Consider the following 144,179-nt stretch of genomic DNA (forward strand, 5'->3'; position numbering starts at 1 on the left):
TCAAAGGAAAATGACCGCAGCACCAATTTCCCAGCAATTTTCATACTGTGCATGCACAAAATGCAAATTTTTGCAGAGTTCCCACTGCTGGTGTGGACTCTGGATTAAACAATATGGCTGCAGGGTGTGCAGTGTGGGCCCCTTAAGCCCATAAGCCCTTGTGCACCACACACATTGCACCCATACAAGAGTCCTTATTCCGCAGCCAATGCTGGGATCAGTAAATCATGATTTTTACACATGTTTAATATCCCTGATCCCCCCATGGGAATTGGGGGATTGTCCCAATACACCACTGGTGTATGGGTGCCATAACCCCTAAACCCCTGAACACAATAATATAATCTACAATAATAAATGGGTCCCATTTGCTCCTGTCTCTCCTCTTTCAAGGACCCATTTACCAATTATATGCATTTTCTATGCAATCCTGGACGCTAATAACATGCCCAGATCACATTCAGTAATGCGATCATATCAGGTGAATTCATCACTTGTCACCCTGCAATGTGCTTAACCCTTGGAGCAACTGGACACTGGTGTATTTTTTGGCACTACTCCAGTGCTTCTACAGCCCAGAACTCCATATAGGGCACAGTAACCCTTTCTGCACAGCGCACTAGTGTTTTTTTTTTTTTAGTGCAGCCTGAGGAGAACATAAAGTTTAATACAAGGGGAGCAATGACCCTTCTTTGGTGCACAGTGAATGCTGGTTGCTGTGCTACTGCATTAATAAATAAAAGCATTGAGTGTAAATGGATCGCAATCAGTCAATAGAAGAGCAGGAGCAGCAACTAAGTACTAGTGTCATGTCAGCTGCCAGTCATGATAGTATGACATCATCTAGTAAACGTGGTCCATGGGGCAGGAGAGGGCAAAAGAGTAAAACATTTCATGGTGTTAAAAAAGGGGTAAAAATGTCACATTAAAAAACAACAAATCAGTACCTTAAAAAAAAATAAAGAACATTAAGGCTTAAGAAGGCTTGCTATATAGTCTTGTAGCAGAACCAGAAAATGTCATGGCACTGTCCATAAAGAGAACTGGTGGGGAACAGCAGCGTGGTGCAGCCTGTAGTGATTTGTGGGGACATCTGTGAAATCTGTGACAGATTTCCGCAATGGCAATGCTGATTGCCAGCTGGGACAGCGAATGACAGACAGCACTTAAGATATAGCCGCAGGTATGACAAGGTGCGGCTGGGAAATGGTGTGAACCTCCATTTTGTGACAGCAGTCACACACTGCATAGGTAAGCTATCAAGCAATCGCCGCCCAGTCACAGTGAAATGCCTCCTTGTGCAAGCCTGCAAATTGGCGTGCAAGGTTTGCAAATGGCTTGCGAAAATTATGCCGATTGGTGATTCGCTTCAAATCAATTTGCAATTATTTTTCCAGTGTGTACAGTCTGTGCGTAACCCAAGACCTACTCTGTCGATGAAATAGAACAGGTTGATCTGGAGCATCATATGTCTTACCTAAAATGCTTGGGCACGCCTACGATTTCCCTGACACTCCCAAAAAATGGCCGGTTAGCACCCCCAAAACTCTGGCTTCCTGTCAGTCAACTTTCAAATGCCCAGCAATTTAAAAAGACTGGATTTATTAGCAGGATGGCCTTGCGCATATGAGCTACGATCCGGACATGTCCAAAGTTGATTGATAATCAGACGGGCTGTGAATTCAGTCAATCAAATATGTTTACATCAAACATACAGTATTGAACTACAGTACCCTGTCTAAATGACAGCTTTGTTTGTTTCCCGATTTTGGGAGAAAATTACTGAAATACAAATTACATTTTCTCCCATCCAGTACCAGATTTTTATTCCATCCAACCAACTAGTTGGATGGTCAGAGGAAAGTTGATCAAATGTATGGCCAGCAAAAGTCTAACATCTTATGGCAGGTCATAATGCAATGCTGAATATTTCATCATTACAAGTTATTAAGTATACACATTTTGTGAAACGTAAGCACATTTCAGCCATTATTCTGGTTCATTCGCAAAGGCAAATTTCTTCTCAAATGGACAAAACCATGGGCCTTATTCTAGTTCACTCTTTCTGACAAAATCCTTCTTAGATGGACAAAACCATGTGCACTGCAGGGGGGGCAGATGTAAAATGTGCAGAGAGAATTAGATTTGGGTGAGTTATTTTGTTTCTGTGCAGGGAAAATACTGGCTGCTTTATTTTTACACTGCAATATAGATCTCACTTTGAAGTAAAACCCCACACAAATCTAATTCTCTCTGCACAAGTAACATCTGCCCCACCTGCAGTGCACATGGTTTTGTCCATCTAAGAAGGATTTTGTCAGAAAGGGTGCACTAGAATAAGGCCCCATATGCACTGCAGGTGGGACAGATGTAACATGTACAGATAGAGTTACATTTGGGTGAGTTATTTTGTTTCTGTGCAGAGAAAATACTGACTTTTTATTTTTACACTGCAATATAGATCTCACTTTAAAGTAATACTCCACCCAAATCTAATTCTCTCTGCACAAGTTACATCTGCCCCACGTGCAGTGCACATGGTTTTGACCATTTGAGAAGGAATTTGCCTTTGCGAGTGAACCAGAAAAAGGGCTGACATCTTATAATATTGTAATATGCAACCATGACAAATAATTCTTTGTCTAATGCATATCTGGAATTTGAAAAATTCTTTGCAATAGCGAGTTCTCTTTGTGATGTTTAAAGTTCACTAAATAATAATCCATGTGTCGGAATTGACACTTTTAGTTGCTTTGCATAGCAGGTTTTCTCATGCCACAAAACACGGATAGGAGATTTCATCTCCAATCAGATATTTTATAAAACCTTTCTTTTCATTAAGCTCTACAAAAACAAAATGACTGAGTTCCTTAGCAATGCAGAACAGCCTTTTCATCACTGGTTCTGATTCATGGTTTGCAAGAATTACGGTACAAATAGTAGACAATGTCTAGGTTTATAGTCACTAGGTTGACCACTAATGGTTGACAGTGACTAGGTCGATACCTTGAAATAGTCGACTTACCCAAGGTCAACATTGACAAAAGGTTGACAGAGGAAGGGGAACAAGAGAAAGAAGAAAAAAACATTGGGGGAAAAGGGTGTCACACAGGGTCACACAATAATAGTGGTTGAAGAGACAGTATCATTCTCGTTGAGACTAAATTGTAGAGGGCTTACTCCAGTGGGATCGGGAAAATACTGAGCTCCGTCGCCCTCGGTAACATAATTGGGCCAGTAAGACCATTGGACTGTTGGTGAAGATGCTGAACAGGTGTAGGGCATAAATTCAATTTACATAACAGAAAATTAGATTTGTGGAACACTTTCAGGATGACAGGGGGGGGGGGGGAGCAGCCTGTTATTAAAGTTGGGCTAAGGCTGCACGTCTGCTTGGTGTTTGGCAAAAAAGGACAATGCTAGCCTATGCTTATTTGTGGAGTTCACCCCCTTGATATTCAATGAAAGAAACTTAGGCATGACAAAGGTAATCTGAACTTACATATCAACTTGTACCTAAACATAATATCAAATGCTGGAGTAGTTTGGAGCCAGATCGACCCAGTGGACCATAGGTAAACATCGAAAAAGGGTAAGAAGGGAAAGAAAAGAAAAACATATAGGAAGGGAAAAAACAAAAATGACCCAGTGTATCGGGTCTGCATAACTAATGCATGGAAAAATAAAACTTGAAGTATAAAACTAAGGGGTATTGGGGGGTTGGTGGACTAGGGTCTCCACCCATGAATAATGCCAAGTTATAAGCAGATAAAAGGAGTATTGAACTAGTCACAAATTGCATACATGCAACTCGTTGCAAAAAATACGTAACTAGATAACAAAAAACAGAGAATGTAGTGGACATTATAAATCAGAACGGGACTAAAATCAGTCAACACATGTCAGTAGGTAAAGGTCAGGGGGGACCGCAAAAAAAAGGCACGTAATAAAAAAACATTATTTGGCAATAAAGATAACCATTAACAGATAACAAGGTTAGTCTTTGATCCAGTCAGAGACAAGGGACCGTACATGGAAATGTCCAGTATTTTTTCATGTGGCTTCCAACTCCTTGTGGGATTAGCCGTTTAGCTTCCAGGGCGGCTTTAACTGAGATGTCCCAGTCCAGCAACAATTTGACCCCAACCTCCAGGGATGATATAGTGTAGTTGCTATCTTCATAGGTGACAATAAGTTTCACCGGGAATCCCCAGCGGTACGGTATATCTTGGGAGCATAGAGCAGACGTGATTGGCGCAAATGATCTCCTCTTGGCGATGGTCAGGACAGAGAAATCAGGGAAAATCTGATCTGAATCTCCCACGGTTCTCGCTGCTCTGAGAAATCTTTCTTTGGTTGTGAAGAAATATATCCTCAGGAGAGTATCTCTGGCAGTGCTGACTGTATTGAACGAGGTTTTTGAAGATGGTGAATGCGGTCAATCAGCAGGTCTTTATTGTATGTATCCGTTAAGAGCTTACGAAAGAGTGCTAGGGCATAGTCTTCCAGTTCTGAATTGGCTACGGAATCTGGAATGCCCCTGATTTTAATATGTTCCTTCTGGAACGATCCTCCAGGTCCGCTAATTTATTTTTAAAAGTGTCAAGTTCGGATTGTTGGAGATGATGAGGAGATGAGGTCATTATAAGATGCCACCAGTTCCTCCATTTTTCTCTCCAATTGGTCGGTGCAGTCTCCCATCGCCACCAGCTCAGTTTTAACTTCTCGGATTGACTACATGAGATCTTAGTCAAATCCAATTTAAAGGCCTCTAGGACTTTGCAAAGAGTTTTAACTGTAAGAGGAGCATCTGATGCACTATCGACTCCCATCTTAGAGAAAGGACTTCGATCTTATATTAATATTGATTGTATTGGAGGATGAAGCTGAGTCACTAGATGGTGATGCAGCGATGGCGGGTGATTTTTTGGTGGGAATGTTACCTTAGAAGGGAGAACTCCCTTGGGACATTTGGGAGGCATGATTTTGGTGAGCTCCTGGAATAAGGGGGCGACGTAAGCCAGAGCACTCTCAATATCGGATATATTCCGACCTGTGCAATCTGAAGCAGTCCCAATTGAGAAGTTTTTTGTGGAGAATCGTGACCAGAAAAGTCTTGTCTTTGGGAGGTATAATAGTAGTAGAAGCAGCAACAGTGGAGAGAAGACTAATAATAGGATAATTCTTCTGTATAGTAGAACACAACTCTTCCATGGAGTGAGACTGGATAAGAAAATTGACCAGTGCATCTGGCAGAAGGTTACGCAATGTGCAGATTTTATATACAAAGGGCCAAACGTAATAGGGTGTGAGAACCAAAAAGTGAGAGATTTTGGGAGAGTTTACCTTTTTTTTTTTTTTTTTTTAAATTAAATGATTTTATCATGTGAGAGGCAGGGACTGTTGTAAATGTGAATATTGTCTGTAAAGTGCTGCAGAATAGGTGTTCATTATATAAATAACTGGTAATAAATAATAATAACATGTTAATAAAAAAAATACAGATTTTGATTAATGGGTAAATATTGAATCAATGTAATATCTTTCATTAGATCAAAAAGTTATTTAAAATGGACCTTGATATCTACAAAGTTATCAGTTATAAGATGACCACCTTCAAGAATTCTTGGGGAAAAATGGCCACATGCCAAGTAAAGTGAAATACAAATGTTTCTCATACATCTAGCCTACCATGCAGCATGAGATGCCTGGCAGGGTGAGTCCCTGGGAAATCTGCTCTGCATTTTTTTTCTGAAACTACATCTCTGCTAGAAGTTGAACACAATGCAACCCGAGGTAGAACTACCATTGGTGCAACAGGTGCATTGCACCAGGGCCCCTGAGAACTAAGGGACCACTTCTACCCAGACCAGCAATGAGTTATCCTCTGGACCCCCGCAGACCTTTTTTTGCAATGTCAGATGAATGTTCCAGTGCAGAGAGCAGGGTAGACCCCTCTGCATTAGGGACCCGTCCATTATCTTAGAGCTGCAGGGTTGACCTTTGCTCTGTGAGTAGAAGAGTCCTCCCAACTATTAATCACAGCCATACACGGCCTCTAGTAAATAGACTGCTGTACATTTTTTCCCATTTACTGCTGTTTGTGAATTAAAGGTAGCTTACATCCGAAAAGCACAAATGGCAGAGAGCTGGCACTTCTAGTTCAGCTGTATAAAGCAATGTTAGGAATGACTGTTATAACACTATCAGGCCGGCGTCCACAGCACACGGAAGCTGGTGACAGCCCTGGGCTTCAGCCCTGGACGGCTGAAGCCTGGGGGGGGAACCCCTTTATTGGGGGGTCCCCCTCCTCCAGGTACCCCGTCCAAGGCTGACCAGCCACGGTGCTCATGTTTCAGCCGGGGGACCTTATGTAAAAAGTGTCCCCTGGCTGTGGCATGACACCGCGGGCTGTCGGAGCCTGGTGCTGGTTTCAAAATATGGGGACCCCCAGATTTTTTGTCCCCAGTATTTTTGGAACCAGGACTGGTCCAGGAGTCCGGGGCTGGTTTCAGAAATATGAGGGACCCCTATGCTTTTTGTCCCCCGTATTTTTGGAACCAGGTCCGGCTCAATGAGCCCAAGGTCTGGTTATGCTCAGGAGGGGGAACTTCAAGCCATTTATTTTATAAATAAAAATTCACACATTTTCATGACTAAAATTTGCACATTTACAAGACTAAAATTCACCCATTATCGCACCATATCGCGCTTTTTTGCCACCAAATGTATTAGGTCAAGACCACTTCCACTGGATCTACAGATGAGTCTTGACGACATCCTATAATAAGATAAATGTAATTATCAAAGCTAATGTGGCTCATAGAAAGACTTTACCAGGGCCGGCGCTACCCGCTCAGCACAGGATGCAAAGCAGGTAGGCGCCAGGCAGGAAAGGCGCTGTCCTGCTCTGCATCCTCTGCTGTCTGTCTCTGTGACTGCCGGCTGCTGCTGCGCCTGTCACACTTGATGACAAGAAGCAGCGAGGAGTCACAGAGCTCCCTCCAGGCTCCTACCTAAACATCAGATCAGGCCAGGTCAGCATGCAGCAGTAGTATGTGTGAAAAGGGGCGGGGCTACACAGCCGGAGGGGGACGGGCTACACGAACAGAAGGGGCGGAGCTATGAGGGAGCAAGACTGAAGACACAGAAGAGGATGAGCAGCTGCCAGGAGAGTAAAGTGTGAGTGTTGTGCTACTAATGTCAGCAACTGGTGTGGGCACGTGTATAGGCAGCACTACTAATGTCGGCAACTGCTGTGAGCATGTGTGTAAACAGCGCTACTAATGTCGGCAACTATTGTGGGCACATGTATAGGCAGTGATACTACTGTCGGCAACTGGTGTGGGCATATGGTTAGACAGTGCTACTGCAGTCGGCAACTGGTGTGGGCATGTGTATAGGCAGTGTTACTAATGTCGGCAACTGGTGTGGGCATGTGTATAGGCAGTGCTGCTACTGTTGTCAACTGGTGTGGGCATATTTGTATAGGCAGTGCTACTAATGTCAGCAACTAGTGTTGGCACTTGTATACTACTGTCAGCAACTGGTGTGGGCACGTGTATAGGCAGCGCTACTGCTGTCGGCAACTGGTGTGGGCATATTTGAATAGGCAGTGCTACTAATGTCGGCAACTGGTGTTGGCTTCTGGTTACGCAGCACTACTAATGTCGGCAACTTGTGTGGGCATATTTGAATAGGCAGTGCTTCTAATGTCGGCAACTGGTGTTGGCATCTAATTACGCAGCACTACTAATGTCGGCAACTGGTCTGGGCATGTGTATAGGCAGCACTACTGCTGTCGGCAACTGGTGTGGGCACGTGTATAGGCAGCGCTACTAATGTCGGCAACTGGTGTGGGCATATTTGTATAGGCAGTGCTACTAATGTTGGAAACTGGTTACGCAGCACTACTAATGTCGGCAAATGGTGTGGGCACGTGTATAGGCAGCGCTACTGCTGTCGGCAACTGGTGTGGTCATATGGTTACACAGTGCTACTAATGTCGGCAACTGGTGTGAGCACTATGTATAAGCAGAGCAACTACTTTTGGCAACTGGTGTGGGCATTATGAATAAGCAGCCCTTCACATATGGGCATATGCAGGAGTTCTCGGGGCATTATGTGTAGCATAATGTGTGTCAATGTCATATGGGCATTATGGTGCATGGCATATTTTGTAAGGGGAATTAGGGTGTGTGGCATAATGTGTAATGGGCATTATGGTGTGCTGCATATTATGTAATTTGCAGCACACCATATTTGCATTACTGTGTGTAGTATAATGTGTAATGGGCATTAAGGTGTGAAGCATAATGTGTTATGGGGATTACGATGTAATTGGTACTTTTATGTGACCAAGCCCCTTCCTCATGAAGCCATGCTCCCTCTTTTTTAACTCATGGCACCAAAATTGTACTACTACGTGGTGTAATTTGGAGTGAGAGTACTATTGTGTGCCCATTCCCCTTCCTTGTGAGATCACACGTTTTTCTTTCGGTGTGCGCTGTCCCTTTGTAAAGCTTGGGTGGGCGCAAATTTATAGTTTGCAGGAGGACGCCGAACCCCCTAGTACCGGCCCTGGACTTTACACTGCTTAGACATAACTATAAATTTTTAAATTTTCTTGTGTTTGCATTCTAATATCTAATTATTGACAGGACATTGAACAACTGATTTAAAAGACAGTTAAAACCTACAGTGGCGTAGCTACCAAAGGTGCAGAGGGGGGTAGCTGCTATGGGGCCCAAGCTGTTTCCAGGGCCCGCAGCTCTCCCTGCACCCAGTGGCTTGGCGCTCTGCTCGACAGGTGGCGCCATGACTGATAGGAGTATAGGAGCAGCCTGATGGGGAACACCGATGCTCCTTGTCCTCACTGCAGCGGCAGCTAACACTCTGATCTACACGGGAAGTCACATGCTGCAGTGGAGGAGCCAAACCCCTTGGACCATAGATGAGGTGTAGCAGCTTGCACACTGGCAGCCAGCCACCCCTTAGCAGAGGCTCAGGGAAGTCCTGCTGTAGATAAAAACGAGGGAGGGGAGGTAGTAATGTGTGCTGGGAGGAGGGTTAGTAATGTTTGCTGGGAGGTGGATGGGGGAGTCAGTACTTCATGCTGAGAGGGGGAGGGGGGATGAGAAATGTGTGCTGGGAGGTTGAGGGGGGTCAGCAATGTGTGCTGGGAGGGGGGCTGTAATGTGTGTTGCCAGGGGGAGGGGGTATCAGCAATGTGTGCTGAGAGGGGGTGTCATTAAGGTGTGCTGGGAGGGGGTGTCAGTAAGTTGTGCTTGAAGGAGGAGAGGTTGTCAGTAACATGTGCTAGCAGGGGGGATGATGTGTTAATGTTTGCTGGGGAGGTGCGGGGAATGGCATGTTAATGTGTACAGGAGAGAGGCAATCAACATCTAGCCTGGGGGAGACACTAGACCCAGAGGCGTGGAGCCGGCGGAGCACCTGCTCCGGGCGCAGACATGACACCTGGCGCCGGAGCTCTGCCGCCGGCTCCCTCGCCCTGCTCGCCCGCTCCCCGCTGTCCCCGGCATCAGTCAGTGAGAGAGGCTTCCTGTTTGCGTCTCTCTGCTGACCTCCGTAGCCTAGGAGACCAAAGAGCAGGCAGCTTGTACGGAAGGCTGCACAGACTGGGGAGAGTGAGACCAACATGATTTACTGTATGACAACTACCACAGAGCATAAGTATTATCTTTGTCTAAATCTCTATATATTAACACAGCCCTGTTTTAAAATGTCACGTATGGATGGTCAGTTACATCCAGCGTTTACTACTTGGAGAGAGCGCGGTGTGGGTCAGTGCCGTCTTTCCCATTGGGCACGATGGGCAGTTGCCCGGGGGCCCTAGGACCTAGGGGCCCCCGGCCCAGCCCAATGGGAAAGATGGTGGCCGCGGTCCGGGAATCCGCTCACCCTCGCTGGGGGATCCGGGTAGGGGGATCAGGGCGGTGGCGGTAGCTAGAAGCCTGATTCGGCGAAGCTCTATTTGCCGGTGGGGCGGGAAGCACTGTTGCATTTGAATAGACTGGCTGGACGCTGATTGGCTGAATTCAGAAAATCAGCATCCGGCCAGTCTTTGAAAAGGCAACAGCGCTTCCCACCCCGCCGGCAAATAGCGCTTCACCTCCTAGCTAGCAGTGAATTTAATTTCGGGGGTCCGTGTGCCGGGGTTCTGATCACCCTCACTGGGTGATCCGGCAGGGGGATCAGGGCATCGGTGGCGGTAGCTAGGAGCCCGAAGCGGCGAAGCGCTATTTGCCGGCAGGGGGGGCGAGAAGCGCTGCTGCATTTAAAATGACTGGCTGAATGCTGATTGGCTGAATTCAGCCAATCAGCATCCGGCCAGTCTTTTCAAATTCAACAGCGCTTCCCACCCCCGCCCCCGCCGACAAATAGTGCTTCGCCGCTTCGGGCTCCTAGCTACCGCCACCGCCGCCCTGATCCCCTTCCCCAGCGAGGATGGTCGGATCCCCGCCACCCGGCCACCATCTTTCCCATTAGCGCTATTTGCCGGTGGGGCGGGAAGCGCTGCTGCATTTGAAAAGACTGGCCGAACGCTGATTGGCTGAATTTAGCCAATCAGCGTCTGGCCAGTCTTTTCAAATGCAACAGCGCTTCCCGCCCCGCCAGTTAATAGCGTTTTGCCACTTCAGGGTAGGCTCCTAGCTACCGCCGCTGTCCTGATCCCGCTGCCCGGATCCCCCAGCGAAGATGATCGGATCCCCGGCCGCCGGAAGCTGACTGGCTGCCGCACGGAGCCAGAGAGGTGAGGGTTGGGGAGGTGACTGTGGGCTCCTGGGCAAACTAATTTGGGGGGGGGGGGGGGGTCCAGTGAACTAGGTTGCCCAGGGGCCCTTCCTAATGTTAAGACGGCCCTGGTGTGGGTGTTTGTAAGATTTTATGGCTGCAGGATAAAATTTCAGCGACTATCTTCAAAGCTGACTTAGGAACACACTGCTGCCTAATAATTAACCGATTCTCCACCTGCATAATTGTATTAAAACTTTAACCAAAAGTGCTTCTATTGCTGGAAAAAGCACAAAGTTGCTGGTAAACTGTATGGATGTATTAACCCACTGCTGACTGAATCAAATTTACAAACCAATATACTGTATGCGATCAGAATGGATTTCTAATTCAGCATACTGTATTTCTTTTCTTAGTTTGCTTTCATAACCATGCTAGAGCCTGAAAAAAAAAGTGGGACTGGCGCTCTGATTTATGTGTACTAGTGCAGCTGCTGGTAACCCAAATGGAGGGAGGCCCCCTCCTAGTGATAGGCAAGGTAAAAAAGTTAGGAAACCTGCGCTAACATCAAATGGATGGATACAAATGTGGGTGTAAAAAAAGAAATTTATTGATAAAAATATACACAGTGAGTCTGGCAGGATGGGGGGTGATCACAGTTAACGTCACTGTGACCGGAGTAATGTCCAGAGCTCAGGGTACTACCGCTTCACCCAGTGGTGTCTGCGGTCTATTCCCCAGAATGTATAAATGTCCAAACATGCACTTCAGTTGTCCGTTGCACAGTGGAGGTGGCGTAAGGGGGGCGGAGATGGAATTCAGCACAAAAGTCTTATAGGTCTAGGCAAGTGCTGCCGTGGCACCAGGGGCTGGCGTCCCTAGCACCCCCGGTGGTGCACTGACACACTTACCTGATACCTTCAGGCTTTTAGCCCTGTAGACGTCCCTCGGTGTGGTTCAAACGTACGTCCCGTGTGGATGTGTGCAACATGCAGCGTTGCTGGAGATAGTTGTAGTTCCTTCCGTGTCTCTGCAACGCCGGTGGTACACACTCCCCGGGGCCGCTGGAAAGCGGGCAGCGGGAGTGTTGTGTCGGCGGAAAGACACGCGCTCAACTCTCAGATGAGAGGAGACTTTTGTGAGAAGTGCTGGTGCAGCTCCGACGCGTATCGACCCTCTGGGTCTTCTTCAGGAAGCAATGATGATTGCAGTTCATGGATTGGGGAGGGTATTTCACCTCTATTGGAAGTCAGGTGACGGGTGCTTGGCGGCCATGATGGTTGAGGGCGAAGTGCCCATACAGTATTTTGCGCAGTTGTTTTGGATGAAGTGGGGATATCTGCGGGTGGGAGCATATGCGGTGATGACTGTTTCACCTCATAAGGATACCAACCTGCTATCCTTATGAGGTGAAACAGTCATCACCGCATATGCTCCCACCCGCAGATATCCCCCCTTCATCCAAAACAACTGCGCAAAATACTGTATGGGCACTTCGCCCTCAACCATCATGGCCGCCAAGCACCCGTCACCTGACTTCCAATAGAGGTGAAATACCCTCCCCAATCCATGAACTGCAATCATCATTGCTTCCTGAAGAAGACCCAGAGGGTCGATACGCGTCGGAGCTGCACCAGCACTTCTCACAAAAGTCTCCTCTCATCTGAGAGTTGAGCGCGTGTCTTTCCGCCGACACAACACTCCCGCTGCCCGCTTTCCAGCGGCCCCGGGGAGTGTGTACCACCGGCGTTGCAGAGACACGGAAGGAACTACAACTATCTCCAGCAACGCTGCATGTTGCACACATCCACACGGGACGTACGTTTGAACCACACCGAGGGACGTCTACAGGGCTAAAAGCCTGAAGGTATCAGGTAAGTGTGTCAGTGCACCACCGGGGGTGCTAGGGACGCCAGCCCCTGGTGCCACGGCAGCACTTGCCTAGACCTATAAGACTTTTGTGCTGAATTCCATCTCCGCCCCCCTTACGCCACCTCCACTGTGCAACGGACAACTGAAGTGCATGTTTGGACATTTATACATTCTGGGGAATAGACCGCAGACACCACTGGGTGAAGCGGTAGTACCCTGAGCTCTGGACATTACTCCGGTCACAGTGACGTTAACTGTGATCACCCCCCATCCTGCCAGACTCACTGTGTATATTTTTATCAATAAATTTCTTTTTTTACACCCACATTTGTATCCATCCATTTGATGTTAGCGCAGGTTTCCTAACTTTTTTACCATGCTAGAGCCTGAGACTAATAGAGTTTGCAGTCCAGCAACCAATCAGAAGCAGCATTGGCTGCTGGACTGCGAGCGCCTATTGGTTAGCAGTCCAGCGGGAGACTTGAGCTCTGGCTCAGGCGGGCACAGCGGGGAGCTGGGCAGGTTTGGCAACGAGCAAGGTCAGTCCCCCTTGGCAACGAGCATGAAGCCCCTGGCATAAAGCATGAAGTTCCTAGCAATGAGCATTTAGGGAAGTGGCACTTATGAGACAAATGTGTAATGGGCATTACGGTTTGTTATATAGTATGTAATGGGCATCATGTGTGGCCTTCTGTGTAATTGGCATTACGGCATGTGGCTTTATGTGTAATGGGTATTACAAAGTTTGCTAAAAAGTCCAATGGGCATTACGGTGTGTGGTATAATGTCAGGCCGCGCCCCCTTTTCGCCGCGCAAGGGTCCCACCTACTACAAATGGGGGGGGGGGGCATGCCCTTGCTCCGGGCACCGTGGAACCTAGCGACACCACTGACTAGACCAGCTGCCTGTTACCTGACAGCACATGTGTGAGTGGCTATTACAGGGGAAGAAGCTAAAGGATCCAGGGGCGTAACTATAGCACCGCAGCCCCCGCGACCGCGGGGGGGCGCTGTGCATGTGCGGGCGCCGGGGGCTGCAGTGCTATAGTATATATATATATATACACCCCACCGCCCTGCCGCCATCCCCCACAGTCTTTACCTGTCAGTCTTCAGTACGCGCTGGTCCCTGCTCCCTTCTTCTGCTATGAGGACCACAACAAAATGTCCGCCCCCATGTAGCAGAAAGTTCTCTGAAACTGTCTGCTGCATGGGGGCAGACATTTTGTGTTGGTCCTCATAGCAGAAGAAGGGAGCCGGGACCAGCGCGTACTGAGCGTAGGTAAGACTGCGGGCGATGGGGGGGATTGCATGGGCGGCGAGGCGGGGGTTGGTGCGGCGGGGCGGGGGTTTGGGGCGGGCGGGGGTTGGTGCGGCGGGTTGCATGGAGCGTCGAAACAGGTTGGAGGAGTGTTTTTAGAAGGTCACCCACGATACCAAGGACCAGGTTGAGATTGCAGCAGGAGCTACCCGGGTTCCATTCATCTTCCTGTTGTTATATCCCTGATCTCTACGGTACGAGGCTTGGCCTGTCATTTTTTATCTTTGTTTTGTAAATAAAGCCTCATGTTTTTATCATATCTGCACCATGAGGAGATGTTTTCTTTGTTGCATATGGTACCACATCTGCTATGAGCAAAGGTAGAGAAAAGATACCTTTGTATGATTGGCTCCGCTTTCTACCACATAAGACAGTGTGAGCATTGTTTGTTTTGGAGACAGCAAAGATACCTTTTTATGTGTTTCCTAAGTGTTCTGCATGTAAGCACATGTAAGCTAACATCGATTTGAGCACAAGCTGGTGGTCCCCATAAAAGATACCCAGATAGGATTGTCACACACAGTATACCTTGTAAGCACGTGTAAGCCATCCACCTATTGGGATTTTGGGATCCCTTCCCTGGAATTAATATTCCATTCATTTCTTACATGAAGAACTGTGTCTGATAGCCTTTTTTTGCTGTTTCTCTTTCTTGTTCCCTATGTGGAGACTAAGTTCTACATCCAAGAAGTGACATCTTTTGGTGAACACAGAGAATCATTTGATTGAGACAGCATTTTTTGACCTTCACAATATGAGAGGATAAGCAGCGCAGTGATCTCTAAACCACCCTGTTTTCATATGTATTTGTTGTTTTAGCATTTGTAGTTGCTAATTCTAGAGATTCGTGCAGCAGTTTTGAGGTGAACACCGGTTGTTTTATTCTTTCTTGTATGATAATCATTTGGGCTTCTCTCACAGGGATGCTGCTAGCTGGAGAAGCCAGCGATCGTTCCGGGAGCCGCCTGGTGAGTATAATTTCCCTCAACAGGTACTCGTTGGGATTCTACATGAAGAGGGCAGGCCTATGAGGGAATCCATAGGTAATTTATGTGTGAATGCATTTAGTATGTAATAAAGCTATACTGTTCATGTGTTTGTGTGTGTACGTTTTATTTCACTATTTGTAATGTTGTTGAACTACAAGACCCAGTGGTCCCTTTAATGGCCCATATGCTGGGACTTGTGGTTCTCCAAGGCCCAGCATGCGGGGCAGGCTTGCTGGGACTTGTAGTTCCAGAACATTATATATTAGTTTCATCAATTTTTTACCATTTATCAGCCCGATGCTCACTGCCCAAGGGGCAACGGGGACAGCCCCGGGCTTCAGCCTGGGCAGGGGGTCACTTTTTTTTTTAAACTAAAATGCACATTAACATGTCTACAAAATTGCACATGTCCACTAATGCACACATTTTCATGATTAAAAATCGCACAATATTGCACTTTTTCACCCGCAAATTTGCATCCCATTAAATAGTAAAATTTTCCCAAATTAGATGTCACGCAAAGGGTCTAATGGTAAATTTCACAATATACCATGGGAGTTGCTATTGCAATCAGAAACAAGGTATACTTACATATTTCTTTTTTTATTACTTTGTATTTCAGAAATATTCCCTAAAGGCAGGGTTGGATAGCCTCCACTACTCATAACCCTCTTCCCCAGTTATACTCTAACCCTCCTGCTAGTGTCGAACCCTAATCTTCAATCCTCATAATCCGGCCCTGCCTAAAGGAATAAGAGAACACAAACAAGATTAGGTGATGATGGGGTTAATCGTTGGCAGTTCCATCGCAGGGCAACTTTCAGCCCTGACGTCTGTGACATGTGATGTCATGATGTCACGCTGAGAATGGGGTCTACCCATAGGGCAACTGTGCTGAGCAATGCTAGAATGCTCAGCAAGATCGCTCAGCACTGAATGATCTGTCAGGGCCAGGGTCTCACTCAACCCTCCTGCTGGTGTCAAACCCTAATCTTCAATCCTCATAATCCGGCCCTGCCTAAAGGAATAAAAGAACACAAAAGATTAGGTGATGATGGGGTTAATGGTTGGCAGTTCCATCGCACGGCAACTTTCAGCCCCATTTCAGCCCTGGTTCCTGTGACATGTGATGTCATGATGTCACGCTGAGACTGGGGTCTACACATAGGGCAACTGTGCTGAGCGATGCTAGAACGCTCAGCAGGATCGCTCAGCACACTGTATGATCTGTCAGGGCCAGTGTTCTCCAGTGAGTGGTGATCTGACTAGATTTATCCTGCATGCAGGATGCTAATTGCCCGGTGATAGCGATGAGTGGGGCTGCACATCACTATTGCTATGGCCTATACACACGGAGCGATGCAGGGTAATTTTCTGAACGATCTAGTCAGATTATTTAGAACATGGTCTGAAATTGCTCTGTGCATAGGCCCCATTAGGACGAGATGTAATAAACCTTGGATTGAGATAAATTGGTCCGAGATAAAATACCAGCCAACCAGCGCCAAACTATTCTTAGAACCCACCCTGTAACATGATTGACTGGTATTTTATTTACATCCACTTTATCTCCTTCCAAGGCATAGTAAATCTTACTCTAAAGGCGGGCCTGATTTCTCCTGCAGCTCCCCTGGGAGGGGGACACACGATTAGGCACTTGATGTGCCAAATTTTGCATATGATAAATTGCATGCAATTTATCATATGCAACTCCCTGGAAAGTGCAGGGTGAGAGGCGAGCAAGGTCAGCGGACAAAGAGGCAGTGGGTGGGGGACGCCGGTGAGCCAGGCAGGGGGAGAGACTGGCAGGGGCAGCGGACACAGAGGCAGCGGACGGGGGACGCCGGTGACCCGGCGAGGGGAATGGTGAGCTGGGCATGAGGATCAGGGAGCTGCAAGGAAAAAAAAAACAATACAAATGAATGGGCAGCCAGTGATTGGCTGAGAGCTCTAAGCCAATCACTGGCTGACCATTCATTTGTGTTGTTTTTTTTTCCTTGCAGCCCCCTGGTCCTCCTGCCCAGCTCTCCGTTTCCCTCACTGATTCACTGGAGTCCCCCAACAGCTACCTCTGTGTTTACTGCCCCTGCCTGCCTCTCCCCCTGCCTGGCTCTCCAGCATCCCAAGCCTGCTGCCCCACTGCTACTGCCTGCCTCTCCTCCTGCCCATCTCTCACCCTGCCCGTCACTCCCCTCACTGTGTCCTCCACCCGGAGGCTGCATATAAAATTGAGCAAATTGTATGTGCAGCCGGTCCGACTGCCCAACTCTGACCCGATTCACACAGGACTGCCCTCCCAGTGTCTCCCACCCGGAGACTGGCCATTCACTTGTATTGTGTTTTTTTTTCCCTTGCAGCCGCCTGATCCTCCTGCCCAGCTCTCCGTTCCCCTCGCTGGTTCATCTGTGTACCTCAGTATTCGCTGACCCTGCCCATCTCTCCCCCTGCCCGGCACTCCGGCGTCCCCTGCCCGCTGCCTATTTGTATGCTGACCCTGCCCGGTTCTTCCCCTGCCCAGTTCTCCCGTGTCCCCCGCCCGCTGCTACTGCCTGCCTCTCCCCCTGCCCATCTCTCGCCCTGCCCATCACTCCCCTCACTGTGTCCCCCACCTGGAGGCTGGCTGCATATAAAATTGAGCAAATTTTATGTGCAGCCGTTCCGACTGCCCGACTCTGATCCGATGCACTCGGGACCGCGCATCGGATAGGACGGAATGTCTTAACATGCGATTTAGGCTGATTTTACTGCCCGATGCATCCGAATTGGGTGAAATCAGGCCCAAATCGCATAGTGTATGGGGGCCTTAAGAGTAGTACACAGTGGTAGCTCAAAATCAGCTCTACAAGCTGCAGGGTGCCATTATAGCAAGTCAGAAGATAATGTAATGGTAAGGTCAGAGTACCTGTACCACGTTAGAGGTCCTGTACGCAAGAGTACATTGAATGTCTTTATTAATCTTTTAAACTATTTCTACGAAGCGTATCATTTCCATTGAGAAATACTGCAAATGTTTATTTTTCTTTCTAGTGCTATGACAACATCTTTCTTACACACTGAGAGTCCTCATTTAACCTTTCTTTAAACACTCTTCACTATAAAAGCTTGTTTGACTAGGAAAACTAGCCAAACACTGGCAACACATGAATTAAATATTTTTTTTCTACCAAATAAATAACACAGAACATATTTTATTTATTTATTTACAGTTTCTTATATAGCGCAGCAGATTCCGTTCCGCTTTACAATAGTCGCCATGTAGTATGTTTTGATTTTGTTTGCAATAATCATATATTTTTAGATTAAAAGAAGTATTTATTAATTTGGACATATAGCAACCTATCTTCAGATGCCACAAAGAGTAGTGCAGGCGGAGAACCCAAGCTTGACATCACAGCGGAAGTCGACAGCGCATTTCGTAACCGTAAACTGGAAACTTTTTCAAGTGTCTTGAAAAAGTTTTTTGTTTTACGGTTACGAAACGCGTTGACGACTTCCACTGTGACGTCACGCTTGGAATCTCCACCAGCACTACTCTTTGTGGCATCCCCTAACAAGCCGTCTTTGTTACAAGCAACTGCAACCAGTAGCTTTGCAGACTGGCTATCTACAAAGCGGTCTGCCTCCTAACACATCGCTCTTGCGGCAGTGCACTTGCCGCTACAAACCAGCAGCCCATTGAAAAAACTGATTGACGCCAACCAGACCTCCTGGACTTCCATACTAGAAGTGTGCCTCACTGTATTGTTCCACCAACGGTAACCCGCTACCACGCTGTTGAGAAAGCGGTACCAGCCAGCAAAACCTCTGTCTACATACATCAATCGGCATAAAACAAAAACGTGCCACATGTCAGGTCGACTTTTCGGCAACAGAACGTGGCCTTACTAATGACCACATCAAAGATAGACAAAAAAAAAATAATATATATTATATATATATATATATAGCAGGATGTGGGGGCGGCGGCACTCGAAATGAATACACAGCAGACAGATGTCCCTTTCGAGTGCCGCCGCCCCCACATCATGCTATTACACTGCCTGTTTTACAGTCAGCAACGGAGGGCACCGACTTGCCAGCTATCCCTCGGAGGGTACAACTATACTACCACTGTGGAGTGCCTGCCTAAGGACTACATATATATATATATATATATATATATATATATATATATATATATATATTGAAGTAGTTCAAAACGGCACTCAGGTACATGTAGGAAAGAGTGGTGCAAGGTCCACAATGGATAATGATAAACAGCACTTACCTATCCTGGGAACCAGGGTAGGAAACAGACCAGCACTCACGAAGTTTGAAGTGAAGAAAAAGGTGTATTGAATAATTCAAAGCATTATACAAAGTACAGTGCAGCAGGGCTGACCCAACAGCCGTTTCAACTGGATGCCTTCCCTGACGAAAACTGGAAGGCATCCAGTTGAAACGGCTGTTGGGTCAGCCCTGCTGCACTGTACTTTGTATAATGCTTTGAATTATTCAATACACCTTTTTCTTCACTTCAAACTTCGTGAGTGCTGGTCTGTTTCCTACCCTGGTTCCCAGGATAGGTAAGTGCTGTTTTTATATATATATATATATATATATATATATATATATATATATATATATATATATATATATATATATATATATATATATGGAAAGTTCTTTTCGGCACTCAGAAGCTGTCGCCCGCCATTTTAAGGCCCACCAACATACATTGGTTAGCTTACGCTACCAAATCATTGAACATATTCCACTGCACCCTCGTGGAGGAGACAGACTAAAAAGACTCCTACAACGGGAGACTTATTGGATTCACGTTCTTGATACAGTTGCCCCTCGTGGCTTAAATGAAAAAACTTCTCTTAACATTTTTCTGTAATAACTCTCTATACTTGATACGCACATCCATCTTTATGTAGAAAACCAAAGATTGGCCCTAATAATTGATTTATTATCTAGTTCAAGGTCCCCATGCAAAAAAGACTCCTCTATAGATATATGTGATTGAATGTACTCTAACTATCACCCAAAAACGACATAGAGTGGAACACCATACGAGTAATCTTTATATACAAATATTCTCTAAATGTATTTACCTACGGAACCTAAGTATTATGTGTATATGAGCAAGCCTTATTTACACATATACAGCAGATGTTTTCCAGGTTGCAAACAAGCACACTTACGGTGATCATTGTTGAATAATTTTTAATTCATTATGTTCCAATATACTATGTACACGTTTAATGAGCTCCATGTTTTTTAAGATTTTTAAACAATCCCCCTTTTTTATCTCTTCACTCAGCACTGTCCTACGTGCGCCCGTATGCTGTACAGCAACACGCACTCCTTACTGACCCTAATCACTTGCCGTCTGGAAGCCTGGGGAGGACGCCAGCGGGTTGCCCTGACAACTCACACACGTCAGAGGTCACGTGGTGACGCTGCCGGAAGCCCATCTCCGACTCCAGAGCGGCACATTGATCACGTAAGTTTGATTGTTTATATAAATGTGTCTGGTATGTCTATTTGTTTGCTTTCTGTATTACACGTTTTGCCTCACTGTTATGTGACCAGCCTGTCCTGAGGAAGGAGCTTTGGCTCCGAAACTGTCGACACACTGGCTGTCGCCTGCACTTTGTTGTTTTTTGCTTTGATGATTTAATGATGAGGAGTGCGCCTCCTGTTCTCCTTCATTTGGATAACTCGCAGCTATATATATATATTTATATATATATATATATATATATATATATATATATATATATATATATATATACATGGAAAGTTCTTTTCGGCACTCAGAAGCTGTCTCCAATATGTAAACTGGCCTAGGTGCCTTCTAATGTGCTTCCGCACACATATACACAAAAGCAGGGAGTTCACCAGCACTCATAGGACTTAGCAACAAATAGATGTTGAACACGCTGGTCTCAAAGAGATGATTCAGTTTATTCAACCTTTGAGCTTGAAAAAGGTTGAATAAACCGAAACATCGCTTTGAGACCAACGTGTCTGACATCTATTTGTTGTTATTTTGAGTGTCGGTGATCTCCCTGCTATTGTGTATGTACCAGCGGCGGATTGGCATGCCGGGACACCAGGTCAGATTCCGGTGGGCCAGCCCTAATACCCTGCAGAAACGGCCACTCACCCTACTTGCAGGGCCGCAGAGTTGGGACCGCAGCTACGTGTCTGCCTCTGAGATCCCGGCAGACAGCGCTGGGGATTTCCATTAAAATGCGGCTTACGGTGGCCAGGGCCGTTGCTACCCGCACAGCAAGGTATGCGGTGCTGGTGCAGGGACGCGCAGGCCTGGAGAGGTGCTCCCTGCACCCTCTGGCAGCACTGCTGCTGCCCAGGGCCGGATTAACAATGGGGCTGATGGAGCTACAGCTCCAGGCCCATTCTCCAAATAGGCCCATTCTGTAGCTGAGGGCCAGAGCTTTCCAACGAGCCCAGCCCCGTGTCGGTAGCCCCCCGGGAACCAGAGATACCGACAGGCAAACCTGGAACGTTTTCCCCATAGGATAACATGGGACCCGCTAATTCCGACCTCCACCCGGTTCCAACGGCTGCCAGTTCCCCCTCCGGCATCACAGAAGCTTGAGGTTGATCTCAGTCGAACCCAAATCGCTGGGCCTTCAATCTGATACCTGGTCCATATGGGTTCATTGGTTTTAGAGATATTGCGGGTAAACCAATTTTTTTTTCATTTCTGAAATGTAATTTCATGGCTGTTCATGTTGTTTGACAGATTTCTCTGGAACCAAATGGCCCAGTTTCACGGGACCAAAATCATTTGAAGCCTACATGTAAATCGGTCAGTTGGTTCCGAAGATGTAGCTGGTTGTTTAAAGGGGGACGGGGGTTGTTTTCTCTCCCCCTCAGACAAAAAAATGCAGGGACTAGGCTGGTGTAAAACGGTCCAGTCCAGGAATGTCCCTGCATGATCTTGGGGCCATATTCCCGGGTAAATCCCTGCATTTTCTGGTGTGAAAGGGGTATTATTACAAATAGTCGGGACATGCAGTGCTCTGAATACAGCCAGGCAGCCCCCTGCTTTCTGCCCAGCTGTCAATGGCTGTCATTTCTGCCCGGCGGCGGCTATCCCCCAGTTACCGCAAGCATGTATTCCCCCTTGGCAATGAGCATGTAATCCCACATGGCAATGAGCATGGAATCCCTGGCAATAAGCATGGAACCCCTGGCAATGAACATGTTGGTAAGCAACACTTAAGGAGCATCATTTTTCATAGGCATTATGGTGTTTGGCATAATACGTAATGGAGAATATGGTGTTTGGCTTAACATGTAACGGGCATTATGGTGTAAATTTTTAATGCACGCCTTCAGCGCGCAATGCCCCTATTTGTGAAGCATATTGTGCATTATTGCTCAATCTGTTTGGTATAATAATGTGTATTTTGGCTCAATCCATGTGGCAAAATGTGTATTTTGCCTTAATCTGTGTGGCATAACGTGAATTTTGACTCAATCTGTGTGCCATAGTGTGAATTTTGGCTCAGTCAGTGTGAATTTTGGCTCATTCCATGTGGCACAATGTGTAAGAGGCAAGTACAGTATAAGGGGGTTACTATTGTGTTGCATGATTTGTATAAGTGGTATATGGTGTGGTAAATTTAGGTAGCCACATAAAAGGTGCTGAAATGTTGTCTACCAAGTTTCGGCTTTCAGTATTTTTTTTATGACTGGAATGCTGCCTCGCCCTGCAAATATCTTAGAACATCGGTATCCTGCATGTGCACCTTTGGAGGGCACCCGCCAATATATCTCCCTGCATTTTTCTTATGCCAGCCCCCTGCCTTTTCCAGGCATATATAATTAGTTGAAAGTATTTACACAAATACAGACACACCCATGAGCAGACCACCCAAACAGAACACTGGTCACGCCCCCCACATTATTAGGTGCTGGCCGCAACCCCTATTATTGTGCATAATAGGCCATTGATAATTTTCAGCTCCAGGCCCATTTAGACCTTAATCTGGCTCTGCTGCTGCCTGTGTGACAGACGGCACGGCAGCGCAGACTGGCAGCCAGTAGCGCACGGGGTATGAGAATACCCTGCTGTGCGCTACTGGCTGCCAGTCTGTGCTGCCGCGGCGCCTGTCACACAGGCAGCAGCAGTGCTGTCAGAGGTCTCTACTGATCCCCCCGCCTCAACTGTGAGGTACTACTACTGACATACATGCAAGACTATCGCCCGGCCCTCCCCTCTCCCACGTCTCCCTTTCCGTCATTTCCTCCCCTCTCTTGACTCACATGGTGCACAGTCACTGGAGACTGGACTGGAGGAGCACAGTTGATGAGACGAGCGGAGCAGCTGAATAGCAGGCGCAAAAGAGACTCTGGTAGAAACTACTTTTTTGGGGGGGGGGGTGATTTCTGCGGAGAGTGCCACAGATTAGTGCAGTGGGGGCGGGACTAACAGAGTGTGCTAAGGGAGTGTCAGCTTATTGTGCTGGGGGGCTGTCACAGTAATGTGCGCTGGAAGGGTGGGTGGTGTATTATTATGTGCATTGGCAGTGGGTGTTTATAATTATTTGCGCTGAGAAGGGAGGGAATGGTGTGTAATTATTTGCGCCTGGGGGATGGCGTATAATTATGTGTGCTGTAAGGAATGGCCTATAATTATGTGCGATGAGAGGGGGGATAGTGTATAATTATGTGTGCTGGCAAGGGGGGTATATTGTGTGCTGTGAGTGGGGTTAATGGCGTATCATTTTGTGTGTTGGGAGTGGGTGGATGGTGTATTATGTGCGTGGTGGGATGATGTATGATTGTGTTTGCTGGGGGGAGGTATATAATTATGATTTCTGGGAGGGGGGAATGTCTATAATTATGTGCTCTGGTAGGGGGGTGTATAATTATGTGCGCTGGAGGGATGGTGTATGTGTAGTACACTGGGCCGGGGTTAATGCAGGTTCTTGGGCTCCGGGGGGAGAGACACTTCGGATGAAGACAGACTACAGCTGCAGTAGAACACGCTCTTTATTTTGTTCACCAAGTGAATCAAGTGCAAAACAGAAAACGTCTTATAATACTAATCAATAGCTGTAAACAACAGTGTGATTATCATAATATCATAATGGGGGACATTTACCAAAATGGATTCGTAGAAAAAAGGTGTATTCGTAGGGAGAAATACACCTTTTTTTTACGAATTTGTATTTTCGGGATTTACAATCCCAAAAATACAACAATTCGTAGTCCTAAAGATGGAACATTCGTATTTGTAGTTACAAATACGAATGCCCTACACCATCGATAGGATACGACAGAAATCACCATTCAAAAGAATGGTGGTTTCTGATTTACTAAGCAGCCGTACTGACAATACGGCTGCTTAGTGGTGTGAAACACCCACGCAAATACGACAGGAAAATAGAACACCATTTTCCTGTTCTATTTGCGTTTTTGCCTGCACGGATCAGTCAGATCCGTGCAGGCTACAGTGTAAAAAAATAGAAAAATAAATAAATAAAAAAAAAAACGGCGTGGGGTCCCCCCCACAGCCATAACCAGCACCAGGCTGAAGGAGCCGGGGCCGGTAATTAAAAATCAGGGAGCCCGACAAATAGGGGTTCCCCGATTTTTAACAACCAGCCCCAGGCTCCAGGTCCGGGGCTGGTTCCCAAAATACGGGGGACAAAATGAGTAGGGGTCCCCCGTATTTAAAGAACCAGCCCCAGGCACAACCAGCCGGCAGGGTAATGTCACAGCCGGGGGACACTTATAATATAAGGTCCCGCGGCCAAAACATTCTCCCTACCGACCAGTCAGCCTGGCCAGGGGCCCTGGGGGAGTGGGGACCCCCCCAATGAAGGGGTCCCCCCCCTCCAGGACTTACCTGACCAGGCTGAAGCCTGGTGCTGTCCTCGATGCCCCTGGGCGGTGGGCATCGAGCTGATGGTTTTGTGTAAAAAATAGAATAAAAACCATTGTTTTTTACTGTGGCACTACAAGTGCCAGCAAGCCTCCCCAGCAAGCTGGGACTTGGATAACCACAAGTCCCAGCCTGCTGGGCATTAAAGGGCCCGCTGGGTCTTGTAGTGCCACCGTAAAAAAAATAGTTAAATAAAACACACTGACACCCGTTTTAAATAAAAGTTTAATACACACATTACATACATACTGATACTTACCTTTCTTGATCCCGTAGGTAGCCCTGGTCCTGATGTCCTGTGTCGTCCTCCAGGTCCATGTCGGCTGTCTGCGTCGTCCTCCAGGTCCATGTCGACGGTCCGTGTCGTCCTCCAGGTCCATGGCGGTGTCCGGGTCCGAAGAAATCCATGTTGGAGCTGTGGAAGGAAATCCTACTCACCTGTTCCTGCGCTGAAGAAGTCTTCTCTTGATCCGACGTAGTCCAGGTAATCTTCCTGCTGTCGCCGGTCCCCGCTGTCTCCGCTGTCCGTGCATCGCGCTGAGGAGAGATGCTGAAGTTTCATATTCGCCGCCTCTCCTCAGACTGAATTCTATTGGCCGCCTAGCAGGCCAATCAGGAGCCGAGAAAGTCGGGTGTCAGTGTGTTTTATTTAACTATTTTTTTTACGGTGGCACTACAAGACCCAGCGGGCCCTTTAATGCCCAGCAGGCTGGGACTTGTGGTTATCCAAGTCCCAGCTTGCTGGGGAGGCTTGCTGGCACTTGTAGTGCCACAGTAAAAAACAATGGTTTTTATTCTATTTTTTACACCATACCATCAGCTCGATGCCCACCGCCCAGGGGCATCGAGGACAGCACCAGGCTTCAGCCTGGTCAGGTAAGTCCTGGAGGGGGGGGACCCCTTCATTGGGGGGGTCCCCACTCCCCCAGGGCCCCTGGCCAGGCTGACTGGTCGGTAGGGTTAATGCTTTGGCCGGGGGGACTTGCATAAAAAGTCTCCCCCCGGCTGTGGCATTACCCGCTGGCTGGTTTTGCCTGGGGCTGGTTCTTGAAATACGGGGGACCCCTAGTCATTTTGTCCCCCGTATTTTGGGAACCAGCCCCGGAGCAGGAGCCTGGGGCTGGTTGTTAAAAATCAGGGAACCCCTATTTGTCGGGTTCCCTGATTTTTAATTACCGGCTCCAGGCTCTGTCAGCCTGGTGCTGGTTTCGGCTTTGGGGGGGGACCCCACGCCGTTTTTTTTTTTTTAATTTATTTTTTTTTCTATTTTTTTTACACCATGCAGCCTGCACGGATCTGACTGATCCGTGCAGACTGCTAGAAATAATTCGTATTAGCGGCCGTATATACGGCCGCTAATACGAATCATTACACCATCGGAGGGTTACAAAGCAGTCGTATATGACTGCTTTGTAACTGATCCTCCGGAACACGACTTTGCATACGACTTAAACAGTCGTATGCAGTCGTAGGGAAAATACCAATACGAAAAACTAGGTTTTTCATATTGGTAAATTTCCCCCAATATGTCAAACATTCAAGTAGTTAACTATACCTGAGCCCGACAGTTCGTGCCGGCGCTGTTCAATCCCAGCCCTGAGGTCACAATGAAGTATCAATAAGGTAAGTTAGGGATGTCACAGCGAAGTCACCAAATTCGGATACCTGAGTTCCACTAAAGGTGCCCATACACGTTACAATTATTGTATACAATATTATATACAACATCACATCTCATGTGCTGAAAAACACAAGAAGTGGATTTTCCAAACTTTCTATGGCGCAACCAGTCCAGAAGTTCTCCGGCCGTCAAAACTTTTTGTTCAATCTTTCTGTTGATTTATCCGATGGTTCTCAGAAAATAAATCAAAGAAAGCCACTGATTAGATGCAAACTTAATAAAAAATGATTCAGTTTCTACTGTTTGGAGTGAAGCAGAAGGGCATAAATGAGCGTACCCTACTCACAGTGTGACTGGCAACGTATGTACACGTAGCGGGTACTTGTCCTGCTTGTAGGTCCTCAATGGCCTCCCTCTTGACTCCCAGTATAGTGAATACCGTGAAAAATAAAGATAAACAGCAATGTGTGACTCTTTACTGGTGATCAAATCTTAAGGTGTACTTGGAGGTGAAGCGGGAGGGCATAGATGAGCGTACCCTACTCACAGTGTGGCTGGCAACGTATGTGCACGTAGCGGGTACTTGTCCTGCCGACAGGTTCTCAATGGCCTCCCTCTTGACTCCCAGGTATTGTATATACCGTGAAAATAAAGATAAAGATAAACAACAGTGTGTGACTTCTTTACTGATGATCAAATCTCAAAGTGTGTTTGGAGTGAAGCAGGAGGGCATAGATGAGCGTACCCTACTCACAGTGTAACTGGCAACGTATAGCGGGTACTTGTTCTGCTGGTGGATCCTCTATGGTCTCCCACTTGACTCCCGGTGAGATGTATACCGTAAAAAATACAAAGTGAACAACAATGTGTGACTCTATTTACTGATAGTCAAATTGCAAAGTGAGTTATATGGAAATATAATCCCGTGAGCGCACCTCACTCACTTATAACAAGGGTGAGGCACATATATAAAGGTTTCTTTCCCTCAGTGCTGTAGTGGTGAAGAGAAAAAGTAGGCGTACCCCACTCACGGTTGGTATGAAGAACTCTAGGCCCATAGTGGTTTCTTTGCCTTTAGGTGTTATATTCAAATATTTGTGATTTTCAGAATTTCTCCATCCAGAGTATGTATATACAAAATAAATAAAAACAACAATGTGTAGTCTTATAACAAGCAGGACCCCATGTGTCTGCTATAGACTCATAAGGGAATAATTTCTCTATCAGAGAAATAACGGTGGTCTTAGTGTACTTTCGTACCGAGACTCACACTAGGTGATGTTGTTATAGGTGCGTAAAGGTATCTTTTTAAGTGCTCCCAGTTTTTGTGAATCCTTTATCCTTCACCTAGTGAGAAGTTTGTACCCCGTAGTGATGAAATAATCTTGAGTGATAATGATGGCGTACCCGGACTTACGGTTAGGCAAGTCTTTATACTCCTATAATGGTTTCTTTGGCTCTGTATTGCTGGTTATCTGTTTAAGAATTTTTCTCCCAGATGTATAGCCGGCATGTAAATAGTAAAAAGAAAATGTATCTCAAAAACTGTCCCGTAGCCTGAGATTTTTCTCAACAATTTCAATATAGACTTTTTCTTCTCCATAAAAAAATTTTTTTATTGACACTTTAAAAATCTTCCATCCCCATGATGGTCGAATGCCACAATAAAAACAGTTCACAAGACCCACAATGGTCAGACACAGAATATAAACAGATCCAGAAAAACGACAAAAAATTTCTTAAAAAGGTTAAAAATGAGGAATCTAATACGTACATCCAATGTTGGGTATAAAGATGTGATGGCTGCTCACTCTCCACACTGGCTGTCGACGCGTTTCGGTTTAGACACCTTTATCAAGAACTTTATTAACCCCTTCCTGACACAGCCAGTTTTTGCCTTCCTGACAGAGCCCTTTTTTTCAAATCTGACATGTATCACTTAAGTGGGGATAACTTTTTTTTGCTTTTACTTATCCCAGTGATTTTGAGATTGTTTTCTCGTGACACATTGTACTTCAAATTAGTGGTAAATTTGGGTCGATACAGTCTGTGTTTTTTTGTGAAAAATACCAAAATGTCGTAAAAAAATGGAAAATTTAGCAATTTGCAAAATGTTAAATTTTCTGCTTGTGAGACAAATAATCATACCACTCAAAATAGTTAATAACTAACATAGACCATATGTCTACTTTATGTTTCCATCATTATTTCAACTTTCTTTTAATTTTTTTGGACACTAGGAGGCTTACAATATGAATAGCAAATTCTCAAATTTTCAAGAAAATTTCAAACACTGATTTTTTTAGGGACCAGTTCAGTTCTGATGTGACTTTGAGGGACTTGTATGTGAGACACCCCCATAAATGATGCCATTTCAAAAACTGCACCCCTCACAGTATTCAAAACAGCATTTTGGAAGTTTGTTAACCCTTTAGGTGTTTCACAGGAATTAAAACAAAGTGTAGGTGAAATTTCAAAATTTCATTTTTTTTGCAGATTTGCAATTTTAATACATTTTTCTAAGGAACACAGTAGATTTTACTAGAGAAATGTGACTAAAAATTGATTCCCCCAATTCTTTTGTTTTCATAAATATCCTATATGTGGCCCTAGTGTGCACGTTGACCAAACCACAGGCTTCATAATAGAAGGAGCACCTACTTGATTTTGGAGCCTCCTTTTTATGAGATTATTTTTTAGGCACCATGTAGGTTTCTAGGCACCATAAGATGCTAAAATTTAGAAACCCCCCCACAAGTGACCCCATTTTGCAAACTACACCCCTCAGGGAATTCATCTAGGGGTATAGTGTACATTTCAAACCCCCAGGGGTTTCACCAATTGTGGTACAACTGGGCAGTGAAAATGAAAAATTAAATTTTTTACACAAAAATGCAGTTCTGGCTCAAAATTTTTCATTTTCACAAGGAATGAAGGAGACAAAGCACCCCAAAATCTGTGCCCCAATTTCTCCCGAGTACGGCAATGCCTCACATGTGACCAAAAAATACCATTTGGGTGCATGGCAGGACTCAGAAGGGAAGGAGTGATTTTTGGATTTTGCAGCTCAGATTCTGGTGGAATGTTGGTGGGTGCTATGTCGCATTAGCAAGACCCCCCAAGCACCAATACAGTGGAACCCCCCACAAGTGACCCCATTTTGCAAACTACACCCCTCAGGGAATTCATCTAGGGGTATAGTGTACATTTCAAACCCCCAGGGGTTTCACCAATTTTGATACAACTGGGCAGTGAAAATGAAAAATTACATTTTTTTACACAAAAATGCAGTTCTGGCTCAAAATTTTTCATTTTCAGAAGGTATGAAGGAGAAAAAGCACCCCAAAATCTGTGCCCCAATTTCTCCCGAGTACGGCAATGCCTCACATGTGACCAAAAAATACCATTTGGGTGCATGGCAGGACTCAGAAGGGAAGGAGTGATTTTTGGATTTTGCAGCTCAGATTCTGGTGGAATGTTGGTGGGTGCTATGTCGCATTAGCAAGACCCCCCAAGCACCAATACAGTGGAACCCCCCCACAAGTGACCCCATTTTGCAAACTACACCCCTCAGGGAATTCATCTAGGGGTATAGTGTACATTTCAAACCCCCAGGGGTTTCACCAATTGTGGTACAACTGGGCAGTGAAAATGAAAAATTAAATTTTTTACACAAAAATGCAGTTCTGGCTCAAAATTTTTCATTTTCACAAGGAATGAAGGAGACAAAGCACCCCAAAATCTGTGCCCCAATTTCTCCCGAGTACCGTAATGCCTCACATGTGACCAAAAAATACCATTTGGGTGCATGGCAGGACTCAGAAGGGAAGGAGTGATTTTTGGATTTTGCAGCTCAGATTCTGGTGGAATGTTGGTGGGTGCTATGTCGCATTAGCAAGACCCCCCAAGCACCAATACAGTGGAACCCCCCCACAAGTGACCCCATTTTGCAAACTACACCCCTCAGGGAATTCATCTAGGGGTATAGTGTACATTTCAAACCCCCAGGGGTTTCACCAATTTTGATAGAACTGGGCAGTGAAAATGAAAAATTACATTTTTTTACACAAAAATGCAGTTCTGGCTCAAAATTTTTCATTTTCAGAAGGTATGAAGGAGAAAAAGTACCCCAAAATCTGTGCCCCAATTTCTCCCGAGTACGGCAATGCCTCACATGTGACCAAAAAATACCAGTTGGGTGCATGGCAGGACTCAGAAGGGAAGGAGTGATTTTTGGATTTTGCGGCTCAGATTCTGGTGGAATGAATGGTGGGTGCTATGTGGCATTAGCAAGACCCCCGAAGCACGGTGAAATTATGAACCTAATAATCCATAGATGTGTGGTATATTTTAAAACACTCCTTTATACATAGGCCGGGTTTGTCGGGGCAAGTGTCACACTGGAAAATAGTTTGCTTTCTTATTCCCTTTTTATAGCAAACTTTGCACCTTTTTTGTGTCCTGCCCTTTTTTCCAGTGGAGGGGATTTCATCAGGAAAATGCTGCCCTGGTACAATACGGGGGCCAGTACTAGAAGTACTGGGGCCCTCTGCCTGCTGGTTCCCAAATATTAGGCCCTTTATGACTTCCTCTTGAAAGTACATAAATGTCCCCCTCTGGCCGGTAGAACGGAATAGCACGTAAGCGTTATACAGTGCCATCTGGATGATATACACGGCCAGCTTCTTGTACCAGATTTTTGTTTTCCGCAGGGCACTGTACGGCTTCAGTACCTGATCTGAAAGATCCACTCCGCCCATGTACCTATTGTAATCCAGGATACAATTAGGTTTTGAGGTGTGGGTACTGGTACCTCGTACAGGGACGGAGGTGGTACTGTCTCCGTGAATTGTTGTCAGTATAAGGACATCCCTCTTGTCCTTATATTTGACCAACAACATATTTTCGGTGCATATTCCCCTGCTTTCACCCCTTCTCATTACTTGGGCAATGTGCATTTTTGGGAGGCCTCTTTGGTTCTTGCGCACAGTACCGCAAGCTGCTGTACCTCTTGAACCAAGGGCCTTAAACAGGGGGATGCTGGTGTAAAAGTTATCCACATAGAGGTGATAACCTTTATCCAGGAAGGGGTGCACTAAATCCCAGACAATTTTTCCACTAACACCTACAAGGGAGGGGGGGCATTCTGGTGGTTCAATTCTTGAATCCTTCCCTTCATATACCCTAAACATGTGGGTGTACCCTGAGGTGCTTTCACACAGCTTATACATTTTTATGCCATACCTTGCCCTCTTACTGGGAAGGTACTGGCGGAATTTAACCCTTCCTTTAAAATGTATAAGGGACTCGTCTATGCAAATAAATTTTTCAGGGATGTACATCTCTGCAAATTTGGCACTGAAATGATCAATGACCGGCCTGACTTTGAATAGCCGGTCAAAGGTGGGATCATCTCTGGGTGGGCACTGTGCATTATCGTTGTAATGCAAAAATTTAAGGATCATCTCAAAACGAGCCAGAGTCATGGCCATACGGTAAAATGGGGTGCTGTACAGAACATCTGTACTCCAATATTGCCTAATTTCTGGCTTTTTTACTATGCCCATATGAAACACCAGACCCCAAAACGTCATCATCTCTACTGCATCTACAGGGGTCCACCTAGCAAATGATGACGTGGGGTTTTGAGCAATAAACTGCTGGGCATATAAATTAGTTTGGTCCACCATTAAATTTATAAAATCATCAGAGAAAAATAATTTGAAAAAGTCAATTTCTCTGAGACCTGTGGAATCAAATTGGATTCCTGGCATGGCCAAAAACTCAGGAACCTGGGGCTCAAAATTGTCTGGTGGTGGGGTCCATACGAGATCAATTATTGGGGGGGTCTCAGCTGCTCTACGGGGGCGTCTTTGAGGGGGTCCCTCATCACTAGAGGAGGAAGAGGAGCTTAAGATGAATCCTTCAAATTCCCCGCTTGCCTCACTGGCTGTGTCAGAGTCAGAGGCAAGCATGGCATATGCCTCCTCCGCTGAATACATTCTTCTGGATGACTGGGATGACATTTGGGATGACATTTGGGATGCCATTTTTATTTTTGTGTTTCTGGTAGTGAAATGTTTCAACACGTGTATAGTGTAGGGGGGGTACAAACTTTATTTCAACCAGGGGGGTATGTAGTGTGTAGTGTGTATGTAGTGCAGAAAAAAAAAATACTTTATACAGGAATTTGATCCCAATAAAAAAAAAAAAAAATTGATGGGGTTAAAAAAAAAAAAAAATTGAAGGGGTTAAAAAAAAAAAAAAAAAGGTCCTGCGCCAAAAATTGAGCACAGATGTTGGTCAGTAACGTCCGTCACTGAACAGCGCTCAAAGGCAACAGGAATTTGATCTAAAAAAAAAAAAATAGATCAACCCTGTGCCGAAAAAGCTGATCAGTGATGTACGTCACTGATCAGCGCACAGTGGCCACAGGACACCCACAAAATCACAGTGTGTGTAAAAAAATAAATAAAAAAAGACCCCACAGCACCCTCAAAAAAAAAAAAGGTGATCACTGATGCGACACTGATTACCAGTGAGGGGCAGCAGGTGCACAACCTTTGGTGCAACTGACAGTGCAACTGGCAGCAACTGACAGGTATATATATATAAAAAAAAAAACCTCTGCACCCCCAAAAAGTTGATGATCACCTCAGATATAGTGATCAGCACAAAAGGCGGGGGCAGCAGACACAAAATATAGCACTCTCTATCACTGTCTGTCACTATCTCTCTCTATCTCTCTCTATCTCTCACTATCTATCACTCTATGACACTGCAGCAGCAGCACTGACAGTTATATATATAAAAAATAACCCCTGCACCCCCAAAAAGTTGCTGGGGGTGCACAAAAGGGGGGCAGCAGACACAAAATATAGCACTCTCTATCACTCTCTGTCACTATCTCTCTATCTCTCACTATCTATCACTCTATGACACTGCAGCAGCAGCACTGACAGGTATATATATTAAAAAAAAAACCTGCGCCCCCAAAAAGTTGCTGATCAGTTAATTTATACTGATCAGCACAAAAGGGGGGGCAGCAGTCAGTTATATAAAAAATATATAGCACAATCTGTCACTATCTCTCTATCTCTCTCTATCTCTCTCTATCTCTCTATCTATAACTCTATCACACTGCAGCAGCACAAAATATAGCACTCTCTGTCACTATCTCTCTCTATCTCTCTCTATCTCTCTCTATCTCTCTCTATCTCTCTCTATCTATAACGCTATCACACTGCAGCAGCACAACACAGGAAGTCACAAGTAGTAACAGGATCCAGGAAGCATCCAGCACGCTACAAGCAGTGATCAGGTAAGTATTTGCAAGGATCAGGTCAGTATACTACGGCAGATAGGCACGGTGACCGCACTGCACGCAATTCCAGACCGGAATGGCGTCTGCAGTGCAGTCACCGTTAGTTTAAATCCCCCTCCATGGCTGTGATTGGTTCGTCGGTCCGACGAACCAATCACGGCCTTTGGGGGCGGGCGGGGTGAGGTGGGGTGACACCAGTGTCACCCTTACACCCCGTGGTGATTGGTGCTGTACTTTACAGCACCAATCACCTCCGATCCCTGTGTCACCGGCGAACGTTATTCGCCGGTGACACAGAAAACGCTGTAATTGGCTGTTCACACTGAACAGCCAATCACAGCGATCGCCGACGGGGGGGCGGCATCGCAGCCCCCCCTGGGCATGCAGGGACATGTCTGCTGTCAGGGACAGCAGACATGTTTAAACTGTCACCGCGTCTATAGACGCGGTGACAGTTTAAAGCCATGACGTACATTTACGCCATGTGTCGGGAAGTACTTCCCGACCATGACGTAAATGTACGTCAAATGTCGGGAAGGGGTTAAAAGTGACAATAAAAATTTTTTTTTATGGAGAAGAAAAAAGTCTATATTGAAATTGTTGAGAAAAATCTCAGGCTACGGGACAGTTTTTGAGATACATTTTCTTTTTAGGTGAAGGATAAAGGATTCACAAAAACTGGGAGCACTTAAAAAGATACCTTTACGCACCTATAACAACATCACCTAGTGTGAGTCTCGGTACGAAAGTACACTAAGACCACCGCTATTTCTCTGCGCAGCGAGCCACCGAGCCAGAAGCGTGGCGAGCGCAGCGAGCCCCGCAAGGGGACGCATATACCTTCACAGGTAAACGCGTCCCTTCGCAGGCTTCACAGGTATCCGGGTCCCCTCGCCACGCTTCGGGCTCGGTGGCTCGCTGCGCTCGCCACACTAATCTATTCTCAACTCCACGCCGACGTGGATAGTGGGGGTATGAAAAGGTCGTAGGACGCGTACCGCCGCCCATCGCGGGCTCGCTGCGCTCGCCACGCTTCGGGTTCACGTTGAACGTGGGGTGGCGTTAACTAATTTTGGGGGGCCATTTCACTGTTCAGGGGTGTTTTGGGGGGTATCTGGCCCATTTAACATTGTTCCCTATGTTGATTTGGGTAAATTGAGGCATTTAACATTGTTCCCTATGGGAAATCGCGGGCATCGCGTCGGTCGCATCGCATGCGATTTTTTAGCCCGCATGCGATACGACCGACGCGATTTTTTTACCTGCAATGCCCGAGATCATGATCGCTGTGGCCATGCTAGGAAACAAGTACCATTTATTGTACTATTTTTATTACTGTGGAACTACAAGTGCCAGCGGGCCCTTTTATGCCCCGCAGGCTGGGACTTGTGGTTCTCCAAGTCCCAGCTTGCGGGGGAGGCTTGCTGGGACTCACAGTTCCACAGTTTTAAACAATAGTTTTTCATCTATTTTTTTACACTGAAATCAGCCCGGTGGCCACCGCACAGGGCCACCGGGGACAGCACCAGGCTTCAGCCTGGTCAGGTATGTCCTGGAGGTGGGGGACCCCTTCATTGGCCCCTGGCCAGGCTGACTGGTCAGTAGGGTGATGTTTTGGCCGCGGGACCTTATATAATAAGTGTCCCCCGGCTGTGACATTACCCTGCTGGCTGGTTTGGCCTGGGGCTGGTTCTTAAAATACGGGGGACCCCTAGTCATTTTGTCCCCCGTATTTTGGGAACCAGCCCCGGACCTGGAGCTGGTTGTAAAAAAATCGGGGAACCCCTATTTGTCGGGTTCCCTGATTTTTTATTACCGGCCCCGGCTCCTTCAGCCTGGTGCTGGTTACAGCTGTGGGGGGGGGACCCCACGCTGTTTTTTTATTTATTTTTTTATTCTATACTTTTTACACACTGCAGCCTGCACGGATCTGACTGATCCGTGCAGACTGCCTGAAAAATTCGTATTAGCGGCCGTATACTGTATATGGCCAGCTAATACGAATTAATACGACATCGGAGGGTTACATATATGACTGCTTTGTAAATTCCCCTCCCTATGACTTTGCATACGGCTGAAACAGTCGTATGCAGTCTTAGGGAAAATACTAATACGAAAAACTAGATTTTTCATATTAGTAAATTTCCTCCTAAATGTCAAAAATAAGTGTATTTCTGGATACAAATACACCTTTTTTTTTTTACAAATTTCCTTTCGTAAATTTCCCCCAATGCCTCTACCTGTCATCCTCTGTCACACATTGTTTTCCCCTGGCATCACCCACTTACTACCTCTTTAACTCTCTCCCTGTGGTCACCCACTGCTTCTCACTGTCATCCTTTGTCTCTCCCTGTTAATCACTGCCCCTCTATCTCCCACTATCCCTCCTATTTATCCACTACATCACCCTCTACCTCTACCCGGTGGGACTGTCAATATCTCCCCATTTCTCTCTCTCTCCTGTTGGTCCCTGCCTCTTTCAGACATCACTCTTTGCCTCGCCCTGTTAAGTTTTCACTGTCGCCCACTGTCTCTCTACATCATTCCCTTTGAGGCGACACCATTGTGAGGCCATGGCCACAGTTCCAGGAGCTCACACAAATAACCTCTCCCGCTGTCATGTTTGGTGCCCCCCCCCCCCCCCGTCACTTTGTTCTGGATCCACCCCTGGTTCCACCTACACTGTGTGTCATAATGTGTAATTGGCATTACGTTGTTGCTTAATGTGTATAAGCAATGTAAAAGCATTATGCATAACTGTGTTTTGCATAATGAGTTATGGACATTACAGTATGTGGCATAATGTGTAATGGGCATTAAGGTATGGGGCATAATGTTTAAGGGTCTTTATGGTGTGTGGTATAATATGTAATAGACATTGCAGTGTGTGGCATATTCTGTAATGTGAGCGAACAGTAAATGTTTGAACAGTCATGTTTGTTTTACAAAAAATGGTAATGTGTGTGTGTGTGTGTGTGTGGGGGGGGGGGGTGAGCAAAATTTCTAGTTACGCCACTGCCTAACAGCAATACAGGAAGCAGCTGCCCCAGCTTGCTCTGAGCGCCGAGCGGCACCACAGTGCTCCGGAGTGGAGCTATCAAGTTCTACAGCGTCCCGCTGCCAGCAGCTCCAGGCCACCCCCAGCAGCACAATGGAAACCAGGGGGCAGCAGCAGCGATGTGCTGGCCAGAAGTAAGTCGATTGTGGGGGGATCTTTCATTGTATAATATGGGGGGAGAGGGTTTGGTAGTGGCTTGTACACTGAAGGGGGAGAGGGTAGGTTGGTAATGGACTGTAATATGGTAGGTATTTTGGTTGTGGACTGTGTGTTATGGACCTGTGTCAATATGTATGCAAAGTATGTGACAAAATGCAGCACTATATGGGGCAGTCAAAATGTCCTGTGTGTATGTAAAGTCCATGTGTATGAGGGAGGCTGTATCTCTATTTAATGTGAGCCCCCTCTTCCTTCCATCTGTTTGTATGTCTGTTTGTTTATCTATGCCTGCCCCTTGTCCGTCTGTGCCCCCATCTTTATGTCTATACCCCTATATTTTGCTTCCATCTGTCTGTCCATGCCCCCAGTTTGATCCTGTGTTGTAGTTGGGTAGTATATGGGGGAGTGACTTGCCCCTGTTAAACCACGCCCTAAAATTAGGCCACACCCCCTTGTGGCACGCGCAAATCCATTATGCTTTGTCTGGGACCACCCAATAGCAAATTTCTAGATTCGCCTATGGTGGATAGATGTTGTGCACATGTGCACAGCATCTATTCCCGCAGGCAAATGGGCTAGGGGCATGTCCAGCAGCTCACAGAGCCACTTCCCATGCCCCCATAGTGGCAAAACAGAGGTGTGGACTCGTAGGAGCGACGCGATTTGTAGGCCATGCCCTCTTGCTGTCAGGTCACACCCCCAAATTTTGGGGGATCTAAAGTCGGAGGGTAAAGATTACAGTATATTGTTTACATTGTAAAGCCGTGTCTACTACTGTATTTCTGGCAGTTCTGCTCCTATTAATTGCATAGGGAGAGATGTGAGTTTGCTATTGTACCTATACAGAGCTAGTTGGGCTCTGTGTATGAATTTATACAACTATTACCTCCAGCCACATTTAGCAATTCTGTTTGCTCCCAACTCATACTTTGTCAATTGTGTCAGTTGTCTTAGGCATATAGTGGATCCAAGTGATAAACTGTTAGCTAGGGAGGAGGGGAATATGGTCATTAGGTCTACACCAACTAGGTCGACAAACAGCAAGGTCGACATCACTAGGTCGACAGGCAGCAAGGTCGACATGGCTTTAGGTCTACATGCGCTAGGTCGACAGTCAAAAGGTCGACATGGGTTTTTCACTGTTTTCTGAGCCGACATGTGCCGACAGGCGGTATTTCATGCCCTACCATCCTCTAGGGCGTGGTGGAAGAATAAAATAGTGTGCCGAGAGCAGCGAGTCTGAAGCATTGCGAGTGAAGTGAGCGATGCGACGGGTGCGGTGCACTTTAAACGGTGTCCATGTCGACTGTGTCGACATTCGGGGGAAAAAACTGTGAAAAACCCTATGTCGTCCTTGCCCATGTCGACTTTGACTCATGTCGACCTAGTGGTGTCGACCCAATGCTTGTCGACCTAGTTGGTGTAGACCAAACGATCCACACTCGGAGAATGATCTGGCAGTCTAGCACACATCAGTATTGATTTCAATAAACGAAAAAAAAAAAGAGTGAATGGACTTTTTTTTTTTTTACAAAGTTTTACCTGAACTGCACCTGAAGCCTAATGTGTAGTGAGAGATAAGGAAGGTTAATCATTTGCTGGGACATTAATTTAGGAAGGAGGTTTTGGGTTATTATAGCAGTGGGCTGACTGGTCTATAGGTTACAAGACCTTTAGTAGGAACATTAATGAGAGGTTGATCAATTGCAGAAAATATGTTTATATAGCGGATGAACACTAGAATGGGAATGTTAAATTTAATTTCAACTGTTAAGGTGCGTACACACGGTTGCGATTTAGTGCAAAATCGCGGGAAATATGGTCGCTGAGCGACCATATTGCCCGCAATGGGAGTGTGCACCGGCGATATATCTGGCTGAGCAATATATCCCCCCGTGTGTACACAGCATTAGTTATGATTACAAAACTGCTTTATTGTGGTGCTGCATTAAGTGAAATACATTCTATGAAATACATTATATGATTAAAATTAGGGTACTTCCTTATCTTTACGGCCACCGCTTACACTATGGAACTTACGTTCTGCTCCGCTCCACTCGCCACTTTATTAAAGGTAATAGATGGTGGCGTGGACACAGGAGGGTGGCGTGGATACATGAGGGTGAGCAGATTTGTTGCGGTTCCCTTGCCGAAAATCCTTACGTAGCCGCTAACGTAATTGGCATATCGGGGGCCGCAAAAATGAGGACGTACAAAAATTAGTTACAGTTTGCAAGAGTTAAAACTATAGGGCCTTATTCTAATCCACTCTTTCTGACAAAATCCTTCTTAGATGGGCAAAACCATGTGCACTGCAGGTGGGGCAGATGTTACTTGTGCAGAGATAATTAGATTTGGGTGGGGTTTTACTTCAAAGTGAGATTTATATTGCAGTGTAAAAATAAAACAGTCAGTATTTACCCTGCACAGAAACAAAATAACTCACCCAAATCTAATTCTCTCTGCACATGTTACATCTGCCCCCCCCTGCAGTGCACATGGTTTTGTCCATCTAAGAAGGATTTTGTCAGAAAGAGTGGATTAGAATAACCCCATGTCCAAAATATTTATATTTGTAGAAAAGGGTATATAAATGTAGTGGCTAAAGAAAATGGTGTGTTAAAGAAAGTCTTAAGGTGCCCATACACGGTACAATGGTGCTGTGCAATGCGTGCTTCCGTGGGCATCTCATCGCACAGCACATTGCCAGTGCTTTTTGAACTAGGTCCCAATCGCATCCCACGCAAATCACATGCGATACACTTCAAAATGCACAGGAATATTGTACTGTGTATGGGCACTTTTAGGGGTAAATTTACTAAAAACGGAAGTTCTATTGAAATTGGATGTTGCCCATAGCAATAAATCAGATTCTACGGTACTTGTGAGTTATCTGGGCGCCCGATTTTAGATCGGGTACCATCGGATCGGATCGCGTCGCATCGCGTGTTAACCAAATGGCATGCGATGCGACGCGACGAGATCAGCACCCGACACGATTTTAGATCGGGTACCATCGGATCGGATCGCGTCGCATCGCGTGTTAACCAAATGGCATGCGATGCGACGCGACGAGATCAGCACCCGATTTTAGCAGTGTACCCGATTTTAAGATTGGAATCAATGTAAAATGGTCTCTGAGACCCGATTTTACATTAATTTCAATGAAAAAATGGGCAAAACCCCCAAAAAGTGACAAAACTTAAATCCCATCCCCATTGTTAACGCCACTCCACTATTGACGCCAACCCGAAGCGTGGCGAGCGCAGCGAGCCCGCGAGGGGCGGCGGTACGCGTCCTCCGACCTTTTCATGCCCTACTATCCACTAGGGCGTGGAGTTGAGAATAGAATAGTGTGGCGAGCGCAGCGAGCCACCGAGGCCCGAAGCGTGGCGAGCGCAGCGAGCCCCGCAAGGGGACGCGGATACCTTCACAGGTAAGCGCGTCCCTTCGTGGGCTTCACAGGTATCCGCGTCCCCTCGCCACGCTTCGGGCCTCGGTGGCTCGCTGCGCTCGCCACACTATTCTATTCTCAACTCCACGCCCTAGTGGATAGTAGGGCATGAAAAGGTCAGAGGATGCGTACCGCCGCCCCTCGCGGGCTCGCTGCGCTCGCCACGCTTCGGGTTAACGTTGATAGTGGCTTGGTTGTGAACATCCAATATCATTCATCAATATCATTCATATCTGACACATTAAGGACAACAGAATTTAAGGAATAACTGTAATTAGCATATATCAGAAATAAATTATAACAACAACAACACATAGCATACAATAATTAATAGCCGTAATTATTTAGCCAACAAACTTAGTGCATGTAGAATGCGGTTAAATGGGCTGTCACCCGCCAGGCACTTTCGCCACACAAACTCTTGCATATAAGAGTCCAGGTGATGGCGGGCTGTGCCCCGCTGGCGTTTGTTCCGCCACTTTGCACATCCCCATAGTCTTTCTATATTTTGGGTGTGTGCTCCAGTGTCCGGGTCCACAAAATTATATCTGTGATTCACTCTCAAGTGACTGTATCCAGCCCGCTCCAGTTCTGCAGTGTTGTACGCACGCCAGCAATCGCTGACAATTGTACTTCCAGCCTCGATGTGCTCCGCAATTGCAGTCATCAGGGTCGTCGCATCTCGCTTTTCCACTGGCAACATAAAACAGTCTCCTGTTTCACGACACACTCCTCCAAAGACCCACTGCTGTGGGAGAACTCTGCCGACATTGGCTTGTCTCTTTGCGAAGAGTGACTCATCAATTTCAACAATTTTGCCTGGTCCACCAATCCGGCGTTGAGGCTGGGACATGAGGTCGCATTGACATGCCTCCCGCATCAATGCATTGTAAAAGATAGTGCTTTTATTACATATCTTCAAATGCTTGTTGCAAAACTCTATAGATGTCAGTTCGTCACACCAGCAGAAAATAAAGCGGAGTATGGTCATAAATGGAAGCCTGCATCCGGGGTAAAATAGTGAGGCCCGCAGACTTTGCTTTTTCCCACAGCTTTTGATATAGCAGCGCCATTTCCGCTCTTTCACAGACAGGCGCATTGGGTGTCCATTTGGACAGGTAGCTGTGGATGGAAGCAGTTGGGGGAGGCTGAAGATACTGGCCGGCAAAGCCATACTGTGAAATAGGGTGTAAGGGGCAAAATGGGGCAATATGGGGCAAATTTCAGAAATTTCACCTCACAAAAACTCTCAGACACACCAACGCTGCAAATCACTTCTTTTCTCCTGTCAAAACTCCCTCAGAGTGAATTTGTGTCAGATGTGGCAGAGGGCGGGATTAAAATTGGGCGGGATGTGTTAAAATCGCGTCGCGTCGCATCGCGTGCCATTGTATGCCATACAATAGCATCCAATGCGACGCGATTACGACGCGATTTTGGATACGAGGAAATTTCAAGGGAAATCGCGTCGCATCGCGTCGCATCGTATGCTTATTGTACTGACATTCAATTTCAACATCGGGCGCCCGGATAACTCACAAGTACCGATTCTACTTAGCACCTTCTAGAAGATAAGAGATATAGGGTGAGATTTAATAGGATGAGAGATTCAGAAAGTGAGAGATTTGGGAAGAAATCTCCAGGTTTTTTTTAAGCGGCAATCATTTACACTGCAAAATCAAACTGGTTTTGCAGTGTAAATGATTGCCGCTTTAAAAAAACCTGGAGATTTCTTCCGAAAACTCTCACTTTCTGAATCTCTCATCCTATAAAATCTCTCCCATGATCTGATTTAGTTGATCTGATTTAGGTCACCATCCCACTTAAAGCAGTTCTACCTGGTATTTTGCTGCTCAACATGGGTCCTTTTTCTGTTTGAAAGGGTTAACCCAGGTAGTAAATCCTGGGTCTCCAAGCCAAGAATTTACCAGGGTTGAGGACCCAGGATTTTTGACCTGGATTGACCCTATCACATATTCAGAAAATTACCGGGTAGGAATTTCTAACTTGCTTTTCTGTGTGAAAGGGGGTCTGGCTGGGATCAGCAAAAGTTGGGATTTTCAGACAATTTACCCCTTAGAAACTATGCTGGTGTCAAGGTGTAAATTTCATGCACTTTTAAAAGATTCACAAGCCTACTTACTCTACAAGGAAGGCACACTGCAGATGTATTAAGCCTGGTGAAGAGGGCAACGAGTCTGCCTACAGGACGGAGGTCAAGCATTTGACCTCCTGGTGCAGCATGCACAATCTACTGCTAAACAAAACAAAAACTGTGGAGAGGATCACTAATTTCAGGAAGACCCCTCACTCTCACCTCCCACTCATTATTGAGGACAGCGTGGTAACTACGGTCGAATCCTTCACATTCTTGGGCTCCACAATCTCCAAGGACCTAAGATGGGGACCTAACATCGATAGCACAGTAGGAAAGGCCCAGCAGAGACTTTACTTTCTTTGCCAAGTAAGGAAGTTTAAACGGTACTTTTTTCCTAACACGGCGCCCCCGATTTTGATCGAAGTGCATCTTATTGCATGGCATGCAATATAGCAGCATGCAATGCGATTCGATTTTTAATTGTACAAGCACCCAGATGGGTGCTTACAATGTTAAATGCACCCCCATTGTCAACGCCACCCCCACTATCAACGCCAACCCGAAGCGTGGCGAGCGCAGCGGCGCGACGGTACATGTCCTCCGACCTTTTTATACCGCCACTATCCACGTCGGCGTGGAGTTGATTTTAGATAGTGTGGCGAGCGCAGCGAGCCCCGCGAGGGGCCACAGATTACTTTACATGTATTTCTTGTCCCCTCAGGGGGCTCGCTTCGCTCGCCACGCTTTGGGCTCGTATTCAGCATCCGCTCGCCACGCTTCGGGCTTGGTGGCTCGCTATGCTTGCCACACTATCTAAAATCAACTCCACGCCGACGTGGATAGTGGGGATATGAAAAGGTCGGAGGACGCGTACCACCGCCATGCTGCTTATAGAGCCATGTAACGCCGTCCGTACAAACACCCAACCCCCGAAACCATGCGAGGAGATGTGTAGCGAAGACACATCCCCTGGCATGCCGCCGCTGCAGAAGAAATCATTCGCCAACCATCAAATGATTTATCCTGACTTCGCAAATATAAGTCAGTCTGAACTGACTTACAGTATATTTGCGGCCGCCTGGACGAAGAATGGTGGGCGGCTGACATTGGCATCAGCCGCCTGCCCCTGGCAGTCATCGACCCACCTGTGTACCCATGGGAACAGCCAGCATTTTCATGAGAATGCCCATGAAACGCTGGGCGTTTCCATGGCCCAGTGTGGCCAATACCCCTCCCTCCCCGCTGTGAACTGCCCGGCGAGTGAGTAACTTTGCACAAAAATGCGCAAACCCCGACCATCGGGGCAGGGGCCAAATTCAGATGCAGAATCAACCCCTATATGTAGAAGGAACACACCTAGAGCTGGCCATACATCAAAATGACCATCTTAAAATCCAGATCATGTCACGATTTCCCTTGAGCTCCCCAGCAGCTTCCCAGACACACGATAGATCGTATGTGTGTAATTTCACTATTATATCTATCTACGATCTGCAACTCCTAGCATACTGATAGTTAGCAGCATCTTCAGATCATATGTGTGCAGCACATAAGATGCATCTCACGACCTGCCCGCCTGCACATCAAATCGTGATTGTACCAAAACACCACACGATGTGCACAAAAACACACATAAGCCGTATGAGCCGTCAAAACTATGCAAAATTGTGCATTCAAGCCTGAAATCATTCTGATGAATAGCCAGCTTAAATGTATTGTTTATATACCACTTCGAGCATAACGGTGCTACTATTCTAGGCATTATGGCAGGGATTCTGATTGACATGGTAACATGGAAAAATTCACTGCTCAGTGAGCCATGTAGCACCCCCCACACGATTGCACACGCCCTCCCCCCGCCGCCATTTCCCCTTGCAAGGGAATGTGTAACGAAGACACAGGCCTTGCATGTCGCCGCTGAAGAAATCATTCAATGGTTGCCGACAATCAAATGATTTCTCCTGCCTTCGCAAATTTCTCAACTGACTTTTATTTGTGGGCACTGGGACATAGACAGGGCGGGCGGGTTACATCATGTGACAACAGCCGCCCACCCCTGGCGGGCATCTGCCCACCTGCGTACCCATGGGAACGCCCAGTGTTTTCGTGGGGACATCCATAAAACACTGGGTGTTCCCATGGCCCAGCACCGCCACCGCCCCTCCCTCCCCACTGCGAATGGCCCGACGAGTGAGTAACTCGCCATTGTCGTTCGCATTTGGGGTTTGGACATGAGCAGAAATGCAAATGTGCAGACTCCGACCATTGGGACAGGGGCCGAATTTGTATCACTACCAGTCATCAAACATCGGCCCTATGTGTATAAGCTGCACTACTACATGTGTATAAAAGGTGCTACTGTGGACAGTGTGTAAGGGGCACTACTTCTATGGAGGTTCAGGACATTGCATATAAAGGGGAACTACTGTGTGGTGTAATGTGTATAAAGATTACTACTGTGGAGTGTAATGTAATTAAGGGGCACTAATGTGTGTTATAATGGGGCAAGGGGTGTAATATAATGTTGGGGTACTACATGCAGTGTAATGATAATAAGATTGCGCTACTGTGTCAAGTAATTTGAATTGGGGGTAGTATTGTTTAGCCAAGCTTGTTAGACCACACCCTTTTTTGTGCCATGCACCTTTGCTACACATTGGTCATTTAGAGAGTATGGTCGGTAAGGCACATATTTATAGTTTGCAGGAGGATGCCAGACACCATAGCTCTAGCTCCATCTAATTGGGCGGGTGGATACTGCAGTGGAAATGAGTTCCAACACCTCTCTAGGACCACTTTAAGCACTGGGTTCAAGGTTAACTGTTATCCTATCCTGCCTAAATATTCTACATGATTAAGCCATTAAAAAGTTCAGTGCATAGTTTATCTTTACTTGTCAATATAACACACCATTGCCATATTGTCATCTATGGTAAGCTCACCAATGGCCATCCCTATAGAATAATAACATACAGTATGACAGTCATTCCTCCTCTGAAAGTGGGCATGTTCATTTCACATTTAATCAAGGCAGGACAAAGCGGTCCTCGAGATCTAGCAACAGTCCTTGTTTTCCAGACCACCTAGCTGGTGCACAGGTGCAGTCATTACTCACTGTCACATTTTCAAAAATGCGGCACTCATTCCTAACTGACACATTCTGCAGATCCACAGGTGGTCTGGAAAACATGAGCTGTTGGTAGATCTCGAGGACCAATTTGGTCCCTACTGCATCAAAGCACTTTTGTCCCCATGTGCATGGCATCTTTTCACCTAGTGAAAAGGAAGGTGTATAATAATGCTGATCCTGGCACTGCTTCTTAGAATTGAGGGACCCATAATATTGAATATTTGGCTCTAAATGGATGTTTTAGGGGTAAGCCACGAATATTAAGTACTTCCAGTATGTATCACAGAGGGACTGCAGCAAGAATCTTCAATCACTGCTGTGATCCTTGCTGACCCACCAGCACCCGTAGGGGGATGTGATGCTGCCAGATGTATCAATTAGGGATGCCCATCGTTGCCTTTGCCATCGATGGTTGCCATCGATGACAATAGTGCAACTGGCCATCAATAGTGTATAACTATTCAATGGATGGCCATCTATGTTTTTGTGTATCCATGGTCATCCATTTTCTGTGATTGAGTGGCCTGTGGGCCAATCAAAATGTGGGGGCTGGGCTTCGCAGGAATGGGGGCGGAGCTATGCTCTGTGTCCCGGAACTTTAGGGAAAAAGCAAAAACGAAATTATTTGTTTAAGCTTTAAATCGATGGTGGTAAACCATCTGGTTCTCCCCCATCGATGGCACAGCTATTCGACATCGGCCATAAACCATCAACGATTTCTAATCATCGATGGTCGATGGCCATCCCTAGTATCAATATCAGGCAGCATCACATCAGGTCCCAAAGGTTACCATCATCCTGAGATGGAAGCAGCCCATTGTAGCCTTTGGGTTACTTACCCACTGCTGGCGCAGTTGGAAGTATTCAGTGCTAACCGCACATATAGGGTGGCCGATCCCGGGATCCTGGATTTGGCCACAAAATGTCCGGGATTTAAATCCCGGGATTTGACTATCCAATCCCGGGATTTCGTTATTGCACAGTAAATTGCCAGGCAGCGTCTGAACACCTGCTCAGACGTTGCCCGGCTGTTCCTGACCCGGCATGCGGCCAGGAGGCGAGCGGGTTCCGCCTCTGTCAGTCACTGTTTGGCGGTGAGCGGGTCCTGGCCTCACTGGGTGGCGAGCGGGTTATGGCCTCTGCGACACTGAAGAGGTCTGATAGCAAGTGGGTTACAGCGTTGGAGGTGCAGCGCTGCGGCCTGCGCAGCATGACCTATGGGTCACACTGTGCAGGCCTCAGCGCTGCACCTCCGGTGCCGGAAACCGCACACAGCGTCTTAACCTCTCAAATAGCAATTACCTCCATCCGGTGTTACAGCGGTCACCTGCCTGCATTCTGCTGCCGGGCTCCACTAAAGTAAGGGGGACAGGGGCAGTTTTCTTTTAGGGATGCCAATCCCGGATTGAGCATTTTTCAATCCCAATTCCCGGGATTTAAAAAATACCCCGGGATTGACTTCCCTATGCACATACAAAGACTCTTGGCACCTGTCTTCGGAGCTCCTGTCCATGCATATGCAGCATACCTCCCAACATGACCCTTTCCAGGAGGTACACAATGCAGTGCACTGTTTCTGGACTTCCCGCTTAATTTATGATTGCTATTATTTACCTGGGTGGAAACACCAACACATGAACCTGAATAAAACAGGTGATGGCAATCATACATGAAGAGGGAAGTCCAGAAACTGAGTATTTGTGTCCCTCCTGGAGAGGGTCATGTTGGGAGTTATGTATGCAGGAAGGTACATAACATACTGCTGATGCTACATTATTGATGATGGTGGTAGCCAGGTCGAGGCATCACGATTAATGGTTAATGTGTAGCCGGTGTTCTGACACTGGTTTGTAGCCATGTAGACGGCCATCACTAGGCAGAAGTAAATTGGCTATTCACTATTCATTAGGGGTGACAACGTCTTAGCTATGCACTCTCTGCCTTGTTTCTATGTTCGCTCCTTTTTTTTAAATGCAGCAGTCCCCCTGCCAACACACACGGGGCATTAATTACGGGGGTACACAGTGACACGCGCAGCCAGGACGGGTCAGTACGCAAATAACTGCAATGTCACGCAACAGTAAGGGATCTATGCCGCCGCTATCGGAGCAAGGAGACATGTAAGATGACGTCACACCCGGCAAAGATAGAGTTAACCACAAGCCGTTCCCTTCCCGCGAGCCAAGAGCAAAAGTGCCGAGTCACGGAGGGGAGTGATGCAGTGCCCCGCCCACGTGACAGGAGCCGCTGCTGCCGCGCTTGTGGGCGGGTCGTGTGGCGGTGACAGGACGGGTCACGTGGGCCACCCGCCGCCTCATAACACAGCGCTGGGGGGTTTCTTGGTTGAAGGTGTCGCGTGACAGACCGGCATTCGCTTTCGAGCTGCTTCAGTCGCAGGTCTTCCGCACCGGAGGCCGCGAGCTACGTCCAAAGGTCTGCCGGCGCCGCGGCCATGGGTCTGCTGTCACACGGGTCACCCCTGAGCTGGGAAGAGACGAAGAAGTACGCGGACCACGTCCGTCAGCACGGCATCCTCCAGTTCCTGCACATCTATAACAAGGTGAAGGACCGCCAGAAGGACGTGCTGAAATGGGGCGACGAGGTGAGACCCGCGCGAGCAACCCGGCGCCTGCTGCTACGGGTCCCTTCCCCACCGGCTGAGGGCGTTAGGTGACACGATGTCCTGGCGCCGCTTCTGACCGGGTGGTGCTGGCGGCAGCAGCAGCAGCAGCAGCGACCCACAGCTCTGCCATACTATACGGGATTCCGTGTGCGGCACAGCTGCGTGCTACTGCCAGGAAGGCTCTTTAAGGCAGCAAGTTCAGCCTCTAAAGTATGTGTTCTCTACTTAAGCTGTGGGCATTGATTTTCCGATGCTACAAGACCAATGACTATAGACCACTATTGAATAGTGTGGGATAGCAGTCGTCCTGTGCGGAACGGTGTGTGACGTCAGTCGGAGCGTGTGAAAAAGCCAGAAGTGCTATTTATCACACACTGGGTTTTGCCGGAAGGACCTTGTCCGGCTTCTTGCCTGACAGTTGTTCCTTTCACATACACAGGCTTTGTAGGCCGGTGCTGTGTAAATTTGTGGGTGGGAATTAGTGATGTTGGCGGGGGAGAGCTTAACCTGCACACCAATTGACCTCTGCACACACTGACCGCTTAGAACCTATAGGAGGACACATTCACTGTCCTCTGAGGTATCTATACAGCACGCTATTTGGCTTTGCAGAGTTTTGCTGCCCGGTGCAAAACTGCACGGCCAAAAGCCATGCTATAAACAGAAGTTTTACAATGTACACAGCCTGGCAGCCATCCTTTCCAGTGGTGACATCTGGTGGCTGGGCAGTGACTGTCCTGTGTGAAAGGACATAATGCTGTACTTCTGTGTACGGCTTTCGTTGCCCGGTGTGTGTGTGAAATAGCCCTAAAGGTGCGTACACATGGGGGGAGATATATTGCTGAGCAATATATTGCTCAGTTTCTCTTTTTCAACAAGCGACCAGAGATGGTCGCTGTTTATTTATTATTTATTTATTTACAGTTTCTTATATAGCGCAGCAGATTCCGTTGCGCTTTACAATAGTAGACAGTGATAAGACAAACTGGGTAACAACAGACAGACTCGGAGGTAGGAGGGCCCTGCTGCATGCTTACAATCTATAGGGATATAGGGGGGAAACATAAGGACAGGCACCAGTAATAGCATAGCAGTTACAAGTCCAGAAGGGATGCTATATAATACATAAGTGCCTCGGAGGGTTATGCATGTAGAACTTAAATATGATAGGCTTGCCTGAAGAGGTGAGTTTTCAGGGAACGCTTGAAAGTTTGGAGACTGGTGGAGAGTCTTAATGTGCGTGGAAGGGCATTCCATAGGATGGGAGCAGCCCGATAAAAGTCCTGTAATAATGAATGGGAGCTAGTGATCCGTGCAGAAGAGAGACGCAGATCTTGTGTAGAGCGTAGTGGTCGAGATGGGAGATATTTTGTGATAAGTGCAGAGATATATGCTGGTGCAGTATGGTTAATAGCTTTATAAGCAAGTAGAAGTGTTTTATATTGAATACGGTAATATACAGGCAACCAATGGAGGGACTGGCAGAGCGGATCAGCAGACGATGAGCGTCTTGCAAGGAAGATCAGCCTAGCAGCAGCATTTAAAATTGATTGCAGTGGTGAGAGTCTGTTCTTGGGAAGACCAGTTAGGAGACTATTGCAATAATCAATGCGGGATATAATGAGTGCATGGATAAGAGATTTGGTAGTGTCTTGTGTGAGATAGGGTCGTATTTTGGATATGTTTTTTAGATGCATGTAACATGATTTGGAGACAGATTGAATGTGGGGAAGAAAGGACAGTTCAGAGTCGAGGATGACCCCCAAGCAACGAGCTTGTGGGGTAGGGTAGATTATCGAGTTGTCAACAGCGATGGAGATGTCAGGATGGTAACTGTTCTTAGTTGGCGGGAATATAAGTAATTCCGTTTTGGAAATATTGAGTTTGAGTTGGCGACAAGACATCCAAGATGAGATGGCAGAGAGACAATCAGAAACTCGACCCAAAACCACTGGTGACAACTCTGGGGTTGATAGATAGATTTGAGTATCATCAGCATACAAGTGATACTGAAATCCGAAAGAGCTGATTAGTTTGCCAAGAGAGGAGGTATAGATTGAGAAGAGCAGAGGACCTAAGACTGAACCTTGCGGAACTCCGACTAACAGAGGTAATGAAGAGGAAGTAGAGTTAGAGAAGCGAACACTGAAAGAGCGATCAGATAGGTAAGATGTGAACCAGGAAAGGGCTGTATCATTAAGACCTAGGGAGTGTAGTGTTTGTAAGAGAAGAGAGTGATCAACGGTGTCAAAGGCAGCAGAAAGATCAAGAAGAATAAGTAGTGAGTAATGGCCTTTAGACTTAGCCGTTAGCAGATCATTCACCACTTTAGTCAGTGCTGTCTCAGTGGAGTGTTGAGAGCGAAAACCTGACTGAAGTGGGTCTAATAGGGTGTTAGAGTTAAGAAAGTTTGTGAGGCGAGAGTAGACAAGTCTCTCCAGTAGCTTGGAGAGGCATGGGAGCTGAGATATAGGACGATAGTTAGAGAGAGAGTTAGGGTCAGAATTCTGTTTTTTTAGAATAGGAGTTATCACTGCATGTTTGAGCAGAGAAGGAAAAGTACCAGTAGTAAGAGAGAGATTACAGATTTTAGTTAAGGTTGGAATAATCACAGGAGATATATTTTTAATGACTTGCGCAGGTATAGGATCGAGAGGAGAGGTAGTAGAGTAAGAGGATAAGAAGAGTGCGGATACTTCCTTTTCATTTGTGGGCTCAAATGAAGAGAAAGTGCCAGAGGGTTCAGGTGGGAAAGAAAGAGGGTTAGAGGTTGTGGAAGAGCATACCATTTCATCTCGGATGTTATCAATCTTGTCCTTAAAGTAGGAGGCAAGTTCTTGTGCACTGATGGTAGCCGGTGGGGGAGGAGGGGGAGGGTACAGAAGAGACTTAAAGGTGTTAAAAAGTCGCTTAGGGTTGGTGGCATGAGAAGAGATGAGAGATTGGTAGTATGTTTGTTTGGCAGTGTCCAAAGCATTGCTGTAGGAGTAGTAGCTAGTTTTATATGCGAGGAAATCAGTCGTACTACGAGATTTGCGCCATTGGCGTTCTACTTTACGTGACTGATAGTAGTCGCTGTTGAAAACGAACCTCTGCTGGGGGTGCGACCAGCGATTACAATGGGGCAGAAAACGGGAGCGCGCACCCGGCGATTTATCGCCGGGGCACACTCCCAATCACTGGCAATATGGTCGCCTGCGACCATATTCCCAGCGATTACAGCACCTATCTCCCCCGTGTGTACACAGCATTAGGGCTATTTTACACCATTCAGTCTTGACTGGATGGGGAAAAGGCCAGACAGCAAGAAAGCTGTGCTGGACTTCTAATCTATAATAAGAGCTAGTGGGGCCTTTTCCCCACAGTTCGGCCAAGGTGGCAGGACCATCCTTACAGGAGTGTATTACACGGGCTGATGGGGCCTTTGGGCTATTTCACACGCTCCAGCTGATGCCGGGTGGTAAAACTCAGCATGGTCAAAAGCTGTGCTGTACACAGAAATTTACAATGGATGGGACGAAGTGGTGATATCCAGCGGCCGTGACTGTCCATGTGAAAGGACATAATGTTGTCCATAACTGCTGTGTATGGCTTTTGGCTGTGTGGAGTTTTGCCGCCTGGCTTTAGCCGGAGCGTGTGAAATAGCCTTTTCACACACGTGGTTTTTTTTATGTGGTTCTGCAGCTTTCTACCGCCTCCAACTTGACATCACATTGAAACCCTGCCCCCACAGTTAGGTTTGCAACTCATGGCAGAAATAGATGTAGATATATTTGTTCTATTTTATGTATATCACTATTTAATAAAAAAAAAAAAAAAAAAAATGTGTATATAAGGAGCACAACATTTATCCGTCTAAAAAACCGATTCATGTGCAAGGCTCTGCTGTCTGGCAAAAAAAATGTATAAAGAGTGCAATAGCCCTCAGGGCAGGTGGGCTTGGTTAGGCTGTAGTATGGAGTTGTGCTGTGGGATATTAGGATTTAGGTAGTGATTAGGATTCGGGCTCGCTGCGCTCCACACTATCTAAAATCAACTCCACGCCGACGTGGATAGTGGGGGTATGAAAAGGTCAATACGATGCCCTACGATGGAAATCTTGGGCGCCCTGATAATACACAAGTACCAAACCATGTGCCCTGCAGAGGTGGGGGGCAGATCTAACGTGCACAGAGATTTCGATTTGGGTGAGGAATTTTATTTCTGTGCAGGGAATATACTGAATTAAAAACAATTACACTGCAATATAGATCTCACTTTGAAGTTAAATCCCACAAATCTAATTCTCTCTGCACAAGTAACATCTGCCATCCTGCAGTGCACATGGTTTTGTCAATTTGAGAAGGGATTTGCTTTTGCGAGTGAACCAGAATAAGCCCCTGTGTGTATACAGGTAACATTGTTGATCATGGTGGCTCTCACAGCTCAAATTATTTTTGGTAAATTTGGACAGATTGCAGGTGCATAATTTACCATTAGAAATGTTGAAAAATGTAATCGGATTGCTTGGAGACACGTGAATATTACTCCATGCCCGTTAATACGTGCTTGTGAAAAGGTTATGAAAACACACGTTATTTTAGTACAATATTTTTGTAATGTTTGTTAATATGGAGCTAACTATTCCAATACCTGGATGACCGATTAACTGAATACAGGTCTTCTGTCTGGTGGGAACAAAAATCTGGCAATGTGTCGGAGCAAATGAATCCACTATTTGCTTCCAAAGACTAGACCAAAACTATTCAGGAAAGTTGGTATATGGCTTTAACCGGTTTGTCAGATTAAAGCACACCTACAGATTTCTGTACAATTTATCTTGGTCATAGGGTCAACAAAGGAAGGTTAACATGCATTAGGTGGACAGGGCCATTAGGTTGGTATGGGCAATGTTGGCACAGACACTAAAGCCCTACCTTACTTTAATGCCAACATAGCTCTTGGATATTTCACTCTGATTTGATATGTCGATATCCTCTCTGTAATTTGTGTTTGAGTTTTTTTGTACAGTAAACTATGACGCGTCCGTACCACATGCACTTCTGCTTTCCTACACTAGATACTCACCCGAAAAGGTGCCTTCGAGTGTTTCTGATATAATGGTATATGCAGCAAGTGCATTCTAAACTGTGATTATTATTATTTGCTGATATATCATCTTATTGTTTGTTTTTATGTTTTATTCTGTCACTCAATTGATGTATACCAAATGTACATTGAAGTGTCTGCCTGTTTGGTTAGCGGGTTTTTTCTTATGCAAAAATCACTAAATTATTGAATTAAAAAAAAAAAAAAAAAAAAAAGCTACCTTGCTATGCTCAGCACACTTATTTTCTCACCACGCACTAGTGGATGGTAGGGCATGAAATACTGCCTGTAGGCTCAAAGTTTTTAAAACCCCATGTCAACCTTCTTTCAATCTATTGCTCTGTGTCCAGTTTTCATCAGCGACCAGAGATGGTCTCTGAACAGGAGACTCTGCCGGGGAGCCGCACAGGGAAACCAGCGACCATTAGGGGGCTGAACACGGCAGCATGCACCCTGCGATTTATTGCTGCAGCACAAACTAATCACTAGCAATAGTGACCATATTGCACAGTGTTTACACAGCTAAAGAAGGACACTTTGAAGAAGTACTCAATATGGAATGCACATCACCATATCATTCATTACAAAGTACAACAAAAACTAATGGAACTTTGACCTATAGTACTTAGATTATAAACTAGCACAATTGTTACCAATGAAGCACTATTTAGTATCTAAAAGTTGACTGGTTCAGAGTGCCATACCTCCAACTCAAAACTATAAAAGAAACAATTTAACCTATTAACTCATTGGGCTGTACTAAATTATAATATCTCGCACAATATTTAATCTAAAGCGATGGGCAATATTACTATAAATATTTATTAAAAAAAAAAAGCATAGTGGCTAAACAAGACTAAACTAATGGTCCTGCTGTGGAAAGTCCTGCTTCAGATCTCAAACGGGTGATATTTAGAATTGCAGCTGGGGTGTAAGCAGAAATGCCGGTAATGGATTCACCCAAATGGAGCTACATTTGAATAGCTGTTGTGCTCCCTACAGTGGTTGCTGGTGCTAAATAATTTGAATAAGCCAATTATCCTAGATGTCATTTGTGCATAGTGAAGCCAGACCTGGGATCAGGTGCTCCTGGGATTTAAAAATGTAAACTTCTCTCGGGTGGCCGGTTTTCGCTTTTTAAGACCATGTGATTATCCTACTGCGTGTCCAGATAGTCAGCTGCTGGACTTCTGCAGCATGTACCTTCCTGTTTGGTCAGCTAGCTGTTGCAGAGTCTTCACAGCTGCAGATTTGCTGCCTCCTGTCTGTTGCATTCTCCTGACAATACTCTTGATCACTAGCAGATTGTTATGCCCCAGACCCTTTTTTTTTTTTTTTTTTTTTTTTTAAGGGACCTCTTTACTTGGGTTGAGTAACCAGCTAAATTGCTGATGGTGGATGTTGGCACTGATCCTGATCATCCGTTTAGGATTGAAATGTCGCTTTCTGGGTATAACTACCAATTAAAGCAGGGCTGGGCAACAGCGGCCCTCCAGATGTTGATGAACTACACATCCCAGCATGCCTTGCATCAGTTTCAGCATGGCCACATAGCAAAACTAATGCAAAGCATCCTGGGATGTGTAGTTCATCAACATCTTGAGGGCCACTGTTGCCCAGCCCTGAATTAAAGCCTTATAAACTTCTAGCCTTGGTGAGTGCCCATCACTTTGTTCCTTGTATCATTTGATGGTTTTCATCTTATGGAGCACCCCCCAGTTGCTATTATATTTGTGATTGAGTGTGGACATTCCGGATAAAATATATATCTATATCTATATATATCTCTATCTCTCTCTCTATCCCTCTGTGTAATGGTCGACCCAGGTTTAATGAGAGCACTGGGTCTGACCTGGTATTGCTATGTGAAAGGGTAATAGGATAGCTATTGCTACCCTATTTGTGCACAATTTGGTGTCATCTTTTCTGCTCTTTGTGTGAAACTTTCATAAACACACCCACAACTTGTATGTGTGTGTATATGTGTGTGTGTATATATATATATATATATATATATATATATATATATATATATATATATATATATATATATATATATATATATATATATATATAATTTTTTTTTTTTTTTTTTTTTTATACCTATGCTACTCCTGGGCAATATTTCTTTGACCATGGCCTAACTGTTCTTCGGTTTGACAACATTGAGCACATGATAGCCACAAATCAGGCACGCAAACAACTTTGTGCATATTGCCCAAAAATACCACAATGTGTGATGTGTAACATGACTATGAAATGCTTGAGCCTTCTCTCAAACTGAGAAATTCATTAGACATGAATGGGAGAGGCAGAAAATTACTATTCCTACATATGAATACATAGACCCAATGTCCTGTAACTGGGACATGATTTGTAGAGAATTTTTTTTTTTGTTTGTTAATGTTTTGCATAGTTGTGTATACATTAGTGGCACTAACTGCTGGCTGTGCCACTGGTTTATTTAGAGTCCATACACACCAAACTTTATTGGTTACGGATATCTTTCAGAGATTCACAGGGTCTCTCCCCAGTGTATGTGGCTGGTGATGGTCATCAAACACCATGTACAAGTGATGGTGAAAGGGAGTGGGGGTCGTTACTGATGCGTTGGGAGCATGCAACGTTAACTATATTGAGCATTTACACTGCACTTCAATCCGGGTTATTTCCAGGTCAGTGCCATTTACAGAACCTGGGTCAGCCCTGCTTTCTCCTGTGGATGTTATTAAAAATGTCCTTTGGGGCTGGTAAAGATGAGGTCACAAAAAGTAAGAAATGTGGGGTCTGGTCTGCTCCCAGCAATGATAGTATCTGTGTCTCAATTCTTGTTCTTTTCAGCAACAGAGAGCTTGAAAAAGCTGCTTGCACTGTGCAACCTAAGTACTACGGAGTTGGAGTAGGGCACAATTCTTGGCTGAGAGGTCTAGATCTCGATGCCAATATTTGTGCCAGAGGAGAGTGCTGATATCCAGCATCATCTCCATTTTTGAGGCTGTCCACAATGTGGTATCACAGGGAGTCAGACTGGCGCCACAGAGAGGCTTTCATGCAGTCCGTGGAAGATCTTCAGGAGGGGCAGTGAATGGCCCACTTCAGGATGTTACATGCTACCTTCTACATATTGTATCTACTGGCACTATCACTGACAATGCGACCACCCACTGCTGGCAGCCTAATGCCCCAAACAGGAGATTAGCTGTTGCCCTCTGGTGGTATGCTACCCCTGGAGAGTACTACTCTCTCCTGTTTGTCATTGTGATTGGCACGGCCTGCAAAATAATCTAGCAGGTGACACAGGTATTTGTGGATAACCTGTGCCAGCGGTTCATCTGTTCTCCAGATGGACAGCATCTAGATAATACGATCCAAGGCTTCTTGAGGTGTGAGTATCTGCAGTGTCCTGGTGCTATAGATGGAACCCACATCCCCATCATTGCTTCCCATGACAATTGTGCCGAATAGTATAATGGTAAGGGGTGACTTTCTGTTATGTTTCAGGCTGTTCTGCACCACCAATACTAGTAAGTACATTTTTACAGATTGTTTCAGACCAACGTTTTTTTGGGTTAGGATGCCACATGATGCCAGAGTCTTGGGTAACTGTAAGCTGTGTGACCTTGCCGAGGACAAGTTGGGTGGATGGCTTTGCTCTAGAGAGGTAAAAATATATTGTAAACATTCTCTTTATCTTCTCTGATTCACCCAGGTATCTTCTCTGATGGACCCAGGTATTTGCTAACACAAATATTCTGCAGAGATTTACACGTAACATTTGTTTTCTCGTCTGCGTGACCCCACTGTTGAAACACTTTGCCTCCTCTGTATTAATAGTGAAAATCTAAATTTTTTTTTTTTTTTTTTTTTCTTCTTAATAGAAAGCTGTGCATGTTGAGGAGGTGGAGGTCCCTCAACATCATTGATAATGTGACATACCCCTTACTACGTTCCCTAATAAAGGGTTACACCCAACATGTAGATAGTGTTCACTCTAGGGTTTTTTTTTTTAGGGCAGGGTGCTGACCACCAGGGAGGACACTTTTTATATTAGATGATGACAACAAAAAAAACCATATATTAAAAAAATTGCACGCTGCCCTCGGATTACGTCCATTAAACATGGTCATACTCTGTGTCCATTACGTATTCTGTCGTAATGACAATTACACATTTGGCAAACAGTGTAATGCCTCTTACACATCATACCACACACCATAATGCCCATTACACATGATGGCACACACAAAGTTCTCATGTCCGTGTTGGGGCATTCAAAAAGGGTTTAATTTTGGGGCTGCCTCATGAAGTGGAATGATGTGGACCTAAACTTAATGCTCCATTTAGTTGCTACCTTCTACATAACATTTGTGGACTCCAAAAGGACCACTTTCTTCCAAGCGGAATGTGCAGGACACTGATGCGCTGGGGGGCATTCCAGGTTCAGAAGATTACAATGGGATGATTTTAGTGCTGAACTAATCCAGGTCATGAGTACAGCAAACCTTCCCTCAATGGTTTCAAAGAAACCTCAATTTTTTTTTTTTTGTTATGTTTTTTTGTAGTGTGTAAGCCTAGACTGTATATAACACAGTGGAAATTTGTGGTACTCATAATAAAGGACAACATGTAAATATAGAAGTGCAATCATATCCTTTCTATTTATTATTATTTTTTAGGACCTGTTTTAAGACCAATGCTCCAGTACGGGCTGAGCAGGCAGCCCCTCCTGGACTGTAATTGCATTGTCCCCGATCCAGCGATCCCCGCTGATCAGCTCAAACGGCAGGTAGCCAGCTAATTTGAGGTACTGGCTTGCAGAGAGGCTAGGCCACAACCCGCGGAGACATGTAGACAGTCTCCCGGCTCCGTGCCCACACTGTAGCAGCCAGGCCTCCTGCACTAGACATGTTCTCGGTGCAGGAGGCCGGTGGCAATGTTCCTCTAGCCGCAACCATGTTATTAAAGCTCTACTCGATTATAAGCTGAGGGGGGGCTTTTTCAGCAAAAAAGAAAATGAAAAACTCTGCTTATTCCCGAGTGTATATATGGTATGTATTGGCTGCATGAAAGCAGGTGAAAATGTCGGCTCAAAAGACATCTGACTTTCTTGCATATCGTAAATGCCTGCTGATTTCAGCTTCCAAATTTGTCATTGCGAGCATCCTCCTTGGGTTGAATCTTGGCATCCAAATATTCAGCCCTGCTCGCTGGGCTGTGAGTGTTCGAAGCCCAGTGAACAGGCAAATAGGATTGTCTAGACCAGGCATGTCCAACCTTGGCCCTCCAGATGTTATGAAACTACACATCCCAGCATGCCTTGCAAAAGTTTTAGCATTCCCTAATGGCAAAACTGTGGCAAGGCCTGATGGAACTTGTAGTTTCACAACAGCTGGAGGGCCATAGTTTCCCTGGCCTAGACTTATTAACCTTTGCAAGGATGGCTTGTGCAAGCGCAGTCATTGAATAATCGCATGGGCTAAAAATTCACAGCCCAGTAAGTGGGTTTAAATTGAATCATAGGTGTGTGTGTGTGTGTGTGTGTGTGTGTGGTTAATTTATATTAGACCCGGAGTATCAGTAGTTCTTGGGATCTCTGCATTGGTCCAGTTGGCTTAAGCAGACATGCTGCTGCAGGTCAGGATACGGGTCTGCCAAAGAGTCGGGCTGATGGCGAAGCACTAGGTCATCTGAGGGTCTTTGTGCAGATCAGGCTGTAAGCACACTGGTCTGGTTTATGCTGTTGTGGGAGTTGGCCACCGTGCGCACGGAGCATAGGTGTTTCCGCATGTACTGTCTGGAGCTTCTGTGTCATCCGTCAGTGCTCCACAATCAGCTTCTCTTGGCAAAAGCCAGGTTAAGTAACCTGTGTTGGGAGCGGGTTACGCAGCTGTTGGAGCTGGGTCCGATCCTGATTTCCCGTGTTGGATTCCCATGCAACAGGACCTGGGTGGTTGAGGTGTAGCGGTTTTTTTTTTTTTTGTTCCCCCTCCAGTAATATTTATTGGATGTTTATAAAAGGCATTAACAGTGATTGTGTTGACCAGGAAAAAAAAATGTTTAAGGGATCACTTAAATTGAAAAACTGATGTCCTACCAACTATTTCTGGGCCCTATCACATTGTAGGGTGAGAAAGTAGAGCATAGTTGCAGAAGTCCTGGGGCAGTGGAACGGGTTAGGGGCATGTAGTACCGTAGGCAGTGGGGGTTAGGGATGATATATCCTAGACCCTCTATTACCACACCCCAGTATTATCAGATGGGTAGTTAGGTACTCCAGTATTACTATAAGCCATAGTTGTGCAAATGGTTATGGCGTGCATGTATGCCAGGCACTGTTGGCTGAGGAGCACAGGATTTATGACTAGCATCACTTGTTGCAGGCGCACTACCAGGCTGTGTACAAACGCATGTTAATGTGCGTTTTGTGATCACTGTACGAACTGGACTTTGATCTGGGTAATCTTGAACTGATAAACTTTCTTTTAAAGCAAGTGCTAATTTGGGATAATTCAAAACATACTGAATGAAATTACACTAACTAGCATCTGCAATTCTATATCTATATAGAATCTGTTTTTTGGCTGTCAAAACAATGTTTTAAAATGCTGTGGAGCAGCATGGATATGAAGTTAGTCCTAAAATCACTATAAAACTATAATATACACACACACACACACACACACACACACACACACACACACACACACACACACACACACACACACTTTTGACATTTAATTAATATTACATTCTCTGTCTGCCAAACATTATACTTGAGGCATCCGACCAGTCTTTTTTTTTTATATATATATATATATATATATATATATATATATATCCATGCTTATACGCAGGTGACTTGATGCTCAGTTTGATTATACTAGATGTACATAATCATGGCTGTGTTAATTGCAGACCCTCTTTGCCATGACAGAGCACTTAAGCCAAAAATATCTTTCCACTGCATTTTAGCCCTGCAACAAATGGACCAGTCGGTAATTTCTCACAGGTGAGTGATTAGGACAAGGCTGGAGATCACTCTGTCATGCTGATTGAGTTAGAATAACAGACTTAAGACCTTATCCGGGTTCGTGTCGTCCTCCGCACGCACAAAGGACCAATGTTTAGCTTTTGCGCATGTGGCCACGGTGAACAGTGGTCGCCTGGCACGCACGCACACCCACCACTGCGGGCGTGGGGAGGTGGTGGGTAGTCACACACATCAGAATGCCCAGCGTTTCATGGGTGTTCCCATGAAAATGCTGGGCATTCCCATGGTAATTGCCCAGCGACGTGGGTTCTGGAGGTGGGCAGCTGACATCACGATGTCAGCTGCCCACCATGTTTTTCTTGAACAAATGCATAAATAAGTGTGTGCCTTTCCCATCATTCGATGGTTGGCAACCTTCAAATTATGTGGGTATTTTCCCATAGGCTGTGAACTGATGTTTATGCTAAGCATCCATTTGCAGCTGTGGGGGGGAATTAGCCCTGCAAATGGGAGGCGGTGGCATATGTGAACGGCGAGCAAAACATGATACGTAGCGCTGCAAACAAAGCCATACTATGTGTCAACTAGAATCTTAGTGTTCACTCTAGGATTTTTTTTTAGGGCAGGGTACTGCCCACCGAGCAGGGCACCTTTTTTTTTTTTTTTTTTTAATCGGGAGGGCACATTTTATATTAATTTACATTAGAAACCAAAGAATCTATGCACCACATCAGTGGTCTAACCAGGCTTGATTATTTTGGGCAGTCTGAGCTACGCCGAAGTTACACAGGATCCCCAAGCTTTATCTGTATACACCCCACCTCATCTGCCACTCTCCAGACCACAACACTTTTGTTGGCAAGCTGCTCAATCAGAGGTCTGTCATTCAGGTGCCAACAGGGAGGGGCAAATCTGGTTAGGAAAAAAAAAACAGTTTGTATCCCAATTGCACACTGAATGAGAAATATACATATAATAATCAGATAATGCAGAGATCTTGGTTGCATATATCTGCAGATATAGGGCTAAGCCCCCAGGCCGTACGTCAAGGCATCTGTCACTGGGGGTCCCTAACACTGGGTATGGGTCTGGGGTGTGGACCCCCAATATGCCGGCACAAGCGGACTACTCCAGGGCAGCACACAAATGAAAATTAGTAGGGGTTAATAAGAAGCACATAAGTGCTATGTAAGGAGGTGAAGGTGTGGTTAAAATAATACATACAATTTGATAGGGAAAAACATAAATGTTAATAAAGTGTTAGGGTGTGCTAACCGGGAGCAGACCAGCCATACCAACATCCCATGCACAATAACAAATTTTTGGGCCTAATAGCCCAGTGTAAGGCCACATGATAATGGCTTACAACATCTGAGAGCCAGCTTACCTGGAGATACCCCTGGCCTCTCCAATGGCACTCAGGAGTCAGCAATCCCTCCTAATGCTGACCCATCTATGCCTCTCTCAACTGCACAACACTTTTATTGGCAAGCTGCTCAATCAGAGGTAATGTCATTCAGGTGCCAACAGGGAGGGGTAAATCTGGTTAGGGGGGAAAAAAACAGTTTGTATCCCAATTGCACACTGAATGAGAAATATACATATAATAATCAGATAATACAGAGATCTTGGTTGCATATATCTGCAGATATAGGGCTAAGCCCCCAGGCCGTACGTCAAGGCATCTCTGTCACTGGTGGTCCCTAACACTGGGTATGGGTCTGGGGTGTGAGCCCCCAATATGCCGGCACAGGCTGACTACTCCAGGGCAGCACACAAATGAAAATGATGGGGGCTTCAGGTAACAAGGGATTCTGGCCACAGCGCCATCCCCCGCATGGTGGCAGTGAGCAGGTATACTATACGGCACCTGCCACACAGTACAGACATGGGGATCAGAGTGCCAAGTCATCCTCCTACCTGTTCTGGCGCCCGACGCAAACACAGGCTGCGACTCTATCTCTGGCAGTGGAATTTAATATCTGTCTCTTGCCACTGTGCTGAAGTGGAGAACATTTGCCATTGGTCTCCCCAATGAACTGAAATTGCTACCAACTGCTACACCAATAGGGCACATTAGTTTCCCAGAATTTACTGCTTAATCGAGCTTGTTGCGGTACAATCTGGCACAGAACAATACCCCTCTATAAGAATCGGAATTTACATCTGAGCAGACCAATCATAGGTCTGCTAACTGGTGCCTCTAAACAACCAAAACCATTTTTCTCTCTGGGCAGTGGTAGATGGCAACATCAGTAGTTGTGTCAATACCTATGCATTATGAATATAGCTGTGTGTGTGTGTGTATGTATGTATGTATGTATGTATGTGTGTGTGTATATATATATATATATATATATATATATATATATATATATATATATATATATATATATATCTCTATATTACACACACACACATGGAGCTGGCCTCTTTGCTGCCCCAGAATCTGGCGAAGAGGCGCCCCATCTGACTGAGACGCGCGTGCAACTCAGTTTCCCTCCGCTTCAGGGAGACTGACAGGGTTGGGGGGGGGGGGGGGCAAGGCGGCGGGGGACCCTGGGCGATCCTCGGCGGGAAGCCCTGTTGTAAGGCGACGCGCTGGGGTATGGCGGCTGGCGAATCTTCCGCCATCCCCTGCAACAGTGAGATCTATATATATATTTATTTTACGGGATGCAGTCAATTTGACGGAGGTCGGAATCCCGACCGCAGAAAACCCAAAACTTTCTCCCTCTGTGGGTGTCCACGACACCCATAGAGGGAGAATAAAATAGCGTGCCGAGCGTAGCGAGGCACAGGGCCTGCTGCGTGGCGAGCGCAGCGAGTCCGCAAGGGGCGGCGCTCCACGTGTCCCCGTCCCCCCCCCCCCCCCATGTCGGGATTTCGGCGGTCGGGATTCCGACCGCCGGCATTACATATCGGAGATATATCCTAAGAATGGGGTGCATTGGCCTGTGACCACACACTCTAGTAAATACAAACACTGGGGGCCCAGCACTCACTACAACAAACTAACTCACCTTAACATTTAAATAATCAATTCAATAAAAAATGGGGTTTTTGATCAATGCATTTAGGCTTTCAGCCCATCGTCAAGGGACCCCATTTCACTGCAAGTCCTACACTAACTGGTTTTCATGGGAACCTGGCAACTGTTTGCACATCATAGCTAAAATGAACATGTGTTATTTTCCTGGGTTAAAGCTCAACTGCCAAGTACCTTATGGCTTTTAAAGGTGAGACCATCCCAAACACAGCACCTGAATTAGTATTAAAGGGGCAGCGGTCACAGGTTTCAGGTAAATGAGCTTATCTAGGGATGCAAGTAGACTTAGGCCAGACCTGTATTTATACTTGTATAGCTCCTGCTTCAATTATGACATCACTTATTGTCCTCCGACCTTTTCATACCCCCACTATCCACGTTGGCGTGGAGTTGAGAATAGAAAGTGTGGCGAGCCACCGAGCCCGAAGCATGGCGAGCGGACGCGGATACCTTCACAGGTATCGAGTCCCCTCGCGGCCTTCACAGGTATCCGCGTCCCCTCGTGGGGCTCGCTGCGCTCGCCACACTTTCTATTCTCCACGCCGATGTGGATAGTGGGGGTATGAAAAGGTCGGAGGACGCGTACCGCCGCCGCTCGCCACGCTTTGGGTTCACGTTTATAGTGTGGGGGGGGGGGGGGCGTGGGGGTGAATTTAACATTGTAAGCACCCTTTAGGGTGCTTATACAATCTTTCATTGTATAGGGGGCAAAAATCGCGTCGCATGGCATGCGATGCGATTAAAACATTGCGCGATGGAAATCGGGGGCGCTGCTATAATACAGAAGTACAGATTTTTCTTATGGCAACATAAAAAATAAAAGAGGACACGTAAATGAACTTATAAGGCTTATTATACTACATATGTAACATTTAACAGACAGCGCTGTCATATTTAATATTTCATATATATTTTATATATGTGTGTACATGATTAGATGATTATACGCAAATCTCAGGATGAATAATATCCTTACAGGTGTTGGATTGACCACAATAAAGTGACAAGTGCAGTAATCGTGGTAGACTATAAGTGCTTAATTAGTGCTGCATTATTTATATAATATAATTCATTTTATATTTATATTAAAAATAAGACAGTGTTGGTGACGTGCATTTAAGAATGAAGAGATGATACATATTAATTGATTCATATTGCTTTATTAGTGACTTGTTAACCTTATAATTTATATTTGCTAAACCTCTCTTAGTGACCACAATTATTTAAAGCTTATGAAAACGCATTGACCGACGTTTCGGCAGCATAGGCTACAGCACTGAATTTTCCCAGGATGTCTCTCATCCCAGTACTCTCCCAGCACTGCTTAGCTTCCAAGATCTGATGAGATTGGGCGTGTACCAGTAATGTGGTTTGACTGTGGATGCGTGAACAGGTCTAGTGTGTGATTGTCCAATTCCGTGGTTCATAAGAGAGGGTATACTAAAATGATAGTGCTCCATAAGATAAATACCCAAAAAGCCTCACTGTTATTGGGATAAAAACCGTAACCAAAAACTGGAGGGGAGGGGATTACCTAAAACTGATAAATAAGGAAGAACTCAGATGGATTTTCAACCTTAGAACCCTTACACCCAGAGGCCTCAATGTGGACAATGGAGTAAGATCCAGAAGTACCACATAAGGCAGCCCACAATATGACTGAACATGGAATAGAACATTGGTACCCACAACTAATACGGCGGACGCAGCAGTGCAGAATCATGAGTTCTATCAGACTGAACACATGTGTGAACATTGCTTAAAGTCCCACATACGAGAGCCATCCGTATATGACAAATACAGGGAAAAGGGCATTGGTGCCCACAACAAATATGGCGGACACAACCGTGTAGAATCATGATTTCACCGATGGGATGAACACATGTTAGAACATTGCTGAGAGTCCCACATACGAAAGACACATTAGATGTTGCAATACCAAGCGCATAAGACAAGAAATCTTTTTATAACAAAGACTTTGCTGACTAATAGGATCCGTTACGGACCTAAGGGCATGTTCGCCCACAAACAAGATGGCCGCCTGAGATTTATACCACACGCCCACAGGATTCCCTTAAAAACACCTCCGGCCATCACATTCAGAACACAGCTACTCCCTGAAGAAGACCGGAAAGGTCGATACGCGTTGGAGAAACACAGCCTACTTCCTGACTAAGTGTCCTCCATCCTTGGAGTCGAGCGCACAGCACTCGGCTCGGGATTCGGTCAGCAAGCAGGCGGAGTCTGACGCCGCCGTCCTGTTCTGCAAGCCGCTCCTGATCCGTGAGAGCCGTGGGGAACATCTACTGACACAGGCACGAGAGCTTAACATCGAGGGACCTAGGAAACGAGGTAAGCGAGGTAAGCGTGGAGGACGGGACGCCAGCCCGTACCTCAGCATTGGAACTTTTTTTCCTCCATCAGCCCCACTGAGTGACTTTGCCCCCCTCCTGCCCTCACGCTCCACCCCTGTCCTCAGCCCAAGTCCCACACCACCTCCTTTTGTTTATTTTCCTTGCAATCCAGCAAATAAAGTACTTAACTTTTATCTCAATCGCTACAGCACCTTTATTCAACTTGTAGGATCAGCACACAGGGGCCTCTAGATATCATCCAGCATTTAGTGCTGTACAGAAATATCGCACCAATTATAAAGAACATAGACAAGCGCAGGTCTCTGCAACCCCCGTTCTCATACTGTATTTGGAGGGTGGCCAACCCCCCCCTTTTGGAGACCAGCAGCTACCCATAGACCACATCAGTGAGCGCAGTGTCAATCTCACAAACCCCCATAAGATAAATATGGTGGTAGGGGTAAGTGGTAAGGGATGATATACATGACCTTATAAAAACAGGGCAATTTTGTAACTTTCATTAAAACCATCTGGATGCATGGTTTTAAGCTCGAATATCCAGAACATCTCCCTTTGTGAAAGTTTATTAGCCGGGTCCCCTCCTGGGGCCCAGCTTGACATGTTCTTTCGCCTTGAACATGAGTCCCTCTGGGTTGGCCTCATGGTGGGTTATGAAATGTTTGTAGATCGCATGGCTGTCCACTTTGTTTTTTATATTTCTGCTGTGTTCTTGTAAGCGTATTTTTAACACTTTTCGTTTTCCCGACTTATTTTAAATGACAGAGACATTCCAACAGGTAGATCACTGAAGATGTATTGCAATTTGAAGTCTTTAATTTGTTTCTCATTGCTGTTATCTGAGTTAGAGAAGTTTTTTTCTGTTCGGGTGTACATGCTTACAGATGTTACATTTCCCGCATTTGTATGTTCCCTTGCATTTTGGTCCAATTGGATTGTGATTGTATTTTGATGTTAGGAGACTGGGTGCCAGGATGTCCTTTAGGTTTCTGGATTTCCTGAAAATCAGTTCAGGGCGCTGGAGGAGTATTTCTTTGAGTACTGGGTCCATAAGCAGAATATTCCCGTTTTCATTCAGCGACCTTATTACTGGTTCATGTTGACTGAAAGTTGTTATGAAGGCCGTGGAGTTGTTCTTTTCCTCCTTTGCTTTGTACTGGAGGAGTTCCTCCCTGTTGGTGTTATGAATTCTGTCTGTGGCTTGTTGCAAAATATTCAAGGGGTATTTTTTCTCTTCAAACCTTTTCCTATACACTTCTAATTGTTTGTCGCATTCCTCTTTACTGCAGTTCATCTTTATCCTATGAAACTGCGTGTAGGGTATGTTCTCTTTCCACTTACGTTGGTGGTTACTTTTGAAGTGTAAGTAGCTGTTGGTATCTACTGTTTTTACATAATTAAGCGTGTTGACAGTCTTATCCCCTTATAGTATTAGGTCCAAGAATTCTATTTTGGTTCTTGTTGATGTTAGACGTAAATTTAAGATTCATCTGGTTACTTCCTATATGCTTCAAGAATTCATTGAACACCTCTTCCGTGCCTTCCCAGATAATTAAAATGTCATCAATGTATCGCTTGTAAAATTTAATATTATTCTTAAAAGCATGATCAGTGTAAATAAAACGTCTCTCCCAGCTTCCCATAAAAAGATTGGCAAAAGTGGTCCCCGTTGCTGTCCCGCATTTCTGTAGAAAAAAGTGATCTAAAAATTATGACTTAAGATAAATTTCATTGCATCGCATATAAAAGTTTTTTTTTTTTATGGCTTGGATCCAGCATACTGTCTTCTTTGCACGCATTTATTCCCATCTCGTGTTCAATACATGTGTAGAGGGATTGGACGTCAATGGTTGCCCAATAGAAGGTGTTATACCATTCAAAGTTTTTTTAAAAGGTTTAAAACTGTGGTAGTATCCTTTAAAAATGCCGGCAGGTCTTTCACATACTTACTCAGAAAGATATCTACATATTCAGACAGTCCAGATGTAAGAGTCAATTCCTGCCACAATAGGGCGACCAGGTGGATTTACTAGGGTCTTGTGTATCTTGGGCAGGAAATAAAAAATGGGGGTGATGGGGTTGGTCTTCATCAGAAACTGGTACTCTTCTTTAGCAATAACATTACTCCAAAGGCCCTGTAAGAGTAAAGTGCGTAGTTCATCAGTGAACAATTCTGTAGGGTCCTTTTTTTTAGTGCCGTATAGGATATTGTGTCCCCCAGGAGTCTGTTCGCTTCCTTCTCATAGTCTTCTCGGTCCATAATGACAAGTGTCGTCGTCGTCGTCGTCGTCCCCCCCCCCCCCCCCCCACCCCACCCTTGTCGGCTTGTTTAAGGACTAACTCCTTGTTGTTGTCCTTCAATTTATTAAGTGCTACCCTCTCCTTATTTGATAGGTTCTTTTGCGAGATTGGTTGTGCTTCATTTTTGCATAGGTCTTTCTTCACTAAGTCAAAAAAAGATGTTGATGTGGTTGCCCTTTAGATTCGATCGGGTAATATTTAGAAGTGGGTTTCAACCCTGATTTCGATCTGTTTTCATAGTTGCTCATTGCTAGGGTGGCCAATCCCGGGATCGGCGGGATCCCGGGATTTGGCCCCTAAAACTCCGGGGTTTCCAATCCCGGGATTTCGGGATTAGACTGCGCATGCGCAGTCTAATGCCGGGCAGCGTCTGAGCTAGTGCTCAGACGCTGCCCGGCTTCTCCCGTCCCGGGCAGTGCAGCTCTGCGCAGCGTGACGACGTCAGAGGTCACGCTGCGCAGGGCACACAACAGCCGCCGCCTCCTCATCTCACTCCTGCGCTGACCTCCCGCCGCCTCCTCATCTCACTCCTGCGCTGACCTCCCGCCGCCCGCCGCCTCCTCATCTCACTCCTGCGCTGACCTCCCGCCGCCCGCCCTCCTTCCCACCCAGCCTGCATTCTCATCACCCGCCCGGCCGCACCGCACCTGTAAGTAAATATGCGGGCGGCCGGGGCGGGTTTTTGTATTAGGGAAGCCAATCCCGGGATCCCGGGAATCCCGGGATCGGGCATTTTTCAATCCCGAATTCCGGGATTGAAAAAATGCCCCGGGATTGGCAACCCTACTCATTGCCTCATTCTCTTTTCTTGCGAAATGTCTTTTGAGTGTCAATTTCCTGACAAATTTATTCAGGTCTATATACGTTTCTTATGTGTTCATGCAAACTGTAAGCCCCTTGTTAAACTTGAACAAATGCACAAAATGAATTGCAAGTTTCTGCAGAGGATATACCAATAAGTTACTCACACAAGCTATGGAGAAAGCTCTTGCATCGCCTAAAAATCCAGCAGGCAACAACCAGTAGTATGGGTGAATGAATGCCTACACCAGAGCTAAACAGAATGGCTAGAAAATTCTGGCCAATTATAAAAAAAGACCCGAATCTCACCTCACTTAAATATAGACCCCTACTCTCATGCCGCCGAAGAGGCAAAAATATCAGGGACATGATAATGCACAGAGACATTACAACCTTTAAAAAGGAGGGAGAGGGTCCGTTTCTTACCAAATGCAAGAGTGTATAAGCTGATAAGCAGCCTTCTGTCAAAGTGTTTGGTTTTTACACACAATTCTGATTGTAAAAAGCTGTTTTTCACACTCCTACAGTGTTCGCGAAAACCACCCAAAAAAGTGGGTCCCGGGGACCCTTCACTTTGAGGTCCTACCAGACCTTTTCTGGGTCCCAACGGAATAAAGCCTCCTCTCCCCAGCATGGCACATGTGGGTTGGGGGGGGTAAGTATCAATTGGCCCACTTGCATAAAAATACATATATACTAGAAACTATATAAATCTGAAAACAGGGACAGGGCGCGCAAAAAATTTAGGGCTTGTTTTTTTGGGGGGAAGTGGTGTGGTCACATAGTAGTAGTACACATTACAGCACACACCGTAATGCCCAGTACACATTACAGCACACACCGTAATGCCCAGTACACATTACAGCACACACCGTAATGCCCAGTACACATTACAGCACACACCGTAATGCCCAGTACACATTAAAGCACACACCGTTATGCCCAGTACACATTATAGTACACACTGTAATGCCCAGTATATATTCTAGCACATAAGTGCTGCTTACCTACATGCTTGTTGCTAGGGGTTATATGCTGGGGGGGCATTTTATGCTGGTTGCCACAGGGGACGGGGGCGCCGAAGGCGTGCTAAAAATTTTAGGGCATGTTTCTCTTTCAATGGTCCTGGTGACACAGCTCAACACTGGGATGTAGGAGGGTCCGAAGGAGCCAGGCACCTATCCTAAAGCTTTTAGAGGGTAGGCTCCTCCCCTACTGCATCCCGGACTCTCCAGTTCGTGTTAGGTGCCCACTGGAGTGGGTGCTATTCTAAAGGGCTGCAGGAGCAGCTGAAGAATTAGAGTAGTTAGGGGAATTTTATTGTTTTTATTAATTTTACTCTAGCTAGGTAGGCACAGTGTGAAGATTCTCATAATGAATCCTCACACTGCTAGCGCAGCAGGAGCTGACAGAAGCGCGTCCTGTCAGCTCACTGTGCACAGGGGAGACGCTGTCTGGCCTCCCTGTGCAGTGCTTACAGCTTCTCTTAAGAAGCTGCCTGGGCTCCGGAGTGTCCTGAAACCGGCTTCACGTTTAGGTGGGGATCATGGGGGACAGGCGCTCCGTGATGGCGGCGGCCATTTTCTGCGGAGCTTACACACTGAAAAACAGGTGTTGCCAAGCAACAGTAATGGGCGCTGGTATGGGGTGCGTTTGCGAAGCAGCTACTTATAGGGGTGAGCAATCCCTTACAAGATACATATAAAAAACAGAAAAAAAAGTAGCGCTAGTAACACCAATGAACATTAATAGTAATATTTCATGATAGAAATTAAAAACAAATTGATAATAAAACCACAGGATCCGTTCCTATAAATGCCACGGCAAGATAGATGAGTTCCAATAATATCCAAAGGATGATATGATGGGCACCAGTTAGTGGTGTGCTGGTAATAGATGTATAGTTACCACAATTGTCACACTTGGGTCACCAGGAGGAATTGTTCCATTCGGAGTGCATATCAGCACTAACTCTCCAAAACAGGTGAAGGTGCCAAAAGTCCAATGGAGGAAATGTGCAAAGGAGCGCAATAATGGCGCAAGTGGTGGCTGGTCCGGATCAAGTGAAGTAAAAAGTGCTAGGTGCAATGTCCAGGGCTCCTGACGCGTTTCCCTGCAACTAGGTGCAGCTTTTGACAAAGCTGCACCTAGTTGCAGGGAAACGCGTCAGGAGCCCTGGACATTGCACCCAGCACTTTTTACTTCACTTGATCCGGACCAGCCACCACTTGCGCCATTATTGCGCTCCTTTGCACATTTCCTCCATTGGACTTTTGGCACCTTCACCTGTTTTGGAGAGTTAGTGCTGATATGCACTCCGAATGGAACAATTCCTCCTGGTGACCCAAGTGTGACAATTGTGGTAACTATACATCTATTACCAGCACACCACTAACTGGTGCCCATCATATCATCCTTTGGATATTATTGGAACTCATCTATCTTGCGGTGGCATTTATAGGAACGGATCCTGTGGTTTTATTATCAATTTGTTTTTAATTTCTGTCATTAAATATTACTATTAATGTTCATTGGTGTTACTAGCGCTACTTTTTTTCTGTTTTTTTATATGGAGCTTACACACTGAGCTCCTATATGAGAGGACAGCAGTGTTGTTACAGGCATGTTCCAAGTGGTCCCCAGTCGAGGGGGAGATACTGGAACTAGGAAATCCTACCAAGGGAGCGGCTGACTGGGGGTGGTTGGCGCCAAAAGTCACGGACCCCGCAGCAGCAGGGACTTTGGTCTCTTCCCTCACTCTGTGTTTGGCGCTTTTCAGAACGCTTGCAGCGGAGCTGAGCTGGCTTACAGATCCTGGCAGAGTGTTTGGATTTCCTTGGCATCGTTTCCCCGCATCTGAAACTGACAGACAGCTAAGTGACTGAGTGCATTAAACCTGTATAATCGTTTGTACATTTGTATGCACTGTGTAGTTCACTTTTCATCATGTCTGAGCAACATGCTGTGGTTTTGGGGGAGGGAGCCCTTATTGCACTGAGCGCTTGTAATGTGTGTACACAAAAATTTGTCCCTGAGCAGATGGCCAAGGGGGGCTTATGTATTACTTGCGCTGCTGTGAGACCCATGGGGAGTGAACCTCAGAGGGCAGAGCAGATTGAACCCGCGTGGGCTAGTGCCCTAGGCAGGTCAGTGAACGCTTTGGTGCAGCTTCTGGACAGACAGAGTGATGTCTTGGTAGAATCCCAGAGACCTATGCCATCATCTCAGCAGTCCTCTGGCTCCTTGCCTCTTACCCAGGCAGATCCTGCCTTTATTCAGGTGATGCAGGATACTGCAAGGGGGATCAACAGGTTTAGTGAGATACTAGACAAGATTGATGTTGATGTTGCAGGGACCCCTAAAAGGTCTTATGCTATGCCTACATTGGTAGATGAGGAGGAGGGAGCGTATACTGACATCCCCTGGGATCAGGGTGATGATTTGGAAGATACCACTTCTGCAGGTGTGGAGGATCTTATTGTAGCTGTGAAACAGGCTTTGAAACTGTCAGTGGAGGATAAGACTCCTACTAAAGGTGTGTTTAAGCAACAGCGTAAGGAGGCTGTTACTTTTCCTTCGGATGAAGGTTTACAGGAATTGTTGGAAGGGGCTTGGAAAACCCCTGATAAGAGGCTGCAGATGCCTAAGAGATTCCTTAGTCTGTACCTCATGCCAGAGGCTCATGCGGAGCTCTGGGAAAAAGTGCCAGTTGTGGATGCTTCAGTGGCACGTTTGTCCAAGGCTACTGTATTACCAGTACAAGGGGGTGCAGCTTTCAAAGATCCTGTGGACAAAAAGCTGGAGGGAAACCTCAAGGCTATATTTGAAGGGGTGGGATTCACCCTACGTCCTCTTATTGCTTCAGCCTGGGTCTCTAAGGCCATGATTGAGTGGGCTAATGAGTTATGCACCATGCTACAGGCTGACCCTGGTGTATTGCTGCTGGCGGAGAAGCTTAAGGCGGCTGCAGAGTATGTGTTGGAAGCAGAGGAGGAAGCACTCAAAATGGCAACCAGAGTGTCCACAGTGTCTATTAATGCCAGGAGAGTGCTCTGGCTTAAGGCCTGGGAAGCAGACAATGAGTCTAAGAAGGCCTTAGAAACGTTAGCTTTCAAAGGAAAGTTATTATTTGGATCTGAATTAGAGGAAATCATTAAACAAGCCACGGGCGGCAAAAGTACATTTCTGCCGGCTCCCACGGCTAAGCAGACATCCAGATTTTCTGCATTTAGGCCGTCCTTTCGGCCCTCCCCTAGAGGTGGTGCGTCCTTTCGAGGACAGTCCTTCAGGGGAAAGTTTCAGTCTTCTAGGGGCAAGGCCCCGAAATCCAAGTTTGGCTCCTTTCACAAGAAGCCTGCCACCAAAGGAGAGGACAAACCCTCCGCATGACTGTCAGGGGATTTGCCCGGCAGGGATAAAGGTGGGGGGGCGTCTCTCACATTTCAGAGACGCTTGGGCTTCTCTAGACCAGGATGCCTGGGTGTTAGACATTATAGCCCAGGGCTACAAAATTCCTTTCAGGGGTCTGCCTCCGAAAAGATTTATCCCCACGTCTTTGCCAAAGGAAGCTTGGCTTTGTACAGCACTTGTGAGAGCAGCTCACTCCCTGTTAGAGAAGGGGGTGGTTACTCTGGTTCCCATGGCGGAGTGGAAGAAAGGCTTTTATTCCACTCTGTTTCTGGTGCCCAAACCAGACGGGTCTTTCAGACCAATACTAAATTTGAAGTCTCTAAATGTCCATTTGTGGGTAGACCATTTCAAAATGGAGTCTCTACGGTCAGTGCTCCTGAGCCTAGACCAGGGAGAATTTTTGGCGTCCATGGATGTCCAGGACGCATATCTGCATGTTCCTATACACCCAGAACATCAGGCCTTGTTGAGGTTTGCAATAGGGAACCTGCATTTACAGTTCCAGGCGTTGCCCTTTGGTCTGGCCACCGCGCCAAGGGTATTCATAAAAATGTCAGTGATGGCGGCTGTGCTGAGGCTCAGGGGAATCACAGTGATACCTTATTTGGACGACCTGCTGTTCAAAGCAGAGTCAGCAGCCATGCTTCAGAGTCATTTGGCAGAAGCCATCAGTTTTTTTACAGGCTCACGGCTGGATTTTAAATTTGCAAAAATCTCAGTTGATGCCATCACAGAGGCTCCAATTCTTGGGAGTCATTCTGGATACCCATCTCCATCGGGTATTTCTCCCGGAGGCAAAGGCCAGGGATCTGGTCGCCTTGGTCCAGGAGATTCTCAGCACTCGGAGCATTTCAGTGTGGAGGTGCATCAAGCTGCTGGGGAAAATGGTGGCGTCGTTCGAGACGCTGCAATTTGCCTGGTTCCACTCTCGGGTGTTCCAGTGGAACATCTTGACGGCTTGGTCAGGAAACACACAGACCATGAAGTCGGAGCTGATAGTGCTGTCTTCGGACACTCAAGAATCCTTGAAATGGTGGACAGAAGTGGATTCCCTTCAGTGGGGTCGGTCATTGCAGACCTGGAACTGGCTGATAATTACTACCGACGCCAGCCTCAGGGGCTGGGGGGCAGTAGTCTTGGACCTCAGGCTGCAGGGCTTGTGGACTGCAGAGGAGTCTGCTCTACCGATCAACATCTTGGAGCTGAGGGCTGTCTGGAAAGTGATTTCCTTGGCTGGAGACAGGTTGCAGAACCTCCCTTTAAGGATTCAGACCGACAATGCCACAGCTGTGGCGTATCTGAATCACCAGGGAGGTACACGCAGCAAATTGGCCATGTGGGAGGTGTCCAGAATCTTCCTGTGGGCGGAACAGAATGTTCCAGCTGTATCGGCTATATTCATACCAGGAGTGGAGAATATAGAGGCCGACTTCTTGAGCAGGGAGGAGCTCAAGGAAGGGGAATGGAGCTTACACCATCAGGTGTTTCAGCAGATCACCTTGAAGTGGGGAACTCCGGATGTGGACCTGATGGCATCCAGGTTCAACCATCAAGTGCCCAGGTTCTATGCCTGAACAAGGGATCCACTAGCGGAGGCGGTGGATGCCATGACTATCCCCTGGGAGGGGAATCTCCTTTATGCCTTTCCACCAGTACCAATGCTGGCGAGACTTTTAAAGAAAATACAGGCGCAGACGGTTCCGGTGATCTTAGTGGCCCCAGATTGGCCAAGGAGGTCCTGGTACTCGAGACTTCAGAGGTTGTCTGTGGACTCGTGGCGTCTACCTCTGAGGCCAGACCTTCTAAGACCAGGTCCATTCAATCACCTGGATTCAGCTCGATTAATTTTGACGGCCTGGCTATTGAAACCGTCATTTTGAAAAGAAAAGGTTTTTCTGATGCAGTAGTTCAGACTATGATTTAAAGCCAGGAAATCTGTATCCTCGGCAAATTATTATAGAGTCTGGAAAACTTACATTCGATGGTGTGAGAGACGAAAGTCTCACACATCTCATTTTAAGTTATCAAAAATGATGGATTTTTTACAAGATGGTTTCTCATCGAGCCTAAGCCTTCAGTCATTGAAGGTGCAGATTTCGGCCTTGTCCATCTATTTCCAGAAGAGGATAGCCATTTTACCGGAAATTCAGACTTTTTTACAGGGGGTATCTAGGTTGAAACCTCCATACAAACAACCAGTAGCGCCTTGGGATTTGTCACTGGTTTTGGAATGCCTTCAGAAGGCACCTTTTGAACCTTTGAGGTCGGCGGACCTTAAGTTTCTCACATGGAAGCTGGTGTTCCTGTTGGCAGTGGCATCAGCTAAGAGGGTGTCGGAGTTACGAGCTTTGTCATGCAAATCTCCTTTCTTAATTTTTCATGACAATAAGGCAGTTCTTAGGACAGTGCCTCAGTTTTTACCGAAGGTAGTCTCTGCCTTCCATTTAAATCAGGAGATAATTCTACCTGTGTTTCAACCCCCAGAGGGTTCTAAGAAAAGGGACAAGTTGAAGAGTTTGGATGTTGTGCGTGCTTTACGCATTTATGTGGACAGAGTAAAGAGTGTCAGAAAGACTGACACCTTGTTGGTATTGTATAACATACACAAAATTGGTTGGCCTGCATCTAAGCAGACTATTGCTAGGTGGTTGCGATCTGTGATAGCTTTTGCATACACCAAAGTGGGAAGGCCTGTGCCGGCCAAAATAAATGCGCATACCACCAGGTCAGTTGCCACCTCTTGGGCAGTTCGACATGGGGCAACAGCTGAGCAGGATTGCAGGGCTGGCACTTGGTCATCTGTTCATACCTTTGCCAAATTCTATAGATTCCATGAGTTCGCGTCGGAGGACGCATCATTCGGGCGAGCAGTGCTGAGAGCTGCAGACCTGAGCGTACCCACCCAAAGGACCGGCTCTGGAACGTCCCAGTGTTGAGCTGTGTCACTAGGACCATTGAAAGAGAAAAAGGGATTTTTGTAAGAACTTATCGTTCGAATCCCTTTCTCTGATATGGTCCTGGTGACACAGCGATCCCTCCCTTACGCTCAGTAAGTATGCCAGAAGTTTCATGATGTTCATGTTAAAGTTAACAGTTATTGTTATAAAATGTGCATATAATATGTGCAGGCGTTTGTACTGAGTTAATGTATTCCAGTGGCTTTGAAAGATTGAACTGAAGAGTCCGGGATGCAGTAGGGGAGGAGCCTACCCTCTAAAAGCTTTAGGATAGGTGCCTGGCTCCTTCGGACCCTCCTACATCCCAGTGTTGAGCTGTGTCACCAGGACCATATCAGAGAAAGGGATTAGAATGGTAAGTTCTTACAAAAAGGGGGGGGGGGGGGGGGGAAGTGGTGTGGTCACATAATATTACACATTACAGCACACACCGTAATGCCCAGTACACATTACAGCACACACCGTAATGCCCAGTACACATTATCGTACACACTATACTGATCATTGCCCCCCACATCCACCACCACAGTGTACTGATCATTGCCCCCCACATCCACCACCACAGTGTACTGATCATTGACCCCCCCCCCCCATCCACCACCAGAGTGTACTGATCATTGCCCCATCTACCACCACATTGTACATGCCGACATGCTGCTCAGCAGAGTAGGTGAGCGGGCTATCAGCACGGCGAGGGGCTTGATGTGGCTGGAATAGCTGACACGCTGCTCTGAGTTTCTTTAGCCACATCCAGTCCCCCGCCACCCTGACGGCCCGCTCACCTACTCTACTGAGAGTGGCTGTTACAGCCGCATCCCATCCTGCCCCCCCCCCGCTCTCAGCAGCGGAATGAACTTACATGGCGGGGGCGGCCGAAGGACGCACAGTGACTCTGACACGGTAACCTGCTCTCAAAATGCAGGGCGCGTGGCTTAAGGGTGCGCAGCAGCAGCAACCCGTAAAACCTACAGTGATTGGCTGCCGGGCGGCCACTGTTCAATGATTGGGTCCCGGCGGCTGCTGCTGTGATTGGCTCACAGGTTTAGTACAGCGCATCCTCGGGACCCCTTTAGTTTTAAAATCTGAGTCCCCGGGGATGGTTTTAGGGTAAAATACGCGATATAGCGCGTTTTTACGAACCCTGTCCTAGCTACTTTCAATTGCCAATCTCTGCACTTGCTGTAAGTTGCAGACTATTGCAGTGGGCCTTTAGTGTGCCTTCCCATTCTATTAAACACATACTTGGAGAAGTTACTATCCTTTTTTATGTTATAGTAAGGTAAACTGTTCCTTAATTGGGTATAGGGTCGACATGGGCAAGATTATCAGTAAAAATGTTGACATGGGGTTTTTAATAAAAAAAAAAAAAAATGTTTTTATCCCGAATGGCACAAAGTACACCTCATCCCTTTCGCACGACTTGCTGTGCTCGCCATGCTTCGGGCAAGGTGCTTCTACACCCACACCCTATTGGATGGTAGGGCATGAAATACTGCCTGTCGGCTCAAAAAAAAAAAAAAAACCTGTCCACTTTTTCACTATCGACCTAGTCCATGTTGACCCAATGCATGTCGACCTTCCCTATGTCAGCCTAGTGACAGTATCCCCTGAATTGTATTCCACAAAGCTGTACAGAGCATTTGAGCACACTGAAGAGTCCACTGATTAAATGTGTTTGTTGTAATGTGACACCATAGTGCCTTTTATTTTTTTTTGACAGAATTTCTCACAGTGCTGGACCAATGTGTTTGCATAGTATGTAAAGCCTAGTGGAATGTTATTTTTAGAGTTAATCTGGGATTCAGACAGTGGCCAATGTTTATTGTAATAGGCAGGAGAGCTTGGAAGCTGCATTATATGCTTTATTTATAAAACTTTTATAGTCCTTTAAGGTACAGATCTTTTTAGACTAATGCTGCTTTCACATTGCCTAAACGTTTGAGACCCGGTATTTTGAAACCGTATTTAAAGCTGTATATTACCGTTTCAAACACCTTTCACACTGCACATAAATACAGGGTCTCAAGCAGGTTTGCAGTGTGAAAGCAGGACAGACAGTAGCTATAAGACGGCGTAGTGCATATGAATGAGCCGCTCATTACAAATGCACATATGTAATGAGCAGCTCATTACATATGCACTGCGCTCTCATGGCTACTGCCTGAATCCTATATACCGGTTCAGAGCTGTTCACACGGCATAAAATACGGCTCTGAACTGTGTAGGTCTCTGCTTTTTAACAGTTTGCAAATACCAGTTATTTGTAACCTGTAAATGCAGACTGGTGCTTTCACACTGCAGCTCTAACCATTTTAAAAAGCTAAAAACTCTGCAATTGTCAGGACTGCCATTTATGCCTTGTTTGGTCTGCGGTGCCTCTGGTTACACAGAGGTGTTGCTGTTATGTTCACCTTGCAGTGCCTCTGTGTGGCCAGAGGTGCTGCTATCATTTTTTGGTCTGCAGTTGTGGGTGGCCAGAGGTGCTGCTGTTGGGTTCTGCCTGCATAACTGTGGTTTCTGAGAGCAGTCCCAGCTGGTGTAATCAGCTGGACTGGGCTGTTCTCAGAATGCCATTCCCAGCTGCAGCACATATTGATAATTGAGGGGCCTGTCTCTGTGTGCTGCAGCGATTTGGTCTGTGCTGGTTTAAAAACTGCATTTGCCCTGAGTTCAGGGCCAGTGATAGCTTTCTCAGCCGTGTATGTATTGTTCTAGCTTTTTCAGCCTTGTCTGTACTGCTATAGCTTGCCTGATACCTGATTCCTAATACCTGTTCTGGTACCTGTTACTGATTTATGATCCTGCTAATACAGTGAGTTTCATCCATCCTGCCTCCGTTTGTCTGTTCCTCCAGCAAGTACCACTACTTCTAGTCGTGCAGTCCACTGGGACTTCTAACAGCAATATACTGGTTAAGAGGTGCAGTGTGAAAGGGGTATAAGATTACTTTAAAGCTTCCAGCCAGTCTTGTTCCCCATACATTTAACCCTTTGAGTGGCAAGTGAATTTGTCAAAATAGGTGTGAAGCAAACATTTTAATTAATCATAACTTGTAAGGTTTACTTTTTTTTTTTTTTTTTTTTAATCTAGGAAATATAATCCCTTTTTAAACATCAATTTTAATTTTTTTTTTCTTTTTTTTTTAAAGTTCTATAACATGCGATCGAAGCTGGCATTTTTAGTAGATATTTTGCACATCTCACAGATATTGGCACTTAAAGGGGTAAAATTTTATACTCCGGATTAATCACGGTTTATTTTTATTAACATGATAGGAGATCCATGGTCAACTAGAATTAGGACCTGTAATACTGATGATGTGGAGACTGACTTATATTTGTGGGCTTGCACCCCGCGTCACGCTGGCATTTACATGGGAATGCTCATGAAATGCTGGGCGTTCCCATGGCCCCCGCCGCCACTGTCCCTGTACAGTTACGTGCCGCCACTGTCCATATTCTCTCTCCCCCCCCCCCCCCCCCCCCCGTGCGAGTGTCAGTCTAACAGTGCAGGTCGGCAAGGGTGCTTGCATAGAGTCCCTTTTTAGATGGGGAGCGTTGTGGCAGTGAGAAACAATAGATACCCCCCACCCCGCCCCCTTCTTGTTACATTCCTGCTCGTTATCTCCGCTCCGTTTATGCAGGCCACCTCTCCTGCCTTCTGGTTGCTTGCTCCGACTTCTACCTTCAAGATCGCACCCTTTCTCTGGAATTTACTGCCTCAATCCCTTACTCTCCTCCTCTCTACAAAACTTCAAATGGGCTCTCATGGCACACTTCCCCAAACCCTAAGATTGTAAGCTTGCAGCAGGGCCCTCTTAACTCCAAGTATGTCTGTCTGTTACCCAGTTTGTCAGAGAATATGAATGATAACTCAAACGTTTCTTTCTCTTGTGTTTGGGTGAAGCCATTTATTGTCAAACAACGGTTTACTCTTTTTAAATCCTAATGACAACAGAAACTACCCAAATGACCCTGATCAAAAGTTTACATCTACCAGTTCTTAATACCATGTACAGGTTGAGTATCCCGTATCCAAAATGCTCGGGACCAGGAGAATTTTGGATAACGGATTATTCCGTATTTCGGAATATTTTAATATTTCAATGATGTATTTTGAAGTATCTTGCATTTATGCTGTATAAACACATAATATACACACAAATATATTTTATTACCACATAAAATACACACAAATATATTTTATTTGTTCAAAAAACAAGGTTTCAAAACGTGAAACAAAACGTGTGTACTATCTCAGCACTGAATTTGAATGCCAAGCAATCATTGTCTTGTACATATATAGTGCCAGTTACATATCATGTCCTCAGTAGTGCTGTTACAAATGTCCCCAGTGAGTTTTTAGCAAAAAAAAAAAAAATTTTTCACTTTCTGGAATGTCCGTATTTCGGAATAATTCGGATAACGGATATTCGGATACGGGATACTCGACCTGTATTGCCCTTTTTAACATCAATGACAGCTTTAAGTCTTTTGTGGTAGTTGTGGATGAGGCTCTTTATTTTCTCAGTTGTTAAAGCTGCCCATTCTTCTTGGCAAAAAGACCCCTGTTCCTGTAAATTCTTGGGCTGTCTTGTATGAAATGCACGTTTGAGATCTCCCCAGAGTGACTCACTTTTATTGAGGTCTGGAGACTGAGATGGCCACTCCAGAACCTTCACTTTATTCTGCTGTAGCCAATGACAGGTCGACTTGACCTTGTGTTTTGGATCATTGTCATGTTGGAACATCCAAGTACGTCCCATGCGCAGCTTCTGGGCTGATGAGTACAAATTTTCCTCCAGTATTTTCTGATAACATGCTGCATTCATCTTGCTATAAATTGTTTCCAGTGCCTTTGTAACTCACACATCCCCAAAACATCAGCGATCCACCTCTGTGTTTCACAGTAGGAATGGTGTACCTTTCATCATACACTTTGTTGATTCCTCTTCAAATGTAACGTTTATGGTTGTGGCCAAAAAACAAAATTTTGGTCTCATCACTCCAAATGACTTTGTTCTAGAAGTTTTGAGGCTTGTCTCTGTGCTGTTTGGAGTATTGTTTGGAGTATTGTAAGTGGGATGCTGTGTGGCATATGCATAGTAATGGCTTTCTTCTGGTGACTCTACCATGCAGCCCATTTTTCTTCAAATGCCTCCATTGTGCATCTTGAAACAACCACACCACTTTTTTAGCGAGTCCTGTATTTCAGCTGAAGTTATTTGTGAATTTTTTTTTTTTCTGCATCCCGAACAATTATCAGGCAGTTGTGGCTGGAATTTGTTTGTCTACCTGACCGTGATTTGGGTTCCACAGAATCCCTCATTTTCCACATCTTAATTAGTTGGAACACTGCTGATTTGTTTTTCTCAATTGCTTGGATATCTTTTTAGGTACTTGTGTATTATAGCGGTGCCCCCGATTTCCATCGCGTGATGTTTTAATTGCATCGCATGCCATGCACCCGATGGCGTGCGATGCGACGCGATTTTTGGCCCCTATACGATGAAAGATTGTATAAGCACCCTAAAGGGTGCTTTTAAGCACCGTAATGGGTGCTTACAATGTTAAATGCACCCCCCCCCCCCCCCCACTATAAACGTGAACCCGAAGCGTGGCGAGCGCAGCGGTACGCGTCCTCCGACCTTTTCATACCCCCGCTATACACGTCGGCGTGGAGTTGAGAATAGAAAGTGAGGCGAGCGGACGCGGATAACTTCACAGGTATCGGAGTCCCCTTGCGGGCTTCACAGGTATCCGCGTCCCATCGCGGGGCTCGCCACGCTTCGGGCTCGGTGGCTCGCTGAGCTTGCCACACTTTCTATTCTCAACTCCACGCCGACGTGGATAGTGGGGGTATGAAAAGGTCGGAGGACGCGTACCGCCGCCCCTCGCGGGCTCGCTACGCTTCGGGTTCACGTTTATATTGGGGTGGGGGTGCATTTAACATTGTAAGCACCCATTAGGGTGCTTATACAATGTTGCATCGCATTGTATGCCATACAATTTAAAAATTGTATGGCATTGTACAATATCGCGCGATATCGCATACCATCATATGCCTTATGGTATGCGATGGGCGCCGCCAAAATACACAAGTACCTCTTTTTATATCCCTTTCCTGTTTCATACAGATCAGTTACCTTTTCCCGCAGATCCTTTGACAATTATTTTGCTGTCCCCGTGACTCAGAATTCAGACGCGTCAGTGAAGCACTGGATGAAAGATGCAAGGGTCTTTCAGGAGACAAGAAGCTCACTGACCTTTTACATACATACATACATACATACATACATACATACATACATACATACATACATACATACATACATACGGAGCACATCTCCTCTATCTTGCTTAGGCCATGGCTCAGGATGGCTAGCCATGGCTATCCTATTGTTCTCAGCTGCAATACAATACATAGAACAATAGATCACTTAATCCTGTTATAGAGATAGATGGCAGTGGCTCCCAATATACATACAGACATACATACAGACATACCAAACCGATCACAGGTGAGGATGGTCACCTTTAGGAGCCATTCAAACCCGTTTGTGTCAACTTGTGTGCATGTTATGATGCCAAAATCTCCAGGGTATCTAAACTTTTGATCAGGGTCATTTGGGTAGTTTCTGTTTTCATTATGATTTAAAAAGAGGTAAACAGTTGTTTGACAATAAATGACTTCACCTAACCCCTAACCATGAGTGAAAAGTTTGTGAGTTATCGTTGATATTCTCTGAGAAATGGCCAGAAAATTGCAAATTCTGCTAGGGTATGTAAACTTATGAGCACAGCTATATGCTTTCAGTTTTTCTTAAACTCTCGTTAATGGTACAAAATCCTGTGGGTTTTCTGCCGCACTGATCTTTATTCCAGTGTCTTCTACTGACGCAGCTATGATTATATAATCTGTATTTGTTCTCTATTGTATTTAACTGTAAAGGTGCCCATACATGGTACATTTATGCGATTTGGACAAGATTACATCGCATAAGTTTTGCAATGCAATATAATACAAAAAGTATGTGCAGCACATACTTTGTGCTTTGCGATGTGATGTGTGCGGAAGCGTTAAATTGTACCATGTATGTGCACCTTAAGTCACAGTTTTTCTTACATGTTTACTGCAGATCCCTTAAGACATCTTTATAAATAGAGGATGACCAAATGCATTTTAGAAACTACTAAGCCTCATTATATAGTCACTGTAATTTTATCTTCTTCCTTAAGTGCCAGTTATGATTCAGTCAATTGACTAGCTCTGGCTGCTTTCCCTATTTTACCTACCTTTTAATCTATTTCACACCATAATGAGCACACACTCAATTCTCGTTCAGTACAACTTAATGCACGAGCACAGTTGGTTTAATGCCACTGTCAGATTTACCAGGCTGTGCTTAAGCAGAGAGATGCCTAAATGATGAAGCTAGTACATTGTTTGTAATACTTGACACCAGTGTTGGCTATTAGCCACATAATGCGGCTTCTCTAGGCTACAGAGACTATTGGGGTGCCCAAAAGCCCTGCTTTGGTCCAACTTTTGCTGACCACAATCATCTGAATCCACTATTGGTTAGTTCCCCTGATACAAAGCATAAAACTGCAAAGGGGGCATCAAAGAATTAGAAATATATGGTCATTATTATGGGCTTGGTAGACTTACAGTAAAGCTGGATGCACACTGGTTGATATATCAGTAGCTGCTCAGCAGGTGTGTGAAAATGACATTCACAGATTTCTCAGGTATACACCTGTTGGATCAGCATTGTATAGTAGTGTCCTGCTTAGCTGTAATGTCTATATAGATATCTTGATAAGTGTGACTGCTTACTAAATCGTCCACTATGTTGAAGGATATGTCAGCATAGTTTGTACACAACCTAAAGGTGGTTACACACCTACAGATTTATCTGTCCAATCTGTCTGGTGGGAACAAAAATCTGGTAAAGGTGCAATTACACACTGGACAATTTTCTTTTTTACCAATTTGGTTGAAAGACGTTTCTATTGAACCCAGTGTTCTGGACGAAAGATGTTGACGGCAGACGAATGACGAATAATGATGCGCATACCCACCAGTTGTTCATTAAGATTGATCATCAACTGTGCGTGCAGCTCAATTTGGATAGCTTTCAAAAAGCCTATAAAATGTAACTAGATCTTTCATCTGTCGTCAACCACTTTCGTCCAGGACACTGGGTTCAATGGAAATGTCTTTCAACCAAATTGGTCAAAAAGATTGTACAGTGTGTATGCATCTTCAGGTATCTGAGTATATGACAATCAACCATTCACTCCCAAATGCTGGAAAATAGACAAAAGCGATTGTTTGTAGAAGTTTTTACAACAAATTGATCTATCCAGTTTGTCTAATTGGCCACTGTCTGTTTGTTTTCCAGAGTGTAGGAGCAAATATTTGATGGTAATTTTCTCCCATACATCTCCAGATATTTATTCTGGGTGTGGGTTGTTAGGTCTACACCAACTAGGTCGACATGGGGTTTTTCACTCTTTTTTTTGACCCGAATGTCGACATGGACACAGTTTGAAGTGCACCGCATCCCCTCGCTATGCTGCGGGCATGGTGCTTCCACCGCGCCCTAGTGGATGGTAGGGCGTGAAATACTGCATGTCGGCTCAAAAAACAGTGAAAAACCCTCATGTCCACCTTTTGACTGTCGACCTAATGCTTGTGTCGACCTTGACCCATGTCGATCTAAACCCATTTCGACCTTCCTGCCTGTTGACCCAGTGCTTGTCGACCTAGTTGGTGTAGACCTAATGACCATATGTCTTTTAAATGTGTACCCGGCATAAGCCAATACAATATATTTGGTGTATAATTCATATTTGTTATATAACTTAAAATAAAAAATGTTGTGTTGGGGGAAAAAAAAAATATATTCCTATATAAAGTTGCCCATACACTCTGCGATCATTGCATGCGCTTTGCATGCAATTTCATCTGAAGCTATGCAAATAGGTTTTTGTTTGGTAAGGGATAAGGCGCTACATCAGATTAATCATAGATAGTTTGAATACTTAGCTTCTTATGGTTGGTGGTGATCAATTTTCATCTCCTGTGCTTCTTCTTATATAAGAATGATCCTCGTTGTTGTTTTAATATATGGATAGAAGAGAAAACAATTGTTTAGTGATGAGGGAACTTCACTGTAAACGTCCCTTTTTGTCTTATGTTTGTCTGTCTGTCTGTCTTGCTCTCTTACTCCTCTTTCCTCCCAGCTCTCCAACCAGTAACTGATCCAGCCGCTCCATGAGTTACTGGTTGGAGAGCTGGGAGGAAAGAGGAGTAAGAGAGCAAGACAGACAGACAGACAAACATAAGACAAAAAGGGACGTTTACAGTGAAGTTCCCTCATCACTAAACAATTTTCTCTTCTATCCATATATTAAAACAACAACGAGGATCATTCTTATATAAGAAGAAGCACAGGAGACGAAAATTGATCACCACCAACCATAAGAAGCTAAGTATTCAAACTATCTATGATTAATCTGATGTAGCGCCTTATCCCTTACCAAACAAAAACCTATTTGCACTGCTTCTATTGGGGTGAAGAAGGAATAGCCCTCTCAGGTTAAGGCAAGGCAGCATAACACCAGAAAGAAGCGCCCAGGACTCTGTAACCCTCTTTTTTTCATCTGAAGCTAGTTCAAATAGTATGTGCAGCATATACTTTTTGAACTGTGTGATGTGCGCGGGCGAGTGCATCGCATCAAACCCGCAAATAGCACCGTGTATGGGCTCTAAATGGGACACATGCAATGATCAGTCTTGAGTCCTCAATCAATCTCCTATGTTTCCTAAGCAGCCAAATGCATGTTAAGTTTGCAAATAATTTTTAAGTCTTTAATTCCACCCCCTTATTCCAAGTGAAATGCACATAACTCATTCTTATCATCATTTTAGATTTTACTTCAAACTGTGCTAGGAATTGCCTGTCACTGTAAATTGAAGTACTCCTGTAGTGTGAATTTCAAGTTCACAAAGGTCATGTAATCTGCTCTCCCCTGGTATGTGTTAATAACTGGTGCCGCAAAACTTTCCATTTGAAGGAGATGTACAGTATGTCTAAATTGAATTGAGAAAATTGTATCTTGTCTTCTAATTAGGTGGAGTACATATTGATTGCCTTCGATCATGAAAATCAAAAAGTGCGTTTAGTGCTTAAAGGAGAAGAAATGCTTGATACCCTTCAGGACAGAGGTGAAAAAATAAACCCTAAGTATGTTTCCTTCAATTATATTTTCTTAACCAGTTCTTTTACCTCCATGTGTTTTTGTGTGTGTTTTTTTCTTTTGTGTGTGTGTGTGTTTGTGTTTAAATTTCCTCCTGTTCATTCTATTGATATACATGACCATCTGCACTGGTTTACTTAGCAAGTCATTTACATGGCTGTTGCTGACTGTAATTCCAGTTCATTGGATAAGGAACATCAGACTGCAGAGGATTCACAATTCATAGCATTTTTTTCCCCCTCCAATTTCTGTCTTATCTTTTATATGCAGTCTCTAGAGATAAGCGTTGTACAAACTGAGATATTGGCTAATTGACCATTTTGATTAAGCAATTTTGGCTAGATGCAATGGAGGTTTTGACCAAATGATTTTGTCTTGCTAAGGATAGTCTGTGATCTAGTCAAAATACTGACTAAAAGCCCCCATACACTGTGCTATTCGGGGCAGATTTCACCCAATTCCAGTCGAACAGGCTGAGAAATCAGCCCAAACGCAAGTGTATGAAGTGCCATCTCGTGCAAATCTAAGTCAAATGTCTAAATCTAAATCTTATGTGCAACCGTGAGCGGCACATACTGGGTGCCAATCACCTGCGATGTATCTCATCCGATAATGAGTGGGAAGCAGGATCCGGTGTGTGGCGTGGAGAATTCAAAAATCCTGGTAAACATGGACTGTTGATACATCTTGAGGGCTGGTTTGGCCACCCCTGTTGTAGAGTAGTAAAAGTTGTTTGATTTTTCATTCATTTAGAAATAAATAGAATTTCAAGCCTAATTATTCCGCTTAACCCAGTGATTCCAAAACTGTTTTCTAAGGTGCCACCAGGCTCTTGCAGGGGTGTCTCCAGTTGGTGGTCCAGAACCAAATCAACTTATTTATGTCTTCCAGTCATGAAACATGTTGCCAATCAGTAGCACAACTGCACGCTATCAAATAACTTACTCTAATAGGGCCTACACACGTGGTGGTTTCAGGGAATTTTCTAAGCAATCTAACTAGATCGCTTAAAAAGTGCCCCTACATCGCTCTGTATGTAGGAGCGATCGCAATGCATGGCACTATCGCCTCGCTATTAATATCCAGCATGCAGGATAAATCTAGTAATATTGTCGGGCAGGGCCACTGTTCTCACCGGAGAGCATTGGCCCTGATAGATCGTTCAGGCCAGTGCTGGAATCGCAAATCCGTCTTTTCCGGATTGTTTGAGAAAATCAGGGAGAAAAACTTTGAGTAGATGGGGGTATTCCATCTATTATTTGTGAAAACAGACTTTATTTCACCAATGTGCCACAGATCTGCAACATTGAATATCCCCCTTTATGTGTGTTGGAAGGATATGGGTGGCGTTATTTAACAATACTGTTTGTGTCTTTTTAATTGTTTTATGCTGCATGCATGTCTGTCGATGTAAGTTAATGTGTGTTGTAGCACATATTTCTTTTTATTGTTACTGTCTAGCTTTCTTATATTGTATGCATGTATTTATGTAAATTATTTGAATATATTTTCATTGTCTGGCTGCTATACTTTTAGTGCGGCCTTGCACTTATCTGCAGTGTTGATAAATGTTTAAAGTTCTGCAAATAAAGTATTAAACATCCTGTGTTTTTTTTTTTTTTCTCCTATATTAAGTCACCCAACACTTTGGAGACCAGAGTATGGTAGTTATATGATTGAAGGTACACCTGGGCAGCCTTATGGCGGAACAATGTCAGAGTTTAATACCGTGGAAGACAATATGAGGAAACGGCGCCAGGAAGCTTCATCATTGCTTGCAGATAATCATTCAATTTGCACTATAACATCCTTTCCAAGGTAATGGAGTAGTTAAGGTGGTATCCTGAAATATTGTTGATATTATAGAGGGTACACACAGTGAGATATGCACTAGTTTTCTATTCGATTTTGCTTATAGAAGCAAAATTGAATAGAAATCGAATGCGGTTAGCTGCATTCAATGCAGATTCGATCCTAATGCACAGTCACATATAGCGGAAATCAAAGGAAAATAGTCTTGCCAGGCAAGACTATATAGTAGAAATCGAATTGAATGCAAGATCTAACAGTATGTACGCACCTTTAAGGTTTGTGGTAACCTCTAACCACGGAGTGTACGTAGTGGCCACATAAAATGAAGATTTTAGCAAAACCCTCCAATATACATAATACCAGTTGCAAAGGAGCAAATGGAGCCCCCGAAAAGAGAGTCCACTGTCAAATCAATGCTGACCAAAATCCCATAAAATCCTAGGTGTACTGTTTTCTTGCTTATAAACTCTGTAATTGGGCTCTGTGGATCCCTTGTGGTGCTATATAAATTCATGATAAAAATAAAGTACAGTGTACAGGGAAGGGAAGGAAGCATGGATGGCTTTAAAAACTTAGTTTGGGAGCCTTTTGTCAAAGACTTAACCTTCAAGCAGTCAGAATTGTTTTGAGTATACTAATGGAAACCCTGTATGCCACAGGGGTGAACCTACTGTAAATGTTGATATTGCTATGTGGTCCAACATCCCCCCCCCCCCCTTCTTTTTATTTTTAGTATTCTTAAGGTACCATTGCCTGCTGAACTTATTCTATTGGACTGGAGCATGCAGGCTCAGCGCTCTCTTAACTTGACAATTTTTTTTTTAAGTGTTTGCAGGATTGAATCAAGTAAACAGGGTTTTAAAATTTGCCCACAGTGATTTTATAGAATAGATAGAAATATTGATATAGCGATCTCTCTCTTGTTTTTACGGATATCTGTAAAATCAACGTTAACCTGACAGCCACCAAATACACAATGGGGAGGCAGGTGGGTTTGTTTTCTCAGTTGCTTCTAATGTCTACAACTGGCCAGTAGTGGGATACTGCTGTGCAGACTTATCAGCAGTGCTTGGCGGTATGGCAGATATTGGGGCACTGTGCCAGGAAGAATGAAAAGCTTAAATAGGCTACAGGAGGGGATGAAGGGGTTGGGTCTCAACCAGGTCAGGTTGAAGATGTGGTGGGTCAAGCAAGAGTTTGGGGACTCTAGCAGTAAAGGGAGGCAGTACTTGGGCAGTGTAGGCACAGGGAAGCAGCTGGATTTTCAAAGTAGGAATAAGCTCCGTAGGATCCGTTCACCAGTGGGGCTAGATCACAGCACTGCTCCTCAATCAATGTAATCCCATTGTACTACACCTTATCTGCCACACTGGTGACTACAGTGGGAACCACCTGAATAAGTTTGAGAAGGGACTCTATTTTGGTTTCCTGGAGGGTTAAAGGATCAAAACCTGTTCCTTTTGGCTTTTCAAGCTTTCACTGTCAGACCCTTATCTAGTCCAGTGTTCCAAGCCCACATTTTTAGAATATACATGCTTGGGAAAGGATGACTTTTTTAGTAAATTTGATTATGCCATCTGAGCACAAGCAGTGATTAACTTTAAAGCCTGGACTGTTGGGATTCCTTGATGACACTGTTTGGGAACCCCTTATCCTAGCCACAATCTGTAAATCTAAAGTCGTGTTGAGCTACACAAAGGGCGGAACATGCTAAAGGCGATGCTTTTAGGCAGCAGATTACATTTTATGCTCTGGCTCTTTGATGCAACTAAAGTAATTCTCCACATGCCAGGTTCTAGGGGTCTAGTCTCTGCAAAGCATCTCCTTGTTCAAACGTGCATAAATAAAACTGATTGATAACTACATTGTATAAACAGGACTTTCACGTGAGTGGTCATGATGATTTCTCACACCAATTTCTGCCTCATCTGTGTCTACAGTAAAATGAATTCCTGTAATAATAAAGTTGCAGCCTAGTGTTTCTAGTACATGACGTGGCTTTTTGATGAATTTAATGGAAAATGTTTAAGTTTGCTGCTACACTTGAAGCAACTCTGTTCCACCATTTATTTATTTGCAGTTTCTTATATAGCGCAGCAGATTCCGTAGCGCTTTACAATAGTAGACAGTGAAGAAACAAACTGGGTAACAACAGACAGACTTGGAGGTAGGAGGGCCCTGCTGCAAACTTACAATCTATAGGGATATAGAAGGGAAACACAAGGACAGGCACCAGTAATAGCATAGCAGTCCCACCAAGTTACATGTCCAGAAGGGAAGCTAAATAATACATAAGTGACTCAGATGGTTATGCGTGTAGAACTTAAATATGATAGGCTTGCCTCTGAAGAGGTGTGTTTTCAGGGAACACTTGAAAGTTTGGAGGCTAGTGGAGAGTCTTATTGTGCGTAGAAAGGGCATTCCATAGGGTGGGAGCAGCCCGATGAAAGTCCTGTAATAGTGAATGGGAGCTAGTGATCCGTGCAGAAGAGAGCTGCTGATCATCTGCAGAGCGGAGTGGTCGAGATGGGAGATATTTTGTGATAAGTAAAGAGATATAAGCTGGTGCAGTATAGTTAATAGCTTTTATATGTGAGTAGAAGTGTATTATATTGAATCTGGTAATATACAGGCAACCAATGAAGGGACTGGCAGAGCGGATCAGCAGACTGAGCATCTTGCTAGGAAGATCAGCCTAGCAGCAGCATTAAAATGGATTGCAGTGGCGAGAGTCTGTACTTGGGAAGACCAGTTAGGAGACTATTGCAATAATCAATGCGGGATATAATGAGTGCATGGATAAGAGATTTAGGGGGGTATTCAATCTTCGGGTCACGGCAGACTAGCTTGCTCGCCAGCCGTGACCCAGTCCCGTTCTCGGTCAGCTCGACCGAGAACACGCAGGCGGGATTCAATGTCCCGCCTGCAGCGGGACGAGAAGGGGCGTGGCCGCGAGTTGCGGCCGGGAAGTGACGAGCTGCAGCCGGCAGCTCGTCACTTCCCGGCTGTTCTCGGCAGAACGAGCCCGACAGCTAGAGATGTCGGGCTCGTTCTGACAGGAAACCCTGTTCAATGCTGTCGGGGAAGACAGCATTGAATAGGGCCCGTCGAGCATCTCCCCCATGGGAGATGCTCGACGGCGATTGAATCTCCCCCTTAGTAGTGTCTTGTGTGAGAGAGGGTCATATTTTGGATATGTTTTTTTAGATGCATGTAACATGATTAGGAGACCGATTGAATGTGGGGAAGAAAGGACAGTTCAGAGTCGAGTATGACCCCTAAGCAACGAGCTTGTGGGGTAGGGTGGATTGTCAAGTTGTCGGCAGCAATGGAGATGTCAGGATGGTAACTGTTCTTAGTTAGTGTGAATATAAGTAATTCCGTTTTGGAAATATTGAGTTTGAGTTGGCGAGAAGACATCCAAGATGTGGCCAAAACCACTGGTGACAACTCTGGGGTTGATGGATAGATTTGAGTATCATCCGCATATAAGTGATACTGAAATCCGAAAGAGCTGATTATATGCACAGATACTAGCTGTATGAGGACAGATTAGTGTGCAGCACTTTCCCAGCTCTTTGGTTCAAAGTATTTATCTGGTAGCAATAAATGAAGCCACAATTTGAGGCTAGGCTTTGCATCCATGAGTGCGTAACCCATGTAAGTCAGAACAGCCATGAAATGATCAACCTACAGCATTAAGGCAGATTATAAAGACGATTGCCCATAGCAACATCCATGTACAAATAGAACTCCCATCTTAGTATGTTTCCCCCGATGACTGTAATCTGGTGACTAACTTCTACATCTTCTCTCCTACCTTCTTAGCCCAAGCAGCCACTACCATCGAATGGAAAGATGTTCATGTAGTCAATCTGCTGAGCATGCACTTTCATATTGATGATCTGATACTTCCTTGAGGTCTGTAGAACTTAGGCCCATAATAGCCATGGGTTTTGGAAGATATAGGAACATCTATTCAAGGTGTGGCTTCCCATTTATGTAAATCCTTGTGTGCAAAGCAATAGGTGGAAGCAAATCTACAAGGCACGCGGCCTATTCAGCGTGTATGAATCCTAAAGATAAATGTTTCATTGATAAAGCAATCCTTCAAGATCGTTAATTTTATTGTTGGCTGCAATTATGGCATAGTGTGTATGCAGCTTTAGTAAAAAGTGGAGCTCTTGCACTTGTACGTTTGCTACACTCTGATTTTCTAACCTATTGGTTATCTCTGAGATGGAGCAAGGCCAATTGGACAGTTTCTGCCTTCTACAGATGCTCAAGTATCATGATCCCCAGTGGTGCAAGCGAATATCACAGTAGCCTCAAGGTGCCCATACACATTACAATTATATACAATATCGCAAAATCGAGATGAGATGCAATATTGTATACAATAATTATAATGTGTATGGGCACTTTTAGACTGTTGAACAAACCTAGTTTGGCTCTTGGAGCAAAACCTTTTTAAAGCGCGCTGACAGAATAAAACCGTAGCTTGCAGAACACCATCAAACACTATGAGTGAAGCAGCAGAGCAACTATTTCTAAATAACATTTGTGATATTTGAAATGTAGAACCCCACTTAAACTGACAGGACCTGAGAAGGTTGTTGCAGAGCACTGCATTTCTCCTCTTGCTGTAGACACGAGAGAAAACGCAGATGGCTTAATAAATTATCAGTTTTGAGGGACCTTGTTAAAAACATGGGAAATAGTGCACGTTAGCCTAGATATTGGTTAGGAATATGCCTTCAGATGTCAGAAATTCCTTTTGTACTTAAACTGTGTTTTTAATCTAGATCAGTGGTAATGCAGGATGTCCATATTGCGTAGTGCTTCTCCTACTTCCAGCATTATGTTTTTGTTTTTATATAGGTTGGGATGTCCTGGATTCACATTGCCGGAGTTTCCGCCTACTCCAGTGGAGCAGGGAGCCTCAAGGTCACTTTTTTTTCCAGATGAAGCGATTAACAAACATCCCCGGTTTAGGTGCGTTCAGTGTTGTTGTGGAACTTTTTAGTAGTTTTTGTCAAACACATGTTGCATTGGGTTAGCAAGGAAGGCCATCTTTGTATAAAAACTGGGGTTGTTGTTTTTTTGTGCCCATGGTAGTGACCTAAGTTTAAATCTGTGCATGTAATTTATATTTTCACAATATACATTTGGTCCTAAGAACGTATGCATAGTTTATTTTTTTGAGGGTGGTCTGAGGAATAGCTTGTTTATGAAGCATTTAAAATTAGCCTAAGCTAGCTTAGTCCTCCTGTACGGGATGATCCATATTGAGGTTTTTGTACTAAATATGCTACTAAATGTATGTTTCTGCTAAGCCAGTGGTTCCCAAACTTTTTGGAATTACGGCACCCTAGAGCATCAAAATATTTTCAAGGCACCCCTAGGCCAAATGCTTCTTATCGAGAAATAAAAAAATATATATATATTAAATTAAGTGCATAGTGTTTTATATGTCAGTTATCTGGTGAGGGACAGGATTTGCGCCTGTTTGTCCACATACATTATGCTTGGCAGCCACAAGAACTGGTTTTGCCTGGTACATTGACCATAAATAATATGAATTGATCCTGGTCCACCAACCCAAGGCACCCCTGCAAGTGTCCTGAGGCACCCCAGGGTGCCTAGGCACACAGTTTGGGAACCACTGTGCTAGGCTTAAAGTGCACTTATACAATTTATTTGTTTTTTAAATATTTATTTTTGTGTATTTTTTTTTTTAACGTGTTTTTTTTTTTTTTTTTTTAACAGTACTTTGACTAGAAATATTAGACACAGACGAGGTGAAAAAGTTGCTATTAATGTTCCGAGTGAGTATCTTTTTAGTTGTTCTGTTTTTAATGTTGGTTGCCCATATGTCCTGCAACTGCTTCATTTTTTTTGGTTTGTGTATTTTTTTTTTTCTATGTAGTTTTCAAAGATCGAAAAACGATCTCGCCGTTTATTGAAAGATTTGTGAATGATGGTGGTAATGAAGCCAAGGCATCGAAGCCGGATCATATTTACATGGATGCCATGGGATTTGGCATGGGAAACTGCTGCCTTCAGGTATGTAGTAAATTAGGATTCAATAGGGTGTAGAATTCTTTACTGTAATTATCAGGGGTTGTGGTGTTTGCAGCAGGTTACAGCGGTTTCCCTCTGTCACGTGTTATGACTATACATTGTGTCCTAAATCAACAGCTTAGTCCTATGAAAACTAACCTGGCGGCACCCGTTATGTGAATTAAGCAAGTTATTTGCTGAAACAAGTGGTGAGCTGTTAACCAAAGATCTTTTGAACTCCACTTCCTTATAATTAGGATTTTCTATTCAAAGTAGGGGGCCTTGTGCAGACAATGAGTACACAGAAAAAGCAGGTGAACAATTCATATGTAGGTTTCTTTCTTAGCTGAGTGGTCATCCCTTAGGCCGGTTTCACACACTCCGGCTCATGCCGGACGGTGAAATCCCGCACGGCCAGGGAGCCGTGCCGCACACACTAGTTTATCATGGAGGGGATGGCCACAGCCCGGCAGCCGTCCCTTCCAGTGGCTGGATCCGGCTGCAGCCGTGCGGCCGGGCCGTCCCGTGTGAATGGACACAATAGTGTCCATTCACAACTACTGTGTGCGGCACGGCTCCCTGGCCGTGCGGGATTTCACCGTCTGGCAGGAGCCGGAGTGTGTGAAACCGGCCTCTGGCTGCTACTCTCCTGGTCACTTCATTTCTTTCTTAGGGATTAGAGTGGAGTGCTTGAGGGTCTACAAACACTGTCAGCTATGTCAATATAACTATAAAACCCTTCTACTCGCTTATAAAGCGATTAACCATACTGCACCAGCATGTATCCTCCTTACATATCACAAAAATTTTTCCATCTCGACCACTTTTCTCTGCATAAGATCTGCGTCTCTCTTCTGCACGGATCACTTGCTCCCATTCACAATTACAGGACTTTCATCGGGCTGCTCCCATCCTATGGAATGCCCTTCCACGCACAATAAGACTATCCACTTACCTCCAAACTTTCAAGCATTCCCTGAAACCTCTTCATGCAGCCTATCATATTTAAGTTCCACACTCATAACACTCGGAGTCACTTATGTATTACAGTATATACCTTTTCTTTTGGACCTGCAACTTGGTGGGACTGCTATGATCTTTCTGGTGCCTGTCCTTGTGTTTCCCTCTTATGTCCCTATAAATTGTAAGCTTGCAGCAGGGCCCTCTTAACTCCAAGTCTGTCTGTCTGTTATCCAGTTTGATTTATCACTGTCTACAATTGTAAAGTGCAATGCAATCTGCTGCGCTATGTAAGAAACTGTATATAAGACCCCCACCACCACCTGTATAATGTAGACTTTGCTTCCACACCGGTCTTTTCTGACGATACCTTTTGAGTATAGTGGAGGTGTTTACAAGAGCACTATTTCAACACTCTCCATGGTGACCGCTTGAGTGAAACCATGTCAGGCCGCCCTCCCACCTGCTTCAGGCTTGCGTATCGAAGTACAGGTTTGGGGGTGCGCGGTGCTGTAATGGGTCATTTGCAGTGCACTTTAATCACAAAAGAACATTAATGTCTCATGACTAAGAGAAAAAAGTACTTGCTTGAGTAAGGATTATAATGCATGCCAGCCCCAGATTTTTCTTATTTCTTTGACCTGTTTTTCCTGCATTAGGTAACTTTCCAGGCTTGCAGCATTTCCGAAGCTAGGTCTCTTTATGACCAGCTAGCTACGATATGTCCAATTGTGGTAAGTTTGCATAAACTATAAAATAACTACTGTGGCAACACAGTTGATCATTCTTTTCAGCTACAGAAGATACCTTTTACATGGGTATATCCTCTGACCAATTTTATTCAGTTGAAAATAATTTTATAGTTGATTAAAGTCGTCCTCCCTTGCTTCGACAAATAGTCACATATATATTTTTGGGGGGGGTTTTTTTGTCACCACCACTTTTTTAGATGGCTTTGAGTGCTGCTGCCCCTTTCTACCGGGGATATGTGTCTGACATTGATTGCCGGTGGGGAGTCATATCTGCCTCTGTAGATGATCGAACTAAAGAAGAAAGAGGCCTGCAGGTATTTTATTAGAATTAAATTGCATGCACATTTTATTCATCAGCGTTTTTTTTTTATTTTTATGAAATTGATGACTTATTAAATAATACATACATATATGTTAACTTTAAAAAATAAATATTCTTTTTTTTTTTTTTTTAAATAGCCTCTGAAGAATGACAAGTACAGAATCAGTAAATCCCGATATGATTCTATAGATAGTTATCTATCTACATGTGGTGAAAAATACAATGACATTGATTTAACTATAGACAAAGAGATCTATAACCAGCTAACAAGAGAGGGTAAGCGGATAAAATTATATTTATTATGGCACTGTATGTAATAGTTATGCATATTTAAAAACCAAACCTTCTTAAAATACATCCTGAGTTGCTTGGCTTTCTATTTTTTTTTTTTTTTGGGACAAGACTGTAAAAAAATGCGCTCAAACTGATTTAAAAATTCCAGTCCCAATTTATTTAAAAATTTTCGATGTTGGTTGCGTCCACACACATGTCCAAAATTAGGGAAAAGAGCACTCGCCAAAAATTAATTTTGTTAAAAAAATAATCATGCAGCCTCCCAGTACTTATGCCTCACATACTGCTTGGTGCCAATTTTCAATTAGTATCTCGCTGCCTACAGTGGAACGGACGCCCGAAGGCATCTTTCAGTCGGTGGAACGCACTGCCGCATTTCCAGTGAAAACAGAAGTGCCCGGCTGGCGTACGCAACAATAATCTTAAATTCTGATCAGAGACTCTCTTTTTACTATGGTGGCCGGTACTAACCAGAATAGCCACCCCTACCTTTCTATGTTCAAATCCAAATTGTGTGTCTAACAAAAAGGGACACATCAATTGTGTAATTAAACTAGGTAAACACCGGGACTAGAGACTACCTGACATATATCAAATAAACATAACTCAAACACTTTCTTAACCTGTTATATAGATAAAAAATGTGCCCTACACCATACTATCTTAACAAATCATTACTTGTTGTTTTATTATTGTTAATTGTTATAATATATATTATCAATTCTTTATCTTATTTTATGCATTTTTTTTTTTTTTTTTTTACTTTTTATTGTCCCTTTTTATTTGCTGCCGTTTCCTTGACAAAGGTCCTCCATTTGGGACCGAAACGTTGGGCGTATTTTACAGGTTCAAGACCTTTCCTTGTTTGATGCATGGATTAAATAAGTAACTATTTTTTAGATTCCAAAGATACTTTGATGACATGGCTCCTGTAATAAATAAATAAATAAATAGATACACAAACAATATATATGGTTGCTAGTAAAATGAAGCCTTTTTGACCAGAGGTCAAAGCTAGTAATGATGACAGCTGTGCGCCAGCTAGATGATTTGGAATGCCTGGACACTGCTAATAATGACACTATTAATATTTTATAACCTTTTTAGTGGTCTTTACGAAGTTTAAACGTAATTTTACTTTCAAATGTTGGCAATCTGCTATTTCAATGTTTGTTTATATTTAAGTTGTATTGCCAGCCTTGCAATTTGGGAGGGGGGGCTTGTTTGGCCTTTAGTTAGTGGTATTGAGTTCACATGCACAGGATCCGTAATTTTTAAGGGAATTCACTAGGCTGCTCAGGGTTATATTAGAAGGGTTTATTTAAAAGGGTTAAGTAATGCAATAACAAATTCAGGACACACAGATTTTAGGCACGAAGATGTTTTGTGATCTGTTTTTGTCCTGTTTAGCACTGCCTTTCACCCTTTTGTAATAACCTCTGTATTTGATATCTCTGTATTATAATATCCTCACACTTTCACTATGCTGCCTAACTGTATATGTGATACAGTAATTAAAATAACGCAAGAAAAAGCAGCGTTAAATTGTCTTTGGGAAAAAAAAATGGATAATGAATTGGATGATCTTTACATAATTATTTAATAAGGGATATGATAAAATAACATTTAACAGACAATGGGGCAGATGTATTAAACCTTAACAAAAGATAAATGCAAGGGTGATAAAGAGAGATAAACGTCCAGCCAATCAGCTCCTTTCTGACTTTTTTCAAACACAGGCTGTAACATGGCAGTTAGGAGGTGATTGGCTGGACGGTTATCTCTCCTTATCACCCTTGGATTTATCTCTTGTTAAAGCTTAATACATCTGCCCCATGGTAAGGTAAAGGAACAATAGAAACCACAACCACTCACTTCCACAATTTAGCAGCAATAAATGTGAGTCCATTCCTATTCAAACCCAAACCGGATGACCGTTATTATAGATATGTGTCCATGGAGTGTTCATGTGATCGGCCCAATGTTGGCAAAAATCGCGGATATCCACTGGAAAGATGTTGAAGGACAATAAGATGATAGGCCCTTAATTTCCCAATAAGGAGTGAATGCCTGGGGAGCGGTAGCTGCTGTTGTCTGTGTAGTTCCCCCCAATAGCAGGATTTGAAGAGGTGGGGGGGGAGGGTATAAGTGTAGAGTACTGGAGGGTTGGTTCAGACTGCAATCCAATATATTGGGTGGTGAAAAGTGGGTAGCAGCAATCTCTGATGCATTTCGCTACACTTGTTAAGGTGCCCATACACGTTACAATTATTGTATCCAATATTGGATACAATATCGCATCTCCGTTTTGCGATGAGATCTAGTACAGTGTGTGCTGCACATACTTTTTTGTACTAGATCTCATCTTATCGCAAAACCGAGATGCAATGAGATGTGATATTGTATCCAATATTGTGACGTGTATGGGCACCTTTTTTGCTTTATCAAAGGTAACCAAGGGCCTTATTCTAGTTTACTCTTTCTGACAAAATCCTTCTAAGATGGACAAAACCATGTGCACTGCAGGTGGGCAGATGTAACTTGTGCAGAGAGAATTAGATTTGGGTTGGGTTTTACTTCAGTGAGATCTATATTGCAGTGTAAAAATAAATCTGCCAGTATTTACCCTGCACAGAAACAAAATAACTCACCCAAATCTAATTCCCTCTGCACATTTTACATCTGCTCCCCCCTGCAGTGCACATGGTTTTGTCCATCTTAAAAGGATTTTGTCAGTGAACTAGAATAAGGCCCCAAGTGTAGCTGCTTTTTTTTTTTTTATGTGTATGCAGGAGTAACAAACTTGTTTTATTCAGCTCCTGAGAAGCCACTCCTATAAAGCGCCACCAGTTCCAATCCTTACTAGAGGGCTGGTTTATTTCCCATTATAATAACATAATATGCTTTTATATTGTACTACCTGTGTTTGCAAATTTAGTCATTGATGCCTTGCTAATTACAGCCATACTAGGCTGGTATCGGACTAGCCAAATACAGGGTAACTTGACATCTTTAACATTTTACTTCACTACAAGCCATAGCATTGTATGCAATCTTTGGTCAGCTGTCCTAGTCAGTGTGTACTCACATATATGTAATATTTAGAAATGACCACCTGAACAACACCATTAAGCAGGTATTAACAATCGCAAGTCAAATTATTGATTGAGTATCCCTTATCGGACATGCTCGGGACCACAAGCATTTCTTATAAGGGATTTGTACGGTTTTTGGATATTTGTTTTAACATACTTACCTGGTCCCCCCGTGGCCTTCAGGATCTTCTTCAGTGGTCCCAGAGGTGCACTGGGCGAGTTTGCAGGCGTGCTGGTGATAATACCGGCACAATTCACTCCTGGGACCACTGAAGAAGATCCTGACAACAAATAAAAAATCCTAAATATTCTAAAAAAAAAAAAACACTGTTTTTGGAATATTTCGGATAAGAGATCTCTGGATATGGTAGACTCTATCTGTATAACTCTAAGCCAGGTATGTCCAAACTATGAAAACAATACTATAGAAAGATTCAGGCGCAAAGAAATTAAATCAAGAAAAATAACCAACAGAATATAATTTACTAAATTATACACACAGTATATATGCATCTCCCAAATGTAATCTGGAAAATTACTCGTTTTGGGGAACAGGAAAGAAGAGAATAAATAAATAAATAATAAATTTTATTATGAACAATAATAATCAATACAAAATAAATAAAGAATACAATAAAAATGACACAATTGATAAAAGACAAAGTAACAATAATTATAATAAAGCAATTGCTAAATAATTTTAAACAAAACCCTTATTTTTACTGGAGATAAATGTTACTCAATCAATATTATTTTCTCCCTTTTAGTATCGGCTGGCCAGCGCTTATATTAATTGATGCTTGGGGATAAATACCTCACATACGCAGGAGATGGAAATGATCCAATAATTGGTATTTATCTGTTATTTGGGCACCTACTATAGTTAGTACACTCATACCCCCACTATCCATGTCGGCATGGAGTTGACTTTTTATATAGCGTGTCAAGCCCCGTGAGGGGGCGCGGAAAACTAAGCAAATAGCTTAGTGGGTGCCCAACTAACATATAAGTAACCAATAATTAACTCGTTAGGAAACCACCAGATAGTTTAGTTCCAGTAATTGTACCAGAGCTTGCTCACAAAGAGCCGGCATAAGAGTCGCTGGCATCAAATAGTATTGTGGTAATGAGGCACCAAGGAAACCAGTAGGATGTACTCCCAATCATGTCCACTCGGGGGGTCACTTAGATGTATTACTGGACCACTCACCGGGTACTTGCACTTGTCCTCGATGCAGCGGTGGCTAGTTGACGGTACTGAGTATTCTCCTGTTCAGTGTGTGCGGATGCTTGTCTGCTGCAATATCAGGTGGTGTGTTTTACCGGTCATCTGGCTGCTGGTGCGGCCTTCAGCTGAATGGCTGTGAGCGATATCCTTCTGTAGATAGTGCATGGAACCTGGTGGTTGGTAGTTACTCCAGCAGAAAAAAAAGTGATGGATGAACATGCGTTTCTCCGCACTGGAGTCTTGTAGCTACCTTCTGAGGAAAACCGCCCGAGACCCCAGTGCAGAGAAACTAGTTAAGGATATTAAACATTCATCCATCACTTTTTTTTTCTGCTGGAGTAACTACCAACCACCATGTTCCGTGCACTATCTACAGAAGGATATCGCTCAAACAGCCGTTCAGCTGAACGCCGCACCAGATGACCGGGAACACACCCGCCTGATATTGCAGCCGACAAGCATCTGTGCACAAGATCTTGCTTCCTACTTCAGGAATAAGATTGACAAAATCCGAGATTAATTGGTATGCTCAGATTTCAGTCGGTGAGCTGCTCAATTCCCTACCTGAGCCCTCTGACGCATTTGCTTCATTTGGTCAACCCACAAATGAAGATTCAGTATCTACACTTATCTCTTCCTCCCACTCTACTGCCTCTCCTCTTGACCCTATACCCTCACAAATAAGTAAATCTTTATCTCCTGTACTCATCCCAACCTTAACTAAAATCTGTAACCTCTTTCTGTACTGGTATCTTTCCTTCATTGTTCAAACATTCAGTTATTACTCCGAAAAAAAACAGAATTCTGACCCAAGCTCGCTCTCTCAAACTATAGTCCCATCTCTCAGCTTCCTTGCCTCACATACTTTCTTAACTCGCACAACTAATTGGACCCACTTTAGTAAGGTTTTCATTCCCAACACTCCACAGAGACAGCACTGACTACAGTTGTGAATGATTCGGTCACTGCTATGTCTAAAGACCACTATTCACTACTAATTCTTTAAGATCTTTCTGCTGCTTTGGACACTGTTGACCACACACTTCTCATACAAAAACTACAATCTCTAGTGTCTTAAAGACACAGCCCTCTCTTGGTTCCCATCCTACCTAATCGCTCTTTTAGTGTTCTTTCTCTGATTCTACGTTCTCTTCGCTACCTCTATCATTTGGAGTACCTCAGGGTTCAGTCTTCGGTCCTCTGTTTTTCTCAAAGTATACCTCATCTCTTAACAAACTAATCAGCTCTTTTGGATTTCAGTATCGTCTGTATGCGGATGATACTCAGCTCCCCTATCCTCCGTGGACCTATCCCCATCTGTATAGGGCTGTGTCTCTGAATGCCTTTCTGCGGTTTCATTCTGCATGTCCTCTCACCACCTCAAACTGAATGTTTCTGAAACTGAATTAATTATATTTCCTCCAATAAATGGTAGTTACCAGCCTGATATCTCTATCGCTGTTGAGAATGACAATCACTCCTACCACTCAAGCTCGCCTCCTAGGTGTCATCCTCGACTCCTGAACTTTCCTTTGTTCCCCATATTCAATCTTTCTCAAAATCATGCCACATACACCTAAAAAAAATATTCAAAGGTCGCCCTTGCCTTACACAAGAAAAACTCTAATCTATGCTCTCATCATCTCACGTATTGATTATTTCAATAGTCTCCATATTGACCTTCCCTAATACAGACTCTCCCGACTACAGTCCATCATGAATGCAGCTGCAAGTCTAATCTTCCTAGCCAGACATTCATCATCTGCAAAGCTACTCTGTCAGTCACTTTATTGGTTACCTGTATGTGTACACACAAAGCCATAAACCAAACTACACCAACATACATACAGATGGGGCCAGGCTCTTCTTTGCTGGCGAATCGCCAGAACAACACCGCTGGCGATCCGCCAGCAGCCCGGCTCACCATCTGACTGAGACGCGCGTGCTACTCATGCGCACACGCATCTCAGTGTCCGTGCACCGGGGGACGGAAACCTGTCCGTCTCCGTTTCAGGGAGACGGACAGGTTTAGGGGGGGGGGGAGGCGGTGGGGACCCCGGGTCACCGCCGACAAGCCGGCGGTGACCCGGGGGAAGCCGTCGGAAGGGGACACCCGCGTGTCCCCTTTCGCAAAAAACAGATGGCGTCGCCATCCCCTGCAAAGAAGAGCCCTGATCCATCCGTATCTTCTCTTACCTCAAAATATCTTCTAACCCGACCTCTACGCTCCTCACAAGATCTGCATCTCTCATCCACACTCCTTACAATAGTTAAAATCTTTAAAATATATAATATTTCTATGCATACTGATTTTTTTTTTTTTTTTTGTTCAGTATGTTTTAGAATGCTGGACACTAGCAAATCTTTATTTAGCATTAACACACTTATTGAAGGTTTACCAAGGAATGATTTAGCTTTTTTTACACACTGCTCCTCAGTCACACCCTCCTGATACTGTGTATTGCTAAAGGGCTTTTCTGGTAAAATCAAGGCAAAGTGGCTCATACAGTATGTCAATTGAGGCATGTAATTATGGATGAAATTCAACCAGATAAAATAATTTTATTGGTTACAGCAGGCATTCCCAACCACGGTCCTCATGGCACAACAACCGTGCAGGTTTAAGTGATATCAAGGCTTCAGCACAGGTGACTTAATTAGTTCCTGAGTGATTCTGATTAAACCATCTGTGCTGAAGCCTGGAGATCACTAAAACCTAACATTTCCGTAGTCTTAATTTAATAAAGTTGCAAGGTTATCAGGATGCAATGATAAAGTGTATATGCCACTATAATCGTGTAGTTTCTCTGCTGCCCTTCTGTTTCTACTGAACATACTAGAGATTGCTCTGCTTCATCCCTTGATACAGGAATTGACCATCTCTTGGCTCAGCACATTGCCCATCTCTTTATCAGAGATCCTTTGACCTTGTTTGAAGAGAAAATACATTTGGATGATGCCAATGAATCGGACCACTTTGAGGTATGCTATATTTACGTTTTAAACCCATTCGGAAACTGCAATGCTAATGGGCTACTATAGTCTTTAGGAACCAATTATAGGTTATACCTACATCAGAAATTGAAAGCTTGCATGTTTTAATCAAAGCCAAGATGGGGAGATGAGGAGTTATGGCCATTATAACCCCTCATGTCCTGTACTTGATGCTTCTGTAAGTGTGGTCACTAGATAATAAGATCTAAGTTTCTTCAGGGCTTGATTTTCCTTTTACTTTACCCTATTAGTTCGGCTACATGCCAGACTCACTGATTGTGTTCAAGGCGAGGGTGGCATTGGGCCTCATGATGGGGGAGGGGGGGGGGGTGAATTCCTCTAATTTTGGCATTGGGGACTATTGCATGGAAAATATTGTTCACTCTGTTTTGGTTGCTGCTGCTCTGGCAATGGTTTGCTTGTAACACTCATGCCCAAAAACATTTAAATACAGGGCTATGTTTTAGTTGTGGAAGCAACATCATATCCCATATTTTTCCACTAGCAATGCTGTAATCCATAAAATTTGCATTGATTAAAAAAAAATGCTGATTAAAAATAGATATATGTTGATAGAGATTTTCCATCATAAACCAGACTTCCTGTCCAGTAAATAAGTGCAGCATGCCTCTTTTGAAGTCTTCAGAAGATGATCATTTAAATTTACATGCAGCAAACAAAATTACACTAGAATCTCCTCATGTTCTGGCAACATTTACCTTCCCATATCTAGATGTAGAAGATTTATATAGCTTGTGCATTGAGCTTTGAAGACCCGCTAGGGCGTACAAAACATCCTTCTTGACAGATTTTTTGTTGTTGTTGGCTATATGTTACTGTCCCTGCAACAGGTTGTTTCTACAGTTGGCTGCCGGTTTAATAATTTAAAAACCGTTTTTTTCACTAGTTTAAGTCTATATCTTGCGGTCTTTCCTCTATTTCTGAAGTGGGTGGAATAACCTGTAACCAATCGGATCTACAGACTTTTCAGAAATGGATATGTTGTAGTATACTGTTCTTATAGGTTGTTGTATTAGTGGTTCCATGCTATTTAGTAATTTGGGTGTATTGACTGGTTACATTATCTTTGTAGATCATGTTGTCGTACACCCCATTAAAAACCTTTTCTGAAATAATGCCACTATAAATAGATCATGCACGTGGGTTTTCTGCTGTACCATACCATTTCCTGCTATTTATCACAAAACTAAAATCCAGAAACTTATTGGGGAATGTAATACAATGCAAGGACCAGGAAGTGCAGTTCTTCCTGCGAGTTCTCGCGTACTGTATATTTAAAGATGGAATCTATTATACAGCAAAACTAGGTTGGTTAGGCTGTGTAAATGAGTGCTGCATTAAATGCATGATAATTGGCACAAAGTCCTGCACTTCCTGGTTCTTATACTCCATTATATTCCTCCTCACTGTGCAGTTTTCTACTGTTGAATAAACCCTCTAATGCTGCTTTCACATTGCCTAAACGTTTGAGACACGGTATTTTGAAACTGCAAACCTGCTTGGTAATATACCGTTTTAAATACAGTGTGAAAACAGGACAGACAGTAGCTATAAGACAGCATAGTGCATATGTAATGAGCCACTCATTACATATACGCATATGTCATTAGTTCATTACATATGTACTGTGCTCATTACATATGCACTGCGCTCTCATGGCTACTGCCTGAGTCCTATATACCGGTTCTGAGCCGTTCACACTGCATAAAAAACTGCTCTGAACCGTGTAGGACTCTGCTTTTTACCTGTTTGCAAATACCGGTTATTTGTAACCGGTAAATACAGACTGGTGCTTTCACACTGCAGCTGTAACCATTTCAAAAGGCTAAAAAATCAGCATTATACCGGTTAAGAGCTGCAGTGTGAAAGGGGTATTAATTTTATCTGTATTTATTTATTTTTTATTTTATTTTTTCCCAACAGAATATTCAATCAACAAATTGGCAAACCATGAGGTTTAAGCCTCCTCCACCCAATTCTGATATAGGGTGGCGAGTAGAATTTCGACCAATGGAGGTTTGTATATTTTTTTTTTCCCACTGAATAAACAACTAAGGTTGAACTTGATGGACACACTATTCAGCCTTAACTGCTATGTAACAATGCAAAACAAACTGCGTATTTATATTGCACTGAGGGCTCCTTGGTATGTCTACAGGGTGATGCTTTCTGTTCTTTTTTGCTTGCATAACTCATTTCAAGTGTTACAGTAATAATTATGTATTCCTGCACATTAAAATTGGGATCATTACATTTTCAAAGGCACTTCTTCACATCACAGCCCGGATTGTGTATCTTGTTTCAAAGTTTGCAAATCTCCTATATTTTATTTCGAAGTTTTTTTTATTTTATTTTTTCTAAATATCCATTAGATTTATGGTCACATGTCTAATAAAGGTAGAATACTGTATTGTCACACAATGTTTTTTTTGTTTATTCTTTAGGTCCAATTAACAGACTTTGAAAACTCTGCCTATGTTGTGTTTGTTGTGCTATTGACCAGAGTAATTCTTTCTTACAAGCTGGATTTTCTTATTCCCCTGTCAAAGGTACAGTAAGTGTTTCGGCTTTCTGTCCATAGCGTATCTAGATATTTTGGCATAAACTGATGTGTTGCCCAACTTCAATGGTATAACTCGCTTTGCCCAATAATTCTGATTGTGGGTTTTGGTAAGATGTAAAAGATACAAAATGCAATGTACAATATATGTTAAAATGTATACTATATTTTTGATTGTACAATAGATATTAAATATGTAATTTAGGAGATAGAGGCAGGCTTATCTGGGGGTGGGACTCGCACTTCATTGTAGCTCCACTACTCCCTACAAATCTACGATCTCTGGCATTATGTCCCCATCCTACCCGTGTCACTTGGCAGGATGCATAGCGAAAATAGCGGTCTCCTTCTAGGAAAGTAGGCAACTATATTGTAACTTTACTGATGTATACTGATATAAGTGTATTACAATAACTGATTTATCTCAGGTTGATGAAAACATGAAAGTTGCCCAGAAACGAGATGCTGTGCGTCAGGGATTATTTTACTTCAGAAAGGATATTTCTAAAGGTACCTGCATGATTACTCCGAAAAGTCTTGTGTGAGCTTGTTACATCCATATGTAAAAATGAGTTAGCTAGGACTCATGCTGGAAGAAAAAAACTAATGAAAATTTTGGTACTTATGTATTATCTGGACTCCCATGTTAAATGCACCCCATTTTTTCATACCCCTACTATCCAACTACGCATGGAGATGATTTAATATAGTGTGGCGAGCGCAGCGAGCCACCGTGCCCCGCGAGGGGACGCGGTCTCATAAGAAAAACGGGAGTCCAGATATTACATAAGTACCAAAATTTTAAACACCTTATGCTGCTAAGTGGATATGAACAAAATGTATACAGGACACACCATAAGAAATATGTTTATATAGTTTGCATAGGGTTAATTATTTAATAAAAGAGCAATAACAATATAATAAAATATATATGGAATATATTCGACTAAAAAGCTACATGAAGCACCAATGAAATATCTATTTTTGTATTAGATTATATTCCATATATTTATTATATTGTTATTGCTCCTTTATTAAATAATTAACCCTATGCAAACTATTTGAAAATATTATTTCTTATGGTGTGTCCGGTATACATTTTGTTCAGTGGTATTCTCTCAGAACATCATATCCACTTAGCAGCGCAAGGTGTTTAAAATTTTCATAAATCATTTTCTACTTCACTTATCTCAGGTATTATAAAATCCATGTTCTGGAGTTCAGAAAAGGCTCATAAGAAAAAAGTTATTATAGTATACACTGATATTTACACAGATCTACTACTGTAGTAGGTGCTGTATTTACCTAAATTATTATTTTTTTTATTTACTTTCCACTTCTGTATTCATTATTTTAGAAACTGAAATAATGGCTCAGATTCTGAGATACTTTGTCTCCTAATGAAAGAATGTCACTGTCTGCACAGCCGGTGGCTTTCTTGCATTAGCTGGTACAAAGTGTCTTGTGTTAAAAAGAAACTGAACGGCAATATAGAAGAATGACCTATTCCTTACAAGTCACCCTTGAAGTAAATGTGTTTTTTATCAACTAGTAGATTCCGCCACAATTTTACATTAAATGTGGTTCTACTGCCATCTAATGGATTGTCATAGCTTTTTGTCCTAGTTTGTGTCTGCAAGTTTTGTGAACACATACACACCTTCCCCATCCCTCAGCGGGTGGTAACAATGTTATGTGTTTTTGCAATGAGATTTGGCTCATTGCAAAGCTGACTGTGCCCCAAAGGAGCCCACATTCTACAATATATTGCATACTAGGAGTGAAATTTTAATAGGAAGAAATATTCAGAAAGTGAGAGATTTGGTAAGAAATTTCCAGGTTTTTTTTTGTTTGTTTATTTTTTAAAGCAGAAATCAAACTAGTTTTGCAGTATAAATAATTGCTGCTTTAAAAAAAAACAACGGGATTTCTTACCACATTTTTCACTTTCTGAATCTCTCATCCTATTAAATGTCACCCTGTGTTGTAGCATTCACTTTTTTTGGGTGGTTTAATTAACCTACCAGTATATTTTTGGATTGTGGGAAGAAACTCATATTAACATGTATAGAACATGCAAACTCCACACAGATAGTTCCATGATTGGTATTGAACCCTGGATTTCAGTACTGTGAGGCAGTTTGTCCCCAAACTTAGCAACTTGCTTTTTGTCATTTGCAGCATGTCACATCTGTATCATACCATACAAATTAGAACATGATGGTGACAGCTGACAACTTCTGTTTTGCAGCTGGCATTGCTGCGGTTGATGGCTGTTGTAATGCTCATAATGGTACAGAATCTGAAACTGAAGAGTACGCCCTCATGAGTATTGATACAATTATCAACGGAAAGGTAAAGAAAAAGTTTTGATTTGAGTTTAAGTAGCCTTTGTCTGAAAATAGCATATTAATTTTTTTTTTTTTTTCTCCCCGCCAGGAAGGTATTTTTCCAGGTTTACTTCCAATACTTAATTCATACCTTGAAAACATGGAGGTAGATGTGGACACTCGCTGCACCATTTTAAACTACCTGAAACTAATCAAGAAGAGAGCTTCTGGTATGATTTACTGTATCTCTGTTCTATGCACGAGTTAATAAAGAATGTCTTTATAATGGTACTGATAGGAAATTACTGGTTTCTTCACTTATACGTGTTCGTTCACAAATGTTATGCAATACAGGAACAATGGAGTAGATGTATTAAGCCAGGGGTGGCCAAACCTGCCCTCAAGATCTACCAACGGTGAATGTTTTCCAGGCAACCTGTGGGTCTATAGTAGGAATGAATGCAGCATGTTTTAAAATGTGACAGTTAGTAATGATTACAGCTGTGCAGCAGCTAGGTAACCTGGAAAATGTGGACCATTGGTAGATCTAGAGGACCGGTTTGGCCTCCCCTGTATTAAGCCATAACGAGAGATAAATACAAGGGTGATGAGAGATAAACGTCCAGCCAATCAGCTCCTTACTGACATTTTTCAAACACAGGCTTTAACATGGCAGTTAGCAGGTGATTGGCTGGACGTTTATCTCTCTATCACCCTTGGATTTATCTCTTGTTCAAGCTTAATACATCTGCCCCAATGTTTCTTAGATTTCCAGGTTCTATAACAATCATAAAAACCTAGGGCAGTGAGTCCATACCACATTACCGTAGGTCTTAAAGGCTGTCCATCACATAAAATAATTTTTTACTTCAAATGCCTATGAGTTTTGCAGAACAGGTCAACCTAAAGCTGTGTACATACGGTGCAATATATTGCTCAGTGTCCCGTTTTCTCTAGTCATGGATGAAAAGGAGACTCTGCCAGGGGAGCCGCAGGGGGAAATGGCTGCCATTAGGGGCTGTACATGGGAGCACGCACCCATCGATTTATCGCCCACAGCACATACAAATCACTGGCAATCTGGTCTCTCAGCGACCAGATTGCCAGCGATCTGTTCTTAAATGGCCCCGCGTGTACACAGCTTAAATACTAGGTTCTAACAGACATATTAGTGCAGTCCTGTCATCATTGGACTATGCTGATCATTTAAAACTGACATAGTGGATAGAGATGCATGTTGGATAAAAGCTTATATCCAGCTTTAATTAAATGTAAACCGTTACATGTAATCTCTTGCACCTACAAATTGGTCGTAAATAATCTTCTGAATGTTTTTGAAGTGTCATTGTAGGTGTTTTTTATATACAGTGCAACAAATTTGGATGCAATTACCGAAATTAGCATTTCCTCATACTGTGCTTAGTATTGTACAGTTTATTGGTGAAATTGGCACAGTGGTGACATGTACAGTCTTGTAAAGAAACCTAATTTAAATTTTTTTATTATTAAAGGAGAACTGATGACTGTCGCTCGATGGATGAGGGAATTTGTTTTAAACCATCCAGACTACAAGCAAGACAGTGTTCTCACTGACAAAATTAATTATGACCTCATGGTAAAATGTAACCAAATAGCTAATGAGCAGGTAAACTGTCCAGAGCTGCTTGGGTTTACCACTACTAAAGTAAAGCAAAGTGTGCCCAAACCTGTCTCTATAGGACTAGCTGTGCAGCCCAGCAAAGTGTAGTGCCTGTTAAACTGCTTTTTGTTGGAAAAATGACCAAACTGATGCGGCACAAGAATAGGGGCCAATATGCTTTTTATGCAGTGGGTAGCTTACTATTAACATTTATACAGTGTATGTAAATAGTAAAATATTTTTATGACTAACAATATATTCCAAGTAACTGTGAAATTAACTTACATTTTTTATGTATACTCTGGGAAAACCATTATGTGCAGTTCTTTCGGTATGGTACCAGTAGTTTTCAGCTTTTTACCTTTTTTTTTTTTTTATATATATTGTTTGTAATGAATGTATGTCCTATTCATTGTATTGGCAACCAATGCATCAGTAAAGAATATACTTGAGCTCTATAACTAGAGCATGCACAAGAAATGCATTTGCCAGCTTCTTAGTTTGGCACGAATCTGTTGTAAAATCCATTACCAAACTGAACAGTCGCCAGCTGGAAGACTTCTGTGCTGAAGCAGACACCATTTGCCCTCTGTTGGCCTGGTGGGGTGCATGGGAAGATAAGACCTGCATTCCATATGTTGTCATAGTATTTTACTCCAAGGATTTATCAGTCATACCCTACCTAACCTGCTTTAAGCTGAATGCTTAGATCTAGTTTTTTGGTGGATATCTCCTTTTTTTTTTATCCAGCACTAATTGTGAATTCTGCAGTAGTCTCTACTGAAAGTACCCACCCAGGCATGTCCAACTGGAAAACCTCAGGCCTTAAATCTATCTCGACTATGTTATCTACCAATGACAGGGTTAGCCTGATCTATGTAATTGCATTGTATGATTTTATTATTGCCTGTAATACTGCACCTGCCTCTTTGTAAAACATTATATAACCATATGTATATGTGGAATGGGTCATATTTGAATGTTAATGGATTGTCCAGTTTATTTTTAATAACAGTGAAAAATATGCAGATTGCAGGTTATGTACAGATCTAACTATGGCTCTATACACTTTTATTCTACTAGGTGATGCTCTGACCCTTGTGACTGACCTCACAAGCCCAGTTTAATGTTAAAACAGCTAAGTTTTATTCTTTATGTATATTTAAAATGCCCAGCTGGTACCTACTGTTTTCTGGAAAATAAATTTAAAAAATGCAATGTGTATGTTTATTTGGTAACCAGATTGATACATGGCAAGTGTACATTTCTGGTAACATGTCATTACTTGCTCTGCATGTTGAGTGGTGGTATTTTTTTTTATCTAGTTTGAGGTTCTATACAAATTGTCTGTTTCTTTCACTAATGCAGCCAACCAGATATGTAAGGTCTGTTTGCACAATGTTTTGTTTTAAATGCCCCAAGTACTGTATCACATATTTTGTTCTGTCTGGCAAATACCACACCATTATTGCTTTGTGAATGGCATACAAATACCATAAATATGAAGACTAGTATCCCAGATGTTGGACATCGTTTTATTCTGCCCTCTTACACACCAGGTTTTGCTTAATATTTATATGTTAAGAATTGATAACTGAATTTATTTCTTAAGCAGCCTACACATCGCTCAGCATACACCAATATGTCAGCGCTGTGTGCTGAACGATCTGTCGGGGCCAGAACGGTAAGAACATTGGCCCTGACCGGCAATTAACTAGATTAATCCAGAATGCTGGATATTAATTGCCGGTCAAGAGCTATGCGCAGGGCCCCGCTTCGCTATTGACCCTACACACAGAGTAATGTAGGGGCATTTTCTAATCGATCTAGTTCAGCGTGTCCTGACCTTCTCAGCATGGGGTCGCGACTCCATGTTGCTGACCATCAGGCTGATGACTTTTCTACTCTCAGGGGGGTATTCAATCTTCGGGTCACGGCAGACGAGCTTGCTCGCCCGCCGTGACCCAGTCCCGTTCTCGGTCAGCTCGACCGATAACATGCAGGCGGGATTCAATGTCCCGCCTGCAGCGGGATGAGAAGGGGCGTGGCCGCGAGTTGCGGCCGAGAAGTGACGAGATGCAGCTCGTCACTTCCCGGCTGTTCTCGGCAGAACGAGCCCGACAGCTAGAGATGTCGGGCTCGTTCTGCCAGGAAACCCTGTTCAATGCTGTCGGGGAAGACAGCATTGAAAAGGGCCCGTCGAGCATCTCCCCCACGGGAGATGCTCGACGGCGATTGAATATCCCCCTTAGTCCGTGATTCAAGGAGTCTATAAAATCTGTTGAATTGTCTGTTTTGTTAGACTCGTCACATCATGTGGTTCCTCCACAATGCTGCCATACATGTGCTATCTGCTGACTACACATGTGATGTCCTTCTGCAGTAACTTGCTGGGGTCCTGTAATTTCATTTTACTGCCTAATGGGGTCTCAGAGCAAAATAGTTTAAGGACCCTTGATCTAGTTAGATCGATTAGAAAATGCCCTGAAATTGCCCCCTGTGTAGGCCCTATTAGAGTAAGTTTCATGTACAGGTTGAGTATCCGTGTATCCACGGTTTTTGGAATAATTAATATATTATTTTTTTACCCCCCCCCCTCTTTTCATACTTACCAAGTCCCTGGGCGTCCACAGTAGGCCTCCGGCATCTTCTCCAGGGCCTCCAGCGGTCCCAGGAATGCATTGCGCGAGCGCCGGTGACTTAACCGGTGCGTGCGCACACCCGCGCAATGCATTCCTGGGACCGCTGGAGACCCAGAGAAGATGCCGGAGGCCTGCTGTGAACGCCCGGGGACTGCGTGGACACTGAGGGACTACTGGGGACAGGTAAGCAAGCCTGAAAAATTATTCTAAAAACCGAAAAAATCCCTTATCCGGAATGCTCGTGGTCCCGTTGCATTTCGGATAAGGGATACTCAACCTGTGCTGGGAAAAAAAATGACACACATATGAAACTTTATCATGATATTGGTCTCCACATTTCTGGGATTTATCTACAGCAGTGGTTCTCAAACTCTGTCATAGTTCACGTTTTCATGGTCACTTCACCCGGTAGGTGCACTCATTGCTCACTGACATTTTAAAAGAGCCACGGGTGGAGCTAATTATTTCACTTGATTTTGTGAGATGACCTGCAAAACATGCACTGTGTGGGATCCTGAGGACAGTCTTTGAGAACCTGTGGCGTAGATCAGGGGACCTCAAACTATTTTGCTCTGGGACCCCCTCAGACAATAAACATAATTACAGGACCCCAGCAAGTTACTGCAGAAGGTCATCATGTCACATGTGTAGTCATCATGCAGCATGTATCATCTCCCCCCCCCCCCCCCCCCCCCCCCCCCCGCCTCCCCTTAGCTTCAACCACCCTGGCAAAGATAAAACATTTTCAGACAAGTTATCCTATATTATACTATACTCTATCATATTATGTATGTTATTCCCAGTATTTGTCACTGACCGCTGAACAGGTAATCATATCATAGGACAGACCCTTCTAAATGCTCCAGTGGTCTTTTCCATAGCCCACACCCCGGCCCATGACTTGGGAAGCTAATAATAATATAGTATATGTCAATAGGAGCCCCACAGTACCAAGTGTGTAATCCCATATTATGGATGCTGTTCCCAAGATATGTCACTGCACCATGTGTGTAATCTTATCATTTGGATGTTATTCCCGGTATATGTCACTGAGCGCCCCACAGTACCACGTGTGTAATCCCATATTATGGATGTTATTCCCAATATATGTCACTGAGAGCCGCACAGCACCATGTGTGTAATACTATATTTTGGATGTTATTCCCAGTATGTTACCGGCAGCACCACGTGTGTAATCCCCTGTTTTCTTGTCCGGTAGCTGGCGTGGACATGGGCTCCGGTTAGGGACTCCACTAGACCACCGGGGACTGAGTGTAGGCCAGGGCCGGGGACCTATTTCCTAAGGCTCATAGCTCCGGTGGGGGAAGTCCAGCAAGGGGAGGTGGCGCTTGGCTTACAATCCCTCCCCCAGCTTTGGTGCCATTCTCTCAGAGATTTTCTGGCCATTAGCTGCGTAACGCTGTGCCCCTCTCAGACCAGCGCCATTTCCAGAGGCACAGAGTCTCCACAGTCCGGCTCTCCCCTGTGAAACAGGCAAAGTAGATTACTTTCACAGCAACCCTAAATCCCACTTGCTCCATAGAGCTTAAGCGGTTGATAGCAGGTTTGATGGCTGATATTAGGCTATTGTGTGTGTGACCTTGTGCTAGTTCTATCTTTCACTGTCCGTGTAAGCTTTCCTCTCATATATTGAGGTGCTGCCTCATAGGTCACATTCACGCAAGTGATATCACTCTAGTTTTTTTTTTATGAATTCTCCTATTGTGCGCTGTGGGTGATATGTCCAAACGGGGCCGCACTCAGACAGAGGGCTGTATTCAATGTGAATACCGACAACGTGAAGCGGTATTCAACGAGTCAGGGGCTCGCTGCCCCTGACTGGCGAATATGAGTCTCCCTGCCTGCCCCAGACCGTTTGTGGGGGGGAGGTGGGCTCCCTGGGTGCCAGGCAGCACAGGCTGCCCGCCGGGGGTACCAGCAGGGGACCGCGTATATTCACTACACCCGATCATGAATATGTAATGATCGGGTGAAGTGAATATATGAATATCTATTGAGCGGCTTGGCTCCTGTGCCCCCTGCTGGCTGCTGTGTAAAAAAAAAAAATATATATATATATATATATATATAATCTCCAGAGAAGGATCCGGCACCCAGGACTTAGGATGAGTCCAGGGATATAGCTTGCCCTGGTGCCATTCAAGGGGCCTTACAGCCCGTGTAGACAGTTAGTAGAAGAAGGGCACTCAGGGACTAGAGAAGCAGGTGAACGTAGGACAATTTATTGCCTGGAGTCTACGTTTCGGGGTCTCCCCCGTCGTCAGGACAAAACAATAATGTAAAATACAAACAGTGATGAGGTGCATTTAAGTGATCTCAGGTACTTACCCCCTCCTACAGCCATCATGCACTCACTGGGCCTGCAAGGCTCACTTCCGTGGTGGGACGCACAGTGATGACATCTGCATCATGCAGAGGCGTACGTCAAGGACATCTGACTGGCACGCTCAGGCGGTCACGTGGGGCGGGCTGTGGGGGCGGTACAGTGCACAGCAGATACAGCACATAGTCATAAATACACAAAAGAAAGAATAAATAACTGTAAAGAGACTGTGCAGTATGTAAGAACAGCATAACATCCATTAACGCACACTTAATGAGGGGATGTAATCACACGTGAAATTTCAACAACCTAAAACGTGGTGACATACTGGCATCTAGTGGACAAATATAAGAATTACAGGTGACTGTACGAAATGATAAAATATGGCTTATGGTGACCTTGCTAATTAAGCAAAGGGAAAGCCAAATGTTAAAAAGCATATGCATGCGGCTGCATATGGTGCACAAACCGGCTGTCTGCCCACATACCAGTGGGATATTTGTGGCTGGTATGAAAAGGGTATGGAATCAGCTGGACCAGGACTGGCCGCTTACATGTGTCTGGATGGGAAAAAGAAGGTGTACACAAAGGCACTCAACCTCTCTGAAAAATGTAGTTGAGGACAAAAGACATGTAACTAGACTCTGTGGCCAGATCTCTGGAATAGTGCTAGCAGTGTATGCTCCAACATGTATTGGGGTTCACAAAAAATTGTGTAGCCCCAAACTGTCATTAAGGCCTTTAGGTGTCAGCGTATCAAGCTTAAAAATCCATTGGGACTCTAGCTGGAGGAGTTTTTTAGAACGGTCCCCACCTCTAAGTGAGGCTGGGACGTGGTCCACAATTCTGTAACGGAGCATGGCCATGTTGTGCTTGGCCATGGCAAAGTGCCGTGCTACCGGCTGCTCACTGTTGCCAGACCTGCTTACCTCCACTACCTGCGTGGGAACATCCCTGCATTCCGCATTAATATTTCTCCCCCTAGGCTTAGGGGTAGAGGTAAAGTGCAGCAGCCGTCGCCTCCTGCCTGACCACGCTGGTTCCCTGACTGAGTATGTCAACTACTGCACCAGAATTTCCAGCCGCTGCAGCATATGTGCTTCAATGTGACAATATAGACCATTTCAGCTACTCTGAAGCTGAGGTCGAAGACATCCTGTACAAAGACTCTGCATTTGATGAAACCGTGATAAACACCAATGAAGACATTTTCAAGGAGCTGTTTAAATAAAAAAAAACGCGAATTGGACTTCCTTTACCACGGACGGACTTTGTCCGATTATTACAGAAACAAGCAGATTCCTAGGGGATTCAGGGTGCACAATACCCCTACCATAGGGAGGTACTCTGTCCCCTTCTGCAAAAAGTGGATTTCCATACTGAATAAATGTTCTATGGACTTGATCCTGCTTGTGATTGAGGAAACAAAAAAAGAACATTTACTCACCACTACCAAAATAGACATCTTTGAAACTACCAATTTACCAGCCTTGGTGGCAGATCCACAGACCAAGTGGCTTGAAAAACTCCAAGGCCAATTGGAGTCGTATAAAACAGAATTACTCCGGTTCAAAAAAGAAAAATTGAAAAAAGTGCAAACGGACTACGAACAGCACGCAGTGTACCCCTGGTTGGGCAACACCTCTAGGCAGCCCGCTCGAGGTAGACCCGGGGGACGCTTTAACCAACGGTAACGTCCACAGCACTCAAGCACTTCGGGCAGTGAGACTGACTCCACGTATAGGCGAGGTCCCACCACCACCCGCGGTCCAAGCCCTTTAGGGGTCACCACCAGGACCGGGGGCAAAACCGGTCAAAAAGACCAACCAGGCGAGGAGGCCAAAACCGCCGCAAAAACAAAGCGCAAGCCTCCCAGGGGAGCACGGACATAATCTTCAACATCTCGTCCACCCCACTGACAGACCCAGAAATGCAGGTCCTCAGTCGGGGATTATCATTTGTCCCCACCAGACATCCAGACAGGTTTCGCTGGAAAGTGGACACTTTCAAGCTACACCGCAACCTTAAGCTTAAGGAATTCTTCTCAAAACAGGTGGCAGCACCACCGGAAGATGCCCTACCACCAGCCATCAAAAATCTGGGACTAAGATCAAGATTTGACCCCCAGTCTACGAATGCATCTATTAAAACTTTCTCTCGACTATTAGACACAGCACTCCCTGATTCCCCTCCACAGGTATTTCCCAATCTACCTTCTACAGAGCGAGCAGCCCTTAAAGATCTAAGCCAGCGCACAGACATAATCATCCGCAGTGCGGACAAAGGGGGAGCTATAGTAGTGATGGACACCAGCTACTATAGGGGGGACTGCTATCGCCTTCTACAGGACGGCAACACTTATGAGAGACTGCTAGGGGACCCCACCCCCAAGTTCAAACTTATTTTGGACAAATTGCTGTCCACAGCTATGCAAGATGGCATTATTTCTGAGGTGGTTGGTAAAAAATTGTCCACAGCATTCCCGGTTACCCCAATATTCTACACCATTCCTAAGATACATAAGGACGCACAGCGTCCCCCTGGCAGGCCTATCATCTCTGCCAGGGGGTCGCTGTGTGAGCCTATTGCGGTTTACCTCGATACATATCTACAGCCGTGTATCCAAAGTCTCCCCACCTATTTGAGAGATTCTTCATCTCTACTTGAAAAGTTTCTTGTCACGGTTCCTCAGATGCAAGATGTCACCCTAGCCACTTTAGACGTGACAAGTCTTTATACCTGCATCCCACATGCCGATGGATTGCAGGCAGTGGCATCACTGATCACAGATAATCCATTGTTTCATGGCTCTACCATTAACTTTTTTGTTGACTTATTGAGCTATACCCTGTCACATAATTATTTTTATTTTGATGGCAGCTACTATCTGCAAAGGACGGGGTGTGCTATGGGATCCCCAGTAGCCCCGTCCTTTGCAAATGCCTACATGTGGCAAGTAGAAAAATATCTCATTCTCAATAATGTCAGTGTGGAGCCTAACATTGACCTCTACGTACGCTATATAGATGACCTCTTCCTGTTATGGAAAGGTCCCATCCATCCCCTTGAAGAGTTGGTGGCCAACCAGAACAGGTCAGGTAACCCTGTCAAACTCACTTTAACCACCAGTACCACCTCCGTAGCGTTCCTGGACATCTCAATTTCCATCCACGATGGCACACTCCACACGTCCCTCTAGGTCAAACCTACCGACCGCAACACATTGTTGCGGCATGACAGCTTCCATCCTCGCAATACAGTTAAGAGCTTACCCTACTCCCAGTTTTTAAGGGTGTGTAGGGTTACTGATACGCTGGAAGAAACAGAAATTCAACTAGACCGCATGATCAAAAAGTTTGCAGAGAGAGGGTATCCCTTACAGGACCTCAAACAGGCCAAACTTAAAGCTCTGGCACAAGATCGGAAAACGTTAATCATGAATACCTGTCCCAAGGCCAAACAATTCAGCATCCCCTGGGTCCACGAGTATAGTACCACGAGTAACACAATATCCCGCAAAGCCAAGCAGTGGTGGGAGATCGTAAAAACAGACCCGGATATTCCCATTTTTAAAAAATCTAAGCTCATGCCCAGCTACAAAAGAGGCCCTAATTTAAGAGACCTGCTCATTAAAACAGAAATCACCAACTTCGAAACACAAACCCGCAACAGTAGAACTGGCAGAACAGGGTGTTACCGATGCCTGGGGTGCACCACTTGCAGCTACCTAGTGAGCTGCAAAGAGATAGCCCATCCTTTCTCAGGCAAAAAATTTAAAATTAAATGGCCCCTGACGTGTACCACCGACCACGTTATTTATGTTATCCAATGCCCGTGTGGGCTTAACTACGTCGGGAAAACTGACTGCGCCTTTAAGGTGCGCATGGCACAGCACCGCAGTGCAATTAGGGCAGCCTTGCAGTCTGGCAAAAGTGAGCAGCCGGTAGCACGGCACTTTGCCATGGCCAAGCACAACATGGCCATGCTCCGTTACAGAATTGTGGACCACGTCCCAGCCTCACTTATGCCCCTTTCAGACCGCACTTTGTAAACGGTATATTGCCGTTTTTTTACCGTTTTAAAACGGTAATCTGTGCGGTCTGAAAGGTGCAGGACCACTTAACCGGTTAGAAAATACCGTTTTTTCTAACCGGTTAAAATGCAGGGTCCTACCCGTTTCAGAACCGGTATTTTAGGCTCAAAATCGGTTCTGAAACGGTACTTAGGACCCAGCCAATGTATAGGGGCAGCCATTTTCCAAAAGTCACTTTTCTTATAAGAAAAGTGACTTTTGGAAAATGGCTGCCCCCATACGAAAGACAGTTTTTTTAAACAGGTTTTCCTATGGGGCAGCCATTTTCTGAAAGACGCTTTTTTTCATAAGTGCTTCCGACCATACAGAACTGCAGTGCCGGGATCCACAACGGAGGTACCGGCTGCACGGGGGGTAGGGAGGGAGGGGGGGCGTCGACACGCGCGAGGGGGTGTCGACACGCGCGGGGGTGGATGTTGACACGCGCGCGGGGGGAGGGGGGAGCGGGGAGCTGCACGGAGGAGAGGGCTGAAGGCTGCACTGGCTTTGACCCTGTATTTGGAAAGTTTCCAAAAACGGGTCTGCCAGTGTAAAAAAATCGGCATTAAGAGCTGCGGTGTGAAAGGGGTTTTATCTGGCAGACCCGTTTTTGGAAACGTTTTTAAATACAGGGTCAAAGCCAGTTTTGCGGTCTGAAAGCAGCATTAGAGGTGGGGACCGTTCTAAAAAAAACTCCTCCAGCTAGAGTCCCAATGGATTTTTAAGCTTGATACGCTGACACCTAAAGGCCTTAATGACAGTTTGGGGCTACACAATTTTTTGTGAACCCCAATACATGTTGGAGCATACACTGCTAGCACTATTCCAGAGATCTGGCCACAGAGTCTAGTTACATGTCTTTTGTCCTCAACTACATTTTTCAGAGAGGTTGAGTGCCTTTGTGTACACCTTCTTTTTCCCATCCAGACACATGTAAGCGGCCAGTCCTGGTCCAGCTGATTCCATACCCTTTTCATACCAGCCACAAATATCCCACTGGTATGTGGGCAGACAGACGGTTTGTGCACCATATGCAGCCGCATGCATATGCTTTTTAACATTTGGCTTTCCCTTTGCTTAATTAGCAAGGTCACCATAAGCCATATTTTATCATTTCGTACAGTCACCTGTAATTCTTATATTTGTCCACTAGATGCCAGTATGTCACCACGTTTTAGGTTGTTGAAATTTCACGTGTGATTACATCCCCTCATTAAGTGTGTGTTAATGGATGTTATGCTGTTCTTACATACTGCACAGTCTCTTTACTGTTATTTATTCTTTCTTTTGTGTATTTATGACTATGTGCTGTATCTGCTGTGCACTGATTGTTTGTACCGCCCCCACAGCCCGCCCCACGTGACCGCCTGAGCGTGCCAGTCAGATGTCCTTGACGTACGCCTCTGCATGATGCAGATGACATCATCACTGTGCGTCCCACCACGGAAGTGAGCCTTGCGGTCCCGGTGAGTGCGTGATGGCTGTAGGAGGGGGTAAGTACCTGAGATCACTTAAATGCACCTCATCACTGTTTGTATTTTACATTATTGTTTTGTCCTGACGACGGGGGAGACCCCGAAACGTAGACTCCAGGCAATAAATTGTCCTACGTTCACCTGCTTCTCTAGTCCCTGAGTGCCCTTCTTCTACTAACTGTCTACACGGGCTGTAAGGCCCCTTGAATGGCACCAGGGCAAGCTATATCCCTGGACTCATCCTAAGTCCTGGGTGCCGGATCCTTCTCTGGATATATATATATATATATTTTTTTTTATTAAATATATATTCATGTGCTTACAGCACATGAATAAAAATAGCATGCCCCTCCTCAGAATAAAATTCCAGATTTTTTGACACCAAATGTAAAAAACAAAACACTTTATTTTAAAAGTTCACATTCCACTTCACCATAAAAAGATAGCGATTGCTACTCGGTGAATCATGGCGAAAAAAACCTTCAAATGTATTCGCCATCTGGTCATTGAATCGGGTGATTCACCGTTTTTGACAAAAATTCGCCTTACAGCACAAAATCGCCATAAAAACCTGGCAAATCAGGCTCATTGAATAACGCCCAGAGTCTCCCCAGCTTCTGTCCTACAGAGGCTGTGCAGCAGGATGTTATCCAGGACGGGTTATGTGTCAAATGCTTTCTCCCCCTGGTCAGCCCTCTGCCACGGTGGTTTCACCACAACCCCCCTGGGCAGCCTTTCAGCAATTATTAGGTACTCCAGTGGATCGCTTTCCGCCATCCGTTGCACCCCCTGTAGTCCAGCCCCCTTCACCTTAGGTGGATGACCACGGTGCAGACCTTGCAGCAGACTACGGTTGCTATGCAGAAGCTGCTGCTCAGCCAACCAGACCTGTGTTAACACCATTGCTGTCGGTAGTTCAGGATGATACTGATGATGAAGGGAATAATTATAATAATGACAATGCTGATGATCTTAATCTTGATGATGATCCTATGCCCACTGATACTCCTGCTTCTCAAGAAGAAACACCTGATGTGGCAGCTCTCATTCATGCTATCCGTGAGGTCCTTTTAACAGACTCTGAGGAGCCTGAACCTACTGCTAAGTCCAGAGATGTCTTTAAAAAGCAGAAAGTCTTTAAGGCCCAATTTCCTCACTCTGATCACTTGACAGAGATCAGGACAGATCAATGGGAAGCTTTGGGGAAAAAGTCAAATATTACCAGAAAATTGCTGTCCAGATATCCTCTTCCCCATGGGAGAATCTGCCAGCGGTTGATTCACATGTGACAAGGTTAATAAAGCCTTCTGTCCTCCCAGTTACCTCTGGGTCAGTCCTTAAGGATCCCACAGACAAACACTTAGAGCAGTCTCTTAGGGCCATGTTTTCTTTTTCTGGCGCAGTCCAGAGACCCACTAATGCAGCTACCTGGGCTGCAAAAGCCATTTTGCCTTGGGTCCAAACAGTGGAAGATGAGCTCCCGCTGTATGCTTCTGAGGGTCAGATAGGCACAGACTCTCCACCACTCCAAGGGAGTGTAAACATTTTAAATAACCTTTTTTTCTTACAGGTCACACTAAAGCTTGCATATCATACCTGCAATTTGGCACGCATACTTATTTTGATTTATATTCACCATACTGATATTTATTTTATTTCTCAATTTTTTTGATCATTTATTTTTATTCTATCTTTATTTTTATTTTCAATTTTATTTATTTATTTTTATTCTTTTTCTACAAATATTTTTTACCCTCTCCTGCCTGGACCAGTCATATCACACACCCCCTTTATTATTTTTAGCACTCCTAGCACCAAACCCTTGAAGTACTTTGTTATATTGGAGCAGCTTACCAATCAGAGCGCGGTCACCAAACAAAAAAAACATGCTTCTGAGGATGCCAAAATACAGTATGTGTACACCACATAAGACAGAGGCGGCATTGTATATCATGGAGGCCATGTCTGACGCGGGCTCCTTAGCAGCCAGGGCGTCTGCCAGTTCTGTTCAGGCCCGCCGCATTATCTGGCTCAGCCAATGGCAAGCAGATGTGGAATCCAAGAAAACCTTGGACTTACTGCCCTTTAAGGGTGAGAATTTGTTTGGAGAGGAGCTTAAGATTGTAGCCTCTCTCGCAGCTGCCAAGACTGCTTGTCTTCCTACAGTTCTGCCGCAGAAAGCTAGTACATCTTCCTTTCGCCCCCAGGGTAAGGCCAGAGGGCAGTCCTATGTTAGGAATGCCCCTCCCAATAAAGCGGGCAAAGCCCAAACCGGCCTGGGCCACTAGACAGGCCCCTGCCAAACCATCTGCATGACGGGACATGCCTCCCGCAGGGGGATCCTCAGGTGGGAGGCAGACCTCCACTTTGCTCCCCAATGGCTATCTACAACAACAGACGCCTGGGTGAGGGAAGTGGTGTCCCGGGGATACTCCATAACCTTCATAAAGCCTCCTCCTCAAAAGTTTTTTTTGCACGGGTCTTCCTCACGATCCACACAAGGCAGAGCATTTGTTAAAAGTTCTGCAGTCCTTGTTACAGTCTCGGGTCATTGTCACAGTACTGACACTCGAAAGAGGGCGTGGTTGCTACTCCACTCTGTTCCTGAAATGGAACATACAGACCCATACTAAACCTAAAGTCACTAAACAAGGTAGTAAAAGTGTCAAAGTTCCGGATGGAAACTTTGAGGACAATAATCCTGGCTCTGGAAGCATGGTCTCATTAGACATCCGGGACGCATACCTGCACGTCCCCATTTTGCCGGCACACCAGAAGTACCTCAGGTTTGCCATTCAAAATCGCCATTTCCAATTCCAGGCCCTTCCATTTGGCCTGGCCACAGCCCCACAGGATTTTTACGAAAATCATGGCAGTGATGGCGGCACATCTTCACCAGAGGTGTCCTGAGTCTTCCCATACCTGGACAACCTCCTATTGGTGGCAAAGTCTCAGGAGGTTCTGTTACCGCACCTGCAGATAACAATTACAACTCTTCAGTCTCACGGCTGGCTCCTGAATTGGGAGAAATCCTCCCTGATCCCTTTGCAGCAAATGTTGCATCTGGGCGCTCTCCTGGACACTCGATCATTGCGGATGTTGCTCCCCATGGACAAATGCATTTCTCTGCAACACAGGATTCGGATGTTCCTTCAAGCTCCACAAGTCTCCATTCACGGGGCAATGAGAATTTTGGGCCTGATGGTATCGACATTCGATATGGTGGAGTGGGCACAGTTCCATTCTCGTCCCTTACAACAGCTCATTCTGAGGAAGTGGGACAGTCTTTCTCACCACATCAGGTCCACCTTCCTCTCATTGATTCCTCAGGTAACGGAGTCCCTGCAGTGGTGGCTCCAAATGGAACACCTGTCCCAAGGACGTCCGTTCTGGTTCACAGAGTGTACGATTCTCACTACCGACGCCAGCCTTCGAGGCTGAGGAGCGGTAGTAGAATCCCGATCCTTGCAAGGCGTTTGGTCTCCTCCGGAAACTCGTCTCTCCATCAATATCCTGGAACTATGGGCAGTCCACAACGCCCTGATTCAGTCGCTGGACCTACTCCAAGGGAAACCTGTGCAGATCAGGTCGGACAACGCCACTGCGGTGGCATATATCAACCGCCAGGGAGGTACCCACAGCAAAGCTGCTCTCCAAGAGGTGTCCAGGATCCTCACCTGGGCGGAACAACATCTTCTGGCCCTGTCAGGAGTTTTCATCCCAGGTGTTCTAAACTGGGAGGCAGAGTTCCTGAGCCGACAGGACATTCACCTAGGGGAGTGGTCAATCCATCCGGAGAGCTTTGCACTCCTGACAGGCCGTTGGGGTCAACCAGACGTGGACCTAATGGCGTCCAGACACAACAGGAAAGTGTTTATACACAAAGAATTAGCAGCGCTCTTATTTAATGATGAGTGAATACCACTTAAATTGATATATTTTAATAATAAAAGTTGATACTCATTAAATACTTAGATTGCACCTTAGTGCAAGATAACAAAATATACAGTACATATAAAAAGTGCACAATGACATAAAAAAACACAACAAGATCTCGCGTGGGAAGATGAGTCCAAATGAGGGTTTCAATGTGACCTGCACTGTCCACACTCTGATAGTCCCAAAAGGTGAGTGGAGTCCAAATAGTGCGGCAATAAGTACTCCTGTGTACCAAACAAGGGAGTGGCTGTTTGTTGTAAGCCTGACCTACAACCTCGTGGTGAGTTTGTATCCAAATGGACAGGAAGATGAGCCGATGACTTCCAAATTTTGGGGACCCAGTGGTCAGAGTAATAAGCAGGTGTAAAATCGGAGGTCTCCCCAGATCTGTAGCAACACCGTACCACCAACGCATTTCACTGGGCTACGCCAGCTTTATCAAGGTATACTGCATGGTGTTCTGGGCTTGTATTTATACCCAAGATCCTTTGTGGTTCATTAGCATAAATTATTGGTTCACACTAACCTCTGTTGAATAAAAACACAAATTTCTAAAACTCTAACGGAGACAGACCTAACAAACATATTTTCACTATAATATTTAAAAGAATTCATGTACATAAGATTAAACATGATTATATATGCTTCATTTCATGGATTTACTTCCAGGGTTACAGGTTATGCCCCTATGGTCACATGTTCCAGAATTGGCCAATCAGCGCTTCTTAAGTGTGAAAAAATATATTCTGAGCTTAATATCTCTGGATGATTATTTACCTTTTATCTAAAAGTAGCGCTCCTCACTGACATACATTTATCTTAGTTACACATCCGCTACTATTAACAATACAATGTAGCGTTTAGGTATTTAGCTAGTCCGAGTGGGGACCCAGAGGTTCATCCTTTAAACCCTTCCCCCCCCCCCCCCCCGGAACAATATCTCTGAACAAAGAAGTGTCCTATTCGGATCATACTGCCTTACTCGGAAATGACATTCCGCACATTGCCATAGCCCAGTAAACGGAACTAGCAACCCGCACACTGCGGGCTTCAGGGTGATGAATCTACGGATCTGCTGTCTGTTTTGTACAAATGTATCATAAAACTATAATCTCAATGGTGACAGTACCCTTTATTGGATGCTTTTCGTGATCTGAATTAGAACATGAGTATTCCGTTATATGAACTACCAGTCCCAGGATCCTCTTGTGTCACTGGAAGTGACCTAATGTTGGAGAAACGTCCTTCTAATGGGAGTATGTATTGGGATATATAAATAAACTACATTACCCATTGTTCTTTTAGTATCGTTAAGGGTGACACGATCGTGTTATTTTATCTTATCTCATTTGGAGAGCTATCAAGAACTTCCCAAAAGAAGTTTTCGTAACGACAGACTGTCCAAATTCAGGTCGAGGTCCAGGGATCCTCAAGCGTGATTCACGGATGCCCTGTCGGTTCCATGGACTTTTCATCTTCCATACGCCTTTTCACCAATTAACATGATTCCCAGAGTCATCAGAAAGTTCAAAAAGGAAGGCGGGAGCCTCATCCTAATCGCTCCAGCCTAGCCACTTCTGTCATTCCAGCCTCCATTCCCTCTGCCCCTTCAGGCAGATTTGCTGAGGCAGGGTCCTTGTCTGCACCCGGACCCTCAACGTCTATCTTTGACGGTATGGCACTTGAAACTGCCTTACTAAAACACAAAGGCTTCTCTTCCAAAGTAGCTACGACTATGATCCAGGCACGCAAGCCAGCGTCCTCCAGGATTTACTTTCGGATTTGGCACGCTTGTTACATTACACATGGTGTACTCCAAAGGGATTCAATCCAAAAATATTCAAAGTAGCCAGAATCCTGGCTTTCCTTCAAAAGGGTCTCCACATGGGCCTGAGGTTGGCCTCCCTTAAGGTCCAAGTCTCGGCCTTATCGGTCTGGTTTCAAAAGAAAATTACGTTTCTTCCGGATGTTCGCATGTTTCTCCAGGGAGTGTTACATGTCCAACCTCCTTATGTGCCTCCTACAACGCCCTGGGACCTATCCCTCGTGTTACAGGCATTGACTAAATCACCATTTGAACCGCTTCACACAGCAGACTTCGAATGGCTGACAGTTACGACTATTTTTCTTCTGCCCATTTCTTCAGCCCGATGAGTTTCAGATCTGTCGGCACTTTCTTACAAGTCTCCTTTCCTTGTTTTCCATCCCGATAGGGCAGTGCTAAGAACTAAACCATCTTATCTTCCTAAAGTCGTCTCCAGATTCCATGTTAATCAGGAGATTGTGTTTCCTGTGTTCGCGACAGAAGGCCTGTCGTCGGAAGACCGCTTACTTGACGTGGTCAGGGCTCTGACCATATATGTCGACCGTTCTAAGTCGGTCAGAAAATCTGACTCCCTTTTTGTGCTATACGGATTTCACAGAAAGGGGTGGCCAGCGAGCAAACTATTGCTCGCTGGATTCGCATAGCTATCCAAAAGGCTTATCAACAGGCTAATCGGTAATTATTTCTTAGCACAGCGCCCATCACATAAGATTGTATGCCTTAATTAAGGCATACAATCTATACAATTGAAAAGATTTTTAATTGTATCTACAATATCGCATCCATAAGATGTATGAGATCCATAAGAGAAAAGATCCATCAACACTAACCCGAAGCGTGGCGAGCGCAGCGGCACGCGTCCTCCGACCTTTTCATACCCCCACTATCCACGTCGGCGTGGAGTTGATTTATATAGTGTGGCGAGTGCAGCGAGCCACCGAGCCCGAAGCGTGGGCCCATATGAAATCAACTCCACGCCGACGTGGATAGTGGGGGTATGAAAAGGTCGGAGGACGCGTACCGCTGCGCTCGCCACGCTTCGGGTTGGTGTTGATGGATCTTTTATCTTATGGCTTCTTATGGATCCATAAGATGCGTTATTGTACATACAATTAAAAATCTTTTCATTTGTATAGATTGTATATCTCGTCGATCTCCTCCATGCACAAACACATAAAATGTATGCAATGCTTGCGATATCGTCCCGACACAATCTAGATCGTAGGCGCCGTGCTAGGAAATAAGTACCAGCTAATCTTCCTATCCCTGTCTCAATCAAAGTACACTCTACCAGAGCGGTTGGTCCATCATGGGCAGCACACCGAGGTGCATCTGCCGAACAGCTGTGCAAGGCTGCAACGTGGTCATCTGTCCATACCTTCATTAAGTTCTATGCTTTTGACACGTTCGCCTCCCAGGATGCCTCCTTTGGTCGTCGGGTACTTCTGACACCTCAGGCAAATTCCCACCCTTAATTACAGCTTGTGACATCACTGATGTCCCCTGTGGAACCCATGGACCCTGACCAGGAAACTGTAAGTTATTGTACAACCTACCTTGGTTAACGTCCATGGGAACCACAGGGCGCCCTCCCTTTAATTTGTTCCTGAGGTTTCCCTAGAAGTGATATGTTACACTGTGACCAATAACAACCATTCTCTTGTCCTCATGCTGCAATATGTGTGTATGAGTACTTGGGCATGTGTTACTTTCCTGTCCTCTTCTCTACTCTGCTTCCTGCTTATGGCTTGTTACAAAAACTGGCTGCATGAGCCTGGAAGCGGGGTTGTAGGGGAGAGGGCCCGGGCCTCCTGGGAATTCTAAAGAGCTTCACTGATTGGTGCCTCTGACCCCCTGGATCTGCCTACAACCCCGATGTCCCCTGTGGTTCCCATGGACTTCAAGGAAAGAAAGTTAACCAAGGTAGGTTCTACCATAACTTTCCGTATTATGGATGTTATACCTTTTTTTTTTATTTTTTTTTATTCAATTGTCTTTATTTCATTTTTTACCCATATAAAAATTACAAATAATTACATCACATTTACATGGCAAATCCTATACATTTCACATGACCATACACATTTAAACATACACATTCAAAAATAAAAATAAAAACAAGAGAAGAAATATAGACACAACATACATGTCTAGGTCATCATGTCTGGGCAATAGTGATTTTATGCACTTAACCCTGTCTTAGTTTAAGTTGTTATCTCTTCGTCGCCACTCCTTGCTCGGTGCGACTTCCGCCATCTATCCCACTTATCGTGAAATTTATTTTGTGTGTTTCTTGAATAGAACATGTATCTTTCATGTTTCATCACTTTGTTGACCAGTGTTCTCCATCATGCCATTGCTGGGCGCTTAGGCGAGAACCACACTCGGGCTATCACCACTTTTGCCAGAGTGATCAGGCTAATGACATACGGGTAGAGCATTGGTGAATGATCCCCCCCTATTTCTACGCCCAGCAGACAGGCTCTAGGACTCATTTGTGCTATTGAGGGAATATTCGTCTTTAGATCCTTCCACACTTGTTCCCAAAATGAATACACTTTAGGGCAGTCCCACAGCATGTGCTGGAAACCTGCCTCTGTTGCCGCACATCTTGGACACCTATCATTTTCTCTTAAACCTGCTCTATGCATCCCCGCTGGGAGTATAAAGAAATGAATTTGTTGGTATCTAACTGATGATGTTGCATGCTTAATAGATCCTAATATATCTTCCCAATCCTCTGTTGACAATGGGCCCAAATCTATCTCCCATTTTGTTCTTAATCGCTCCATTAGAGGCTGGTGCTGACCTGTATTTATGATATTGTATAGTCTAGATACCCGACCAGTGCTGCCCATCCTTTGAAGCATTAATTTAATCGGTGATGAAGAGGTTTCTATAGTAAGCCCACCAAATTGACTTTGGATTGCGTGTCTTAGTTGCAGATACCTAAAGAAATGCTCGTTTGGTATACTATATTCATTTTGTAGCTGTCCAAAAGACTTAATATAGAGTTGTCCAAGAACAACAATCTCTTTTAGGGACCATATGTTGTTCGTGGACAATTTCCCTAACTCTGGATATTTTTTTATTAAACCACAGTGGAGATTCAATCTCTATCCCTGACCATTCCCAGGCAGTCTGAAGGTGTCTCCATATTAATATTGCTTGCCGGAGAATGGGGGGTAGTTTATACGTGGAGATTCCTGACAGAAGAAATGAAAGTGGGGAATCCCACAGTCCTATCTGTTCACTAAAGTAGGCCTGTAGCAAGGGATCATTTGTATTAGTGACCCAACCCACTAGATGCGACGCTTGGGATGCTATATAATAATTTCTTAGATTTGGAAGGGCCAAGCCTCCCTGTTCCTTATTATGGATGTTATTCCTAGTATATGTCCTATTAATTGCAAAGGGTGTGAGGTGCCATTGGTGCGGCATTTAAACACCGGAAATGGAACCCGATTCATTACCCTTCGCAGACTAGTTTCATCCTGAATTCGGTGCCGCAATGATTCTCATCTGCAAATTAATCTTGTCTAATGGGTTTGGCCCCTATGTTTCTGAGTTGGTGCACTACACCAGACTAGAGGGGAGGGTACTTGTTTCCTAGCACGGCGCCCACTAAGCTAATTGCTTAGTGGGCTATTCTGCGTAGGGAAATCGCATCACATGGGCCATTTTAGTGCAGTGCGATGTGATTTTTCCATGTAATTTATTCACTGCTCTGTGTGCCTCGGGGGATCGCATCTCCCACAAAATTGCATGCAATTTTAGAGGGTGTGTGATGCCATTGCATTAGCTATACAATAATATCATTGTATGACATACAATGATGTTTTACACACACACACACACCCACACCCAACTATCCACGCCACCCCGAAGTGTGGCGAGCGCAGCGGAACACTTTTTATACCTCTGCGGCTCCCCCACCACAGATGGTCACTGATGAGAAGGAGAAACTGAGCAATATATTGCTCAGCCATATATTGCTAGCAATATATGGCTGAGCAATATATCTCGCCCGTGTGTACGGGCCTTGAGAGTGGTCAGGAGCACTCTTTGGCGTCCGCCTGTTTTTGGTCCAAAATGCACGGTGCGTTCGCCGATCAACGCGGTTGTGGCACCGTGCATTTTGTGTGCACACCCCCGTGTACGACCATGTTTACGCCCAGTTTTCCTCATTATTCCGTCCGCTCCCATAAAACTGCCAACAATGACCGTGCTCTTGTGGACAAAGAGACCCATCCGTGAGCGGTGTGCTGTCGCCGCACATGCGCAGACAAAAAAAGGCCTGATCCGACGTGCATGGTCTGACTGCACCAACCAGAATAAGGCCCTAAGTACCAAAAGCAAATCAGTTTTGCGAATATCCTTTACTCTATCAACAGATGCACAAGGTGCGCACTATGTCCAATTTCTTCAACGTGTCCCTATTTCTGGACTCCTCTGGAGGGCAAAACATCGGGAGCACAATCTCCTGGTTTATTCAAAAATGTGGCATTACCTTAGGTAGAAACTTAGGCACCGTTCTAAGCACAGCCCTGTCATCATGGAAAACAAGAAATGGAGACTTGCAAGACAAGGCCCCCAATTCTGAAACTCGCCTAGCTGAGGCTATGGCCAACAAAAAAAGTAAGTTTTCAAGAAAGATATTTAAGGTCAGCCGATCTCAAAGGCTCAAATGGAGGTTTTTGTAAAACCGACAAAACCAGAGACAGGTCCCAAGACGCCACCAGCTGCCTATATGGAGGTTTATGTCTCATAACTCCCTGCAAAAAAGTTTGTACTTCTGGCAAAAGAGACACTCTTTTCTGAAAGAATATGGATTATGCTGACAGCTGTACCTTTAAGGCAGTGGTCAGGGAACTCGGTCCTCATTACCCCACACAGTGCATGTTTTGCAGGTCTCTGTGGCGGATGCACTCCAGGAGAGTAAGGATCTTTTACAAAATTGATGGGAACAGTGTCTGGATAAATATCATGAGTGGGGAATCCTATTAATCTTTATTCGTGGATTCAGGATGCACCCACTATAGTTGCGAAAATAATGGTTAAAATGTGAGACATACGATAAACCTGTACAAATTGTGGTGAAAAAGGGAGTAGAAATGAAATCTTCAATAGTTTTAAAATATATGTAGATGGGGCTGTGAGGTGTGGTGCTGATTATTGACCTGGGATTAATGTATCCAGGATATAGACTGGGAAATGATGATATTTCTTTCTATTTCCCTTCAGAGTATATGTATCTGTAAATAGCCTGTTATTGGCTTAGTTTGATACAAATAATACCCAAATGATTATGTCTATATCCTTGTAGGACCCTTAATAGTCACTCATCTGTGAATAATGTGATCATATAGGATTGAGGTTTTGCCAGTGCATGGTTCAAGAGTATTACCCCTTTGGAGTCTGGTTTATAAAGCAACGGGTATGCTATTCACAGAATCACAATTGAAACAATTAACTCCACCTGCGGACCTTAGAAAATGTGTCTGTGAGTAATTAGTGCACCTGCTGGGTTACCAGCAAAGCATGCACTGTGTGGGGTAATGAGGACCGAGTTCCCTGACCACTGCTTTAAGCACTGCAGGCTGAGCCCTGTCAAAAACCCATCCTGAGGAACTCCAAGAGTCTAGTGACCTTGAACCTAGAGGTGTGTACATTCTGACATTCACACCACCTGATATAGATTTTCCAAACGCGATGGTAATTAGCTGCTGAAACAGGCTTGTGAGCCCTAAGCATAGTTTGGAAAACCGCATCTGAGAAACCTTTCTTCCTTAATAAGGAGGTTTCAAAAGCCAGGCCATTAAATTGAGATGAGCTAGGTTCAGGTGTAAAAATGGTCCTTGTTTGAGTAAGTCCGGGGCCGAAGAGGAAGACGCCAGGAGTCCGTCGACAACCTCAGTATGTCTAAATACTTGATGTAGCGCCCACTCCCCTTCCAGCAGCTCTGCCCTGCTGAGGAAGTATGCTTCAACATTCCGGATCCCCGGAATGAACACAGCTGAGTTGGAATGTTCACTTCTGCCCTCTGAAATATCCGCAAGACTTCCTGCATAGCCATCCTGCTACGAGTACCGCCCTGATGGTTTAAGTAAGCCACAGTCGTGGTATTGTCTGACTGTATGCGTACAGGAGCACCTTTCAAGTGATCTTCGGCCTGAAGAAGCATCTTCCAAACTGCCCTGAGCTCCAGGATGTTGATCGGCAGCTTTGATTCCTCTTTGGACCACAGACCCTGCAATCTGAGGTGCAGGACCACCGCCCTCCAGCCCCTGAGACTGGCATTGGTCGTGTTGACCAGCGAAGGGAACGCCCCATTTGCAGAGACTCCAGATCCGTCCACCAGATCAAGGAGTTCATTGTCTCCTGAGACAGCAACAGCTTTTCCTGTTTCATGGTTTTCGAATTCCCTGACCAAAAGGACAGAATGTTTCACTGAAAAGTCCTTGAGTGAAACCTCGCAAACTGCAGTGTCTCAAAGGTTGCCACCATCTTGCCTAACAGATTCAAACTCTGCCATATTGATGGATTCGGTGACTGAAGAATCAACCAGACCAACTGGCGAATGTCCACTGCTTTGGACTCTGGAAGAAATACACGAAAATGATGTGTATCCAAGATCACACCCAAAAACTGAAGCTTCTGAGTTGGTGTTTAATGAGACTTTGGGAGATTTAACAACCACCCATGGTCTCGAAGAAACTGGTGCAATGGTCAGATGTTCATGCAACTTCTCTGCCTACTGCGCCTTGAACATAAGGTCATCCAAGTATGGGATAATCACTATTCCCTTTAACTTGAGAGCCGCTGCCATGACAGCTATCACTTTTGTGAGACTCTCAGTGCTGTGGCCAAGCCAAAAGGTAGGGCCTGGAACTGTAGATGAGTTTCTCCTATTGCAAAACGCAGTAAAGACTGATGTTCCCTGCAGATAGGCACATGAAGATAAGCATTCTGGATGTCCACTGATGCTAGAAATTCTCCCGACTCTATGCTTAAAAGCACTGATCGAAGAGATTCCATCCGAAAGTGGTTCACCCACAGGTGTAGGTTTAAAGACTTCAAATTTAGTTTGGTTTGGGGACCAAACCTCCTGAGGTACCGGGACCACCACTCCCTTCCTTTCTCAAGAAGTGATGTTGCCGCCGCCAAGAGGGCGTTCCGCAAGCAAGCTTTCCACGGCAGATTTGTTGGGAGAAATATCTTTGCGGGAGCACCCCATAGATTTATCCTGTAAACCTCAGAAATGATGGAGAGAACCCAAGGGCCCGGGGTGGAGATGTCCCAAAAACCCAGAAACTGCCCCCCCCCCCCCCACTCTGATCCCAGAATGGGGATTCTCTGCCCCATCATGCTGAGGATTTATCATCACTCTTGGAAAGGTGTTTCTTAGCAAAGGCCCCGAAACGGGATCTAGGTGTTCTCCCCTTGCTGGAGGGAAGCTTTCCTCTTCCTACTTGTCCTCTATTGGACGCACCCCCTCGAAAGGAGGAGCGAAAGGACGGCCTAAAATCCCCAAACTTAGACACTGAGTGCTTAGACGTGGTGGGCAGGAAAGTGCTCTTTCTCTCAGTGGCTTGCTTTATAATGGACTCAAGTTCTGCCCCAAATAGAAGTTCTCCCTTAAAAGCCAAAGCATCGAGAGACTTCTTGGATTCACTGTCAGCTTCCCAAGCTTTAAGACAGAGAGCTCTCCTCGCTGTCACAGATGTGGCCGACACTTTTGACGCCATCTTGGTGCCTTCTTCCCCAGCTTCACAAACATACTCAGCAGTTAAGCTTTTCAGCCAAGGCAAAAGCTTCAGACTGGAGTTGATTACATAAGGCATCAGCCCATTTCATCATGGCCTTGGATACCCAAGCAGAGGCAATAATAGGGCGTAAGGTAAAACCCACCCCTTCAAACACAGCCTTAAGACAGCCCTCAATCTTCTTGTCCACAGGGTCCTTAAACGCAGCACCCCCATGAACCGGTAAAGCTGTGGATTTAGACAACCTGGAACAGGCGCATGCTCCTCTGGCATTGGATACATGTTTTCAAATCTTTTCGGCATGAGGAGCCTCTTATCAGGTTTTTTCCATGTTTCTCCCAGTAAAGCTATCATACCCTCATCCGAGGGAAAAGTAACTGTATCTCTGCATCAATTCTTCAATACACACTGAGCTGGCACTTTATCCTCATCTGATAGATTCAAAGTCTGCTTAACTGCAAAGATCAAATCCTTAATTTCAGGGACAGAAGATACAATCTCTTCCCTCCGGTCCCAAAAGACATCTTCAGCGCACACACCTTCCTCATCAGAATCTAAATTCAACAGGGGAGGTGTAGATGAGGGGTGTCTGGGAGAAGTAACCTCAGGGGTCTTGGCAAGCTGTTCCATAAATGCATTTATTTTATGAACACTCTGCGCAGTGTCCTGCATAACCTGCAGTAAAGCTGGGTCCCCCCTGAGATGGGGTAATAGAGCCCACAGATGGTTGAGAGGGGGAAAAAAGGGCCGGGGATTTTACAAGATTATACCTTTGCCTATTTAAAGCCCGCACCAAAGCATTCATAGATCTTTCCACGCAGGTTCAGGCTGCTCAGACCTCTGCTGCACTCTCAGTGTGCATAAACTTCCTCTGGAAGTCACACACTGTGCCTACACTAAATAGTGAATATTAATAAGATAACAAACACCTGGCTACTCTAACACAAAACGGCTACAGCACGCAGCCAGTCAGCACAGCACCTAAAACAAACTGAGGAATTCTGGGATGCAGAAGGGAGGAGCCTGTCTCTCGAAGTCAGCATAGGTGCCTTGCTCCTGCGGACCCTCCTATATCCCATGGTTAGCTGTGTCACCAGGATGGATGAAAGAGAAACATCATTTGCAACTCAATCAAAATCTAAGTTAAGTCCTGTCTATTACTTGGGGTGTAGGGAAGGTGCCTCATTTGGAGCGCTAACTCCAGGAGACGAGGACATGAGCGGGCGTGCTGACAGTCCCCTCTCCTCATTCCTCCGCTGCATCCACGGAGGACAGGAGCTGGGACAAGATGGCAGGGAGGAATGGCATGCTGTGGGGCACACAATCTCTGTCAACATACAGACAGACCCTCTGTCCCTCCAAAGATGGCCACCGCCTTGTTGGAAAGAGATGGTAGAGGTCCTCCTGCACCCTATTTTCTGCCAGGGGAGTGCAGAGAATACAGGGCTACCTGGACGTGCAGATTCTGGGAACGCTGGCGCACTGTATGCCTGCAGCTCCCTGGCAATGAGCATGTAACCCACCCTGCCAACGAGTAATCAACCCTCTACCCTGACAACAAGCATGTATCCCCCCTGACAATAAGCATGAATCCCCTGGCAACAAGCAAAGAAAACTGTGTCAACAAGCATGTAACTCCTTGAAATAAGTATGTAGGTAAGCAGCACTTCATGGGGCATTATGTGTGTGAGTGGAACTAGTGGGGTGCATTATATGTGAAAACCACACTAATACGCATAATGGTGTCAGTGGCAAAACTGTGTGTGGCATAATACAGTATGTAATAAGCCTTACTGTATATGGTATAATATACAATAGCCATTACAGTGTGTGCTATAATATGATCTAATATCACTAGAGCTCCTACTGTTTGTTCATCTCTAAAATGTAGGGATAAAGGATGGTCTACAAATCCCTTTTTAATGTTCCTTACATGCTCAGATGTGTTTTTAGATTCCTTGTCGTTTTGACCACATATAATTTGTTACAAGAACAACGAAGGGCATACACTACGTAAATCGAATTGCATGTTATGAAGGAAGAAATGTAATAAGAATACGAAATTTCATATTCATAATATGAATGAATACGACTGCATACGGCTGTTTCAGCCATATGCAAAGTCGTGTTCCGGAGGGGAATTTACAAAGCAGTGAAATACGACTGCTTTGTAACCCTCCGATGGCATAATGATTTGTATTAGCGGCCGTATATATCAGTCAGATCCGTGCAGGCTGCAGAGTGTAAAAAAAAAAATAGAAAAATAAATACATTTAAAAAAAAAACATATTTTAAGGACCAGCCCCAGACCAAACCAGCCAGCAGGGTAATGTCACAGCCGGGGGACACTTATTATATAAGTTCCCACGGCCAAAATATTAACCCTACTGACCTAGCGGCCAATCAGGAGCCAACGTTCTCGGCTCCTGATTGGCCGCTGATTAGGCAGCCAATAGAATCATTCGGAGGAGAGGCGCGGAAGATGAAACATCGCTGCGTCTCTCCTCAGTCGGTCTCGGGTATCGGCCGGAATAGCCGGAGTTTGTTATATTCTGAAGACCAGGCCTACGTCGGACAGAAGAGGACAGATCTTCGCCGGAGGACCTTGATAAGTTGGATTTCCCTCCACAGGTACCCCAATGGATTTCTTTGGATCCTGGATCCCGGACTCTGCATCCCTGGACCCAGGACCAAGGCCCCGGACTCTACAACCCGGGAGCCCCGGACCCTGGAGAACCGGACCCAGGGACCTACCGACGGGATCGAGATAGGTAAGTATCAGTATGTGTGGGCTTTGAATGTATTAAAGTTTTATTTTTCATGTGTCTGTATGTGTGTTTATTTGACTATTTTTCATACTGTGGAACTACAAGTGCCAGCGTGCCCTTTAATGCCCCGCATGCTGGGACTTGGGGTTCTCCAAGTCCCAGCTTGCGGGGGGAGGCTTGCTGGGACTCATAGTTCCACAGTATTAAACAATAGGTTTTTTTTACACAAGTTTATCAGCCCGGTGGCCACCGGGGACAGCACCAGGCTTCAGCCTGGTCAGGTAAGTCCTGTAAGTGGGGGGGACACAGGTTGACTGGTCAGTAGGGTTAATGTTTTGGCCGTAGGAACTTATATATAATATATATAAGTGTCCCCCGGCTGTGACATTACCCTGCTAGCTGGTTTGGCCTGGGGCTGGTTCTTAAAATATGGGGGACCCCGAGTCATTTTGTCCCCTGTATTTTGGGAACCAGACCTGGGGCTGGGTTTGCTGATTTTTTATTACCAGCCCGGCTCTTTCGGCCTGGTGCTGGTTACGGCTGTGGGGAGGACCCCACGCCAATTTTTAAAATATATTTTTCTATTTTTTTTTTACACTCTGCAGCCTGCACGGATCTGACTGATCCGTGCAGACTGCCTGTACGAATTCGTATTAGCGGCCGTATATATGGCCGCTAATACGAATCATTACGTCATCGGAGGGTTACAAAGCAGTCGTATTTGACTGCTTTGTAAATTCCCTTCCGGAACATGACTTTGCATACGACTGAAACAGCCGTATGCAGTCGTATTCAATCGTATTAAGAATTTGAATATAAAATTTTGTATTCTTAGTAAATTTCCCCCTTCATAACATGCAATTCAAGTTACGTAGTGTATGCCCTTCGTTGGTCTTGTAACAAATTATATGTGGGCAAAACGACAAGTAATCTAAAAACACGGCTCGCTGAGCATGTAAGGAACATTAAAAAGGGATTTGTAGACCATCCTTTATCCCTACATTTTAGAGATGAACATAGGAGCTCTAGTGATGCTATAACTGGTTTTTGGGTATAGGCATGGATTAGAACTAATTGGAGACATAGGAATAGAGATTCCCAGCTGGCAAAGATGGAGATGCGCTGGATATGACTTAAATGCCCTGTCTCCAAATGGTATAAACCATGAGTTTGAAATTAAGTGTTTTTTGAACTAATTGTGTCAGTTCGTACATGCTTTTAATGATTATAAAAAAATGTAAGTGTCATGTTTTTATTAATGGTAGATATTGTTGGTGCAGTTAATGTACTGGGAAACTGCAATTGGAGTCTATCAAAATTGTCATCATGTTTTTTTAATGAATATCTTGCTGTTCACAATGATTGTAACAATCCATGTTGCATGTTTGCATTAATGGTAGATTGTCACGTCTGGAGCAGCACCAGCTGCAGAATATCGTAGGCTGGGTGCCTTGACGTATGGGGGTTGCATCCACGACAGAATAGAGGAAACAATGAGGATAAAATATAATGAATTTAATAAAGATATTGCAGACAGTGATAATGATGGTGTAAAACGGTATATGGTAAATATGCAAATATAAAGTCAATTGTCCAGTAGGTTATTGTAATAGATGATGAAGCTTGGAACGAATGAAGATTGTATTGCAGATTGCAAGATTGGATGATTGGTTGGAGATTGGATGATTGGTTGGAGATTGGATGATTGGTTGAAGATTGGAAGATTGGATGGTTGGTTGAAGATTGGAGGATTGGATGGTTGGTTGAAGATTGGAGGATTGGATGGTTGGTTGAAGAAGAAAAATAAATGAAGAATAACAAATGAAGAAGAGTTGTCCTTTGCTGTATGAGGTCGTGGCTGCTGCCAGAGGTAACCGTGGAAGTAACCGTCGGGAGAGTAGCAAGGTGAGACCCATAAGAGGACCTGACCTTGCGTGGTCCACATTGGCGGTAAGCAGAGTCCAGTGGTACGTGAAGCAGTGAACGGCCAGCAGGATCTCTTCAGGGAGAAGCTCAGGATCATAGCGAGAACTACAGAGCCAGGTAGGAGCGAATAGCTCAGGATCGTAGCGAGTAACTACAGAGCCAGGTAGGAGCAATGATGCTGCGGGGTGGACATCATTGTACTGACTGCCGGACTAGCCTGAGCAGTCAGTACTTACCAGGTGAGCAATCAGGCAGGGAGGCGGAGCTGTGCAGGAGAGGCTGGGGAAACCAAGAAGATGGCGCCCGCCACAGAGGGCAACAGATTCTAGCCGGCCCAGATGATACGCAGCTGTGCAAGCACCGGCCCTTACACAGACCAGGCACAGACACACATGGCGGCATGCTACTCATATCCTGCATGGAACTGGAGCACAACACACCGGTGTCACCACACGGTGACAGCACGGCCACATGTACCCCAGTGGAGCCAGAGACATGAGCAGAGGTGAGTGCCATGGTTCTAGTACACCTAGAGGGTCCAGGGCTGAGCACAGCACAGGGATCTTAGGCAAACGCCATGGTGGATGTGACATAGATATTGCTATTGCAGTGAGTATACCTTGCTGGTAAACTGTAATTATCTAAAAACTGTTATAAGGCTTTTTTAGGGATCATCATAGAGAATCATCGTTAAAACCACCTTGTACTGTATATCAAACACTTGTGATGTGTCTTTAAATTAAATCCTTTAGGTAGACACTATATGAATGAGCGTAATTCCCCATGAAGAACCATACTTCCGGGTAACGGGAGGAACTTAGCGATTGGTGGAGCTAGTACATATGCGTTCCACCTGATCGCACTTCCGTGCATTCCGATGATGGAATCAAAAGGGAAAGGCTTAACTCACCCCATAACATCCGCTATTAATGGGACGCTGAGGATTACCGTCTGTGTGTAACCACACTTGCGGTGCACCTGACGTCACTTCCGTGTGTTCCAAACGCCGGAAGTTTGATATCGGTGGCGTGAAAGTCAATTTGCAACACACTGAACCACTTAGAAATACAAGAGCCATACATCTAAATGTCCGGTAAAGTAAATTAAATCTCCACCATAAGGATTAAGTCTTTTTTTTTTTAACACCATGACCAGAAGTTCAATGGGCTAACCCAGAAGTAGTTGTCCAGCATGGTATATAGGAAGCTGCAGATTCAGTCACTCTGCAGCCTTAAGGAAGACAGTGGCAAGCTTAAGGAGTGACTGATTTTTTTACACCTGGTTTGTGGCCCTGTCCTCTCCAGGCCACCACTCAGGAAGTGTTTTAAACCTTTTTTATTCTGTATTTTGTGATGTTTTAATAAATTTGTATATGACGGCAAGACAATTTTAATTTTATACATGCCACCTATGTGTGAGGTAAATGGTCCGGATCCACTAAAACATCATAAAAGAAACTGCTACATGTACATCTATGTTGGTTGTGCTGTAAGTACGGTACGCCACATTTTGCTTTGAGACCCCCTGCACAAGGTGTTAAGATAAAAAGATACCTTTATGAACAGGGTGTGAAAAGATTCTTTGTGAGTTCGGTACGCTATAAAGGTGCCCCTGTGAATTTTAGTGTAATCTGAATCATTTCTGAACCATATATATTTGTGCCTTTTCACCTACATGCAATATCGGCCGTTGGAAGTGCTTTAAGGGAGAGTCCAATTGATGGATATGAAAGAAACCGTGATGTGAGGTGATAGCTCTTTATTCTAATGAGTACGGTACGCATGCCATTCCTGAACTACGATTGACCACGGCTGGTTTACCCTATATAGATACCTTTACACACGGGGGCTCATGATTCATTTTGTGAGTTTGGTACAATATTAATAAGTCTCTCCTGACAGAGTTGTTGGTCTGATTTAGTGATTGAAGATATCTGATACATACCATCTTTTGATCTTTCCATATATGAACATCATATCGATATTTTCACCATCATCGTTTCTATTGGAGTCAAGCGCCATCAGTGTTGTTCGCTAGCTACAGTATTCTTCCAAGGAGGCTTTTTCAGTGACCCTCCATCAACACTGAGGCAGCAAGGACTCCTAGATTGCGCCTTGGGCTCTTCTATTTTTTGTTTCTAATTACAATGCATGGCACAGTGTAATGAACATTACGTTGTGTGTCATAAAATTAATAAACATTACGGTTTCTGTGGCATAATTTGTAAGCGGTACTATAATAAGGAAATATACCTGGGGGTGGGAGCTCCGGGCACCATGTCTCTTAGCTACACCTCTGCCTGGCTGGGATGGGTGTCTGCCTAGCAATCTGGGTTTTATTTGTGTACCTGTCACTTACATATCGCACCTCATATATCGCCAGAATTTCATTGTTACTATCATCACCCTGCCCACTTCAGATGGAACCGGGAAGGATGCACAGGGATGCAGGAAAGTGACCTGTCCTTCCGGTCCTGCATGGGACTACCCAAAAGGTTGGGAGCCTTCCGCAGCTTTAAGGAGTGTAGAGAAGTATGGAATAGTTCAGCCATGGATGACACCCTGGGTTCCATGCTCACTCCTTAAAACTGGCTCAAATTTGGTCAGCTGGAGACTATATGGGATATGGATCCTTGGATGGACAGCAACTAGGTTGATAAGCATTAGGTTGACACTACTAGGTCGACATGACTGAGGGTCAACAGGATCATTAGGTCGACAGGGTCATTAGGCCAACAGTTGACAGTCAAAAGGTCGACATGAGAGTTTTCACTTTTTTTATTCTGAATGTCGACACAGTCGACATGGACACCAAAAAAGTGCACCGAGTCCCCCTCACAGGGCTCGCTATGCTCGCCATGCTTGGCACACTATTTTATTCTATCACCACACACTAGTGGATGATAGGGCATGAAATACTGCCTGTCAACACATGTTGGCTAGTGGTGTCGACCTAGTTGTTGTAGACCTAGTGACCGCATCCCTCTATATATTAACGAGAACATCCATTACTGTTAGATAATGATGAAGTGATAATATCTAGGTTAAAAAACAGTAACACTATATGTAGTTTGTTAGTAACTTACCTCCTGTATATAATAACTCCTAGAAGCAATACAGCTGATGGGATGGCAATCACCAGCGCCCCTTCCCAAAGTCTGATTTCTGTGCAAGAAGGAAAAACATTTGGTCAATAAGTGCATTTAATTTACAGTCTTTGCTACTAAAGCCCCTGTAGCTCTCCAGCTGTTGTGAAACTACCAGGGCCGGCAACAGAAATCTTGGGGCCCTGTACAATGACATTTCTGGGGGCCCCCACCTAATCCCAAATCCACACAACACTCTTCTGCATGAGCCTCATTTAACCTTTTGCTGCTCCAGATCCTGCTAATCCCACACACAAACATGTCATAAGATAAGGCATATCCCTCCCCCATACTTACCTACTCTCTTGGAATGGCCAAGAGACTCCCGAAAATTGGGTCCCCCTTCTGGACACCCAGGACGGTGAATAAGTCTCCCACAAGCCCCCCAAAGACCCCCTTGCCTATCGCACCATTTTGCTTATTTTAGGCCAGTCCCCTCCCCACGAACCCGCAAATATCTGAGTTTGAGCTTAGTGATGTCAGCCCAAACAAAATGTATTTTTTCTGCTGAGTCAAAATAATTCAAATAATATAAGTGTCCACTCACTTCCTCTATGAGGTATCGGTGCTGCTGTGTCACATGCTGATAATATTAGTATCATAAAAGCAATATTAATGCACAAGCACATCATGCTTCCTTTTCTCCTGAAACTTCCTATCTAAGGAGACAGTGACAGCCTACCACCTGATATGATGTCACAACTCTATTATGATGTCACAGCGCTGCGGACACTTTGTGGCGCCTTATAAATAAACAAACTACTACTGCTACTACAATGTCAGCTGGACCTGCCTGGGAATGTTAAGTTGACTTTTTGCAGCTATACAACTAATATGTCGGTGTTATATTAGTTCTTAATTGCTATCTGGGGTATTTATTTACTAACAATGGGCTCTTACCCATTCAAATGTGGTATTTAATAAAAATATTATTTTTATTTAGTTCAGTTATAAATAATGAATCACAAAATGTGCTTCCTGTCACTGTGTAGGAATTACTATAACAATACAAATGTGTATTTATTATTCACACTAAAAATGAATGCAATTACTTACACTAAAATAAGTGCATCAAAAACAGAAAAAATATATAAAAAAAATGTGAAACACAGTCCTGATCCTGCTCGTATCCACTTTGGGTAAACGGGGTGGGAAAGATAGTTTAGATTGCTTATCTCCACTCTATATCCAAATCCCTTATATCCACTGTAGGTTGTCAGCAGCAATAAGCAAGTGAGAGCAGCCCCTTGCCGCCGTGGTCCCGGCTTTCAGTCAGGCGATGGGCATCTTTCTCCGAGTCTCTTACCACATAAGGGGGTGGGCAAGCATATGGTAAACTCAAGATCTGAATGCGGCTCTGTAATAAAATAGATAAGAAAGTATGGGTGACCACGTCCTCCTGCTGCCAGCCAATGGGCTTCTACTCTAAGAAACCTTATTAATACACCATGTGAAATTAGAGAGTTTATTATAAGTGTTCTTAACCAGGAACGCTCGTAAAGTGGTTTGGACTTAGCTGCACACAAAACGCAGGTCACGTCCTCTGGCAAAGGAGTGCTCCACTGCCAACCAGCATGGAGCCTTGTTAGCAGCTGGGGTCCATGGCCTCATGGGGTTTGCCCCACTCTCACCCTCTACCATCATCCTGATGTAT

At 44.6% G+C, this 144,179-nt stretch overlaps 1 protein-coding gene across 1 annotated transcript; it reads left to right on the forward strand.

Moving 5' to 3' along the window:
* The first annotated feature begins 47,951 nt into the window (after positions 1–47,951).
* GCLC (glutamate-cysteine ligase catalytic subunit) lies at positions 47,952–112,104 on the forward strand. The gene is made up of 16 exons (XM_083177328.1): positions 47,952–48,295; positions 86,428–86,540; positions 88,189–88,371; positions 93,247–93,360; positions 94,135–94,193; positions 94,295–94,431; positions 96,048–96,122; positions 96,338–96,454; positions 96,600–96,738; positions 103,949–104,061; positions 106,018–106,110; positions 106,539–106,643; positions 107,083–107,164; positions 108,906–109,009; positions 109,094–109,214; positions 110,496–112,104. The coding sequence occupies exons 1-16, from the start codon at positions 48,146–48,148 to the stop codon at positions 110,729–110,731; spliced, it is 1,941 nt and encodes a 646-aa protein (XP_083033454.1). The 5' UTR covers positions 47,952–48,145; the 3' UTR covers positions 110,732–112,104.
* Positions 112,105–144,179: the final 32,075 nt, after the last annotated feature.

This window comes from Crinia signifera, chromosome 3 (genome assembly GCF_055691185.1).
Source record: "Crinia signifera chromosome 3, ASM5569118v1, whole genome shotgun sequence".
Classification (NCBI taxonomy): domain Eukaryota; kingdom Metazoa; phylum Chordata; class Amphibia; order Anura; family Myobatrachidae; genus Crinia; species Crinia signifera.

What these genes read in the sequence shown, in the direction of transcription:
- GCLC (XM_083177328.1), top strand. Translation starts at nt 48,146, where the DNA reads ATGGGTCTGCTGTCACACGGGTCACCCCTGAGCTGGGAAGAGACGAAG. An exon ending in AACAAACATCCCCGGTTTAG is followed by an intron (nt 93,361 to 94,134) that starts GTGCGTTCAGTG and finishes TTTTTTTAACAG; the next exon opens with TACTTTGACTAGAAATATTA. An exon ending in ATGAATCGGACCACTTTGAG is followed by an intron (nt 104,062 to 106,017) that starts GTATGCTATATT and finishes TTTTCCCAACAG; the next exon opens with AATATTCAATCAACAAATTG.